General features: G+C 47.1%; 1 long non-coding RNA gene across 1 annotated transcript; it reads left to right on the plus strand.

The window, feature by feature from the left end:
• The first annotated feature begins 20680 nt into the window (after positions 1-20680).
• Positions 20681-96546, plus strand: LOC137154044 (uncharacterized). Its single transcript, XR_010920039.1, has 3 exons — positions 20681-20816; positions 77382-77629; positions 96052-96546. It is a non-coding gene; the product is annotated as an uncharacterized lncRNA (long non-coding RNA).
• Positions 96547-144179: the final 47633 nt, after the last annotated feature.

Here is a 144179-nt window from a genome sequence, read left to right on the forward strand (position 1 = left end):
GAATTGCATAATACCAGACAATGCACCAGGTATGGATCACTGGATTGGACCCTGGACTAGCCAGACCATTGGACTCCCCTAACAGAACCCATCTAACAGTCTTGTCTTTGACTTAGAAGAAGCTCAGTGACTTTCACAGTTAGGTTGAATCTTCAGCTTGATCTGAGCCAATGGTGGTATGCTGTGCGGGTGGGGCAATGCAAATGTTGCAATAGTGGCTGTGTCTTGAGCAGCCTAGCATTGATTTAGCAATCCCAGGCTGGCTGATTTTGAGTTGTACTCGCTTTGGGCTGTCCAGTCCTCCATGCAATGGTGACATGAGGCCTGCACCCAGCACAGGCAGTTGGGGCTGTTATAGGAGGGAAGACACAAGAACAAGAAAAGTGCAGGGCAAATGAGAGGGGAGTTTTACTGGGTGATTGCTGCCTGTGGCAAAGGGAGAGTGCAGGGGATGGAAGGTTTACACCACAGTAGATAGAGTATGGAATGGTGCAAGGGTTATACAGCCATAGATAGAGGTGGGGGAGGTTATATTTCAGGAGAGAAAGGATGATTGGGATGAGGGTGGGGGGATCTGGCAGAGCCAGGGGCCAAAAAAACCTAGGAAAAGAGATTGTCCTTTAGCAAAGCTAGAGGCGGCTGTCCCCAAGCAACAGACTGATGGGTGCTGGGGCTGGGCTTGGGGAGCTGAGCAGGAGGGTATTTAAATGTGACATGTCATTCATCTCCAGTAAGATAAAAGAGCTCCATTCTCCTGCCCACACCCCCAGCTGGTGAGTACTGGGGAAGCTCCACAGACCTCGGTCTGGGAGACTGACTTGAGTGGAGTGATGCCGATTTACACTAGCTGGGGATCTGGCCCATTGACTCGAATAGAGCCATGTGGATTACACCCGAGAGGGATCTGACTCACTGGCTGCAATGGGGCAACACTGATTTATACCAGCTGGATGCTATTCAAGGAGGCTTTCTGGGTGATCTGAGAGAAGGTGGGGACTCAATCTTCTCCACACAGAACCACGCAGAGAGTAATGTTATTTTCTCTTTCAGCAAAGCATTAGAGCAGCTGCCGGTGCAGTCCCTGGTACTCCAGCCACAGCGGTGCACAAGCAAGGAGCCTTTTGTTTCCCGTTAGTTATTTTCCCAGCTCTGTTTCTGGCTTCTCATTTTTGAGGTTGCAGTGGATCCTGGAAAGCTGCCAGCATTAAAGGCGACAAAGCAGATCTCATTTTGGCTGTAGGACAGGCCCAGGGTGCAGCTGGCACAAAAGAGGGTTGGAAATTGTAAGCTCCTTGGGGCGGGGACGGTAGGGGAAGTAGAAGTGGGTGGTAACCTGGGCAGCAGTGACCATGAGATGGTCGAGTTCAGGAACCTGACAAAAGGAAGAAGGGAAAGCAGCAGAATACAGACCATGGGCTTCAGAAAAGCAGACATTGACTCCCTCAGGGAGCTGAAGGGCAGGATCCCCTGGGAGGCTAATATGAAGGGGAGAGTCATCCAGGAGAGCTGGCTGTATTTTAAAGAAACCTTATTGAGGGCGCAGGAACAAAACATCCCGATGTGCAGAAAGAACAGCAAATATGGCAGGCAAACAGCTTGGCTCAACAAAGAAGTCTTTGGTGAAGTAAAAAACACAAAAAAGAAGCTTACAAGAAGTGGAAGCTTGGACAGATAACCTGGGAGGAATATAAAAATACTGCTCAAGCATCAAGAGTGAAATCAGGAAGGCCAAAGCACAACTGGAGTTGCAGCTAGCAAGGGACATGAAGGGTAACAAGAAGAGTGTCTACAGGTATGTTAGCAACAAGAAGAAGGTCAGGGTAAGTGTGAGCCCCTTACAGAATGGGGAAGGCAACCTTAAGATGATATGGAAAAAGCTGAAGAACTCAATTTGTTTTTTGCCTCAGTCTTCACAGACAGGGTCAGCTCCCAGACTACTGCATAGGACAGCACAGAATGGGGAGGAGGTGAGCAGCCCTTAGTGCTGAAAGAACAGGTGCAGGACTATTTAGAAAGACTGGACATGCACAAGTCCATGGGGCTGGATGCAATGCATCCAAGGGTGATTGCAGAGACATTGGTTACTGTCTTTGAAAACTCATGGAGAATGGGGGAGGTCCTGGATGATTGGAAAAAAGCAAATATAGTACCCATCTTTAAAAAAGGGAAGGAGGAGGATCCAGGGAACTACAGAGCAGTGAGCCTCACCACAGTCCCTGGAAAAATCAAGAAGCAGGTCCTCAAGGAATCCATTTTGAAGCACTTGGAAAAGAGGAAGCTAATCAGGAACAGTCAGCATGGATTCACCAAGGTCAAGTCATGCCTGACCAACCTGATTGCCTTCTATGAAGAGGTGATTGGCTCTGTGAATGTGGGGAAAGTGATGGACATGATATACCTTGATTTTAGCAAAGCATTTGATACAGTCTCCCACAGTATTCTTATCAGCAAGTTAAAAAAGTATGGGTTGGATGAATGGACTATAAAATGGATTGAAAGCTGGCTAGACGGGCTCAATGGGTAGAGATCAATGACTCGATGTGTAGTTGGCAGCCGGTAGCAAGCAGAGTGCCCCAGGGGTTGGTGATGGGGCTGGTTTTGTACAACATCTTCATTAATGATCTGGAGGATGGGGTGGATTGCACCCTCAGCAAGTTTACAGATGACACTAAGCTAGGGGGAGTGGTAGATACCCTTGAAGGTAGGGATAGGATACAGAGTGACACAGACAAATTAGAGGATTGGGCCAAAAGAAATCTGATGAGATTCAACAAGGACAAATGCAGAGTCCTGCACTTAGGACGAAAGAATCCCATGCACTGATACAGACTGGGGACCGACTGGCTATGCAGCAGTTCTGCAGAAAAGACCTGGGGATTACAGTGGACAAGAAGCTGGATGTGAGTCAACTATGTGCCCTTGTTGCCAAGAAGGCTAACGACCTATTGGGCTGCAGTAATAGGAGCACTGCCAGCAGATGGAGGGAAGTGATTATTCCCCACTGTTCGGCACTGGTGAGGCCACATTTGAAGTATTGTGTCCAGCTTTGGGCCCGTCCCTACAGAAAGGATGTGTACAAATTGCAGAAAGTCCAGAGGAGGGTAACAAAAATGATTAGAGGACTGGAGCATATGACTTATGAGGAGAGGCTGAGGGAACTAGGCATGTTTAATCTGCAGAAGAGAAAGGTGAGGGGGGATTTGATAGCCGCCTTTAACTACCTGAAAGGGGTTTCAGGAAAGATGGAGCTAGGCTGTTCTCAATGGTAGTAGATGACAGAAGTAGGAGCAATGGTCTCAGGTTGCAGTGGGAGAGGTCTAGATTGGATATGAGGAAAATCTTGTTCCTAGGAGGGTGGTGAAGCACTAGAATGGGTTACCTAGTGAGGTGGTGGAATCTCCATCCTTAGTGGTTTTTAAGGCCCAGCTTGACAAAGCCCTGGTTGGGATGGTTTAGTTGGGGTTGATCCTGCTTTGAGCAGGGGGTTGTACTAGATGACCTCTTGAGCTTCCTTCCAACCCTCATCTTCTACAATTCTATGACTGTCTTTTTGTTCTGTGTTTAAACAGCAGCTAGCACAATGAGGGTCCAGGTCCATTACTGGCACTCCTAGGGGCTACAGTAATACAAATAAATAATCATAACAAACAGGAAATCACAGAAGACATTGTTCAAGAGGCTTTTAACAAAATCATTTATGGTGCAGTTCAGCCCTGAGCAGCTGGCTAGTAGAAACCAGTAGAAACCAGTACCCCACTGATGTCCCACTTAAGTCCACAGGTATTGTGTTGTCCCTCATCGGAGGGATGCCTTTCACCCTTTGTGAAGCTGGTGCCCAAGAGAGGAAAGTTCTCAGTTTACCCACAAAGCAGCAACAAATCCCATCTCAGCTGTACCAGCTTCCCAGCAACAACCACCCAGTTATATGTCCACCGTACTCTAGATGTATCACCTTTAGGAGTGAGAGGGGACTTGACTCTTTATGGGCCATTCAATCTTCGGTCTCTGCAGAGAGGTTTGTTTGCACCTTGCAAAATCATCCCTTTGTGAGAGGAAGATACACTGCAGACCAAGGCAAAGTCTTGAGAATCTTTTGCATTCAGTAGTCTGGAGTCCCCCTCTTCCCAATGTCAAACAGCTAGCCATTCTTGAATACTTGCCTTGGGCATGTCTGCCCATTTCCTGTGCGAGAGAAAGGAAGAGTCATATGCCCTTGGCATGTCCACTGCATGACGTATTGTGCACATTGGCTGCATTCATACACTTCTGAAATGACAGTCCTATGTTGTCTACTTCACATGACTCCCAGGACCTGATCAAACTCAGTGACAAAGACAAGAAACACCCGCCACAGGACAGCCTCTTTCATTCCTGCCGCTATGTGTCTTGAGTGTGCCCACTATTGGTTTCCATTGCAACAGCAGGTTCAGCATATTTGGATGCACCCACTAGAATGGGAGGGGTCTGAAATTTGCTGTGGATTTGATGGCTTGGTGCTGAACCCTGCCTGGACTGCAAGATAAGCCCTTTTGTAAAGAAAGGCTGCCATGTTCCAACCAAAAAGTAGGCCATGGGCTCCAAGAAGAGATATCCACAGCCAGAGATCAGCTAATGGCAGTAGTAGGGCTGGTACTAGCCAAGGAGCCAAAGGAGTTAGATGCCCAGGATTTGTAGGTGGGATATGTAGATGCACGTGAATGAGTTAGGAGCACACACACTCCACTGAAAGTCACTGGGATTTGTGCTCTTAAATCATTCAGGGCCCTTTGAAAATCCCAGCCAGGGATGATACTGAGCAATCATATCCCTCTGGTCCCCACAATAAACAAAGAACCAAAGCAGTATATTGGGGGGGATGGAAGCAGGTTATTACACAAAAGCTTCTAAATGATACAGCAGTGTTATTTTCCCCCTCTCACAGGCATTTAAAAGCTTTTAAATGAACAGAACATCCCTTCTGCTAGCAAACCTGGTGCTGGGCTGCTTTTTAGATGGCTCCTAAATCATGTTAAAATATATAGCAACATTGTCCTAAAAGGCTTTGGTTCTCTCCTGGCCACATAAAACCTCAGTCTGGCTTGGTAATGTTCCTAGGGCTAGTGGTGCCTACTCAGGGGCTTTCTAGGAATCCTTTACAGGGAGGAGATAGAAAGCACACAGGTATGTCTACACTGCAAAGAAAAACCTGCGGTGCCAAGTCTCAGAGCCAGCGTCAATTGACTCAGGCTGTAGGGCTAAAAATAGCAGTGTGCATGCTGGAGCCTACGCTCTGAAACTGAGCAAGGGTCGCACAGCCTGGCCTCCAGCCTGAGCCTAAACATCTACACGTCTATTTTTAGCCCCGCAGGCTGAGCCCTGCGAGCCTGAGTCAGTTGATCTGGGCTCTGAGACTTGGCACCGCAGGTTTTTCTTTGCAGCGTAGACAGATGGCTGCAAATTACAAGGCCTTGATACCATCAGGGATTTTCTCACTACGTCATCACTAGAAACGTCAAGATTATTAGAGCTTTAATCTAGAGCTTGCTTTTTCCTGCTTAATCTGTTAGATCTTTAATTAGAGTTTGTGTTTTTACCCCCCAAGAGGCTTCTATTTATGAGTTGCAAAATTCAGCCAGAGATTTCGAATGGTCCAATATTCTCAGTAATACAGAGTGGGGTTTGTCTGATAGGGGCCCAACTGCAAATCGTGCATGTGGATTCTGATTTCAAATCTCTCCAAAGTCAGGACTGTTTGGATCCCAGGTTTTGGTTCAGCAACTTCTGGTTTATACTTTGCATAATATATCACCAGGCTTGTAGTTCTTTATTGCTAGCACAGAAACTCATTAAAACGCACAGGAAAAGCCCTTCTCCCAATCCCCAGAGGAACTTTTCAGAGCAATAACAAAACTTGCAAAGAGGACTAGAGTTTGGGAATAACATAAAGATACAATACCACCTATTGGTGGAGGCAGTGAACATCTTTATTATTTCAACTTTCCCGCATCAACTTAATATGGCTTTAAAAACGATTAACTGTAGGCCAGATTCCAGCCCACTCTGGAAGCACTAAGCAGCTAGAAAGCCAGTTTAACCAGCTATCTGGCACCCAAAGAAAGCATGGATGGGGAAAATGGGGCATTCCTGCAATTTACCTATTCCATCTGGGGCTGTGAGCAGCTGGTTGTGAGTTACAGCTACCTTCAGGCTTCTTTAACTTATATTTGGAATCATTCCTTGGCCAGTTTTAGATCCCAGGGATTATAAAGATGGCATACAGCCAATTTTGCCTCACACCCGCTCCTCATCTATGCTAAGTGCAGCTCAGACTGTTCAGAATCCATACCAGAAAGTCTACACATCCTGAGAACCCATCAACCCTGCCATCCCCATGCAGCACATTTCCTGACTGATCCATCATCTTGGGTTTTGTACACAGTCCAAGAAAGGCTATGGTCTGTGTTATTATAGTAATTCATTTTGGACACAAATATCTATCCTCTGGAATCTCCAACCTCCCTTCCCTAGAGTGACACCATGCAACACTCCTGGGGCCTTATCTATAGAGATTCTCTGGTGCCACATGGACACACTACATTTGACTGCAGATTTGAGTTTGCATAACTTGAACCCACCTCTGAAGAACTTTAAGCCCAGTTTGTTAACCCATCGGAAGGAGATGTGGCCAGCTACTCAGCTGATATTGGTCTCCCCATTGAAGTTTGAAGCCAATGGAGCTATATGCTATATTTGTAAGTCATGAAAAGTTCTCCTGTGATTTTATTTTCATGACAAAAGTTGCCTTTCAGAAGACAAGCCTACATGGTGGTTTTCCCTTCTGGGAAGTCAGCATAATGGAATAGGGTGCTTGAAAGTGTCTCTATTTGATCTACTGGTTCCAAGAACATCCTCTCCCAACTTTCCAGAGGAGATCTGTACAGACCGTAAAGGAAACCCCGATTTTTCAGTGAGCAAAGTGTAGCCAAAGGTTGGTAAATCAAGCTGGGTTCATTTCCATTCTGTTTCCTACATCACCACCGACCATAAAGAATCTGTGGTCAAAGCTTTGTGGATGGAGGGAAGTAGAGCAGAGGAAGTTTTTTCTTCAAAAGTGAGCCTGAGGGTATGTCTTCACTAAGGGCAGCAAATTCACTGCTGTCAGATCAATTTATCCAAATCGACTGATTGAGTGGAAGTGAAGACCCGCTCAATCTGCACATCGATTTAATAAAACCACCTCCCCAAAAAGTGTAGCGCTGTGTCAACGGGTATGCATTTCCTGTCGGCACAGTGTGGTGGAGACGGCAAGCAGAACCGACTTCAGGAAGTCGACGGGCGATATGTAAGCTACTCTACACAGCTTGCACATCTCCCGTCAACTACTGCCGAATTTGCCGGTAAATATAGACCAGGCCTGGCTGGCTCTCTGGTTCTGAGAGCAGGAAGCAAACCATGTTGTTTTGTAAGTACAGTAGGCAGAACTGACTCAGAAGACAAACAGGAAGCAGATCTGGGAATTAGCAAGAGGCTGCTCTTACAGTCACTTGTCTGACCATAATTGCACTTACAAAATGCACATGGATTCACTGCTGGTGTGGAGAAACAAACCCTGCCCTCATGCAAACCTACTGGCATCAATGGGATCCAGATAGTCTGCTGTGGCATTTGTTATTTATGTGCAGCTTTTAAAACCCCTGCCTCGGGTTGGCTGCTCAGCTTCAGGAGGTACCTAAAATGTTTCCAGACTGCTACCGCTCCCCTCTGATCCCATCCTGGAGTCACGTAACTTTCCTTGCATTCAACCTCGCCGCATGGAGGAAACTTCCCCTCTTGTAAACTCTTGCCAGTTCATTTATCTGCAGGATCATTGTAGCTGTATTGATTTTTTTCTCTCCCTCTCCCCTCTGTGTTTGCTTTCTGAATTATGCAGTGATGCATTTTTTCCTCCTCACAAGAAGTGAGTGAATTTCGGAGGAAGATCAATTGAGCCCTGCCTGCCATAGTTTAGTCAGGAATCCCCAGTAGGGGCCAGAAGAGAGAGAGAGGGGAGGATAATAAGGTTAGAGATGATCAATCCAATCCTGATGCAAAAAAATGAGAGCGAGTGGAGTTGGCGTAATCAGTCAGTTCTCCTCATGTGGTTCTCAGATCCCCTAGTCTCAATCAATAATCTACTTTGACACCTATTGCTTCAGAAATGCACACTCTCCCCCTTTCCCTCTGCAACTCAGATAATATTGTGCTTTATAGCATGAGAATATCCATTGATGCTCAAGTAAAGAGGAGGATTATGCGTAGGTTTTTTTCCTTTTCCCCTTTAAAGTACACATTATGAGGGCCGGTTAGATCTTGTGAGAGCTGAGATGAAAGGGGTACAAACAGGGCTTTTAGCAGTTTTGTTGTTGCAATTATTTTGCCAATAATAATGATTTCAAGATGGGATGTGGGATCTTTGATGCCACGTGTTGTGATGGGGGCGGAGCTGTTACAGAGGCACATGCAAATCTAGGAGGAGAGGAAACCCAGAGGGACGCAGCCTGAGATTTGCTTTGCTCCAGCTAGAACGCACAAATGAAGTCTGGGAACCTGCTTTGATCTGGCCAGGCACCTTACAATCTCCTCTGAGTATGGGGCTCTCAGAGTCACAATTCAGTGCTGGCTTTCCTCTCACCCCACAGAGATGGTAAACAGCCCCAGTGTACTCCTGGAGCAGGTTGCTGAACAGTGCATTGTGGGAGCAGAATCAAGACTCCGATTACCTCCACCCCCCTGCCATTTCCTCACAACCTGGGTAATGAGCAATCCCTTAGAATCATAGAAGATGAGGGTTGGAAGGGACCTCAGGAGGTCATCTAGTCCAACCCCCTGCTCAAAGCAGGACCAACCCAACTAAGTCATCCCACCCAGGGCTTTGTCAAGCCAGGCCTTAAAAACCTCTAAGGATAGAGATTCCACCACCTCCCTAGGCAACCCATTCCAGTGCTTTACCACCCTCCTCGTGAAAATGTTATTCCTAATATCCAACATAGACCTCCTCTACTTCAATTTGAGACCATTGCTCCTTGTTCCGTCATCTGTCACCACTGAGAACAGCCTAGCTCCATCCTCCCTGGAACCTCCATTCAGATAGCTGAAAGTCACTATCAAATCCTCCCTCACTCTTCTCTTCTGAAGACTAAACAAGCCTAGTTCCCTAAATCTCTTTGCATAAGTCACATGCTCCAGCCCCGTAATCATTTTTGTTACCCTCCTCTGGACTTTCTGCAATTTGTACACATCCTTTCTGTAGGGACGGGCCCAAAGCTGGACACAATACTTCAAATGTGGCCTCACCAGTACAGAATAGAGGAAATATTCACTTCCCTCGACCTGCTAGCAATGCCCCTGCTAATGCAGCCCATGCCATTAGCCTTCTTGGCAACAATGGCACACTGTTGACTCATTTCCAGCTTCTGGTCCACTGTAACCCCCATGTCCTTTTCTGCAGAACTGCTGCTTAGCCATTTAGTCCCCAGCCTGTAGCAGTGCATGGGGTTCTTCTGTCCTAAGTGCAAGACTCTGCAGTTGTCCTTGTTGAATCTCATCAGATTTCTTTTGGCCCAATCACCCAATCTGTCTAGGTCACACTGTATCCTATCCCTACCTCCAGCGTATCTTCCACTCCCCCCAACTTAGTGTCATCCAGAAACTTGTTGAAGGTACAATCCACTCCATCCTCCATATCGTTAATGAAGATGTTGAACAAAAACTGGCCTCAGCACCGACCCCTGGGGCACTCTGCTTGTTACTGGCTGCCAACTGGACATCAAGCCATTGATCACTACCTGTTGAGTCCGATGATCTAGCCAGCTTTCTATCCAACTTATAGTCCATTCATCCAACCCATAGTTCTGTAACTGGCTGGCAAGAATACTGTGGGAGACCGTATCAAAAGCTTTGCTAAAGTCAAGATATATCACATCCCCCACTTACCCCACATCCACAGAGCCAGTCATCTCATCATAGAAGGCAATCAGGTTGGTCAGGCATGACTTGCCTTTGGTGAATCCATGCTGACTGTTCCTGATCAGCTTCCTCTCCTTCAAGTGCTTCAAAATGGATTCCTTGAGGACCTGCTCCATGATTTTTTTGGGGACTGCAATGAGACTGACCGGTCTGTAGTTCCCTGGATCTTCCTCCTTCCCTTTCTTGAGGAAGGGCACTATATTTGCCTTTTTCCAGTCATCCAGGACCTCCCACAATAACCAAGAGTTTTAAAAAATAATGGTCAATAGCTCTGCAATCATATCAGCCAACTCCCTCAGCACGTTCGGATACATTGCATCTGGCCCCATGGACTTGTGCATGTCCATCTTTAATAAATAGGCCTGAACCTGTTTTTTCAGCACTGAGGGCTGCTCACCTCCTCTCCATTCTGTGCTGCCCAGTGCAGTAGTCTGGGAGCTGACCTTGTCTATGAAGTGTGAGGCAAAAAAACCCAGACAACAACATTGAGTATTTCAGTTTTTTCCACATCATCTATCACTAGGTTGCCTCCCCCATTCAATAAGGGGCCCACACTTACCCTGGCCTTCTTCTTGTTGCTAACATACCTGTAGAAACTCTTCTTGTTACCTTTTACATTCCTTGCTAGCTGCAACTCCAGTTGTGCTTTGGCCTTCTTGATTTCACTCCTGCATGCTTGAGCAGTATTTTTATACTCCTCCCAGGTTATCTGTCCAAGCTTCTACTTCTTGTAAGCTTCCTTTTTGTGTTTAAGCTCATCGAAGATTTCTCTTAGAGGGTGCCTTCACTGCAGAGTTGACTCCAGTGATCCACATCCAGGGCTGAGTACCCATGTTAGCCTTGCCCAGGTGTGAGCAGGCATATTTGAGTTACTGTGTCCTTCGTGGTGCTGCACTCACCCATGGGTGTCCCTCGGTCTTTGGAGGCATACTCCTTGGCTCTTAGCTCTGCACTTAGCTGAGTGCTCTCTGATTCTTCTCCAGAGAACAGTGGGAAAACTTGCCTGTCCTTATGGCTACATGGGGGGATTGTGGGAAGGCATTGGAGGAGTAGCAGCACTCAAATTGTTTAGCCAGTGACCTCACTGCAAATTCAGCTTGTTACCAGCCTGACTGAAAGGAGTACTCAGACTTCAATCTATTGCCCCAAAGAAACAACCTAGCCCAGGCTGGAAGTACCACACTCAGGTGAGAGATTTGTGTGTGGATGGGAGGGGGTTAAGGGCAACACCTGGGATAGCTTTCCAGTGAAGACATAGCCTGAGGGGCTGCTCTGCCCTCTATCTTGTGATCCATGATGCAGGTATTACAGGAAAGAGAGTAAGGAGCACCTCACATTATGGGGTGTTGGCCAGCTTACCATTGAGCTCCATGTCTGACACAATCACTCGTCAGAGGACGGTTGAATTTCCCATATAAATTTTACATACGAACAGCCGTATTGGGTGAGGCCAATGGTTCATCTAGACAAGTATCTCTGACAGTGGCCAGTGCCACAAACTTCATTAGGAATGAACAGAACAGGCAATTATCAAGTGATCCATCCCATATCATCCACTCCCAGCTTCTGGCAGTCAGAGGTTTAGGGACACCCAGACCATGAGGTGGTGTCCCTGACCGTCCTGGCTAATTAGCCATTGATGGACCTATCCTCCAGAACTTATCTAGAGCTTTTTTGAACCCAGCTATAGTTTTGGCCTCTACAACATTCCTTGGCAACAAGTTCCACAGGTTGACTGTGCATCGTGTGAAGAACTATTTCCTTTTGTTCGTTTTAAACCTGCTGCTGATTAACTTCATAAGTTGAGCCCTGGTTCTTGTGTTATGTGATGGGGTAAATAACACTGCCTTATTTACATTCTCTTTTGTGTAAAAGATTTGCTAACTTTTCCCAAGGAAGCATTTTGAAATGCTCCTTCTTGAAATTTTGCCCAGGTTTCTTCACATCTTTGGGTTCCTCTAGCTAAACAACCACAATCTCCACAATCACCACACTTCACAAACAGAGTCAAGCAGACACACGCAATATCTTGGGCCTAAACAACTTTTGAATGTTTAAATATAAGCCTATTGATTTCTTCTCCTTATTCGGGGCAATCTACCTGAGTCCAGCCAAGATTTACTGATGGAGCTGCCCAGATATTTCTGCTCCTTCTGGTTGGGATGAAAAGTCAATCTGACCTTTTCGAAAGGTTTTTTTCTGTTTTCTATCCACATGTCATTTTTGTCAATTTTTTCCAACCCGCTTACTAAAAACGGAGGGAGGAAAAGAAGAACGGCACCAAAAAAAAAAAAAAAAAAAAAAAGCAAGTAAACCAATCCACAGAAATTTAAATCTCCTTTTTCCTCCCGCCAGAATTTTGGTTTTGGCATTTCCTGACCCACTCTATTGCTGTCTCCCCAGATGTGAGCCAGAGAGGCAGGCTGAGCGGCAGCAGGTGGGGAGGGATTATCTGTGGGCTCAAATCTAATGAGGTTCAACAAAGAAAAGTGCAGAGTCCTCCACTTAGGAAGGGACAATCCCATGCACAGCTATAGACTGTGGACCGACAAGCTGGGCAGCAGCTCTGCAGAAAAGGACCTGGGGGTAACAGTGGATAAAAAGCTGGATATGAGTCAGCAGTGTGCCCTGGTTGTCAAGAAGGCTAATAGCATATTGGGCTGCATTAGGAGGAGCATTGCCAGCAGGTCACGGGAAGTGATTATTCCCCTCTATTCGGCATTGGTGAGGCCGCATTTAGAATATTGTGTCCAGTTTTGGGCCCCCCACTACAAAAAGGATGTGGACAAGTTGGAGAGAGTATAGCGGAGGGCAACAAAAATGATTAGGGGGCTGGAGCACAGGACTTATGAGGAGAGGCTGAGGGAACTGGGCTTGTTTAGTCTGCAGAAGAGAAGAATGAGGGGGGATTTGAGAGCGGCCTTTAACTACCTGAAAGGGGGTTCCAGGGAGGATGGAGCTAGGCTGTTCTCGGTGGTGGCAGATGACAGAACAAGGAGCAACGGTCTCAAGTTGCAGGGCGGGAGGTCTAGGTTGGACATTAGGAAAAAGTTTTTCCCTAGGAGGGTGGTGAAGCACTGGAATGGGTTACCTAGGGAGGTGGTGGAATCTCCATCCTTAGAGGTTTTTAAGCTGAGGCTTGACAAAGCCCTGGCTGGGATGATAGAGCTGAGGTTAGTCCTGCTTTGAGCAGGGGGTTGGACTAGATGACCTCCTGAGGTCCCTTCCAACTCTAATATTCTATGATTCTATGATTTTATGATAAGGTGTGTGATGTGGTGGGTCAGGAAGAATGAACAAGATTTGAGGGAATGTGAAGGTATGAGTGGGACTTGCGGAGGGGTGGGGAGAATGGTGTTACAGGAATACTATCCTTTTAATCAGAAAGCTTCCTCCCAGAGGGGCCATAGACTGATCTGAGTCAACCTCCCACAGGGTAGTACAAGCCACTGGTAGCATCCAGGCGAATTAGAGTGGAGCTCAAACCAAAACATGGATCTAAACAATCTACAGACTGGGGAAGTTTGGATTGGATCTGAATTTGTTGGCTTCTCGTCCTTTGGTTTCTAATGGCATGAACGAGAACCTCAGACCAGAGCACACAACAATCCCCAAACTTTGGAAAACTTCAGCTCCACATTCAGAGCCAAAGTATGCAGCTAAAACTCATCCATAGTGAGGAGCAAACTGGTAAGGAGTGGGACAGGCCTGGAAGGTGCAGATCTATTACAATCTTAAACACAGTAATTCAATATAAATATCTAAGATGATGTATTATGTGTATTCCAACAGGACTTAGAGTCTCCTTGTGTTAGGCAGGACATACCTGTAGTGAGAGACAGTCCCTGCCCTGGACCTATCTAAATGACAGACAAAAGGTGGGAGAATTACTAATATCCTTGTTTTCCATACAGGGAACTAAGGATCAGAGAATAAATGATTTGGCCAAGGTCACATAAGAAAATCAGGTGTTGAACTCACATCTCTTGAGTCCCGATATAGGGTCTCAACCACTACCCTATTCTTCCACTCGTTCATTTTGCTGAAGACAAACAGTTTAGACTCTATATTTACACAGGCTTGATGCAACTCCATGGGCAAAGACTAGACACTGGAGATGTTTTAAGACTCATAAAGAGAATGCTCTTCTCCATATTGGCTTACAAACAAGATTGTTGTTATTGTTAACATTATTCGTTATTCACTAGTCGCCTGTTTAAAAAAGCTTCCATCACCCAATGGAGGAGCAGGAACAATATACCCATGACTTAGGTGACCAACCAATAGCAGTCCAGATAGCAAACAGTAAAAACAAGCACCACGTACACTGAAATTTGTTTGCACAAACTGCTGATTGAACAGCTATGGATAACAAATTCATTTGTAAATGCAGTGTCTGTTTGTGGGTAATTCACACACAGGAAAAAAACGCTAAATGTGTCAGATAAATTATTCACTAGGAAGCATTTGATGAGCTCTGCTGGGAGGAAGTAACTACAGCTCACCAGTCTCGGAACAACTGTTTGCTAGAGACTTTCAGGCAGTGGTAGCACACCACCAGATGAAGACGATGGCTGTACCAGTCAGTGCCTGCTGCTTCTTTTCCGTTGTACATACTCTACGATGCAGTGGAATTGGTGCTGCTTTGATGGTGAGAATGTCTTTGGAGCAACCTACGAGGAGCAGAGCACATGCAGATGAACAGGAAGCAGATTGTACCGACCACGTTAGAGCCCAGGAACATAGAGTTCTAGTCATTAATGCAACGTATCTGCCTCGTAGGGGTAGGGGCAACAACCAGATCCTGTGCAGATGCATGGCAAGCATAAATTTTTTTGGGCCCAGTACAAACTTGTAACACGGGCCCCCTCCCACACACGTACTACAATCCCTCATCCCCTACCTACAACCTCTTGAGCCATGAAAAAAGTTTGAATTCTGAAACTACTGTTACATATTCTATATTTCTGAAAAATGCTCCCCCTCCCCTTTGCTTTTTTTGTTTAACATAACACCCAGCCTGAGATCCCTACGCATTTGCTGACTATTTTGTAACTTTTTGGTCATTATAAAGGTATTGTATCCTGTCAATGTCTTGATTTTGTTCATCTGCTTCCCTAGTTAGTATATTGCCTGACTGCAGAAAGGCCTTTCTGATTTGAAAAACTGGAGGATAGATTGGTGTCCTTTAGCTTCGTTTAGTTCCCTTTATTTTACCTCCTTACGGTTCTAGCTGCCTGATTTGTATTTATAGCTACCACCAGACATGGCAGTATGGGGGGGAGGGGGGGGGGTATGTGACTGAGTGCGTTAGACACTTTTCACATATATTTTGGGCCTGCAAATTCTACCAGAAGAAGCAGCAGCACTGGCTCCCAGGGTCTTATGGTGCTTTGCTTTGCCCTTCCCACCAGCTGTACCCTCCCTCCTGCCTGTGCACAAGGAACTCTGGGACTGGTAGTTCTCGATCTTGATAGGCTAGACCATGTCACAGAGAGGAGCACAAATCGCTCTGTCTCAGTCTCAAACTACCAGTCCTAGTTTAACTGCACAAGCACACACTCGCTATTCTAGAGATGGGCGTGGGCTGGACCAGCAGGCCCAGCAACTCACTGTGCACAATGTTGCTTGAGACTGCTCGATCACTGCTTCTGATGGGCACCAGCAAATCTCACCAGATCTGGACAATAGATACATAGTTACAGGGAAATAAGTTTCCATAAATATCCTCAGGCAGGATCTACAATTTAGCCTCAATTTTTTCCTCATGGTAATGGGGTTACAGCCTGGGCCGGGCCCCCCAGGGCTTCTGGTAAAGTGTACCTTTCCCCCGGATTTGGGGGCCCTGTGCAGATGACCCCAGACCTGATCCTGTAGTGCCCTGCACCTTGTACCATCATTTAGAGCATATAAATTGCTGCCATTCCAGTTTGATAGCACTTCCCACCCAATTTACACTGTTTATGACTATACAAGAGGCAGGGCACCCAGACTCAGGCTCCTGTGTTCTAGTCCCAGATTCACCTATAGCTTTTTATAATTTGAACTGTGGTCAAGCCCAAAAGGGCCATCCAGGATTGTCTCCCCATTGTGCTAGGCATTGTACAAATGCATAGGATGAGCCGGTCCCTTCTCCAGAGAGCTCATAAAGGGAAAGGCAGCAGGTTACAACATAGTAGCAAAGTGATCAAGGGGGTGATTGTCATTCTGCTTGCTTATGCCACTGATTCAGGGCATGGCCTCAGGCAAGTCACTTCCCCTTTCTGTGCCTCAGTTTCCCCAGCTGTAAAAAGGGAATAATGACCTGGATGCAACATTGTAAAGTGCTTTGAATGAAAGGCACCACATATGTCCTCTGTATTCTTATTATTACATGTGCTGTGTTATCCTAAAAGCACAGAATCAGGCAATTTAAACATAAGCATCTAAATAACACTGAGATTTAAACTTAGGCAAATAAGGAGCAAATCCATTGAAGTCTATGGAGTTACACTGTGTAAAAACACTTTAAATTGAGTTCAGAATCAGGCCTAGCTGTTCAGCTGGTCTAGTGGGGAAATTCACTTTGGATTCTCAATAGGTTTTACTGAGAACTGAATAGGACAAATGTAAATTAAAAATGCCCCACCTGACATATCTGGGAGATTCCTATCTTGGACCTATTCTCTGCAGACAATAAATCAAGTGTCACTGAATGCTGCATGAGCTGATGAGCATCAGTCAGTCTGGCTGAAGGAACTCTTCCAATAAAGTAACGGTGGATCCACTTTTGGGAAGTGTTAATCAAAACTTCTTGTAGAGGTGGACTGAACTATACTTGCAGTGGGAACCGACAAAAAGCGAATCAGCACTTGACACACATTTGTTACATCTGCCACAGCAATTACATTGTTTGCAGAATGAAACACTGGTCTGGCGGCAGAGAGGAAGGATGGTGAAGGTGCTAACTTGGGAGATCTAGGTTCAGTTCCTTGATCTCTGTGACCTTGGGCAAGTTACTTAGCTTCTCTGTGCCTCCGTCCTGCCTCTGTGCAATGGGAATAACAGCGCTGCCCTGCCTCACTGGGCTGAGGAGAGGAGAAACACATTGAAGGTTAGGAGGTACTCAGCTACTGCAGTGCTAGGAAACCCGTAACTACGAGCTACAAGTCCAGTATTGCAAGCCAGTAAATGCTGGTTCTTAACAACAACTCTGGCACCGTTATCACCCACCCATCTAACATGGACCAAGCTGCGTGGCATTCTGGGGATGAGGTCATCTGTGGAGCTCACAGCCCTGTGACCTTTACAAGGAGTCCAATGCACCAAAAATACAAAGTTGTAATCAAAGTTGTGTCCTATTTCCTCAGAGTCTGATGCAAAATCCTCATTTGTGTGATGAAAACAAAATAAAAGGTAGCATATAAGCTACATGGGGTTTAAACTGAAGCCCTGTTTCAGTGATGCACTTAAGCTTGTGCTTAACTTTCAACATTGAAGTCAATGGGATTTAATCACATGCTTAAGTGCTTTGCTGAATTGGGGCCTGAATGATTAAACAAAACTCAAATAGCCTCTGTCAGAAGCAGTGTGGAAACTGTAGGAGGCTACGTATGGCTCAGATTGCCATTACTCTGGCGGGAGGAGCACTGCGGGAAGAGACCATTTCCCAGGAGCCAGGAGAGCTGGGGTCTGTTCATACTCTTCTGCGGCTGACTTTCTGCATGATCGTGGCCAAGTCAACTGGACATTCAGATCTAGACTCTAGCAGGAGAGCTGCCCTGGCACTTGCACTATTGGGAGCCTGGTCATAGGCAGGGATCTGATGGTTTCAGGTATTTTTACCACCTGGTCAATTAAACTAGTTGCAATGGTGGAAGCAGCAGGGAGAATTTTCTGCAGGAGTTCCCCACTGTAGGAGAGACCCCCCATGTCGAAGGGCTGGCTGAAAGAGGAGGCAATCTGGCCAGCAGATACTCTTGGGGAGACTTGGGAGGAAGGAGATGGGAAAGCCAGAGGACAAGGACTCACAGGCCAAGATCCACAAAGGGATTTAGGATCCTAATTTCCATGGATTTCGATGGATCCCTTTGTGGATCTGGGCCATAGCACTGAAGAGGAGACGAGATAACCAGATGATCCAGTCTGATCTCCTGTATCTCTCAGGCCACTGGCACCTGCACATCAACCCCGACACCCAGAACTATGCCAAAGTATTACACCGCTCAGGAGACTAAGCTACTGTTTGCCACAGGCAGAGAACAGAAGGGAACGAGGTTCACCTGCTATGGCAGAGAATTGATTAAGTAAGATACACCCAGACTCAGGAAGGATGGAGAGTTAGCGCTGTGCGGACACTGTAAGAACAGCGTTCATTGACGATCCTTCCATTTCCGAACAACTGTTCCCTTCAGTCATCTTCGTGGCCCTTATTAGTCACTCTTCATGGACATTTGTGCCAGGAACTTTGTTTGTACTGAAATTTGGGGACTGGCAGCTCTCTGTCGGAACACTAGCATTGCCAGGCCAGCCAAACCAACACCACCATGTGACGACCAGTCTTGTGCCTCACATCATAAAAGCAAGTGGCCAGAATGAACTGCTGATGAGTGCCCCATGGGCTGGGATTCAACAATGTATGAATAATGAACATGGTTGCAGGGATCAGGGTCGCCATGCAAACAGTTTAGAAGATGGAATACAGCTGATGGATAATTTAGTCACAAGGAATAATTCAGTCTTTGCCAAAACTGCGAATACACCCTGGTTTTCATCAGCTCCAAATGCCAGAGCCATCCTTCTGAAGAACCTGCTATTTTGGGTCTCATTTTTAAATGGGGGGATATTTCTGAGCCTCTCCCTTGTACGCGCCCTGGTGCTGGCGGTGCGATTCACCATCTCCAGCACTTCAGAAGGCCCATTCCACAGCATGGACACCCCTATTGCTTTTAAAAATAGATAACCTTGCTCATCTTAATTGCCCTTCCCTCCTCCCCCATCAGCTCCTCCAAAGGGAATGCATCAGCCAGCCTGGCCCATGAGCATCAATTGCCCCATTACAACTGACCAAAGGAGGTGGGAGGGTATCCAAGACCTTGAATGACAGAAGAGAAGTTACTTTTCTCTCCTTCTCCCAGACCTTGTTCCACATTTTCTGTTAATGAGAGGGAGAGGGAAAGAGAGAGGAGAAAAACTGCTTTAAATTATTCATTGACAATATCATTATGTGTCATAACAGTGTGTCTGTGATGGGAGAAGAGAGTTAGCGTGGCAGGGCCTCGGGTAGCACAGCCTGGGCTGCACAATAGCATAGATCTGATTAAATATTGATGTGCACTAATTGGCTACAGGGTTTCAGGACAGCTTGGGCTTCGTTGGGATCATTTGTATTCCTGCTTTGGAACTGTAAACCCCTCCCCTCCCCCCGCCACAAACCCAGCGTTTTCATGTTTCAGACTCCTCCCTCTTCCTCCCTCACACACCTTCTCTCCCTCCCCCTGCCCAATTCCTGCCATCTCCTGGTGTGTACAAATTAACATGGTCCTAACCTCTCTAGATTTTCTACAGCACTGACATGCTGCCAACACCCCAGTGCAATTAGGCTAAGCTTGTAGAATCACATTTCCTGGCAGAAAGAAGGCCTTGCCCTTGTGGACTGGCCTCTCCTTACTTCCCTGTCCATCCCAGGCCCTTAAACCTTGAACTGCCCTCTCCACCAAGAGCCAGTTGACGAGTCTTTTCAGAAACGTGTTGCTGGATGAGGTCAGCCACCTCTGTGCTGGAATGTCCTATCAGTTTGGTTCATGTGCTGAGCTAGGTCCAGGTGGGCTTAGCTCATACTGTCTACAAAATAACCTATTTTGACACAATCTTCTGTACTTAGTGAAGAAAGGTTATTAAAACCAAAGTTCAGCACACATTACGTCAGGGCTCGACAAACCTCGGGTGCCAAGTTGCCATGGCACCTAGGAATTTAATTCTGGCACCTAGTATTTCTCCCAGTGAAGGACTGGGTCCCAGGGGGAGCAGCTGCTGTGCTCCAGCCAGGGCACCCCTCCGCTGGGCCCACATTGTGGGAAGAGGAGTGTGGGGGGGAAGAAGGGGCTGCCACAGCTGGCCCACCAGCCTTTGAATGAACACTAGAAAATTATCCTTGAAACTAGATGGGCAGACAATTATGAAAATGCAAAGTTTCGAGTATTTGAGTTACAGAATCCAGGAAAATGGGGAAATGGAAGATGAAATTAGAAATAGGATAATAAACTGCCCGCTTGCTAAGTTCACCCACGCTTTCTCCTCCCTGACACAAAACAAATATGAACTGAGAGTTTCAGGTAGACGTTATCAAGCAACAATTTAGTGATAACGCATTCCAGTTACTGCTCATCTCTGGCAGTGCAATTCTTTGTTTAGCTATCATTTGCGATCGTGTGTATCGCAGTGAATGGTTGGTGGACATTTTGTTGGCATGTGGCGCTAAGCAAGGAGCACAGTGATTGGCTTGTGTGCTCATCCGTGTTAAACGCATAAGAGACGTGTAGGCACTCTATGCTTCTGGGGCTTTGGAACTTAATTGGGAGTTTTACAGTTAGGAAGATCCTGGGAGACTACAACTCCCATGATGCCTTGGGGAAAAAAGGTGAGAGACTCTTCCCCTTCCAGAGAGTGAGAAAAAAGCATGTGGGGGACTCCATTTTGGTGCTGGGGTAGAGTGCAGCCGAGACTGGAAGCTGCTGGCTGAGTGCTGCTGGCTGCTGCCTGGGTCCCAAAGCTGCTGCTGCTGCCTGGGGCCAGGATCCTAAAGCTGCTGCTGAGAGTCTGCTGGAGTTTTGATCGAGCAGGGAGCTTTGGAGGTTGGTGGCATTGCTTGGGCCAGGGCAGGGACTGAGCCTGAAGCTGACTGAGGTGGGCCTGCAGTGAAGGTGGTGTGAGTGTCCCCTCCCTCTGTTATTTTGGGCAGGGCTTGTAATGGAAGGGGCACAGCAGAGAGACTTTGACTGGGCCTGAGAAGAGGCAGAGAGAGAGTCCCTTCAAGCAGGGCCAGGACTGCAGACGTTTGGTTGGGCCAACTCCAAATCTCCAGCTTCATACCTGGGCTGAACTGATAGCATGCTGTTGGTTCAGTGTGTCTCCTTCTTCAGATCTTCAAGCGCGCTCATGCAAGCAAGGGGTTAGGGCTCTAAACTCTAGGAGAGTGTACACTCTGGAGGTGGAGTAAATAGTGGCAGTGTAAATGCTAGTTAGATAAGTTTCATTAATACTGTATACTATATTTATTAATTGATTTACTCAACTGCCCCTGTGGATTTAAAGTAGTAGTGGTGTTTAATTTCAGTCTTATGCCCTATTTCCTTAATTTGTTAAGTAAAAGTATGTTAACTCTACTTTAAGTATATTGGATGTTTAGTTTGTATAATTGCAATTGTTGAGTTAGTCCAATGTCATAGATTATTAGACTAGGTTTAGTCCTGGAAGCTCCCAAGGCCCGCTATTTAGCATGTGCAGGGGCCAGCTGGGTGGAGGCACCGCCAATTTTAAATTCCTTTAGGAATAAAGGGACTGCAGCAGAGGGGTGGATAGAAGATTCCCACCTATCCTACATCACCACTGGGATACTCAGGATCTCCTTTGTTGTCAGCAACCGTAGGTGCCCTTGCACACCGATGGGTGTTGCCTGCTCCCAAGTAATCCAGAAAAGTAAGGGGGTTGCAGACGCAAGCCGAACGATGCTTTGTAGTCTTGTGGTGTGTACAGGTGTATACACGTGTGTCTCGTCCATAACTTGTTTAAACTATTAGTCGGTGTTTTGCGATAATAATTTTTATTGGTGGAGACTGTAAAAATGAAACGGGCAGCAATTAACATGAATGGCCCATCAGTGAAGGAATTTGATCCTGCAAAGGCTGTGGACTTCAGTTCCAAATTTACAAAGCATGCGCATGGCCACAAGATGCCAAATGAGAAATAGTGGAAGTGCAAAACTCATTTGTCATTTCACATCAGAATATCTTATTTTGTATGACAAATGTGCATGAAGTTCTTGGCTATGCTTGTTTATATGTAAAATATTATTTATTTATACCATTCAGTGGTGGAACGTGAAATTTTTTTCGTAGTCATTAGAACATAAAACCCTGAAAGATGAAAAATTCGTCTGACTCCTTAATTTTAGGGCTGGCTTCTAGATAAAGCAAATTTGTCAAGTCCTGCATTATGTTCTTCCAATCGCAAAGGATCAGAAAAATACTGCTCAAAGATGCGGAGTGAAGTCAGGAAGGCCACCGCGCAATTGGAGTTGCAGCTAGGGACATAAAGGGTAACAAGGAGGGATTCTACAGGTATGTTAGCAACAAGAAAACGGGAAAGTGTGGGCCACTTACTGAATGGGGGAGGTAACCTAGTGACAGATGATGTGGAAAAAACTGAAGTACTCAAAGCTTTTTTTGTCTCTGTCTTCAGAGACAAGGTCAGCTCCCAGACTACTGCACGGAATAGGGAGGAGGTGAGCAGCCCTCACTGGTGAAAGAACAGGTTCAGGACTATTCAGAAAAGCTGGACATGCACAAGCTTTTGATATGGTCTCCCACAGTATTCTTGCCAGCAAGTTAAAGAAGTATGGTTTGGATGAATAGGCTATAAGGTGGATAGAAAGCTGGCTAGATCATCAGGCTCAACGGGTTGTGATCAATGGTTTGATGTCTAGTTGGCAGCCAGTAACGAGTGGAGTGCTCCAAGAGTCGGTGCTGGGGCCTGTTTTGTTCAACATCTTCCTTAATGATCTGGAGGATGGGGTGGATTGCAATTTGCACTCTCAGCAAGTTTGCAGATGACACTAAGCTGGGGGAAGTGGTAGATATGCTGGAGAGTAGAGATAGGATACAGACTGGCCTAGACAAATTGGAGGATTGGGCCAAAAGAAATCTGATGAGGTTCAGCAAGGAAAAGTGCAGAGTCCTGCACTTAGGATGGAAGAATCCCATGCACTGCTACAGACTGGGGACCAAATGGCTAGGCAGCAGTTCTGCAGAAAAGGACCTGGGGCTTACAGTGGACAAGAAGCTGAATATGAGTCAGCAGTGTACCCTTGTTGCCAAGAAGGCTAAAGGCATATTGGACTGCATTAGCAGGAACATTGCCAGCAGATCGAGGGAAATTATTCCCCTCTATTCAGCCCTGGTGAGGCCACATCTGGAGTAGTGTGTCCAGTTTTGGGTCCCCCACTACAGAAAGGATATGGACAAATTGGAGAGAGTTCAGCAGAGGGCAACAAAAATTATTAGGGGCCGGGGCACATGACTTATGAGAAGAGGCTGAGGAAACTGGCCTTATTAGTCAGCAGAAGAGAAGAATGATGGGGATTTGATAGCAGCCTTCAACTACCTGAAGGTGGGTTCCATGGAGGATGGAGCTAGGTTGTCTCAGTGGTGGCAGGTAAGAGAACAAGAAGCAATGGTCTCAAGTTGCAGTGCGGGAGGTCCAGGTTGGATATTAGGAAAAGCTTTTTCACTAGGAGGATTGTGAAGCACTGGAAGGGGTTACCTAAGGAGGTGGTGGAATCTCCATCCTTTGGGGTTTTTAAGGACTGGCTTGACAAAGCCCTGGCTGGGATGATTTAGTTGGGGTTGGTCCTGCTTTGAGCAGAGGGTGGGACTAGATGACCTCCCGTGGTCCCTTTCATCACTAATGTTCTATGTTACACATTACAGCTTATTTCAGAGTTTGTAGATCAGGATAATAGCAGGGAATTTAAATCTGCTAGCTTGCAATAAGTCTCTCTGGTTCTCCCAAAAAGATTGGGGGTCATGAATCATTTGTTAAAAGCTTCCCTTTTTAAGAAATCATAGTTCAGAGATGTGAAGCAGTAATGTAGACAGAGAATGATATCACAGCAGTCTGCAATTTATACTACTTTGTCCAGGTTCATGGAAAGTTACTGGCAGAAACATGGAGTCCTGGGTTACATGTGGCTTGCCGAGTCATGAGGCATTCATTGTCTACTTGCTGCCTCAAGAGTCCCTGAAAGAGCTGATTGTCCTTAATTGGCCATCAAGAAGGCTGGTTAGCCGTGATGTAAATCTGTCTTGGGGGTGTTCCCAGAAACACAATAGGTTTGTAATACAAACATAGCAAAGTGTCATAGCTTTGTATATAATGATGATATATGCATATAAACAGGATAATCATACTTAGCAGACTATAACTTTTCCAGTGATACTTTACATGACACTCTTTGTACAAGATTCATCACAAGTGTGCAACAGTGATACTACATTAGTATAAATATGGTCACCTTTCTTTTATACAGCATCACGTCTTAGCTTTTTACTTCCTATGCGAATTCCCATTGAGATCAAAGAGGCCTGTAATAGTGTGAGGTTGGCCTGGGGTGTCAGTGGGGCAGGCAACAAGCCTTTAGCCCTGGCCCTTCCAACAGGGCGTAGCAGGCAAAACAACACAATTTAAATGCCCCGGCCCAGGGCAGGGCCAGCAAGACAAACAGTTTATACGCCCAGGGCAGGGCAGGAAAAATAAACAGAGCAACCAGCTACAGCCTATCGAGGTTTAGCAGCTCAAGGGGCAGTCATTCCAGGGTTGGGGTGGCCAGGGGGGGAAGGGGGACACAGGCCCACCCGACTCCACTGCATCCCAGCCCAGGGCCCTAGCAGTGGTGCGGTGTCCTGCCACTGGGTCAGTAGGGCTCCCACCAAAATGCACTGACTAGTGGCCGGGCATGGGCAGAGCTGGATCGAGGCCAGCTATCCCTGGGCCATTCTCGATACCCAGGTACCTGTAGCCCCTGTTGCAGTCCAGCTCCTCGGGGTAGATGGTGAGGGGCAGCCCAAGCAGGCCCTCAGGGTCAGCAGCATCCAGCCACTCCTCCAAGTCATTTGGGGCAGGCTGCATTGACAAGTTGCAGGCGGCAGGCAGCTCCTCCAAACCATGGGCAGCCGGCCGCTCTCCCTAGTCACGGGCCGCAGGTAGCCCTTCTCAGTTTTTGAGGCCTGGTAGCTTGGGCAGGCCCTCTAGGCTTCTGCCGGTAGGTAGCTCGGGTGGCCCTTTAACAGGGTTGGGCTCAGGATCCAGCCCTGAGGGAGAAACCTCCTCCTACAGTGGCTTCCCCCTGACTGAGTTACAGGCTCAGGGCCTGGCTTTTCTACTTCCTGTCCCGCTCCTGCACTTCTGGTTTGGAAGTGGTGCATACCTGGGCCTGCCCACCAGGTGGCGTGTGTCAGTCCCCAGTGTCGGGCTTGGAGGGGAGACCACGCCGCCTCACTACACAATTAATAGAGCACTAGAGTAGGATTCAGTCATCCTTATGTGTACACTCGGGACATATACTCAGACTCACCTTTGTAAAGCTATGGGAGAGCAAACCCCCATATTACAGGTATGCTGAGTAGTAGTATTACAAGCTAATAATAAATAAGTAGTCAGACATAATAGTCCACTCGGAGGGAGATTCCTTGTAGTACACATTGTATAGCATGAGAAACATTCAACAATGAGAATTGTTCTATATGAAACATCTCCTTTATATTGCCCATCCCCCCAAGTCATATTAATATTGGTACCTCCCACTCACGTGCCTGTGTGAGGTTGTACGGAAAACCAGATAAAAACAACTTTCCAGCTAAAATGAGCTCATCATAGACCAGACTGGTGCAGCCAGAGGTGCACTCTTTTCAGTTTATTTACCATAACTACTGCCAATGGATCCAGTTCATATCTTGACTGCTGGAACATGCAAGAGACACACACGACTGATTCAAACTGCAGAATGGAGGCTCTGCTAATCGGTTAACCTGCCTCAAGTGTCTAAACTAGTGTATGGCTGGCAGACAAGAGTAAGAGTGACATGGCTTTTTATCGTTGCCCATGGATCTGTGGGAGAGCTCAGAAAACATGTATTCTCCATAGTGTGAGATGCCCTGAGTGGGTATACTGGAAGAAGAATAGTAGTTAAGGAGAAAGACTTTATTTTTTTCTAGGACATAAGTTTGAAACTAACAACTAAGGTTGCTCCTGGCAGAATGACTGGAGATTAGAGCTGGTTGAAAAATGCCCCTCCCCACCTCCACCCCCAAAGAAAAAATTGTGGAAATTTTGAAATTACAAACAAAATTTGACATTTCTCACAAGATTAAATTTGTGATTTTTTTTAATGTAAAAACAAAACTCAGAACACTTTTGGTTTTCAAAAAGCTTTTTCGGTAAAGATGTTCATGTTTTGATTAAAAGTTGGGTTTTCAAAACCCAAAAATTATTACCAAATACAGACAGTTTGGTTTTTTGTTTTGTTTTACCAAAAATCAACATTAAAAAAAAAATTTCCTAAGAAATACTGGAATATTTTGACCAATATGAAAATTTTTCGTCAAGTTTCATGTTGGTCAAAAAGCATTTTTTTTTTTTACAAAAAAATTTCAGCCAGTTCTACTGGAGATCTAGTAGGATGATAGACCTCTCAGAAATGGCTTCCATGATATTGCATCCTCCCTTGTGCTATAGAAAAACTGAAATAAATGTGACAAAGCCATGGTACTAACATAGGTAGGGTCCAATCCAGCAACCCTTGCTTCCACAAGAAATCCTTACTCACACAAGTAATTTCATTGCAGGCACAGACATCTTGAGCCAATTTCCTTTGAAATGGGAATCCTTCCACTGATTTCAGTGTGAGTAAACACTACCATAACAGAAATAACGATAATAATAACTCAGGGCTGCCTCCCTCAATAACCTGTCTGTAAATTGGGGGTACTGCTTCCCTGCTTCTCAGAAGTGTTGCAAGGCTAAATTCATTTTTAGTGAGGCACTCAGATATGAGGGTGAGGGAAGGCCATATAAATACCTAGGTAGGTATTTTCAGGTGAGCTCATAACTTGAGATTTTCCATTGCTGTGAGTTTTTCTATTGCTAACAGCTTCAGTAATGCCAACTCCAAGTGTTCAAAAATCATAAATGCTGTCCCCCAAAATCATGAAATTGTCTTAGAAAAAAAAAAAAAGGAGTTTTAAAAAAATAATACTACATTTGAGGTTATTTTTCTTGATCTTCAGGTTTCTGGGTCTTTAAAGTTCCCTGGGGTCACATTTCTCAACAACTAATAGATCTAGAAACTTTTTTTTTCCTAATAAAAGCTGAGATTCTCCCATAATCCCAAGCCTGCACGAGCTGTGCCATTAAGAAAAACACCAACTAGCACAAATAATATATATGAGATGGCAACAACGTGAGCTCTGCTGATGGAAAGGAGACAAATGCGCCTGTTATTCTGTCCTGTGTTGCAGTTCTGATGCAGTTGCTCCAAACATGGGTGAAGTTTTAGTTCTTTAATGACTTTTTAGCTGTGATGAAATGTGTGTGATTGTGACCAGTGGAGATTGAAGGCCTCTGTCCAGAGAGAGCATCTATAGCGTGGGCAAGCTCCTTTCACACCACTCCACCAATGAGCCTGAACCTGTAGAAACATGGCACATTCAGTCTCCATGGCGCATTCCATGTCTTACGCTTGCTGTAGGCTGGGATTTGAAAGAAGGCTATTCATTTCAATGGGTGTCAGAAGCCTAAACGCTGGAACAAACTACCAAGAAAAGTGGTGGATTCTCCATCTCTTGATGTCTTCAAATCAAGACTGGACTCCTTTCTGGAAGATCTGTCAACTCAGGATATTGGGCTCAGTGCAGAGGGAGCTGTGTGAAATTGTATGCCTGAGATATAAAGGCATTCAGACTACATGACCTAATGGCCCCTTCTGGTTTAAAAATCTGTTACCTCCCTTAGTTCCCATTGAAAATTCTAATCCTAGGGTCTTTTTGTGAGTCAGACGTTTGTCCATTAGGAAATGGATTGATACTAGCACAAAAGCTGCTAAACGACTTAAGTTCTAGACTGTGAATTGCATTATCGGACACAGTGCTGTGTACTTGGGCAAAAGTTTGGCTTGTTGTTCTCTTTGTCTTAATGATCCAGCACAAAACATTATTCCTTGTAGTAAAAAGTTGAGTTTAGTTTTTGTTTGTTTGTTTGTTTATTTATTTAGAAATAACTCTTCAGCTCACTCCCTGCCCTCTGGCATCAAATGCAACCTACTTCAAAGGGAGCCTGTGAGAGGCAGTCTCTGGTGGAGACCATGATATAGGGGAAAGAGAACAAATGGTTGATTGATTAGCAGTGAGGAGCTAAAGCAAGATGAAAAATGGGACAATGGGATTCATTTTAAAGGGGAATGGGCTGCTCTCAGAGACTAAAACGCTTTAAATTTTTTATTAAACAGAATCTTTTCAATAGACAAAATGAGCCTTTCCATCTGACTCACGTTTTGTCTTTCTTCTCCAGTTCTTGTTTTCTCTCTCTCGCTGTCTCTCACACACACACATTTTTATTGTTCTTTTCTTAGAGATCTCCTTTAGTGTGCTTTAGTTTTAAAATGATCACTGGGCTAGAGACAGCAATAAGGCCCCAATTCCAGAGCTCATTTAAACATTTAAGCATGGTTTAACAGGGAAATTTTCGGTGAGCTTAAACACAAAAAGGAAGCTTACAAGAAGCTTGGACAGATGACATGGGGAGAGTCTAAAAATACTACTTGAGCATGCAGGAGTGAAATCAGGAAGGCCAAAGCACAACTAAAGTTGCAGGTAGCAAAGGCCATGAATAGTACCAAGAAGGGTTTCTAGAGGTATGTTAGTAACAAGAAGGTCAGGGAAAGTGTGGGACCCTTACTAAATAGGGGAGGCAACATAGTTACAGATGAGGTGGGAAAAGCTGAAATACTTGATGCTTTTTTTGCTATGTCTTCATAGCCAAGGTCAGCTCCCAGACTACTGCACTGGGCATCACAGTATGGGGCGGAGGTGAGCAGCCCTCAGTGCTGAAAGAACAGGTTCAGGACTATTTAGAAAGCTGGACATACCCAAATCCATGGGGCTGGATGCAATGCATCCGAGGGTGCTGAGGGAATTGGCTGATGTGATTGCGGAGTCATTGGCCATTATCTTTGAAAACTCATGGCAATCGGGGGGCATCCTGGATGATTGGAAAAAGGCAAACAATAATGCGCATCTTTAAAAATGGTAAAAAGAAGGATCCTGGGGACTACAAACCAGTCAGCCTCACCTCAGTTCCTGGAAAAATCCTGAAGCAGGTCCTTGAGGAATCCATTTTGAAGCAATTGGAAGAGAGGAAGGTGATCAGGAACAGTTAGCAAGGATTCACCAAGGGCAAGTCATGCCTGACCAACCTGATTGCCTTCTATGATGAGATGACTGGCTCTGTGGATGTAGGAAAAGTGGTGGACATGATATACCTTGACTTTAGCAAAGTTTTGATACGGTCTCCCATGGTATTCTTATCAGGAAGTTACAGAAGTATGGGTTGGACGAATGCACTATAAGGTGGACAGAAAGCTGGCTAGATCATCGGGCTCATCAAGTAGTGATTAACGGCTCGATGTCTCGGTGACAGCCGGTAACAAACGGAATGCCCCAGGGGTCGGTGCTGGGACCCGTTTTCTTCATCTTCATTAATGATCTGGAGGATGGGGTGGATTGCAATTTGCACTTTCAGCAAGTTTGCAGATGATTCTAAACTGGGGGGAGTGGTAGATATGCAGGAGGGCAGAGATAGGTTACAAAGTGACTTAGACAAATTGGAGGATTGGTCCAAAAGAAATCTGATCAGGTTCAATGAGGACAAATGCAGAGTCCTGCACTTAGGATGGAAGAATCCCATGCACAGCTACAGACTGGGGACTGACTTGCTAAGCAACAGTTCTGCAGAAAAGGACCTGGGGGTTATAGTGGACAAGAAGCTGGGTATGAATCAACAGTGTGCCTGGCTAATAGCATATTGGGCTGCATTAGCAGGAGCATTGCCAGCAGTTCGATTCCCCTCTATTCGGCATTGGTGAGGCCACATCTGGAGTATTGTGTCTAGTGTTGGACCCCCCATTACAGGAAGGATGTGGACAAATTGGAGAGAGTCCAGTAGAGGGCAACAAAAATGAGCAAATGACTTATGAGGAGAGGCTGAGGGAACTGGGATTTAGTCTGCAGAAGATAAGAGTGAGGAGGGATTTGATAGCAGCCTTCAACTACCTGATGGGGGGTTCCGAGGAGGATGGAGCTAGACTGTTTGCAGTGGTGGCAGAGGACAGAATGAGGAGCAATGGTCTCAAGTTGCATTGTGGGAGGTCTAGGGTGGATATTAGGAAAATCTTTTTCCCTAGGAGGGTACTGAAGCACTGGAATGGGTTACCTAGGGAGGTGGTGGAATCTCCATCCTTACAGTTTTTTAAAGCCCAGCTTGACAAAGCCCTGGCTGGAATGATTTAGTTGGGGTTGGTCATGCTTTGAGCAGGGGGTTGGACTAGATGGCCTCCTGAGGTCTCTTCCAACCCTAATCTTCTATGATTCTATGTGTCTGTTTCATCCCTATTCAGTCAACCACTTAAGTTTGCAAGGAACATGGGCATAAGCACGTGTTAAAAGCTAAACATGTGCTTATGTGTTTGGCTGAACTGGGATGGACTGCTGAACTGAGGCTTGAAGGCCTGGTCTATACTAGAGAGTTTTGTTGACAAAAGTCACCTTTTGTTGACAAAACAATTCTGGTGTACACACTGCAATGACTCTTTTGTCGACAAAACAACACCACCTAGACAAGAGGTGTAGAGCCTTTTTCGGCAAAGTTTTTGTGAAAAAGCAGGTGCGTAGACACTACCCTTAGGTTATATTGCTGAAAAGAGCCTCCCAATGATCCTGGCGTGCCATTGTGAGTGCTACTCTGGTAAGCAGTTTGAGCTCGGCTGCCCTACAGCCCTCTGCCTCCGCCCCTCCCCTTTCAAAGCTCCAGGAAATTTTCAAGTAAACTCACCCACTCCACAGCCCAGCAAACACAGTCCTGCCTGCCTGCCCTAAACTACAGGGGAGGGGTGTAACTCCTGATGTACCATGCACTCTCTCTCTCTTTCCATCTCTCTCTCTCACTCACACACACACACACACACACACACACACATACATTCTCCCTCCTCCCTCCGCTTCTTGGGCTTTTTGTGTCTGTGTTCAGCAGTGTCTGCTTGGCTGACAGGGTAGTTTAAAAGCAACTGTCGAACTAGTAAAATGCCCATGAACGGGATTCAGAAACCTTCATCATGTGAAGCTGTGCCTGTCCCGCGAGGCATTGCAAACCCTTCCCAAAGCACCCAGCATCAACTAAAGAGCTGCTAGTGTGACTGCAATCCACTGACAGAAGGAGGCAGTGAAGACACGCAACAGTGCTTTAATTACAGTGGTAGCTGTATGCTGGCAAAGCTTTTGTCGACAAAACTTTCTAATGTAGACAAGGCCAAAGAAGCAAACTCCCCGCAGGTACATCCACACAGCATTATGCTGAATAAGGCTGAGGATAATTTTACTGCAGTAACTGAAACCCGGAGTGTAGTGGTAACTCCCAAATGCAAGAGCACAACATTTACCTTTTCCAGTAAGATCTGGCAGCTCAAGGTTGCCACTAGCACTTAGAGTTAATGCAGGAATTTTGAACCGATCCAGAAAGTTAGATGCCCAGAATTCCCATTGAGTTTCAACAGGAACTAGTGAGGGATTCACAAACATATTTAGTGTGAAACCCTGCCTTTGTGACTCCCACCCTGGGTTCCTAATTCTCTTAGGACCCTTGAAAAATCCCAGATTAAATTAACTAGACCAGGGAAAGAGATACCAAGTGTGTGGATGGCTGGGAATTTGCTGGAGGTTTTGCATCTAATCTCTCCTCGGGGGATCGGAAGTCTATTTGTAAGTAGGGTTGCCAGTTTGGGTTGGACGTACTCCTGCAGGTTTCATCACATGACGTAATCTTTAATTAAGGATTAACCTTTAATTCCTGGAGCTCCAGGATTATCATGGAGGGTTGGCAGCCCTATTTGTAAGGAACATTAGTCACCTCTGGAATGGCCGAAGCACTTCAACTCTCAGCAACAGAATTCCACCTAGTACCTTCCATCAGCAGGACTCTATGTACTTCACTAAGGATCATTAGCCTTCTTTCTACGGATGGGGAAACTGAGCCAGAGGGAGATAACATGATTTGGCCAAGATCACCCAGCAGGCCACTTGTAAAGCCAGGACCCGAACTCAGATTTCCAGCATTCCGGAGTAGCATGCTAGCCTCTAAGCCAGATGCCCCTTTTTCTTATTTGCCTTCTCCTTCGGTCATTTGTTTTCAATAGTTATTTTATCCAGTTTTCCTGCATTAAATGGGTGATTCATCCTGTCACCAAGCTGTGGCCTGGTGAGCAAAGATAACCTGACCACCATAGAAAAAGGGGGCAGGGGAAGAAAAACAATGGAACCAGAGAATATGCGGTAATAGACATAGATGGGTGGATGAGAATTTACTTTATCATCATCTACACCGGCCTCTGACCGCTACGCTGTAGAGTCTACGGCAAGTCCTCAGTCTCCTTAGGAGGCAAGCCCACCTGTGTGCCCAACTCTCCCCAAACGCAGTACCTTTTCTCTTCTCCTGACCCTTTCTGGCACTTCTCTTTGGCACTGCTAGAGTGCTATCTGTCCTCCCACCCATCCGTCAGTCCCTCCCTCCCATGCAGATAGGCTCAGACCCCTCCAAATCTCAGCAGCCTCTGAGAGCACTGCTTACTTGGAGTCAGTTGTTTTTTTCCCTTCTCCCCTCGACCCCAGAGGTTCAGTCTATCACACGTCCCTTCCCTAGTGCTCTTGGCATGTCTTAAGGCAGTGCCTCCGAGCTGTGACTGCCAAGAGGAGCCATTTGCGGCAGGATGGGTTTTCAGAGCTGCAGGGCTTCCTGCTCTTTTAGTTCTTGTGTCCCCATCCCCAGCTCTGCAGTGACCTGTGACCTGTCCCCATTCCCAGTGACCTGCAGCCCACTTCTCCCTGAGCTCCCGCACATGCACTTCGCCAGGGACCTGCAGTGCCCCTGCTGTTCCAGTACTAGATCTCTCTGGACAATAGACTGTCAGGCCGTCCTGCTATGAATTTACCATGTGAACAAAAAAAGTAACTAGAAGGGAAGCATTTAATTGTGTAACCCCAGATAGAATCTGAACTCAGCTCTGTGTGCACCCACCCACAGTGTCACTACATCCATTCTGTCTTCTTGTAGTGTCACACACCATGGTAGTGGGTGCCCTCATCTCCCATGCTACCTGAGTGCACCAGGCTTGGAAAAGCAGTATGCGAATGGATATATTTCTTTTCCCTTTCCTGTACATCAGTTTACCTCTCTACTAGGGCACAAACCAGAGTTTGGTGTTTTCAGACTCTTGATATCTCTTGCTAGATCTATTGTATAGAGATAAATCTCTGAGAGAATGAAAGGATATTTTCCATACTTTGTAGAGGAAAATAAGTTCACTGTATGTATAGAACCGTTTGCTTATAATCCATTAAACAATTGTGACTGTTGTCAATAACAACTCCTTAAAGTTAACACTTCCAGGGGGTTCCCCCAACTTTTAGCACTTGTTACTACCACAAGGTCAGTTATTCACCTGCCTATCCTCTGCTAGGGTTTTTTGCCAGAATTTACCCTTCTCCCTGGATGGTGTCAAAACCCTCTGTAGGGCACACCAGCTCTTTGAAGTCTGGGAACAAAATCATAGTCTAAGTGCCTCTCCTTGAGTCTTTGCAATGGCCGTCTGCAATTTGCACAGCCTGCAACAATTCTAGTCCTCTTCTTCTCCAGTGTGGGGAGGGAGCCTGCAGTCAACCCAACAAATGGATAAAGTCCCTGGAATACTTTCCTTACCACAGACCATTCTGGACCTCCAGCTGTCACTCCTGCTTGTTTTAACCTGGCTCGTCTATTTTGGTGAGATTCCACTCCACTTCTGCAGCCCCAAGAGGCTGAATATAAACATCTCTCCCTTTGGATACTTATCCAGTTTGGACCCTAACTCCAAACACATTGTGGTTTGACCATTGCTACTCATTATATACCCCCAGACAGCTAGCTGGCTAATCGTAGGGTTTTATGCTGCTAATCATCTGTGATGGGATCGCCGGGGTGCAAAATGGACTGTGGGAGTGTTGAGTCCTCTGTCCCAGTAAGCAGGGCTGTCTCTCACACTTTGATGCTGAGGGCAAGCTGCAAACCTCTGGCAGGAACTGCACTTATACAGCCATCCAGCTGAGTTACATGAATGTTCTCCCAGTCACTCATCAACCAACAGCAGAGAGACTCCGCCAGTTCTCCCCAGTCTTACACCCCGGAACTGTACAGTCTTGCACTGGTCAGAAGCCTAGCCAAGTTAAATTTATTACCCAGTCTGCAGCTCCCTGTGTGGAGTGGACACATGCTAGCCTTTGTAAACCCTGCTGAGATTTCCCAAGCATTTTGACCAAAACACACTGTTTTAGGTAGAATATAAAATAAATTTATTAAGATAGATTTTAAGTGATTATAATTAGCCTAAGAAATAAAAATAAATTTGCAGTCTATGTTCTACAAACTAAGCAGGATTTAAATCAAACGTCTCTCCCTGACAGACGGTACCAGCAGGCTACCGTTCCTCATTACATAGTCTGGGACCACCCTACCCCAGTTCAAAATCTTTGTCCTCCAGATGTTCTTCCAGGTGTTGAGTTGTGGGGGCGGGGAGAGAGACCAAGTGATGATGTCATTTCCCCTCTTTTATACTTTTTTCCAGCTTGTTGGAAAGATTCTTGCTGTGACGTGGGGGTCAGGCAGCCCCCGTTGGACAGGCAGTCTCCCTTGCCTATGTGCCTTCTCTGAGAAGTCTCTGGGATGGCCGTTGGGAGAGTGGATTTCTGTTAGTGGGCCATCAACACCTGTGTGGCTGGTCTTTTGTTGCAATTGAAAGGTTGGCTGTGGGCATCCTCCAACCGTATAATGTATTTCAGTAACACATATAATGATAATTCATAACTTCACCTACAACGATAGCACATGCCATCCAACAGGATAGTAATGTTCAGCACACCGAGACTTTTAAAATGATACCTTGCAAGGCCTACTTTGTACAAAACAGAGCATAATCATATCAAAGGGTGAATGTGGGGATTCCCAGGGGCTGTACAGAGTGTCACACCATCATCACCCTAGTATCTGAGCATCGTCCATGTCACATCAATAGCAGCAGTGCAGTCCCTGTTCACTTCATGGATTCTCATGTTTAAACATGGGAGGGCTATAATAGCCTCAGACAGACATGGAGTGGTGTTGGCATGGGCATAATTTGTGGGGAGACTGTAAGTCTCAGACCAGAAGCAACAGGATAAGTGGTGCTGCACGTGGTTGCTGCCTCAGGCACAAAACCCAGGTGGCAGCAGGGGCAGCCTGTCACCGGGAGCAGGAGGGATCTGGCAGGGGCAGCCTGGCAGCGGGAGCCAGGTGCAGGCACTGAGTGAGCCTGGGTGGAGTGTGGCAGTCACTGAGGTGGAGGGTCTGGGTCTCCCTATGCAGCTCTCAGTATGGCCCGGCTCCAGCTTCTGGCCTGGACAGGGGGTGGGGCCCTAGGGTGGAAGAGGAGGAGGAAGGGGTAGGGCCACAGTTCTGGTGCCGATGGTTCCCCCACTTCTACCCAGGTCCCAGTGCCCCTGCGGGGATCCCCAAACAGGCCAGGGCCCCTGGGCATAAGCCCTGGGGGCCTGTGCATTAACCTGCCACTGTCTCTGGCATGTCTTTCTTTTCTGTGGTAAAAACTTGGCCAGAAATTTGATTTTTAAAATTATCTGAACCTTTTCCTGTCATCTGCTTCATTTCAGAGTGACTGGTTTTCCTTGGGCTGGTAGGGTTTGGGGATAGAAGGGAGTGTCAGCGGTTGTACCAGTCTTATGGCCAAATGCCTTTTCTACAGCTGGCCAAAAATGCAGCTTGATTAAAATCAAAATGTTTTGCAGGAACATGTTGATTTTGAAGACTTTTCAATGGGAGAATGTAGAAATGCATCTTTTTTCTCATTTCAGTTCATTAATGCCAAAACATTTCACTCAACTAGCATTTAAATTCATTTTGTTTTGATTATATTATATTATTGTCTTTTGGCATTATTGAATTGAAACACTGGGACTTGAGCCATTTATTTCTCTGAGGATTGGGACCAAAGCCTTAAACTGGCATCGGACGCTGACTGGGGGCCAGTGAAGTTGATTGCATGATGTAGAAAACAGGTACCAGGCTCATCAGCTAAACTACAAACATGCTGCTCCTGTAGAGAGCCCAGGTCCTTCAGTTCCAAAAACACAGGCCTCTCTCTCCATATCTCTTGGCCTGAAGGGGAAGATCTTCATTAGCTCCAGAATAATAAGGTTTATATGTGCTGTCATCCTGAAGTCTAGAGGGGACAGAACAGTGACATGTTCCAGAGCAGGTCTGCCAAGCTGTCTAGTAGAGACAGGTGCACACATTGCCAGTATATTACCACACAGCTGCACCTCAAACAGCACAAATATAATGCTCCACGCACCTTTTATAGGTGTTGGGATGCAGGCCCAAGTGACAAGTTACAGTTCAGGGCCTTGTTGCCAATGGAATGAGAAATCTGTGATACAAGTCAGGTGTATTCTTGTGTAATCTGCTTTATTTACAAAAAGGCACACAGAGACCTGTACCTCTGACCACAGTAGAAGCAAACAGCAGCAGGCAGTTGCATTGCTCAGAAATCCCCAAGGCAGCCACTCCAGCAAGCTCTGTGCCCAAGAAGCCCTGTCACAGATAGAACCAGAGGGTTATTAGGAACCGCAAGGGTCATCCCGTCTAACAGATGCAGGCTTTGTGGTGTCTAAATCACCTAAGACAGATGGCTAGCCAGCCTCTTTTTAAAAAACCGCTAGTGAAGGCGCGTCCATAACTTCCCTAGGCCAACTGTTCTATTGTCTTACTGCTTTATGGTTAGGAAGTTTTTCCTGGGGTTTAGTCTAAATCTGCCATCCTGTAGTTTGAACCCATTGCCTCTTGTCCTGCCCTCTGTGGCAAGAGAGAACAACTTTTCTCCATCTTTTTTATGGCAACCTTTCAAGTATTTGAAGACCACTATCACGTCCCCTCTTAATCTCCTCTTTTCCAAACTAAACATGTCCATTCCTCCAGCCTTGGTTCCTAAGGCTTGCATTCCATCCCTTTGATCATATTTGTCTCTTACTTCTGGATCCTTTCCAGTTTGTCTATATCCTTTCTATAGAGCGGTGACCAAAATTGGACACAGTACTCCAACTGAGGCCTAACCGGTGCCGAGTAGAGCGATACTATCACCTCCCGTGACTTGCATGCTATGTTTCTGTTAATGCCACCCAAAATTGCTTTTTGTTTTCCTTCAGCGGTATCACATTGTTGACTCATGTTGAGGTTGTGATTGACCACAACTCCCAGATCCTTCTCAGCAGTACTGCTGCCTAGCCAGTTATCCCCCATTCTGTTTTAGTCCTTTTGTTTTTTCTTCCCTAAGTGTAGCACCTTACAACTGTCTTTGCTGAATTTCATTTTGTTGTCTACAGCCCAGTTCTCAGTTTATCAAGATCTGTCTGAATTTTAGCTCTATCCTCCAAAGTGATTGCAACTCCTCCTAGCTTTGTGTCATCTGCAAGTTTGAGCAGTATGCTCCCTTTTCTACATTCAGGTCATTAATAAAGATGTTAAACAACACTGGGCCCAGAACAGATCCCTGTGGAATCCTACTTGAGACCTCCCTTCAATCCAACATCATTCCTTTCATAGCGACTCTTTATTTGCAGATGTTTAGCCAGCTATGTATCCACTTAATGGTAGTTCTAACAAGCCAGCATTTCTCCAGCTTACTTATGAGAATTCCGTGTGGGTTTGTGTCAAAAGCCTTGCTAAAGTCCAGGAATATTATGTCCACCACATTCCCTTTATCCATGAAACCAGTTACCTTGTCAAAGAAGGAAATCAAGCTGGTATGTCATGATTTGTTCTTGGTAAATCCATGCTGGCTGCTAGCAATCATGCCTTCATCCTCCAGATATTTGTAAATTGTATGTTTTATACATTGCTCTAGTAGCTTGCTAGGTATGGGGGTTAGGCTGACTGTTATAAAGTTCCCTGGCTCCTCCTTTCTTCCCCTTTTAAAGACAGGTACTATGCTAGCCCTTCTCCAGTCTTCAGGGACCTCTCCTATAGTCCATGAGTTTGCAAATATTATTGCCAGTGGCTCTGAGATTTCTTCAGCTAATTCCTAAGTCTTGCTACTTCCCACGAGGGTCACACTCCCAGCTCCCTCTGCTGGGTTTTCTCTGCCTCCATTACACACAGCCAGCACCCAATAGCCTTGCCTCTGTGTGTGCAATGAGCGAGACCCCTGGATCCACATGGATTAGCTCTAACTTGCTCTTTGACCTGGTGTCTTGGGTGGCTGCTCCCTCCACACACACCAGCTGTGTTTACTTCATAAAAGGATTTGCTTGCTCCTTCTGCTGAGTTTGACAGAGAGCACATGGCACCTCCATTGGGTTGGATGAGATTTGATTGTCTTTGAATCCATTAAAAGTTTGCAGATGACAGTAAGCTGCGGGGCGGGGGAGTGGTAAATATGTTGGAGGGCAGGGATAAGACACAGTGTGACTTAGACAAATTAGAGGATTGGGCCAAAAGAAATCTGATGAGGTTCAACAAGGACAAGGGCAGAGTCTTGCACTTAGGATGGAAGAATCCCATGCACTGCTACAGACTGGGGACTGGCTGGCTGCGCAGCAGTTCTGCAGAAAAGACCTGGGGATTACAATGGACAAGAAGCTGGATGTGAGTCAACAGTGTGCCCTTGTTGCCAAGAAGGCTAATGACATATTGGGCTGCAGTCATAGGAGCACTGCCAGCAGATGGAGGGAAGTGATTATTCCCCTCTATTCGGCACTGGTGAGGCCACATTTGGATTATTGTGTCCAGTTTTGGGCCCCCACTACAGAAATGTTGTGGACAAATTAGAGAGAGTCCAGCAGAGGGCAATGAAAATAATTAGAAATCTGGAGCAAATGACTTATGACGAGAGGCTGAGGGTACTAGGCTTCTTTAGTCTGCAAAAGAGAAGAGTGAGGGGGATTTGATAGCAGCCTTCAACTACCTGAAGGGGAGTTCCGGGGAAGATGGAGCTAGGCTGCTCTCGGTGGTGGCAGATGACAGAATAAAGAGCAATGGTCTCAGGTTGCAGTGGGGAAGGTCTAGGTTGGATATTAGAAAAAACGTTTTTACGAGGAGGGTGGTGAAGCACTGGAATGAGTTACCTAGGGAGGTGATGGAATCTCCATCCTTAGAGGTTTTTAAGGTGCAGCTTGAAAAAGCCCTGGCTGGGATGATTTAGTTAGTCCTGCTTTGAGCAAAGAGTTGGACTACATGACCTCCGGAGGTCCCTTCCAACCCTTATCTTCTATAATTCTATGATTCTAAGTGCTAAGCAATTTGAATGGACTGGTTGTACACTCTATATCACTGTATTATAGAAGTGTGTAGAATAAGGTCTTTTCTGAAAGCTAATGACACACTGGTGATTACAATCATTGTGAAATATACGTAGTAATACTACATGAGGTAACACGGATACTTAATGATACTATGCTTTAAGTCTGTGGCCAAACAGGAAGAAACAAGTTCACTCCCCGGCAGGAGAGAATCATAGAATCATAGAATATTACAGTTGGAAGGGACCTCAGGAAGTCATCTAGTCCAACCCCCTGCTCAAAGCAGGACTAACTTCAGCTATATCATCCCAGCCAGGGCTTTGTCAGGCCTCAGCTTAAAAACCTCTAAAGATGGAGATTCCACCACCTCTCTAGGTAACCCATTCCAGTGCTTCACCACCCTCCTAGTAAAAAACGTTTTCCTAATGTCCAACCTAGACCTCCTGCCCTGCAACTTGAGATCGTTGCTCCTTGTTCTGTCATCTGCCACCACCGAGAACAGCCTAGCCCCATCCTCCCTGGAACCCCCTTTCAGGTAGTTAAAGGCCGCTATCAAATCCCCCCTCATTCTTCTCTTTTGCAGACTAAACAAGCCCAGTTCCCTCAGCCTCTCCTCATAAGTCCTGTGCTCCAGCCCCCTAATCATTTTTGTTGCCCTCCGCTGTACTCTCTCCAACTTGTCCACATCCTTTTTGTAGTGGGGGGCCCAAAACTGGACACAATATTCTAAATGCGGCCTCACCAATGCCGAATAGAGGGGAATAATCACTTCCCGCGTCCTGCTGGCAATGCCCCTCCTAATGCAGCCCAATATGCCATTAGCCTTCTTGACAACCAGGGCACACTGCTGACTCATATCCAGCTTTTTATCCACTGTTACCCCCAGGTCCTTTCCTGCAGAGCGGCTGCCTAGCTCGTCGGTCCCCAGTCTATAGCTGTGCATGGGATTCTTCCTTCCTAAGTGGAGGACTTTGTACTTTTCTTTGTTGAACCTCATTAGATTTCTTTTGGCCCAATCCTCCAGTTTGTTTAGGTCCTTCTGTATCCTATCCCTACCTTCCAGGGTATCTACCACTCCCCCCAGCTTAGTGTCATCCGCAAACTTGCTGAGGGTGCAATCCACCCCATCCTCCAGATTGTGACCGGCTGCCAGCTACACATGGAGCCATTGATCACTACTTGTTGAGCCCTATGCTCTAGCCAGTTCTCTATCCATTTTATAGTCCATTCATCCAACCCATACTTCTTTAACTTGCTGATAAGAATACTGTGAGAGACAGTATCAAAAGCTTTGCTAAAGTCAAGGTATATCACGTCCACTGCCTTCCCTATATCCACAGAGCCAGTCACCTCATCATAGAAAGCAATCAGGTTGGTCAGGCATGACTTTCCCTTGGTGAATCTGTGTTGACTGTTCCTGATCACCCTTCTCTCTTCCAAGTGCCTTAAAATGGATTCCTTAAGGGCAGCTATCTACCTGTCTCCAATGAAATTAAGGAAGGTATGACCAAAAGCAAAGTCCATTTATACAGAAATCAGCAAGGTGATGGGAAATCCACAGGAAGGAAAGGACAGCATGAGGTCATCCTGTCTCTTGAAAAAAGGTAATTGAACTTTAGAAGTTATATATGCAAAGACACCTCCTCACTCTAAGATTCTGATGTATAGATGAGAAACCTGCATTGACAAAATCTTTCATCTAAGAGGACAAAGAAACCAGCACTTTGAGGCTTCTGGAAGAGACCTTGACTGAGAGGGGTTGGGGACAGCCACTATGTTGCTTGAAGGCTGTAGGTGAGAAAAGCCACCTCAAACAAAGCCTGTGCCTCACTAGATTAAGTTTTAAACTCTTAGCTATGTGGTTTTATTTTTATTTGCTTGTAACTATTTCTAACTTTATCCCTTATACCTGAACTCACTTAAAATCCTATATCCTTTTGTTAACTTGTTTTCTCTTAATCTAAACCAGCAGCAAGGTGTTTAAATTAAAGGGTTAGTTATCTCCACCTACTGAGGCAGGTTGCTGGGTTTTGTGCATTTAAAAGAACAAATGGATTCTATTATTCTTCTGAATGTTGCAGGAGAGGGCTGGACAGTGCAGAGTGCATGGTGTTGGGCCATATCGGAACTGGGAGTGTATTGGGGTCACCTTGCTAGCTGCCACCCAGGCTGATAGAGACCAGGCAGTGAGGCTGGTGTGTTGCTGTCAGGCTTCTGGGGACAGAGTTGCTGGACCAGGCCTATAGTAATTCATGGACACTCAGGGTGCGACCTGCATGCTTGTTACTGACTGTGAATATCCCAGGCAGGAGTTACAGTAGCAAAGCTTTGTGAGACCCCCAGCATTACAGGGTAAGAGGTGACACAGCCCTTCACTGGTCTGGATTGCAGCCCCAGTGCCGTAATCCCAGGCTCTGACATGCAGAAGGGCATTCCCAGGCTGAGGGGCTGCTATTGAGAATACCCGGCCTCCATCCTCTGAGGGCTCAGCCCTGTGGTTTAATAGCCAAAATGTCCTCTGAATGCAGAAGAGCGGTCATATTTGAGATTACTGAGATCTAGACCATCTGAAGCTTTACAGCTAGTAACCAGCACCTGGAGGTGAATTGGCAGCTAATACAGGAAGCAGAGCAGAGGTGTGTTATGTCTTGAAGTTGGAAAGCTGCATTCTGTACTAGGTGAAGCTTCCCAGAGACCTTCGAGGGTTGCTCCAGGTAATGAGTGTTACTGAAGTCCAGCCAAGAGGCGATAATGGCACCTATCACTCTGGCAAGGTCTGTGCCTAAGAAGAATGGATGCACTGTCTTGGCCAGTAATGCCCCATGGTTATTAATACCCTGCACTATTTTGACAATCAAAGGACAGATGCCTTCTGTGGTGGTCAGGAGCAGGGTTTCAGGGAGCTCCTGAAAGTGGTCTCCTTTCTTCATCAGGATCGTTTCTTGGGTTGAGCATCAGCCAGCTGTTTTTCTTCTAGGCAGTAACTCATCTCTTGCTGGTACAGGGTCAGTGGGATTCCTGCTATCACGTGATTTCTGCCAGGAGCCTCAGGTGACGAGCACTCAGATACTGTGGTGATGGGCAGCAAGATAAAAATGAGAGGGGACAAGATTGGTTCTTCTGAGACGCCACATGTGAGGTCTCTGGAGGACGAGAAGCAGCTGCCCACCACCAGCCTCGGGATCTGTGTGAAAGAAATGGTCAGAGCTGATGGCGCCCACCCTAGCTAGGCCTCCTGTAGGTGACTGTCTAGAAAGCTGCTGACAATCTGAACCGGGCTAGCACTGAGGCCCGTCCCCTCTCCATGCTCACAGAGTGGTTAATCCAGTTAAAGGCACCTCTGTGCCACGGCCCAGCCCCATCCCCAGTGTGAAGGCTTCAAGGTTTCAGGGATGGTTAGTTGTTGCTGGTGTCTGCTCCTTCCATACGTTTAGTTAGCTAATGTCAAGCCATTTTCCTTTGCGCTTGTGTTGAGCGTGTTGAAGGGGTTGCCAGCAGCTTGTACTAGGCCAGACCCTCAGCTGGGGTACATGGATGTTGTCCCATGGACTTCAGTGGAGCTGTGCTCATTTACCCCAGCTGAGGCTTTGGCCCTGAATTTGTACTATGAATTGTTTCCCAATACCATGTGCAGGAAAGTTCTCCAGGGCATCTAAGGGCCCCAGCCATCAGGGCTTTTCTCAGCATTTACACAACTATTTCCCTATCGATGGGTGGCACTGAATACGGATTGAGTCCTTAGGACTTGGCCTTGTGTAAATATATATGAAACAGCACAGAAATGTGACTGTTGCATTGTGTTCTCTCTCACACAGCGGCTGCGCCCTCTTGGAAAAATGGCAGTGCAGGGTGATGCTTCCAGAGAAAGGAAATCTGGAAGGGACAATGATGTGGCTGGGGGGCAGGAGGAGGGGTACAGCAGCAGAAGATGAGGTCTGGTGGGGTAAAACAGCAGGAGAGGTTGCCCAGGGAAGCAAAGCAGGAGAGAGACAGGCCAGGATGCGGGGAAGGAAGTGAGGAATACAGACAGAATAAATTAGTTAATTTCCACACCACTCAGGGTAATGATGACTGAGGTTCTAAACAGTTTCAGGTGCAGATGGCATCGCAAATCACTTGAGATTCTCTAAAAGTCACTTTTCATGTTCTATAAAATATATATATGGTGCAGGTCCGAGGATCTAGCCCCCATTTCAACTGGTACCACAGCGAATCATGGTTACAACTTGCACAACGACTCGTACACCCACGTGCTCCATTTATAAACCTTTTAAATAAATAAATAAATATAATCAGGGGGTCCCAGTGTGTCAGCATCCTGATCGTCACTATGGCGACAGAATTGTTCTGCTATGGTGATAATCATGAAATCTCCTGTTGGTAAGAGGGGTGTTTTATTTTTTAGATATCCCGTAAACATTTTGGAGAAGCAGGGGTAAAAGTTATACGTAGGCTATGAAGAATTAGATTTTTATTGGCAAATGTTAGTAAACATTAATTTTTCCAAACACACACAAACCAGCAAAAAAAAATTTCCATCGTTAATAACAGAAATTTACAGACAGACAAAGTAAGAAAAATGCTGCTTGGGAACTCATTAGCTTGACTTAAGGGTATTTACTTTGTACATTTTGATATGTGATAGTGACAATTTGTCTTTGAATTATAAAGCTTCAACTTTTTGAATCACAACATCTACTATAATTAAATTATTATCTGACACCCCCAATAATTTCCCGCAAGGTAAAATTTTAAATTGAAAAAATAATTCTGCCAAGCCTAGTTACACCATTTCTATCTGTCTGTATATATATTGATTTATCCACCTATAGACAGACCAATGCATCTAACTGTATAGACAGATACATCAATAGCATTTTGCCTGTCAGAAACAGAGGAGCCAAATAAGACAAATTCAGTATTCTCTAAAGTCCAGACTATCATCCTTATTTATACTGTATAGTCGTTTACTATGCAAGCAGTCCCATTGATTTCAATAGAACTACTTCTATAATAAGGCACTACTGATCACCACAGAATCTAGCCCTAAGACTGCAAAAACCATTCCACAGATTATATCTGTTTGCAATGCATTATATTCAATTCAATATCAATTACTGTGTAACGACAAAGGGTTTGACCTGATTGTGTTATAGATAGTATAAAGGAACAAAAGATGTTTCCGTGTATGCAAGTGCGTGTGTTTGTGTGTGTGAGTCAAGACTCATGTATTTGTGCTTGTGTCTGAAGTCAGTACGTTTGTGTGTGTGTATTTGTGTTTGTGGGTGTGAATGCAATAGGTATTTCAAGCAGCTGATATTTCTAACAGCAGCTGCATTTTCTCAACGTTACAGCTTGAGCGAGAGCACTCTGCATATAGATCTTGCTACACCGCCCAAAATGTGCCAAGGAAAAACCCACTGACAACAATACCTAGTTCGGACCCATTTGCCGAGGAGGATTTTTCCTCCTTCCCTTAATTCCCTCATGGGCTGAGAATGAGAGCAAAAGAACAAAAAGAAAACAAAGAGAGAGAGAGGATTTCCTTCAAATCTCCTCTTTATCACCGTGGCGGATACTCATTCCCATAATCAATTTGACAGGTGTGCAACGGTTGAAAAGTTGGGGGTGCAAGGGCGAGCGTGGAAGGGGGGAGCGGCAGAAACCCGCTTTCTTCCAGCAGGCTGCCAAGTGCACCCAGCCTGCTGATTAGACATGACAAGCACACCTGCTGTCTCCGAGGCCCTGCAATTAAAGCCTCTTTGAGGTCCCAGGAAGTGACCGCATTAGAAAAGCCCCTTGCAGTCAGCTCCTTAGCATATTTCCAGTGTCATTAGCGGAGCGGCAAAGGCAAGGCACATCGGCGGAGGGCTCTGCCATGACCCATGCTCCCTCCCGCTTGGGGAGGAGATGCAAAGTGACTTTTAAAGAGGAGCCTTTCCCCCACACATGCTCCCACGTCTTGGAAGTGTTCTGTCTTTGCAGGGGTCGGGGAAGGAGGGAGGGGGAAGGATTCAGAATTCATTAGCGAGAGAAAAGAATTTTGCTAAAGCTGGGTAGCTGCTGGAAGAAAGCCAATCCTGGATTCCATTGTCATTTCCCTGGATGTTCCCTCTCATATAGCATCCCCTCTTCTTTCCCTTTCTCCCTTCATCCTCTTCCTCTCTTGTTCTTTTCTCCCGTCTCTCTTCTCCTCTCTCACATTCCTTCTCAGCTTTCCCACCTGACATGGCCTGTGCCAGCTCTGGCCGGGTGGTGCTCGCGTCCCCACTACGGGCACTGGGTACTGACTTACAGCCGTGTCACCTGTAGGGACACCCTCAGCACACCTATGGAGAACAGTCGGGCCGGGGGGTTGACTCTTGTTTGTGTGCAGGGTGAGCATGTCGCTCCGTTGCGATGAATCGGCCTCCACAGCCAGATGTAGGCTTCATGGAGGGAAGGTGCTGGTTATTCTCTTCCCTCTCCATGGCAGTGAATGGGCAGGCACCTTGCCAACCCTGGTTCAGGCCAGATTACTACTTAATTCTGAACAAGGTTTCCAGGCTGGAGGTCCCATCTGGCTCCAAAGCCCCAGCTCCCTACCACCATGGGCTCTTCTTTACTGGTCATGCCCAGAGGCTACTTTACCATTACATTAGCCACTGCATCTCCATGTCCGTGACAGTCATCCTTGCTCTCCAGCAGACCTCCCACTCACTCCTCCAAACGGGCCATACTCATGTTCTTCCCGGGCCCCTCCCCCATCCGGCTTCTGACACTCCTCCGCCATCCCTCCCTCCCTGCTTCTCTTTTGGGCTGATCCAGATCCCTTTGAAGCCAATAGGGTCTTTCCCTTCATTTCACTGGGCTCTGGATGAAGCTTTGGGCTTGTTATCACTCTCCCACCTCCGCCTGGCAGAGTCTTTGTTTTCTCCTCCACCAGGCCCCTCTCTCCTCCTTCAACCCTGTTCTTCCAGCATCCTCCCCTCCCCACCCCCCAGCAGTATTCCCCACAGCATCCCTCAGCTCAACAGCACCTGGGTTTGTCTTCTCCAGTTTAGGCCACAATCCTGCAGTTAGTCTTCTGGCCCGGCCCACTGTGGTCCATGTTAGCATCTCCAGCTGAAGGATCGGTGCCGTAGATCGGGGCAGGTGAACTGTGTGAACTGTCAATGCACAGTGCTACAGTATATAATAATTAATAATAAATAATGCAGATAGTGTTTCCTGCAAAGAAAGCTACAGGCATTTAGTGCTGTTATGTGCAGCAAAGAAACCTAGCCTGACAGCAGAGTAAGAAGACCCTTAGGGTATCTCTGCACTGCAATGTGAACCCATGCTTGAGCCCCAGCTCATGGCTATCCCCCCCTTGGACTAACCCAGGGCTCGGACCCAGGATCTCAGAACTGTGCAGTGCTGGAGGGTCGGAGCTCTTGTCTACATGGGACCCCAGGGCTGAGTCCTATTGCTTTGCAGAGTAGTCGCAGCCCTGCCAGACTGAGGTCCTGGGAGTCATCCGGAAGTATCCCACAATTCCATCAGACAACTTTCTTAGTCCTCTGTATCCCAACAATCTGCAATCCACTGTATGACAACATCCAGAGGGATAGCTGTGTTAGTCTGTATACTGCAAAAACAAGGAGAGTCCTGTAGCACCTTAAAGACTAACAAATTGCTGCAGGCATAAGCTTCTGACGAAGTAGGTTGCAGCCCACGAAAGCTTATGCCTGCAGTAATTTGTTAGTCTTTAAGGTGCTACACAACTCTCGGGTTTTTTTGCTGTATGTCAGCAAAAGCCCCACCCTGTGGCAAACAGCAGCAGCTCAGGTCAGTGTTAACCAGTTCTCTTCTGCTCACCAACCTGCAAGCAGATTATCAAAGAGCCTCTCAGGTTTGCAGTGGAGAGCAAACCAATCAAGCCTTTTGCAAATCCAGCTACTTCCCAGTAACACACAGGGTGTGCAGTAAAGTTTTCCCACAGAGTACCACGACTAGAGTGGCCACATTTCAGTATGGGTGGGGGGGTGCTAGATACCCTGGAATATGGCTCTTTTGACTCGTGTCTGTGCACTGCAGTGTGGACGCTAGAGCCCTAGTTTCAAGCATGGGTCGGAAAATCCTTAACCAAGGGTTAAAATACAATGTAGATGCTCAAGCCCAGGGTTCCCTAACATGGGTCAGCTGACTCAAGTCCCACTAGCTCTGGGCTTACATTGCAGTGTAGACATATGCTTAGGGAACTTGCTGATTCTACCTCCTGCATTGGTGACTAGCAAAGATGTTTTGCCAGGGTGATGATATGGGCCCTCTGGAGTCTGCAATCACCTCATAGTCTTCAATGGATTTATCCTCATGCCCCCCCTGAGCTGGGGGGAGGCATTATCCCTCTTTGTTTGGCAGGGATCTGAGGCACAGAGTAGATTCAGTAATTCATCCAAGAATTTAACCGACATCTCTTGAGTGGTAGCTTAAGTAAGAACCTGTGGGATAAGAACATGCTACAGTCAGGGTTCTGTACAGCTGACTCTTCCATGTCACTATTGGAAGCTCAGAGTGAGTTCCTGCTGGAGGACCCTGTGAAGTTAGGCACTGCAGGAAATACTGCCCAGCAGGGCCTGAGTGGCAGCCCCTGGCAGCCCACTGATTGGTTCATGCTGGTATATAAACCAGGAAGCCAGCCTAGGGAGCTGTTTGAGCAATGATGCAAACTGTGTTTGCTGTTCCAGACCCCTGACTGCTGTTTGCCTGTTGTCTGTAACCTGGTGCCTGACCTGACTCTTTGGTTCCTGACCCCACTACCCATCTTCTGACTGCAACTTGGTAACTGACTGGTGCATACATGCCACCTGTGGCCTGGCCGTGACAGTGATTTAGCTGCTAAATCATCCTTCCAGCCTCTCTGGGCACACCATCAGCTAGTGTGAATTGCTCTAATGCCTCAAAAGTCAATAGAGATATGCTGATTTACACCACCTGAAGATGTATCCCATTAAGTCCAGTTGTGTTTAAACACTCAGAAAGGGCTTCCACGTTTTGCAGCTTCAAGCAGCAACCAGTGATTCTGCTTCCTAACATACATGCAGGGGAAGTTGGGTGTCCCAGCTTTTTTAATTAACCCAGCCCACACTGAGCCTGAATCTGTCCCTGACACCGTGGCGGCTTTGCTCAAAAGCTACAGTCGCTGTACTTTCCTTCCACACAGAGAGAAGGTCTAACAGGGAGTGAACCAGTTGCATGAGTCAATATAGAAGGTCTGTGTGCTGTGAGGTAGAGCTAGTTGGGGGGAGGAAACTGAAAAAAACCAGTAACTTCATTTAATTAAAAAGCTTCAAAAATGTTTTAGTTTTCTTTTTTAATTTCAAAATTTTTAAAACTTTCTTTAAAATTCTATTGAAAAATCAAACTATCCAACCCAACTCCGCCAAGAAGGTTTCCTGTTGATAAGGCTTTGGAGGCCAAAGGAGGATCAGAGGATCCCCATCAAGCAGACTGCCCAGCCAAACCCCACTGTGTGCCAGGGAAAGGGTGGGGGAGTGCCTTAGCTGGGGTGCATGCTGCAGCCCTGTGACTGGATGGAGCATAGTGGAGAATTCTCCCCTTTGGTTGTCACAGAACCCACAGCATCAAGCCCATTTATCCATGATAAGTGCAGAGACTGGAATTTGGCCCTTTAAAAGGGCAATCGTGTGATATCCTCACCAGCCAATCAGCACTGAGTATCCCCAGCGCTTCTGATCCTTCATCCCATGTGGCTCTCAGAATTCTTGTAGTTATTGGCTGGCTGGGGAAAAGGTGAATTCGCCATCTGATGGCAGGTTCCATTGTAGAGGTAGGCAGGGGAGCACCATCCTCTCCTATTTTAAAACACATGTAACTTTACAGAAAGGTAGATAACGTTAATTTCCTGATGACCCTTGGGTGATGACAGTTGGAAGCAGCCTCTCCTCGCCACATGGTGGGTTGTTAATAGTTATAAAGCAATGTATGTGTGTAAACAATTTCAGGACTATAATTTTTGCTTCAGCTCTAACCTGGAGGAGCCGCCGTTAATGAGAATGGAATGGTCCATTCAGTTCTCGGCCTCTCAGATTCAAAAATTAAAACACCAAGAATGGTCTCTAAGATTCACCTCAAATTCAGCATCTCCAAGAAAGATCCAGCCAGTGAACTCAGTTGCTAGGACAGCTGAGGGAAGCCAACATGAAACGACCGCAGACACAGCTGAAGCAAAATCCATTTTCTATTTGAGCGAACATTGCTGGGAGTCTCTGACCCATGGGACCAACTTCTTCTGCCCAGAGGAAGTACGTGATCTACTGGTCAACATCTATTAGTTATCTTGCCTTGGCCTCAATCCGCAGTGGATATAGGGTCTGCTCTGGCTCAGCCCTACAGAATCAGGCATGTGCTGGAAACATGCGTACTTTTAACTTTAGAGGTCAGTAGTTCAATCCGGAATGTCAACCAAAATGGTGATTGTGGCTTTTACCCAGCTCTGCAAAACTCCCATTTAATTTTATGGACATAGTTGACATTGCTACAGGGCTTGGAACCAGCATATAGCATTTAATAGAGAATTAAATCACATTTATAGAAACAAAAAGGCCTTAAAAAAAAAACCCCGTAGAAAGGATATCAGTCTGTGTTAAACTGTGTGGGTGAAATCCTGGCTCCATTCAGGTCAATGATAGCTTTGCCATTGACTTCATTTGGGCCAGGATTTCACCCATAGGCTTTTAGAGCAATTTTGAGAGGACCTATTCAGCTCTATTGGCATTATCCCCTTTACAGGACTCTTCTATAAAGGACTATAATCCCAGTTTGTTTTTACCTTTCATTCCAAAACACCATCGTGCCCACTGAGAAGAAGACCAGCAACCATAATGCTCTGGGATCTGTGCTCTCTACACAGAGCAGGCAAGAGCTTGGCTTTCAAAGACCCCTTCCCCCACCCCCCGCCCCCACAGGCGAGCACAGGGTACACTGCTTATCTGCCTGGCAGGATAAGAGGTGGAGTGTGCATTGCTAGATTTTGAACATGTAGTTTCCAGGGAGTCTAGGTATTTCCAATTTAGGGCTATGTCTGCATTTCAATTGTTACAGCTCCTGCCCTTGAGTGCAGCCACTCACCACCATGAGAAGAGGGGTTCGCCTGTCACTGCAGTTAATCCACCTCCCAAGGAGGCAGTAGCTAGGTCCAGGGAATAATTTTTCCTTTGACCTAGCACTGTTTGCGCTGGGGATTAGGTCAGCTTAACTGCCTTGCTCAGGCGGTGTGGCTATTCCAACCCCTGAGTGACATAGCTGGGTTGGATGAATTTTTTAGCATAGACCTGGCCTAAGAAATCCGTCCAGCTCTTGTGTATCTAGAGCCTGATTCTCAGCCAGGCCTTGATTCCACCTGTGAGTCGATGAACATAGAATGGTCCCCACAAACCACTGAACGTGTAAGTTCGTGCCTGCGCTGAAGTGTGATAGCCACACCTTGCTTAGCACTGGTACGGCAGGGGGGCCTAAGGGCTCCCATTTGTGCCCACAATTTGTTGTAGATACAATAAGGGCAGAAAATTGCACCTGCAAAATTAGAAGCTACTGCTGAAAGGCAAGCCCATAGTTTGTCTCTGGATGAAAGGCCCTATAGAAATGTAAGTCACAGCATCCTGAGAAGCCAACTAGGGTGGAGGCTAGATTGTTCAAGATTTCTGGGTCTGCTGGGCTATAGTGAGTTCATTAAGCTATGCCTTCAAAGGCTCATTTCAGGCTGCAGCTGAAGTTAAACTGTGAGCCTCTGATCTGATCCGAAGTCTCTGAAAACCACTAGGCTGTGGTTGTGGAAGTGATGGTCTTTCAGCCTGCGATAAATCTGTCCGTAGTGCAGAGGCAGGACAGGGGCAGGAAAGGATGGGAGGAGACGGGAAATTAGGAAAAAAGGGAAGCCAATGCCTCCCCCACCCCAGTATGAATGGAACAGAAGAGAAATGAGATGGAAACTAAGCAAAGAAGATGGAAGAAAGAGTAGAATGAAAAGAGGAAAAGTGAAGATGGGAAAAAATACTAGTGCAAGAAAAGAAAAAAAAAAAAGAAAAGAAAAGAAAAGCAGAGCACAGAGCTGTGCTTCATTTTAGCAGTCTTGGGCTTCCTGGAGGACAGGTGTCCCGTCTCTGGGGCAGACAAGCACAGTTCCAAAATAATGGTTAAATCAATGTGTTTACGGATGATGACACTAGAGTGACATACAGCGGAGAGGCCTCATGAAAAAATAAACAGGTAATAATCACACCAAGATCTGCACACTCCACTACTCATTACTGCACAGCCAGGGTTCACTGCTCCAAGAGATTAACTCCTCTTTTCCTGGCAAAAGTGTCCTAGACAGGGACTGGCTCATTTCCATCCTCTGGGCCATTCTCCCTAACCTTCAGCCTGCCTCTCAAAACTACTTTGTCCTGGAAGGGAGCAGCAGGCCAGGGAAGTATCTATGAATGTCCAGAGCTTATTCAAAGAAAGTAGCTGCACTGAGAGATGAAGGGCCTTGGAAACAAAACTGAGGTGGAAGGTGCATTTGAAGCAAGAGCTGGGTGGATCAAGGGGTGAGGGATATCTGACACAAAATGGCATACAGAGGGGAGAGGGTGTGGTGCTTGAAGGACTATTGGAATTGAAAGTTCTCACTTCCAGAGGGGGGTAGGAGGTTCCTGGACCTGCTTGCAGGCACTGGGTTCGGTAGGGCAGTGTGCAAGCTGGACCTTTCAGCAATCAGTCTGCAGACAGCCAGCTTACAGTAAGGTGGGGGGAGCTGTGCTTCTCTTGTTTAGGGAGCAGCCTGCTTTGTCACTCTCTGTTTTGGGATGCTTGTGTGTTATCTTGCTGAATTCGAAGATATAAAGCAATGATACATGGCAACCTTCCAGCAAAAGTATGTTATTTTCATTTTTTCAAATCGAATTTCTCTATTTGTATACCATGAAACCTAGCAAAGGGAGAGCTGCATGGGGGACTGTGGAAGGAAGACATGAAATAGAAGCTGGTATTGGGTGCTATAGGAAGGGGGATGCAGCAAGCAGACACAGCAGGAAGAAGGAGGCACTTGCAGGTGCCAATGGCTGTTGGTTTGTTTGTGTCACCATCACTGATGAACGGCACCATCCATTGACATCTTTAACCCCAGAGAGGCAGAGCTCCTTGACCTCCAGCTTCCTGCACATCCACGTTGTCATCGGTAATTGTGGGCAATGGCGAGCTGTGCCTATGTAACTCAGAGCAAAAGCCATCCTACTGGACTGATTTCTGCCTTTGAGTTCTACCTCACTCCTCTTGCTACTTCTTTTCCCTGCAATCTCTCCTAACTGGAGAAAACAGAGAACAATTGTTTTGTCAAGGGATATTTAAAAAAAAATGTTGGTGGAAAAATGTCAGGGAAATTAGGAATTAAAATTTCAATCAACTGGTGCAACTCCTCTCCCTCCCCCCAAAAAACCAACAAAAAACACAATAGAGTAAAACCCCTATTTGACAAAAACTTTTTAAAATTTGAAAAAATGTTGAGCTGCTTTTGCATATCAGCTGAATTTCCAACACCCTGCTGCTTGAAGGAGCTTGAAACGAAGCAGCACACCTTGACTCTTGCCTAGTTCACCACACATCACCTAGTTGTCCATGTGTCTTCATTGTTCAGTGTGTGCTATGCATTCCTCCCCATTGCGCAACCCACAGAGGATGGGAGTGTGTCAGTCACTATATAGTGAGTCTAGCGCAAACATAGAGACTTATGCTTTTGGCTCTGGAAATCACCAGTTTGCGCCCCAATGTTGGCCAGGATGACAGACACACACTGAGCTTTCATAGAATCATAGAATCATAGAATATTAGAGTTGGAAGGGACCTCAGGAGGTCATCTAGTCCAACTCCCTGCTCAAAGCAGGACTAACCTCTGCTATATCATCCCAACCAGGGCTTTGTCAAGCCGCAGCTTAAAAACCTCTAAGGATGGAGATTCCACCACCTCCCTAGGTAACCCATTCCAGTGCTTCACCACCCTCCTAGTAAAAAACTTTTTCCTAATGTCCAACCTAGACCTCCCCCCCTGCAACTTGAGACCGTTGCTCCTTGTTCTGTCATCTGCCACCAGCGAGAACAGCCTAGCTCCATCCTCCCTGGAACCCCCTTTCAGGTAGTTAAAGGCCGCTATCAAATCCCCCCTCACTCTTCTCTTTTGCAGACTAAACAAGCCCAGTTCCCTCAGCCTCTCCTCATAAGTCCTGTACTCCAGCCCCCTAATCATTTTTGTTGCCCTCCGCTGCACTCTCTCTAACTTGTCCACATCCTTTTTGTAGTGGGGGGCCCAAAACTGGACACAATATTCTAAATGCGGCCTCACCAATGCCGAATAGAGGGGAATAATCACTTCCTGTGACCTGCTGGCAATGCCCCTCCTAATGCAGCCCAATATGCCATTAGCCTTCTTGACAACCAGGGCACACTGCTGACTCATATCCAGCTTTTTATCCACTGTTACCCCCAGGTCCTTTTCTGCAGAGCTGCTGCCCAGCTCGTCGGTCCCTAGTCTATAGCTGTGCATGGGATTCTTCCTTCCTAAGTGAAGGACTCTGCACTTGTCCTTGTTGAACCTCATTAGATTTCTTTTGGCCCAATCCTCCAGTTTGTTTAGGTCACTCTGTATCCTATCCCTACCCTCCAGGGTATCTACCACTCCCCCCAGTTTAGTGTCATCCGCAAACTTGCTGAGGGTACAATCTACCCCATCCTCCAGATCATTAATAAAGATGTTGAACAAAACTGGCCCCAGGACCGACCCCTGGGGAACTCCGCTTGTGACCGGTTGCCAGCTAGATGAGGCTTTCTTTACTCAACTAGGGAAAGTTTCCAGTTCACAGGACCAGGTTCTCATGGGGGACTTCAATCACCCTGACATCTGCTGGAAGAGCAATACAGCAGAGTGCAAACAATCCAGGAAGTTTTTGGAGAGTGTCACAGACAATTTCCTGGTGGAAGTGCTGGAGCAACCAACTAGGGCCGTGCTTCTCTTGACCTGCTGCTCACAAACAGGGAAGATTTGGTAGGGGAAGTAGAAGTGGGTGGCGACCTAGGCAGCAGTGACCATGAGATGGTCAAGTTCAGGATCCTGACAAAAGGAAGAAAGGAGAACAGCAGGATATGGACCATGGACTTCAGAAAAGCGGACATTGACTCCCTCAGGGAACTGATGGGCAGGATTCCCTGGAAGGCTAATATGAGGGAGAAAGGAATCCAAGAGAGCTGGTTGTATTTTAAGGAGACCTTATTGAGGGCACAGAAGCAAACCATCCCGATGTGCAGAAAGAATAGCAAATATGGTAGGCGTCCAGCTTGGCTTAACAAAGAAGTCTTTGGCGAACTTAAACACAAAAAAGAAGCTTACAAGAAGTGGAAGCTTGGTCAGATGACTAGGGAGGATTATAAAAACACTGCTCAAACATGCAGGAATGAAATCAGGAAGGCCAAAGCACAACTGGAGTTGCACCTAGCAAAGGACGTGAAGAGGAACAAGAAGGGTTTCTACAGGTATGTTACCAACAAGAGGAAGATTAGGGAAAGTGTGGGCTCCTTAGAGAATGAGGGAGCCAACCTAGTGACAGAGGATGTGGAGAAAGCTGAGGTACTCAATGCCTTTTTTGCCTCTGTCTTCACAGACAAGATCAGCTCCCAGACAACTTTACTGGGTGGCACAGAATGGGAAGGAGGTGAACATCCCACAGTGCTGAAGGAACAGGTCCAAGACTATTTAGAAGGATTGGACATACACAAGTCCATGGGGCCGGATTCAGTGCACCCAAGGGTACTGAGGGAATTCGCTGAGGTGATTTCAGAGCCATTGGCTATTATCTTTGAAAGCTCGTGGCAATTGGGGGAGGTCCCTGATGACTGGAAAAAAGCAAATATAGTGCCCATCTTTCAGAAAGGGAGGAAAGAGGATCCAGGGAACTACAGACTGGTCAGCCTCACTTCAATCCCTGGTAAAATCATGGAGCAGGTCCTTAAGAAATCCATTTTAAGGCACTTGGAAGAGAGGACTGTGATCAGGAACAGTCAACACGGATTCACCAAGGGAAAGTCATGCCTGACCAACTTGATTGCTTTCTATGATGAGGTGACTGGCTCTGTGGATGTAGGGAAGGCGGTGGACGTGATATACCTTGACTTTAGCAAAGCTTTTGATACGGTCTCTCACAGTATTCTTATCAGCAAGTTAAAGAAGTATGGATTGGATGAATGGACTATAAAATGGATAGAGAACTGGCAGCCGGTCACAAGCAGAGTGCCCCAGGGGTCAGTCCTGGGGCCGGTTTTGTTCAACATCTTCATTAATGATCTGGAGGATGGGGTAGATTGCACCCTCAGCAAGTTTGCGGACGACACTAAACTGGGGGGAGTGGTAGATACCCTGGAGGGTAGGGATAGGATACAGAGTGACCTAAACAAACTGGAGGATTGGGCCAAAAGAAATCTAATGAGGTTCAACAAAGAAAAGTGCAGAGTCCTCCACTTAGGAAGGAAGAATCCCATGCACAGCTATAGACTGGGGACTGACGAGCTGGGCAGCAGTTCTGCAGAAAAGGACCTGGGGGTAACAGTGGATAAAAAGCTGGATATGAGTCAGCAGTGTGCCCTGGTTGTCAAGAAGGCTAATAGCATATTGGGCTGCATTAGGAGGGGCATTGCCAGCAGGACGCGGGAAGTGATTATTCCCCTCTATTCGTCATTGGTAAGGCCACAGTTAGAGTATTGTGTCCAGTTTTGGGCCCCCCACTACAAAAAGGATGTGGACAAGTTAGAGAGAGTGCAGCGGAGGGCAACAAAAATGATTAGGGGGCTGGAGTACAGGACTTATGAGGAGAGGCTGAGGGAACTGGGCTTGTTTAGTCTGCAAAAGAGAAGAGTGAGGGGGGATTTGATAGCGGCCTTTAACTACCTGAAAGGGGGTTCCAGGGAGGATGGAGCTAGGCTGTTCTCAGTGGTGGTAGATGACAGAACAAGGAGCAACGGTCTCAAATTGCAGTGGGGGAGGTCTAGGTTGGACATTAGGAAAAAGTTTTTCACTAGAAGGGTGGTGAAGCACTGGAACGGGTTACCTAGAGAGGTGGTGGAATCTCCATCCTTAGAGGTTTTTAAGCTGAGGCTTGACAAAGCCCTGGCTGGGATGATAGCTGAGGTTAGTCCTGCTTTGAGCAGGGGGTTGGACTAGATGACCTCCTGAGGTCCCTTCCAACTCTAATATTCTATGATTCTATGATTTACTTGCTCTGGTCCAGAAGATAGGGAGCTGTGTAGTTCTGGTCTGGATGTGGAGAAGAATCAGAAAGACGGGTTGATTTTTGGAAATGCTCAATGCCCACAGCTTGCATTGACTTCGGCTGGAGCGATGGGTGCTCAGCCCTTCTGTGAATTGGACCCTGGTAAAGTTGGGGGAGATTGGGAATCAGCTGACATGGCCCCACGTCCTGGAGGGAGAATACTGAGGCTGGATCAGTGAGGGATTATTCCATTGTCATTGTGAACATGTGGGATGGGTGGTTAACTGAGAGAATGAAAAGCCGTTGGTGATGCTTAATCCATGCAGCACGATCACAATCAATGGATCCTATTCCCCGTGTGGGTGAGACACAACAGATCCAGCACGGAAATCAGATGGGAAGGTCTGGTTTGGCAGCCACCTCCTAACATGGGAGTGACAATGCAAATCAGATGATTCGATGTTAGTCCAGTAATGACCAAGCTTAAGCTCTGAGCGTGCCCAGTGAGAACGAAATGTTTCCAGAAACCGGAGCAGCTGAGAGTCCCTTGTTGCATGGGGCTTTCTTTCCTGACAGACCCACTTCCAGAGTAGTTATAGAACTGTCACGTGGTGCTGGCTTCTCCTCTTTGTTTCCAGCTATGAAACTACATTTAAAAACAGCCCCCCCACCCCAAGGCAGCATATACTTTCCTAACATTGCTTTCCATGCAAACAATTGCTGTAGATGCCCCAGGAATGTTCATTTATTCATTTGGCTTTATGCAGAAATAAGGTGAGGAAATCATTCCTGAGCTCTAGGCACCCCCAACACATGTTACAAGAACAAAGGACTGGAATCATAGAATCATAGAATAATAGAATATTGGAGTTGGAAGGGACCGCAGGAGGTCATCTACTCTAACCTCTGCTCAAAGCAGGACTAACCTCAGGTAAACCATCCCAGCCAGGGCTTTGTCAAGCCGCATCTTAAAAGCCTGTAAGGATGGAGATTCCACCACCTCCTTAGGCAACCCCTTCCAGTGCTTCACCACCCTCCTAGGGAAAAACTTTTTCCTAATATCCAACCTAGACCTCCCCCACTGCAACTTGAGAACATTGCTCCTTGTTCTGTCATCTACTACCATTGAGAACAGCTTAGCTCCATCTTCCCTGGAACTCCCTTTCAGGTAGTTAAAGGCAGCTATCAAATCCCCCCTCATTCTTCTCTTTTGCAGACTAAACAAACCTAGTCCCCTTAGCTTCTCCTCATAAGTCTTGTGCTCCAGCCCCCTAATCATTTTTGTTGCCCTCTGCTGAACTCTCTCCAACTTGTCCACATCCTTTTTGTAGTGGGGGGCCCAAAACTGAACACAATACTCCATATGTGGCCTCACCAATGCCGAATAGAGGGGAATAATCACTTCCCTCCATCTGCTGGCAATGCTTCTACTGATGCAGCCCAATATGCTATTAGCCTTCTTGGCAACCAGGGCACCCTGCTGACTCATATCCAGCTTCTTGTCCACTGTAATCCCCAGGTCCTTTTCTGCAGAACTGCTGCCTAGCCTGTCGGTCCCCAGTCTGTAGCTATGCATTGGGTTCTTCCATCCTAAGTGGAGGACTCTGCACTTTTCTTTGTTGAACCTCATTAGATTTCTTTTGGCCCAATCCTCCAGTTTGTTTAGGTCCTTCTGTATCCTATCCCTACCTTCCATGGTATCTACCACTCCACCTAGCTTAGTGTCATCTGCAAACTTGCTGAGGGTGCAATCTACCCCATCCTCCAGATCAAAACTAGCCCCAGGACTGACCACTGGGGCACTCCGCTTGTGACTGGCTGCCAGCTACACATGGAGCCATTGATCACTATCCATTGAGACCGATCAACTAACCAGCTCTCGATCCATTTTATAGTCCATTCATCCAACCCATACTTCTTTAACTGGCTGGCAAGAATACTGTGAGAGACTGTATGAAAAGCTTTGCTAAAGTCAAGGTATATCACGTCCACCACTTTCCCCACATCCACAGAGCCAGTTATCACATCATAGAAGGCAATCAGGTTGGTCAGGCATGACTTTCCCTTGGTGAATCCATGTTGACTGTTCCTGATCACCTTCCTTTCTTCCAAGTGCCTTAAAATGGATTTCTTAAGGACCTGCTCCATGATTTTACCAGGGATTGAAGTGAGGCTGACCAGTCTGTAGTTCCCTGGATCCTCTTTCCTCCCTTTCTGAAAGATGGGCACTATATTTGCCTTTTTCCAATTATCAGGGACCTCTCCCAATTGCCATGAGCTTTCAAAGATAATAGCCAATGGCTCTGAAATCACATCAGCCAACTTCCTCACTTGCTGGTGGATTCTCTGTACCTTAAAGGCTTTAAATCACGATTTGAGGACTTTAATAATTCAGTCATAGGTTAGGGTTTATTACAGGAGTGGGTGGGTGAGGTTCTGTGGCCTGTGTTGTGCAGGAGATCAGACTAGATGGTCATATTGGTCTCTTCTGACCTTAGATCTATGAGTCTGTGAGCAATGCTGGCAGCTTTGCTGTGGTTTAGAAAAGCATCCCTCCTTTCCTTTCCATCCCATCCCTTGCAAACCCTGAGAAAATTTACATTAGAAAATATTTGACCCAAACTGCTCCTGAATTGCTTTGGGATTTTTTGTTTTGTTTGCTTGTTTTTAGATCATTTGCTGTTGCCCATGAAATGTCACCCACACATAAAATTACCATATCACCATTGCATCCCTGGTGTGTGTGGAGGAAGATCTGTGACTTCCCAGGCTGTGACATGGCAGACGAAGCAGATTAGTTGGATTCCCTGGACGTGCACGTGTCTGGGGAGGCTGGAGAGAAAAGAGGGAGACACAGTAGACAAGTGTTTCAGGGGTGTCTGTAAAGACTGTGTGGTTTCTGAAGCTGGTTTGAGTTCAGCGAGAACTCTGAACTGCTGCCGCTTCCATGCTCCCCATTTCTTCTGCTTTGTTAAGTGGGCGTGCAGCCTGCCGCCCTGTACGAAGTGCGCAGCTCCCATCGGCATTACTGGAAGCTGTGTGGAGTTGCACTGAGAAGAGGAAAAGCCTGTGGGGTTTTATAAAGTGAATTCAATGCTGGCGGAAGGTGCTGGATTGATCAAAGCCTTCTCTGCAAACACAGAGCAAGTAGCTCTGGCAGGATCCTCTCCGCATGGAGTTGTTTTGAGGCTCCACCCTCAGCCTTTAGTCCCCAGATCCTACATAGTTTTACCATCTATTTCTGGCCCCAGTTCTTAGCTTATCCATTCCTTCACTTGGTGCAGGAACCAGTGAAGTGGGGCAGATGGTTTGGAGCCACCTCTGTGCCTTGGCTGTGCAAGGGGGGGTCTCTCTGTCTGGTGTAATTAGAGCAGCCTCAGCACTGCTCTAACTTATCCCAAGGGCAGCTGAGAATAGTTGGATTGCTGAATGCTTAGTTTCTCTTCTTCCAGCAAGAGACCTTCAGTCCCACAACAGCCCCTCCATTAGGGCCTGCCAGGGGGACAGGATGCATGATCAGAAGAGCTCCATCAGCTCTACACCACTTTAGGAATACCTTTGTTCCTCATATAGCTCTGACCATACAGAAGGCTCTGCAGGCTTCTCATCACTTTTGTCACCTGTCATGGAGCCCTTCCCTTTCTGCTGCATCTTCTTTGAGATGTGGTGACTAGGCTTGAGCACAGCACTCCTGACGAGGGCATCCCACTGGTTTACGTGATAGCATTCAAATTCTTTCAGTGTTTTTCTTTGTCTCACTCTTATAGAATCATAGAATATTAGAGTTGGAAGGGACCTCAGGAGGTCATTTAGTCCAACCTCCTACTCAAAACAGGACTAACCTCAGTTATATCATCCCAGCCGGGGCTTTGTCAAGCCTCATCTTAAAAACCTCTAAAGATGGAGATTCCACCACCTCCCTAGGTAACCCATTCCAGTGCTTCACCACCCTCCTAGTGAAAAACTTTTTCCTAATGTCCAACCTAGACCTTCCCAACTGCAATTTGAGACCATTGCTCCTTGTTCTGTCATCTACTACCATTGAGAACAGCTTAGCTCCATCCTCCCTGGAACTCCCTTTCAGGTAGTTAAAGGCAGCTATCAAATCCCCCCTCATTCTTCTCTTTTGCAGACTAAACAAGCCCAGTTTCCTTAGCCTCTCCTCATAAGTCCTGTGCTCCAGCCCCCTAATCATTTTTGTTGGTAAATCCTAAATTTATGCTTGCTTCAGACCACTGCTGTGCACTGAGCAGAGATCTTCACTGAGCCGTGTGACACCCAGATCTCTTTCCTGAGCATTCACAGTTAATCTAGAACCCAACGGTATGTCAGATTAGTTCAGAGTACTCCTTCAATGGGTCTTAGCAGGCATTTGCTGACCCCCGAGTTCATCTGCCATTGTGCACTTCAGTTTGGACCCTCTGAAGTTCCTCACAATTAGAGCTGGGAGAAATATTTTGGCCAAAACGTTTTTTCAGTGAAAACCTTTTATTTTTTCGCAAATTCATGTCAGTGTCATGGAATTGTTTGCATTCAATAAATAAATAAATACGCCTGAAAAAAATCACATTGCATTCTGACACTTTTGAAGAGGAACATTTCAATTTTTCAGTTTGAAATAACTCTTCAAGTTAAAATTTCAAAAATGTTCATTTTTGGCCCAACCCAAAATGATTCCCCCCACACACTTTTTGAAATTACTGGTGAACCTAAAAAAGCGGTTATTCGCACAGTTCTGCTCTCACTCTTCTCCAGCCTTGACAAACCTAAGTAATTTTGTGTCATCTGCAAATTTTCCCACCTCAGTGTTCAGCTTCCAGCTATTCTTGAGGGGTGTAAAGTCCAGAAAGGCCATTACAGCTGGGAGTGCAGCACAGGGCATCTCTAACCACAGCTGGGGTAGAACCAGCCCCTGAGAATGCTAAAATCAGGAAGGCACATTGCTTCGGTCTATCTGCCAGACACAGCCCCAGTTCAGAGATTAATTGGGATCTTGCCATTTAATTACTTGGCAGAGAGAGGCCCAAATCCAAACCTAGGATCTAAGTAAGCTCCAGCCTTCAGGGGAGGGAAGTGTTGAAATTCAAGCCCTGATGTGGATCTGAATTTCACAGCTGATTTCACAAGACAGATGAAAAATCAGGACTGAGGGTGATCTTGGAGTTCTGTGATGCAGCCAGGGATCTGCAGTGGCTGCTATTTACAGGGCAAGTGCCATGTAATTGTAGATTGAACATGTAAGGTCAGATGGTGCCCGCAGCCCTCGGATGCATGTGTGCAAGTTGTGGTACAATCAGCAAGAGTCCTGTCTGATTCTGAAGACAGAATTTCTCCAGTTCTTTTTTCCACCTTCATTGTGTGGTTCAGGCTGCATGGTAATCTCTTTACGTTCCATGCCCGCCTATTTCCTTAGGACACTAGCTATGCTGGCTCAACATCTAGAGACCTGCTCAGTTTCCTGGGGTTGGAAGTGTCTGTTTGGGGTCATTTGCTGAGGAGGCATTGGTTGTAGAAAAGGGTTACTAGAATGATCCGTGGAATGGAAAACCTGCCTTATGAGACGAGACTCAAAGAGCTTGGCTTGTTTAGCCTAACCAAAATAAGGTTGAGGGGAGATATGATTGCTCTCTATAAATACATCAGAGGGATAAATATCAGGGAGGGAGAGGAATTATTTAAGTTCAGCACCAATGTGGACACAAGAGCTAATGGATATAAACTGTCCATCGTGAAGTTTAGACTTGAAATTAGATGCAGGTTTCTAACCATCAGGGGAGTGAAGTTCTAGAACAGCCTCTCAAGGGGAGCAGTGGGGGCAAGAAACCTAGCTGGCTTCAAGACTGAGCTTGATAAGTTTATGGAAGGGATGGTATGATGGGATAGCCTAATATGGCAATTGACTAATCTTTGACTACTGGTGGTAAATATGCCCAATGGCCTGTGATGGGATATTAGATGGGCGGGTTCTGAGTTATTACAGAGAATTCTTTCTGGGTGTCTGGCTGGTGAGTCTTGCCCACATGCTCAGGGTTTAGCTGATCACCATATCTGAGGTCAGGAAGGAATTTCCACCCAGGCCAGAATGGCAGAGGCCCTGGGGGTTTTTCACCTTCCTCTGCAGCATGGGGCACAGGTCACTTGCTGGTGGATTCTCTGTTGGATTCTCTGAACCATGAAGTCTTTAAACCATGGTTTGAGGACTTCAATAACTCAGCCATAGGTGAGGGGTCTATGACAAGAGTGGGTGGGTGAGGTTCTGTGGCCTGCCTTATGCAAGAGGTCAGACTAGATGATCATAATGGTCCCTTCTGACCTTAGAGTCTCTGAGGCGGGTGAGCTTCTGGCTGCAGGGAGACAGGGAAGACAAGACTTTTTGGAGCGGCCAGTCCAGTTCCCAGCTTGTTCTCCAGACACAAGTTCCCACCTCCTGCTGGGAACTGAGGTCTCGGCCTGGGGGCCGGCGAGTGGGGCAGGCCAGGGGGTCATGAGGAATGTAGGAAAGGATGAGGAAGGGGAGAGTGAAGGAGCAGGGGCAAGTTGGGAAATGGTGCTCTTCCTTGAGGGCACAGAAAGGAGGAGAAGGGCCCAGTCAGAGGGAATCAGCTACTGTCCCTCAGTGATGAGCAGCGAGGGCTTAAAGGGTTGAGGAACATGTCACTGCCACATAATTACCCAGGCCCTACCCCACCCCTATGCATGGTACCCAGTGACGGCCATGGGCTCGCCTGGCTGTACGCTGGGGCAGAGTCGGGCCCTGAGAATCAAACAGCCACGCAGTGCCTGAGTCACTGCCTGCCACGTGTGACCTGCAATGCAGGGACTTGTCACCCTGCTGGGGCCCGCGAGGCTCTGAAAGCAGTGCTGCCGCCTGGTTCCTCCTGCTAGTTTGATTTTTGAATCTATTGACTCTGGAACAGCTTCAAAGCATCAGCTCTGCCCGTCTTCCAGGCAGAAGCCGCGTTTTGTAAAACATTTGCAGTGTCCCTATTCATTACAACTTTGTGAAAGGCCCACAGAACAGTCTCTTCACTGCGTGGCACGATGGTAGCAACTTCCCGAGCAGGGCAATGGGGCCAGAGCACCCTGTTAAAGGGGGCCGTGGCACACACCTTCTGCATATTTACTGCCCTGGGCAGACCCCTCCAGCCGCACCTGCCCAATGAACCAACCTGCTGTCAAGGCCTCCTGAAGATGGGTAGTGAAATCACAAAGCCGTAGCCCCTTTCCCCCCTTGTGATGTGTGGAAGGATGGGTGTGGGATGGGGAAGGCTATATGCACACACACACATCTACACACACAGCTCATGCTTTGCATGCACACACATACACAATTGCACATGCCAAACTTTGCTTTGACTTTCAGGTTCAGACGAACTCAGTGCAAGTCTCAGTTTCATGCAGCTTGACTGTGAAACCCTGCACAATTGGAGATCTGCTCTAAGCGATCAATCTAGCATCAGGCGCCCTGGAGAAAGATCTGGACGGGGCGGTTGGATTGCGAGTATCCGCCCGAAGGCTGGGGGAGAGTTGGATCCAGAGTTCTGGTTCTGACCCAGATCTGTTCCAAACAGGGCCCACGTTGGCTGTAAGCTGGGCTTAGTTCTGAGTTTGCAGCTACATCCCATGCTGCATGTTGTGTGGAGTTCCATGAGAAGCACCTCACCTAGCTCCGTCCACAGGCTAACACAAAGCCTCATCAATTTCTGACCCTGCTGGTGGGCTCACTGCCAAGGGATCTGTGGCATGCACCCTCTGCTCATAGCTCCACCCATGCTGCGACTTGACATCAGATATCAAGGGGAGAGGCTTGAGAAGCAATCAGAGAGGTATCTAAAATCCAACCAAACCTGGCCTTTGAGAACCTATTTCAATCCTGCAGGGGATGTCATTAATGCAGATGGGGATTAAAATACTGATTTCTCTTCTACAGCACTTTCTAGTCAAGGATCTCCAAGCACTTGACAATCATTAATTAATTTAGACACAGTCCATCCCTGGGATGAAGGTAAATGTTATTGTCCCTGTTATACAGATGGGGAAACTGAGGCGCAAAGGCATACAGTGACTCACCTCATAATCACACAGTGAGTCAGTGTCGGAGCCTGGAATAGAAACCAGGAATCATGAGTCCTAGTCTCAATCTCTAACCATTAGACAACACTTCCTCTTGTTTGCTTGGCTAGGTCCCCTCCCAGTCCAACAGATGGAAAATTTATTGCTAGAGCATCCAGAGTTAAAGAAGCTTCCCATGACAATCTTACTTCCTCCATGTCTCCTAGACAGCTGTAGCACATAGATGGATGGGTTCCCCGGGGGAGATGGACAGATGGGAAGAGAGGGACCTCCAACAAGTATTTATGAATAAATAAGAGCTAGAGATGGGTAGACAGACAGACAGGAGATCAAAATTCCAGTTCTATCCAAGCTGGAAAAATATAAAGGGAGAGGAGAAGGTTTGGTTAAGACAATGCACAGGCCCCCAGGACTAAGAGCTCATCCATATTTCAAATACCAGTTAGACAAACAAAACAAGAACCAGAGGCAGCAAGGAGACCGTTTGTCATATCAAAAGGGGTTTCAGTGATACTTTCCTTGGCTTCCTGTCCCCTTGAAGTGTGTAACTGGGAGGGGGGTGGGGAGAAGGGACACCTCCCTCTCCATCCAAATCGCTCCCTGCCACAGCTGGAGATGGCCTGTGTGTAATTAACCTGCAAGCCAATTCCCCAGTGGTGGCTGCCAGGCAGATCAAAGCGCTCGCACATCTTTGTCTGAAACCGGCAGCTGAGGGGAGCAGGGAGGAAAGCAGAGCAGGGGTGGGAGAAAGTGTGTGTGTGCTCCTAATTGATAAAAAGAGAGAGCATCTTCCTCTGAGACATCTCAAACTCTATCAAAATGTAAGAGAAAGAGAAAAAGGCTTTCTTTTCCCTTTAAAGGAACATGCTGAAAGCCTAACTGCTTTCAACAGAAAAGTGGCCTGTGCCATCTGGGCCCAGCCAGAGCCCCCTGCATGGGCATCATGCAGCCTTATGGGGACTTTTGTTATCAGAGGACTGTCTGACACCCATAGTAAGTGGACATGAGCCCAAGCTGTGAACTTTCCCAAGTGCGTGGGTGTTGAGCGATGTGTCCCAGAGTTCTGGGGATCTCCATGTTACTGCTGAGACTCAGCAGTAACATACATAAACTACGAGGTGTACTGGCACGTCTGCCCTGCATGGGTATCCACACATCACAGGCTAAAGGGTCCAGCACAACACGCTCAACGGATGCAAATTGGCACAGCTCCATTGATTTAATGGAGCCTCGCCAATTACACCAGCAAAGAATTTTGCTTTCACAGCAATGCAATGGGCTCAGGGTAAAACCCACAATGTGTTTCCCAGGGACAGTGTCTTCTTTTGTTCCAAAATCCTGATTAGGAATCCAAAAGCAATGCTTGCGGGCATTATATCTGGATCATGGGGCCGAGGTTGGGTCCATATATAGTACTAGTGGACCTTGGTGGTGGTCTGTCCTATTGAGGCTATCATATTTATTGGTATAGCACGATTTCAACCTTCACCCAGAAAGAAGCTATCTTTCCTCTGATTACATATTTTATAATTAGGATTAAACCCAATAAAACCCAATGATTTTACCAGGACAACTAATTTAAACAACTCCTCTGTAAAGAGAGAAGTTTAAAAGGCACGGAATCATAGAATCATAGAAGACTAGGATTGGAAGGGACCTCAGGAGGTCATTTACTCCAGTCCTCTACTCAAAGAAGGACCTACCCCAACTAAATCATCCCAGCCAGGGCTTTGTCAAGCCAGGCCTTAAAAACCTTTAAGGATGGAGATTCCACCACCTCCTTAGATAACCCCTTCCAGTGCTTCACCACCCTCCTAGGGAAAAACTTTTTCCTAATATCCAACCTAGACCTCCTCCACTGCAACTTGAGACCATTGCTCCTTGTTCTGTCATCTACTACCATTGAGAACAACCTAGCTCTATCCTCCCTGGAATCCCCTTTCAGGTAGTTAAAGGCTGCTATCAAATCCCCCCTCATTCTTCTCTTCTGCAGACTAAACAAGCCTAGTTCCCTCAGCCTCACCTCACAAGTCATATGCTCCAGCCCCCTAATCATCTTTGTTGCCCTCCTCTGGACTCTCTCCAATTTGACCACATCCTTTCTGTAGTGGGGGGAGGGGGAACTGGACACAGTATTCCAAATGCAGCAATAAAACTATCACCCAATTTTCACCTTGCAGAACTGAATAGAAATAAAACCTGAGATTAACCATGCCCTGCTTGTAGATCTTATGGGAACACTGAACAGACACATTTCAATAGCACACGCAGTGTCTCTGCTCAGCGCTTGGACTCAGTTCTGCAGCACAGGGCCCTTCTTGGTGATACTCATCTAGTCAGCCACAGAAGCCCCCAGAGCCATCTCTTGGTCTAGGGCAAGAAATAAATAAAAGCACCAGATAGATTGAACTGAACCTAAATACCTGCCAAATACACAGATAAATTTGCCTGGCTGTTGGGACCCATGAACATCTCTAATATTTATGGCTAATGGCAGAGATGACCCAGATTCAAAACCCTTGGTCTGAATTAGAGCTGGTTGAAATATTATTCATCAAGTATATATATATATAGAGAGAGAGAGAGAGAGATCCAGAAGAAAATCATGATGAAAAATCTAAATTTTGGACAAAATTTTTCAGTTTTAAATGAAAAACCAGAAACTGGAGGAAAAAATAATTTTGGGATTAAAATTAACATTTTTACTAATAAATGATTTTAGGTAACTTTTTTTTCTTTCAATTTTCAGGGAAGGGGGTTTATTGAAAAACTGGGGGGAAAATGGCAATTTGGGGCCAGCTCTAATCTGAATTTCCACAAATGTCTGGGACCAAGTTGGCATCCAGAGAATTAAATTAAGGAAAGAAGATAAAGCATCTTCAGCTACACAAATCACATTACCCTCAGAACTTTTTGATCACATTGTGCCTTTTGTTTCAGCAATGCAATTCCCTTGAATTCAGGGGGCTTGTGCCTGTGCAAATGGGAACAGAACTGGGCCCCGTATGGTGCAGAAGACATGGAATTTTCATTTGACAAGGTTTTTTCCTTATGCTTTGCTGTTTTCTATAAAGTGAAGGCATTTTTATGCTGATCAAAGTGGAAACCTCAGAGCTTGAGAGGGTGCTGTCCATTGTTTGCCTTCTCCTGCCCTGCTGCAACAATCACCCCTGGAGACATCATCTCTTGGTAAGGGAGTTTGGTCTCGTCTGTTAAGTCTTTGGCTTCTCTGCTGAGATTGCCAACAAGGACGTTCCTTAATAAAACTTACAATGGTAGTTTGGCAAATTTAGATACTTCAGTCCACTCGCAGCTGCACGGGAACTAACAACTTGTTTCACAAAGGGACCACTGGGAAGTCAGGTATTGGAGATCTAAGTCCTTTCCTGGGCTGGCTTTGAACCAGGGATTAAGAGCGGAAGGGCTTCATGGGCTGTTACCAGTCCTGAGCTACACTCTGCTCCCTTCTGTTTGGTACAGTTCGTGGGGCTCTTCCCCCACCCCCAGCGTCCCTGCACATGCAGAATAGTCCATCAGCCCCGCACCATTTCCTAGGCAGCCCCACACACTCACGTTATGACACCATGTCGAGCTGATAACCCCAAGTGAGATGCAGTGTGGGGAAAAGATTTCTGGCTTTAGATTCTCCATCTGGTTGATTATTGGGGATGGAGGAAGAGAGACAGAGAGAATGAAAGCAACCCCCCAAAACTGATCCAGAAAGAAGGCATGCATTTTTACCAGGGAGGGCAGATAACCACTCAAACTATTTACAGAGGGTCGTGGTGGATTCTCCATCACTAGCAATTTTTAAATCATGGTTGGCTGTTTTTCTAAAAGCTCTGCCCTCGGAATCATCATGAGACAGGTCTCTGGCCTATGCTATGCAGGAGGTCAGACTAGCTGATCACAATGGTCCCTTCTGGCCTTGGAATCTAGGAATTCTTCCATTGAATATTTTCGTTTTCTGGGGGGAGTTTATTTTAACCCACAGCTAAGCACATGTTCCCTGGATGTGGCCCCCATTGCGTCTGAGACTTAGCTGCCCTTTAGAGCAGCGGTTCTCAACCGGTGGTACGCGTACCACTGGTGGTACTTCGAAGAAGGCTGGGTGGTACGCGAGCCGTACTGCGCCGCCGAATCCACCGCCGAAAGTTCCCCCCCCGCCACCGCGAAACCCCGCCGCTGCTGCCGAAAGTCTCCCCCACCCACTCCTGCGAAACCCTGCCGCCGAAAAGGGGCAAACGGCAGCAGGGTTTCGGCGGAGGGCATTATTCCCCCCACGTAACCCCGCTGCTGAAAGTCCCCCTGCGCCGCTGCTGCGAAACCCCGCCACAAGTCCCCCCCCTTTTTTTTCCCGAGTGGTACTTGACCTGACTGTACCTGACCCGAGTGGTACTCAGGAAAAAAAGGTTGAGAACCGCTGCTTTAGAGTGTTTATCTTCATGTGGGACAAATGGCACACAGACCATGAATTCTGCACACTGGGTGTGGGGGTCTCTTTACAAGGTCAGGGAGCCCCCAGCATCACAGAGGCAAAAACATCCTACATTTTATTTCACATCCGTATAATTTAGGCCTCTCTGCTGGCTCCTTGGTAATATGGGTTCTGTAGACAGAGGTGCATGATGCAGGGCTGACGATGGCTTCCTTTGGTGGGAAAAGCTTCCCAGATCCACGCCAGCAGGATGCAGGGGAGACCTCGCTTTATGCCTTCTTGCCTCCAGCTGATGGTCAGGCCTCTCTGGCTAAGAGAGCTGTCTGCTGGAGAGTCCACATCTGGAGGCCACACAGGACAGCGCACGGCCACCGCCCACATTATCAGGGCTGCTGCATCTCATGCATTGCCCGGTGACGTTATGGCCTCATGTTGCAACATAGCGTCAGCATAGCACGATGTGGTGCTGTCTTGGTGGGGCCATGATGACACTGTGGTGGGGGCAGATAACGCCCCCAGTCCAGGAGGAGTTAAAGAACTCCTGGGATCCCAATCCTCCCCCACCCGCTGCACCTGGCTGGCTGCGAGGCATGCAGGGAGCCCTTCGCAGGGGGGAGCCCAGCGCAGTTGGGGTGTCGCTCTGAACCAAGCCAGCCTAGTGCTCCCAACCCAGCACACTGGGCTGTTTGCTGAGGAGTAGCTTGAGAACACTGCCCACCTGAGCCCCCGGAGGAAAAAGGACAGGCCAGTTGTTGAAATCCCCAGGACGAGATCTTTTCAGGGGTGTGGGAGCCAAGACTTTCTGCAGAGCCTGGGAGTCTGCTTCCCCTCCAGGTGAGGGAGGAGGACTGGCCCCCAGTGGACCCTGGAGCTATTTTCCTTTTGGCATGGCTTGCTGGAAACGGGTGCACTTGCTAAGAGATATAGTCAGGGAGCTGCACCTCATTCCCCAGGACTGGACCACAGGACTGCTGTTGCTCATGTGAGGTAAGCAGGGCAACTGCTTTCACCCCAAGGGGGCAGCCTTGACACATGACTTGAGGCATGGTGCATGCTCGGCATTCCTGTCGAATGCGAAAATAGCCTGCCTCAGCTACCCAGCGAAGCGGCAGAGCAGGTGCATTTAAAGGGGAGGAGGATGGGGTATTTGTCTCTGCAGTTTTCTTTCAGTTGGTAACTGTGTTGAGTGAAAGTGCTGCTCTAGGTAATGGGCAGGCAAGGAACCTGCCTCTGGCCTTCAAAGGAAAAATGCCTCAACATACACCTAGGGACACGGAGAGCCCACAACTGTCTCTCACAAAGGGGCTGAGCCCCTAATCAATCCCATGCTAATTAGCATTAAGCTTCTTCGTGTATTGATTTAGGACTTGATTATCCAGGGTGCTGGGCATCCCCTCCTCCTGCTGAGGTCAATGTATATGCTCTGTCGGTACCATGGGAGTGCGTGTGCTCCGCACCTTTCCCAGAGGATGATCATGAGCTTCAGGACTATGAGAAGAAGGGGTAAAGTGCACAATTGCTCTCACTCCTGTTAGTGCTGGGAATTTACAGGAGCAAGAGGTAGTGGAAGGATTTGCAATGCATCATCTGCATTACAACATCTTGGGAATGACAGCCACGTGATGCACTAGAGGCGATGGTTCCTTTAGCATTCTTCCCCTGACTGGCTAGCCATCCTTCCTTCCCGCTTCATTGTCAACAAGTGAAGTAATGATCAGAGAGGCTGTAAAGTACCAGCTCTGCAGGTTCCCCATGCAGTGGAAGGATGTAAAAACCTGGGCAGATACTGGTCCTGATGTTGCCTTGAACGCCAACAGTTGGCCAGGTAGAAGACTTGAGGAATTAGGCATCCATATGCCATACTGATTCTTAACAAAAGGTGACTAAGGCAAATAACATGTTGCCTCCCACAAAGAACTATTCAATTGTCAGACTTCCATTGTCTGAAACACTGTTTTATCTGCAATGAGGTTAGGTCCCCCAAAACATACTGCACACATACTGGAAAAAAGCTCTGTGACTCATCCCAAATCCCAGTTATCTGTATAGTTTTCTTGCCTTCATTTCATTCAGATAAACAAGGTTAGTCTGTGTTTGACATAGGAGAGAGGAAAAGTCCTTATTTATGATAAATAAGTGTTTCAACCAAAAGAATCTCTATTAAATGGTGTTTGCCTGTAAATATCTCAATGTACGTGTCAGAGGTAGGCTCAAACCAACCCTCCTCACCCCATAGAACCAGACACTTCCAACTTTAAGGAAGTTTAAGATTTAAAACCAGAGAAAGCCTCTATCATTATAATGGAACAAAGAAACCCCCGGATCCAAACACTCCCAAATGCTATGGGGCATTCTGACTCCAGACCTAGATCTGAATTTCATGGCTTGGGCACATCTCTCACACCAGGCTGATCTATCAAGAGGAATTAGGTAGGCTGGTATTTCAGATTCTGCATGGAATTTGCTATAAACCAGAGGGTCTTTAGCTGTTTAAACAGATTGAGTTTGTCCCTTTACAAATCTTTATGGGCAGGATTAATGACTAGCTAATGCCTTTGATTCTTTGTTTCCAAAAGAGCTAACACGGCTGCACCTTTAGGTTTTTTTTTGTTATCTGCCTCCATCTCTCAAATTATTTATCCTATCATCCTCACAGTGGTATCTGAGCACCTATATCGTTATATTGCACCTATATATCTTGTTAGGCTTTCCTAGCTGAATGGCTGCTGCAGGCAGATTTTGCTGAATATCCATTAAAAAGGATATTAATGAAATAACTTTTACCTAATTAAAGTCAGTTATTGACAAGTTCATCCACTCACAATGTCATTTTGCAAACCAGTAGAAGACAATTGGATTTCCCATTTCACCAGCTGGCTCTCTGCGAGGATATCAGTTATTTACAGGCTTGCTTAACATAAGTTTGCCCCGTTAAATGGCCAGGCTGGTTGAGATCCAATAGCGCAGCCATTTGGCAGAGCCATTCCTGGCAATTGGGAGGAGGCAAGTGGTTGACTAATGGCAAATTTATGCTAATTTGAGTGTTTAGGGCTGCAGAGTTGCTGCTTGTGGTGAACTTGTGGCAATTATTGCAACAGGGCTGCCATCAAACTGTCAACTGAGGCACTCTCGGGTACTGGTGCGTGTGGTGTGCACCTAATGAGAGACAGGCAACCAAGCTAAGGGGCCAGGAGATTGTAAAATTCTGGGGAGGTAGCGACAGGACTTGGGGAGTATGAGTCGCCATTGCCTGGGCACCTTGTGCATTCTCTCACCCGTCGGCACAGTGGGCTTACAAGGCTAGCACATCAGCGTTTTACACTCCGCACAGGGGTGAGCAGCTGCACAGGTAAAGGGCAATGGAGGAGCAGATCGGATTCCTTTGCTGTGTTAGACAAGAGAATGCATCATGATTACTCAGACATTGGACCTGATTTTCACAGGTGCTTAGCATCCATGACTCCAGCTGGTGCTATGGGTGCTGAGCCTGTCTGAAAATCAGACCGTTTCTGTTTCAAAATCTGGACTGGACCAAGCATGCTGGACAACTGGACTGGGACACTGCTATAGGTACGGGGGAAAGAACGCTTAGCTGACAGATTCAGGTCTGGCACCTGTGCCAAACAAGACTTGGCATCCTATATCTTCTCCCTGCCCAACCCCTTACTGACGGGACAGTGTCTTCACTTATAAATGCAATGGACCATATGGGGCCCTGAGTTCCACAAGCACACAGCAATTCCCAAGGCAATCCTGGCAGTGCCTCCAAGGAGACAAAACAACAGACCGTAAACCGGAGCCCATGTCATTAAAATGGCTGCCTGGTTTGATCGAGGAGCCACTGTGACTATCTGGCAATTTCTCCTTCCAAGAGACAGAGTCTGCTGCCTCCTAACCTCTCTTTGTTCACTCAGACTGAAAGGCCATAGGTGCAGTCACCTACACGTCACACATGCCGTGGGGAACATACCCACCCACATGAGTGTACATGGTGGGAACACACAGACATACGTGGGAGTGCACATATGAAGTGCAAACAGCTCACATGCAAAGGCACACAGAAATATAGGAAAAGACATGTTGGTGTGTGCACGCATGCAGGAACACATATGTGAGGTGCAAAGACATACACCCGCATAAACAGGGATGCACAATGAACACAATTGAGTGTACATGCACACACACAACTACACAGTAGGGGTAGGTTGGAGCTGGTATTCGATAGTAATGAGGAGATTGTGCAGAAGGAAAGCTTTCAGAGTATGGGTCTAGAGAGAATAGAGCACCATTCAGAACCCGTCAGCTGAACCATCATATGATCCAAGCACAAGAGAAATCATGCTAAGTTTCAAAACGGACAACAAGATTCTTTCTCTCTCTGGGCATGGTGCATCTAGGGCCAATTGCTACTGGATAAATGCAGGAGGCATTTAATGGCCATCTCTATTCTATCTGATGGAAGACTCTGTTGCAGGGCAGGATACTGCAGCTAATGTGTACAGGGCATGCGGATCTGGAAAAGAGCTCATTGACACAGAGAGCAATGGTAGGGTGTAGCCCTTCCACTGGGGAGGAAGGAATCACTATCAAAATCAATAGCTACTCTTCACAAGAATGAGAGTATCTAAGAGGGTGGAAGTAGCTCTCTTGCAGCTGGTTGGTTTTGGTAATCCATTATTAATGCCTGAGTTACAGGTCCCATGGAAGGTACATTGCGGGTTCAAAGGTTGTCATGGCGAAAGCGTTTGTTGTTTGTTTCTAAATGTTTCTCTCCCCAGCAGCACCTGCCGGCTGGGGGCAGGGAGTTCATCCAGCAATTTATGCATTTTCTCTCCAGCTCTTTTGCTGCGTGGTGTTTCCTTCATGCATATTGCTGGTGGCTTGGTAGCAATGGCAGAGAACTGAGCCCGCACTGTCCCGTTCTTGGGGTGCACTAATCTGCTGCCACTGTAAGTGCAGGAAGATGTTATTTACCAAGCAGAGTATTCTGCGTGCATAAAGGCATTAGGAGTTTGGTGATTGGAACACTGTGAAAAATTGTCTCTTCTTGTGCTTTACTGACAGCAATGTCAAAGGACCATACTCGATGGGGGAAGCTTTAAAGATAAAACTAGAGGTGCGCCCAGAAGGCAGTACCTAGATTTGTGTGAGGTACAGCTCAGGTTCAGAGCGGCATCAGGAAGAGGATATTGTTTTAGCTCTGAAATCGCATTTTCACATGGCTTTGGATCAGAATGGCAGAAGTCAACTTAGATTGGCTGTCCTCACAAGGTTTCTGCCCTGTTGAACCTCAGTCTCTCCAGGACAGCTTTTTCTCATGAGATTTCAGGTGTATCTGAACTAGAGATGGATCGGAACCAAAATCCCAGATCCAGTTTCAGATCCAAGTGGGCGGCTTAAAGTTACCTCTAGAATGAGCGGAATCCAAACATCCTGAACTTTGGGAAAGTTCATCCCAAATCCAAGCTAGAATGAGTGACAGGACCTTTCCGACTTTAGACCTAACCTAAAACCAACTATTTGAATTCAAAACAGCCATAGATGAAAAAAAAAGCACACCAATAAATATTTTGGGGAACTCTCAAGGATCCTCATTTAGGTTACTATGTGGCACAAGAAGAATTCTTTATCTCTGATTTGGATTAAGGAAAACTGTAGATGGAGTGAAGGATACTGTGGGTCTAGCTAGCCTTTTCCATTGCCTCCTTTTGCAAACACTATAGAAACCAAGCCCTTCAATCTGGCACCTTCTCTACAATAATGACATTATCAGGGGATCTAGTGGAGCAGGTTACAGATTGGCTGGTTCACCCAGCTCTACTATCTATTTATCTATACCAATAGGGAAGGTGGCTACAGCCTACAAATAAAAAACTAGCACGCTGTTGTAGTAACAAAACCGTCACTACAAAAAAGATGCAAAACAGTCATTCAAAAGACAAAAGACACTTCTAAAAATGACTGGATGTTGCTGTTGCCAGCCTCTGACTCACCCGTGACGTGTGTGTATTTCTCAGAGGTATGTGCGGTGAAATACGCACATCCGCTCCAGCAGCTTTATGCTGCGTAAAAAGGCCAGAGCAGTTTAAAGGGGCCCATTTTTCTGCTGGAAGGAGCACTCACTGCAGGCAGGCACTGCAGAAGATGGATCCCCTCGCAAGCACTGGCCTAGAGAGTGTTCCAGGTCCGGCGAGGCACGCAGCCCTGCAGAGATCCCAAGCAATGCTGCTGCCCCTGGGGCAACCTGTAACTTAGCTAGGCGCCCAGGACTGTCCAGGTTGTGCCAGGAGCCGCTCCAGACCTGCAGCACCCCAGGATCGGGAGAGCTTCCCCTGCCCCAGTCCATGAATTCTGTACTGTGACGCGTAGGTATGTATATACTGCAGATCCACACCGGGCTGCAGCTGGCCCAGGCCAGCTGACTTGGGCTCACAGGGCTTAGACAACGGGGACCCTGCGAAGGAGGAGAGTCCCACAGCCTGGGCTCCAGCCCGAGCCCCAACATCTACAGTGCAGCTTTACAGCCCTGCAACTTGGGCCATGTGAGCCTGTGTCAGCTGGCCCTGGCCAGCCACGGCCCAGTGTGGAATTGCAGTGTTCGTGGCGAAACACCAGATCTCACGCTGGGTGTCTGAAAGTGTTTGTCATGAGAAACTAAACATGGGCCATTAACTTTCACTCTCAGCCAAAGCTCAGCTAAGCACAATGTCTGCACTGGGTCACATTTTCTCTTCTCTCCAAACACTCTCCATCCCCTGAGCACACCTGTTGCTGGGATGCTTGGTCCTGATAACACCGAACAGATTCCACTCAGTCAAACCACGCCTCCTGGAGAAACTCTCTGAAAAAGCCCCAAATGTTTTAATGAAGGAACTGAAAGGACAGCACACTTCTGGGACATCATATGAAAAATTGGGTCTGTCCTAATTTTACCAGGACATATGGTCACTTTCCCACGAGGAATACTCAGAAATGCTGTAACACTGCTGGCTATATACAATCAATCCTACATTAAACTGCTCACATTTGGGATCCTCCTGCACTCGCCCTGTGTCAGGAAGAGTCACCTATTGCCCATGTGAATGACCCCTTGGGTGAAAGAGTCTGGTCTCCACCCCGAACCTCTCTTTATTCAGTCGCTGTGCATGCCCTCAGGTTTTTGCCCTTTTCACTTATTTAATTCTAAATCGAAACACTGTCATACAATATACTTGACCCTTGCCCTGAAAGGAACACACTTGGGATGAGAGAAGAATTCACTATTTATGCCTGTCTAATTCTAGTTGTTACTATACCATCCTGGACAAATCCCCATTTACCACAGTAGAAATCAAGTCATCTCTGTTCTTTCAGTCCTGAGACTTTCGACAATAGATCCAGAAGGACTGGCTTTGACTGAGGGAAAATGCTCAGTCTTGATTAACTCTCTCAAGTGACTGTACCTCTGCCAAGGGGTATTTCCCTGTAATAACCTTCCGCCCCCTCCTAGCCTCTTTCTAGAACAGGTGGAGTGGGTCTCTATAATTCTCCTTTCTCAATCCCCCTTGGCATGCAATATGGTAGGAAAGGTGCCTTATCATAGAAATGTAGGGCTGGAAGGTTATCTCAAGAAGTTATCTAATCCAACCCCCTGTACTGATGCAGGATGAAGTATACTAGATCATATCTGGCACGTGTCTGTCTAACATGTTCTTAAAAATCTCCAGTGACAGGGATGCCACAGACACTGTAGGTAACCTGTTCCAGTGCTTAACTAGCATTGTAGGGAGAAAGCTTTTCCTAACACCTAACTGAAATCTCCCTTGCTGCAGACTGCAGCTGATTACTTCTTGTCCTACTCCCGGTGGACATGGAGAACCTAGTTAGAGTCCTACTTGTTATCAGAGACAGATGTATGTAACTAATTAACACAGTGTGAATGACATATATGACAATCAAATGTATAATTCGAAATTTGCTTTGTGGGAATTCAAAGGAAACACTGCTTGTCAGCAGCATTAGCACTGGGGAAACTTGAGCACTTGATGCTGACAGAGCGAGAACCTGCAAATGTGGTTCAATCAGAATCCACTCTGGGAATCCAACAACATCTGAACTCTTGGCCGCAGTGTCAGAACCTCAGATGCCATATGTTGGTGCTACATCAGTGCAGCTATGCCAAAGTACATCAGCTGAAGATTAGGCCATGTATCTTATTATTAATAATTATTTGTATTGCAGTGCTGCCTAGGACATCCAGTCATGGACCAGGACCCCATTGCGCTAGGTGCTGCACAGACCCAGAATGAAAAGATGGCCCCTGCCCCAAAGAGTTTACAATTGATGTATAAGGCAAGACAGCAGATGGATGCAGACAGACATGGGAGCACAAGCAAACAAAGAGACAGTACTGGTCAGCATGACAGGCAGTGATCTCAGCACCCCCGCAGCCTAACTGCTGTCAAGTTTTTGTAGGCTTCACAGCAAAGGTGAGTTTTCAGGAGGACAATGAGGTGGCTTTGGGGATGTTTATGGGGAGCTTCTCCAGTCTTTAGGGATTCTCCCATCTCTGCCGACGAGCTATAAAGGGTGGGACGTCCTGTATGTCAGGGTGCACCCTCTCCTGCTCTCTGCCTTCAAGTAACCCACCTGCACGAGAACCTTCTGCAGTCTTCTCGCTAACATGACCATTCTAGCTGTTTGTCGTTCACATGGGGACATTCCTAGGCCCTGCTTCTGAAACAAGAGCTCAGCAGCCTCCCTCTGCTCGCAGCATTTATACCGTCTTCTTTTTTTATTTCCTGTTGTGTTAACAGAGCATCTAATGTGACTAAATAGGACAACCGGCTCTCCCATCCCCATGAAAAATAAATGATGTGCTTTATACAGCCCTCATCTTGGCTTCCCCAGCTCTTGGCATGCTCCACCCCCAAGCAGCCAGTGGTCCCCACTGGCCAGGTGCAGCACACACGAGACCCAGAAGCACCTCCTGGGAAAGCAAATAGCCCAGTGCACCGAGTATCACTGACGCCAGCCTCAGTCAAGTGTGGTGGAGGTAGGGTTTGTGGAGGAGGGTTGAGAGAGGTGCAGGGGTGTGTGTGTGTATGGGAGGGGGAATCTAGGCGCTGAAAGCGGCCAAGCGGCAGCTTACCCTGTTAAATATTAATCATCTCTGCTTCTGCAATTTCGGCAATGCGTCTGGGCCCACCACTCTTGAATTTTTCATTAACACCACTCACTTCCAACAGCACTTCTCCCACTTCTCTCCGCCAGTAGCCCCCTATCCCCTCCCCACCATCAGCCACCCACTGCCACCAACCTTTCCTCCTTGCCACGTTCCCTACATTACTGGCTCCTACATCTTTCCCTCCCCCATTCTGCTCCTAGGCTGTAGCTTGGCAGGGGGGAAAGGGACACAGGTAGGGGAGGAGAAGAGGAAGAGAAGGCAAAGGGAAGGAAGAACAACCCTCTGAATTCTCCGTGGGGGGAGGGGGAATGTAAGGGCAAGCCAGCAAGTCCCATGCTAAATAATACATGAGGCAGGTCAGGGCAGAAATGCTGACTCGGGACTGGGAGCTTTTTAAACCGCACGTTCTAAGTCTTCTGCAGGTAAATCAGGAGCACAAATGCATATGCTGAAGGGGGGCCCTGAGTAATTTCCACCTAACTGCAGCCTAAGTCTTCTTTGCCAGCACAGCCAATGACTGGAGAGCCATGCCCTGCACCTCACGGTGCGTTAAATAGCTGGAATCAGAAGAGGCAGTGGCGAGAATCAAGGCTAGAGAAGCTCATACAGGTAGGCTGAACATTGAGAGGGGAATGTGAAGAAGACCTAAGTGAGACTATACATACTAACTCTCAGCCACAGCCCAGGGTTTTTAACCCTGTATTTACCTCTGTCTTGGTTGTAGCTGGTGCAATTTCACTCATTACTGGTGTAAAATGACTGATAGTAGAAATGCAAACTCTGCAGAATGAGAAATACCAGCCTTGTCTAGAGCTTTACCGTAGAGCAGGATTTTGCCTTTCAAAATATGAAATGTGTCCCTTTTTTAAAAAATGTAGAAATTAGAATAATAGAATCATAGAGTTGGAAGGGACCTCAGGAGGTCATCTAGTCCAACCCCCTGCTCAAAGCAGGACTAACCTACATTAAATAATCCCAGCAAGGGTTTTGTCAAGCCGCAGTTTAAAAACCTCTAAAGATGGAGATTCCACCACCTCTCTAGGTAACCCATTCCAGTGCTTCACCACCCTCCTAGTGAAAAACTTTTTCCTAATGTCCAACCTAGACCTCCCCCACTGCAATTTGAGACCATTGTTCCTTGTTCTGTCATCTACCACCACTGAGAACAGCCTAGCTCCATCTTCCCTGGAACCCCCTTTCAGGTAGTCAAAGGCTGCTATCAAATCCCCCCTCATTCTTCTCTTTTGCAGACTAAACAAACCTAGTTCCCTTAGCTTCTCCTCATAAGTCTTTTTTGCTGCCCGCCGCTGGACTCTCTCCAGCTTGTCCACATCCTTTTTGTAGTGGGGGGTCCAAAACTGGACACAGTACTCCAAATGCAGCCTCACCAATGCCGAATAGAGTGGAATAATCACTTCCCGCGATCTGCTGGCAATGCTCCTCCTAATGCAGCGCAATATGCTATTAGCCTTCTTGGAAACCAGGGCACACTGCTGACTCATATCCAGCTTCTTATCCACTGTAACCCCCAGGTCCTTTTCTGCAGAACTGCTGCCTAGCTTGTCGGTCTCCAGTCTGTAGCTGTGTATGGGATTCTTCCGTCCAAAGTGCAGGACTCTGCATATGTCCTTGTTGAACCTCATCAGATTTCTTTTGGCACAATCCTCTAATTTGTTTAGGTCCTTCTGTATCCTATCCCTACCTTCCAGGGTATCTACCGCTCCCCCTAGCTTAGTGTCATCTGCAAACTTGCTGAGGGTGCAATCTACCCCATCCTCTAGATCATTAATGAAGATGTTGAACAAAACCGGCCCCAGCACCGACCCCTGGGGCACTCCACTTGTGACCGGCTGCCAGCTAGACATGGAGCCATTGATCACTACTCGTTGAGCCCTATGCTCTAGCCAGTTCTCTATCTATTTTATAGTCCTTTCATCCAACCCATACTTCTTTAACTTGCTGATAAGAATACTGTGAGAGACCGTATGAAAAGCTTTGCTAAAGTCAAGGTATATCACGTCCACCACTTTCCCCACATCCACAGAGCCAGTCACCTCTTCATAGAAAGCAATCAGGTTGGTCAGGCATGACTTTCCCTTGGTGAATCCGTGTTGACTGTTCCTGATCACCCTTCTCTCTTCCAGGTGCCTTAAAATGGATCCTTGAGGACCTGTTCCATGATTTTTCCAGGGATTGAGGTGAGGCTGACCGGTCTGTAGTTCCCCAGATCCTCTTTCCTCCCTTTCTTGAAGATGGGCACTACATTTGCTTTTTTCCAGTCATCAGGGACCTCCCCCAATTGCCACGAGCTTTCAAAGATAATAGCCAATGGCTCTGAAATCACATCAGCCAACTCCCTCAGCACTCTTGGGTGCATTGCATCTGGCCCCATGGACTTGTGTATGTCCAATCTTTCTAAATAGTCTTGGACCTGTTCCTTCAGCACTGAGGGATGTTCACCTCCTTCCCATTCTGTGCTGCCCATTGCAGTAGTCTGGGAGCTGACCTTGTCTGTGAAGACAGAAGCAAAAAAGGCATTGAGTACCTCAGCTTTCTCCACATCCTCTGTCACTAGGTTGTCTCCCCCATTCTGTGCGGGGCCCACACTTTCCCTAATCTTCTTCTTGTTGGTAACATACCTGTAGAAACCCTTCTTGTTCCCCTTCACGTCCCTTGCTAGGTGCAACTCCAATTGTGCTTTGGCCTTCCTGATTTCATTCCTGCGTGTTCGAGCAGCATTTTTATAATTCCCCCTAGTCATCTGTCCAAGCTTCCACTTCTTGTAAGCTTCCTTTTTGTGTTTAAGTTCACCAAAGACTTCTCTGTTAAGCCAAGTTGGACGCCTACCATATTTGCTATTCTTTCTGCACATCGGGATGGTTTGTTCCTGTGCCCTCAATAAGGTTTCTTTAAAATACAGCCAGCTCTCTTGAATTCCTTTCCCCCTCATATTTGCCTCCCAGGAAATCCTGCCCATCAGCTCCCTGAGGGAATCAAAGTCTGCTTTTCTGAAGTCCATGGTCCGTATCCTGCTGTTCTCCTTTCTTCCTTTTGTCAGGATCCTGAACTCGACCATCTCATGGTCACTGCTGCCCAGGTTACCGCCCACTTCTACTTCCCCTATCAAATCTTCCCTGTTTGTGAGCAGCAGGTCAAGAGAAGCACGGCCCCTAGTTGGTTGCTCCAGCACTTGCACCAGGAAGTTGTCTGCAACACTCTCTAAAAACTTCCTGGATTGTTTGTGCTCTGCTGTATTGTTCTTCCAGCAGATGTCAGAATGATTGAAGTCCCCCATGAGAATCAGGTCCTGTGAACTGGAAACTTTCCCTAGTTGACTGAAGAAAGCCTTTTCTACCTCGTCCTCCTGGTCTGGTGGTCTGTAACAGACACCCGTCACGATATCACCCTTATTGTTCTTGCTTCTAAGCTTAACTCAGAGACTCTCAACTGGCTTGTCTCCAGTTTCATAGTGGAGCTCAGAGCAATCATAGTTCTCTCTTACATACAGTGCAACTCCTCCACCCTTTCACCCCTGTCTGTCCTTCCTGAACAGTTTATACCCATCCATGACAGTGCTCCAGTTGTGTGAGTTACCCCACCAAGTCTCAGTTATTCCAATCATGTCATAGTTTCTTGACTGTGCCAGGACTTCCAATTCCTCCTGCTTGTTTCCCAGGCTTCTTGCGTTTGTGTATAGGCACTTGAGATAACTAGCCGATTGCCCTACTTTCTCAGTATGAATCAGGAGGCCTCCCCTACTGCATCCTCCTCCTCCTGCTTCCTTGTGGTGTCCTACTTCCCCACTTACCTTCGGGCTTAGGTCTCCGTCCCCCATCGAACCTAGTTTAAAGCCCTCCTCACTAGGTTAGCCAGCCTGTCTGCAAAGATACTCTTCCCTCTTTTCGTAACAAAATGTTCATACATTTTTTCCTTCTCTTTTTTCATCAGCTTCAGAGCTGGTCAAAATATACTGAATTTAAACTGTGTGTGTGCATGCATGAGGGGGATTAAAACAAATCATGAAAATTCCCTCCTTTTACCAGCTCTGCTTTTCACCTTCAGCTTTGATAGACTTTAATTACTTCATTCTCAAAAACCCCTCTGCGGGAGGTAAGCACTGCACTATTATTCCCATTGTACAGGCCCAGGGAAAGTAAGGCCCAGAGAAGTTAAATGACCTGCTCCTGGGCACAAAGGAATTGGTATTAGAGGCAGAATTAGCATTCAGGAATTCCTGGTCCCCAAGCCTGACCCTTCACCTCCCCTGTTGCTAAAAATAATTTCCTCCATATTTCCAAACCAAAGGACTGCATTACAAAAGTCAGTTCATGCTGCTGAATGGCAACAGTGTGCAACAAGTCACATATATAATGCAAGCCTTAAAAAATAAAGAAATAAATATGTCAAAACATACACTGGCCACATAATTAACAGGCCGGGCTGAATTCTCTGCTGATGTAGCTCTATCAAATTCAGTGGAGTTACGTCAGCAGAGAAGATGGCCCATTGTCCTTATCTAGTCTAAAGAAATGTATATTTTGTTGCAATACAACAGCCCATAGGTTTTTGTAATGTATTATTTTTATTACATTAACATTAGTATCTAAATATTTTCTTTTAAGGGATACTGCTAAGTGGAAAATATTATCCATTCATATATTTATCAAATTAAGACAGAATTGTTTGGTGATATGCTTGTAACATTGCACTTCATGAGAATAATTTTGTATGGATAGGTCATCAGTTAAGTGTATAACACATTGTTGAGTTATATTAAAATGACGTATGTATGTGGATTTTCGTCTGCAATGGAACCATGTGTCCTGGAATACACACAGCCATACATATGATTCGTATGTTTCTGTGTCGAAAAAGCAAACCCCTTAAGTGCATGCTTAGCTTTAAGCCTGGGGATAGTCCCATTTGAATCAATAGGACCATGTTAAGCACATGCTTAAATGATTTGCTAGATTGTGGCCTACATTTGCCACAAGTATTAGTCACAATGATTCATTTGACCAGTCTTGGTAGAAAAGCACAACCTAAATCAAGACTGATTTGTTTACGCCTGTGAAGTGCATTCAGGTCTACAAATATAAAAATATACTTGGAATGATCTGCATAATTCACTAGTGGCTTGCACCAAATTCATGCCGGGGCAGCCAAGGGCTAGGCACCATTTATGTCTTGTTTAAGAAGGGACATCAGTGGTACACAGCCCTTGCGTTGGTTGGCTCACTGCTGAGGTGTAAATTTCACCCTTTATATCATATACACTTTGCTACAAAAATGCTATTTAACTGATATTGTCATGTACGTTATGCCACAAATGCTATTTAACTGACCCATAGTTCATGCAGAGCACTACTGCCTTGCAAGATCAGAGCCTCAGAAATGTTTCAGAGTTTTCAGCAACTTGTGCTTGGCCTTGTTGTTTATAACCCCTTGTCTGCACCAGCAGCTGGCTTCTGTGCTCAGGGCACAGGAGGCCCAGAAATATTATCACAGATATATTTTAGAAACCACTAAAAATGGCTTCTCTGTAAGTCATACTGCCGCCATCCTCAGGTCAGATGTAGCGCAAGGCAGCAGCACTGGAGACCAGCACTGCAGGATCTCCTCATTCAGAATAAATAAAGAAGCTTTTATCCCCCAAAGCGGTCTGGCACAAGTGACATGTTAAACATTTATTTCAAAATTAAGCAATGGTGGTACAGCGTGAATATTTTATAATGTTGCCTCAAGAGCATCTGGGCCCTGGGGAGACATTAGACAGTCCTGAGTCCCCTGTCCACTCCTAGCTACCCCTTCCTTTGTCTCTCACAGTACATCTAACCCTCGTCTCTCTCTCGACTTTTACTGAAGCCATTACAATCGCTGGTCTCTCTCCTACTTCAGCCCTCCCGCATTCCTTTCTGTCACCCTCCCTTTGCCTTCCCCTCCAGTCTTCTTATTCTTCCCTCTGGTGTTTCAACTGTATGAAACTGTTACCAGAAATTTGAGATTTTAAAAAATTTTGTCGCTTAATAAATGCACGTTGTGGGTGTGCCTTTAAAGTTTGTTGTTTTGTCACCCCTGTTCTTGTCACTCTGATGCACCCATTCCAAAGTGATTAGGGCGTTTTGTGAAAACTCTATGGCGGATCCTTTCCGGCCACATGGCACCCTGCCTGGCCTGCTTAGAATAGTGCTGGATTGGGGGAGCTCTGAGCTAGCCTAGAGCTGTGTGGCTGGTTGCTACTCCAGCTCTCCCCAGTATCCCGATGAAGGGGGAGTGGACACGCCTGTATTCTGCCAGTTATGGTCCCATAAGTAGTAGTTGGGGCAGGCCCTAAAATGCTCTGATTTATGTGACAGGGATAGGGCCAGCACAGATGCCCCTTGAGAATCAGGGAGGAATAATTTTTCGCTTTCCTGTCCCATACAGTGCAGTTCCTGCAGCACAAGAGTAGCTGGACTTATATTTAACAACCACGCTGCACTGAGAGAGGTGGGGACTGGCTCTGTAGGTTGGGGTTAGAGCAGTGGCTTCCAAACCTAGAGGTCACAGGTTCAGATCTCAGTGGGTTCTAGATAGCAGCATCTGCCTCAGACACTCATAGCTATCAGCAGGTTTCAAACCCTTGTGTTCTAGCTCCAAAGCTCAGACTTCCATCACATGGCTTGAGCTAAATGATGTACACAGAAAGCCTTTCATGTGGCCAGCCACTAGATGGTGACAAAGATACATTTGGCCAGCATGGTGCATATGTTGAGTTTAAATGTGTGAAGTTAATCCCCATTTTGTATAAGGCCCCCAGGTGTTTGCACTGTCAATTACTTATCCCTCCATACGGAACATGTGAAAATTGCAATGGTCTGTAATGCTATTAATAAGCAGAGAGAATGAGTTTTTAATCAACAGGAGGAATTCTCTCTGTCAATGGTACTTGCAGCACAACAGAAGATGCTGTGTATACATCTCATAAGGGGATTGAGATATTTCTTCTTTGTAGTATATTTAATAAAATGTGTGCTATAGAAAAGCCACTTTAAAATATTGAAGGAGATAACTAAAGCTTATTAATGTAGCGTTCTTTCTTTCCCCCTTTTTATTAAAAATTCACAAGGCTTGTCAGCCCTGATCTCACTTAGGCGATGTGTTTGTCAGGATTATTTGTTTCGCGTTTTCATAAACATTTGATGAATTATATACAAACATTACATTAATGTATTAATAAGCCCAAGGTTTTACTTACACAAAATGCAGGAAAGGCAGAGTTAAGACTCCCACAGTAATGCAAACTCTGCCCTCCTTGGGCATTTGTGCATTGCAATGGGACCTTTCCTATGGTGTGATCACATGACCTGGGACAATGGCAACATATTGGGCCAGATCCTCTGCTACTATAAATCAGTGAAGTTTACACCAAGACTGAGCCTATTATTCTGCATTATACACTGGGGAAGCAGTTGCACCTGTTTCCATAATAAGACTTGCACCTCCCAAGATTTTTATTTGACTGCAGCTAGAGCCTGATCCTATAAAGAGCACCGGCCCTTTCATGAGATGCTGAGTGTTTTCAGATCCTGTTGGGTATCAATCCTCCGAAGAGTAAGCTCTCATCTCTCAGGCCACATCTACACTGCACACCATGGGCAGTGGCATGTAGGATATGTGTCGCTACACGCTGCAGTGGAAAGCTCTGGCAGGTGGGTGATAGTGGCCCACTACACTGCTAAAACATAGCAGTGAAGAGGGAGGCGCTGGTTGGGTATATAGAAAATGTGGTAAGGTACATACTCACAGGGTTCTGCCATGTCCTTACTCACCTGAGCAGTGCCTGCCCATCTACACTGCTATTTATACCTTTGTTGGAGGATGTGGGTGTCTGGACTCTGCATGCTGCCATAAGGAGTGGCCAGTGTAGAGGTTCCCTTAGGGACTTTGGAACCATAAGCATTAACAAATGCTATTGTTTGTTACATTTAACTCTAGGGACCAGAATTCCAATTTCTACAAGGCCTGGTCTAGACACAGCATTTGCACTGTCACATCTATTTTCATTCAGGGTGTGATTTTTTTCCACCGAAACAGTGTTTTACCAGTATGACCTCTAGTATGGATGCAGTTGTACTGGTATAATGGTGTTTTATACCACAACAGCTTTTTCCACTCTCCACACCGGAATCAGCTGTATAAGTACCTTTATACTGGTCTAAGTGCATCCACATTAGAGGGTTATAGCACTTTAAATATCCTGTTATAAGTAAAATTATACAACTTTTGAGTGTGGACAAGGCCTACGGCCCAGATCCTCAAAGGTATTCAGCTGCCTAACCCGCAATGACTTCAGCTAGCTCAAAGATGTGTAGGTGCCTAACTCCCATTGACACCTTTGAGGATCTGGACCTTCGTGCCTCCTGGCTTTTGTACAATTTAAATTACATCCGTAACACTGCACTAATGAAGAGTTTTGTGCGTGTCTGCGTACTTTTATATAAACACAATAAAAATTAAAATAACTAGGTGGGAGAGAGAGACACTCAGAATTTCAGGAAGAGATTTCATAGAAGATAAAATAGCAGTTGCAGTCCAGCGAGCTGAAGATACATGGGTTTCATTGCTTTCTTTGATGCCTGACAGTCTCCCACTGGGGTTACGGAAAGGATAATTTTAAGATGACTTCCACTGATGAGATAATAACAGTCTCTTAAGCTATAGTTTTACGTGGGGAAAATAGTTTAGTCTTTAGGTTCTTGGAACTACTTATGTGAGTAAGAGCTGTTGAACCAGGGTAAAAGTTGCAGAAACAGACACTTAATGTCCATATTTTCCAAGAAATGACAGCACCTGGTAACAGCAACTATGTCTGCTGTGTCAGGGACCCAGTGCATTGCCCCCAATGAAATACCATTCTTCTGCTGGTTTCTTTAGGAATCCAGCAGTACAATAACAAAGAACTTTAATCCCAGATCAAAATAACCCATGTCCTTCTTGCCCATCCACTGAGATTTATGTTTTCACCTTTTTCTCGCTGGCTTGGTTTATGCCCTTAATACCAGCAGACACAGCCAGGTATAAATACTGATAAAATAAACAGACCATAGACAGAGTGCTTTTCTAGATACACATCTCATACAGGGAAATGACTACATAAGGGAAAATGTTCATTAAAGGTAGTTTTTTTTGGTTACTTCAACTTCAACTTGTAGCTGGCATCTTCTAGCATTAGGTAACCTTTGTTAATAAAAGCAAGAGTTGAACTTTAATAGCAGAAAAAGAAAGTACAGCTGATCAGTTTCAGATCAACTCTTATCATTATTTTTATCTGTATTACAACAGCACCTAGATCTCCTTTCTATCTGGCAGATTCACCTAGACAAACGGTGGGACGGGGCAACAGCAGCCAAAGAAGGAAAAGTGACTTGCCAGGTTACACAGCAGGTCAGCACTAGAGGCAAGAGTTGAACGCAGGTCTCCGGCTGCTCAGTCTGTGTCCTATCTACTATACCATTCTGCCTCTCTGAAGCATAGATGCCTCTTTCTAGCAGCATGGTTGGTCTTTCTTGCTCACATGCTCAGGGTCTACGCTCACCAGATCTGGGATCAGGAAGGAATTTTCCCTAAGGCCAGGGACCTTTTTTTTTTTTTTTTGCCTTCCTCTGCAGCAAGGGGCATGGATAACCTGCTAGGATCAGCTGGGCATGTATCTCACCTAATCAATCCCCAGCCAGCGCAAGGGCCTCAGGCATTGCTGGTGCATCAGTCTCTCCTGGTATCTGCTTGTGACACACAGTTTAGTCTTCTGAGGACTGAAAAGCTTTAGTCTAACTAAAGTTATTGGACTCAATTCAGAGTATGTGGGTGAAATTGAATGGCCTGTGGTATGCAGAAGGTCAGACTGATGATCCCTTCTGGCTTTAAACACTATGAAACTATGAGCATCGGTATATGCCAGGCCTCACGCAGATACCATATAATTCTCTACCTGGCATATAACAATTCCACACTCTGACTCCCAGGAAAGCGTCTTGTGGCAAATCCTGGCCCCATCCAAGTCAATGGCAGTGACTTCTCTGAACCCACCTCTAGCTCTGCATTATCCTTTCTGAGCTGGGGTAGCCCAGTACTGCAGACAGTAACCAGATGAGGCTACACCATTGATCGACATTAAGCATCATTATATTCTCCATTTATTCTCCATCCCTTTCCTTATGCAGCTGAACATCTTGTCAGCTTTTTTGACCACAGCTGTGTATAGAGCAGAGATCTTCATTGAGTTGTCTACAGTGACATACAGGGCATTTTTTTGAGTTGAACCAATTAATTTAGAGGATTGCAAGGTGTAGAAGTTTAAATTTCGCCCTCCAATGTGCATTACTTTGCATTTGTTGACATTGAATTTCATTTGTCATTATGTTGCCCATTCCCCAGCTTGGTGAGGTCTCATGGACCTTCCTCACAGTCCTGACTTAGAATCATAGAATGGTAGGACTGGAAGGGACCTCAAGAGGTCATCTCATTGTGGAAGGAAAAGTTTTATGTACTCCACTTTTTGTATTCTACTTTTATATCAAGTTATATATTCTATTTTGTATCAAGTTTTTAAGACTCCATCTTGTATGCTAAAGATTCCATCTTGGATTTTTAGTAGTTTTCCAAGTCTTGAACAGGTGCTACATTTTGCAGATGTTCCAGGTTTTTGCGGCTGTCCGAAGATAACAGGACATTGCTCGCTAGCTCCAAAAGATAGTTGTTATAACCAGGGGCCTTGTTCATTAGCAATATGGAGGAATTTCTTAATATATCTTAGCGTAGAAAAGGTTGAGCTAATGGAAATGTACCGTGATACGTCATCTTTTTCTTTGTTCTCTTTGTCTGAATACTGTATAAAACTTAGTGATGTGAGTCTGTAAGGCAGAAGTCCTCGGGAGCCTTAGGGTGACTGACACTTCTCTGAGCTGCTCAAAATAAACTGCATCAAAAAACTACGCACTCAAGTCTTTATTTAGGAAGGCCCTGAGCTTTCCTACGACATCATCCAGTCCCCTGCACTTATGGCAGGACCAAGTATTATCTAGACCATCCCTGACAGATGTTTGTCTAAGCTGCACTTAAATATCTCCAGTGATGGAGATTCCACAGCCTCCTTAGGCTATTTTACCAGTGCTTAACTACCCTGACAGTTAGGAAGTTTTTCCTAATGTCCAATCTAAATTACCCATGCTGCAAGTTAAGCCCGTTGCTTTTTATCCAATCCTCACAGGTTAAAGAGAACAATTTTTCATCTTCCTCCTTGTAACTATCTTTTATGTAGTTGAAAACTGTTATATAGTTCCTCCTCAGTCTTCTCTTCTCCAGACTAAACAAACACAATTTTTTCAATCTTCCCTCATAGGTCGTGTTATCTAGACCTTTCATTATTTTTGTTTCTCTCCTCTGGACTTTTCCCAATTTGTCCACATCTTTCCTGAAATGTGGTGCACAGAACTGGACTGTAGGAAGGCGCTGTGGCCTACCCCGGAGGCAGAACGCGAGGGAGGGCCCCAGCAGCCTGAGTGGACCAAACCAGGCCCAGCAGACAAGTCTGCCCGGCAACTGAGGGACTGGGCCGCGATAGGACTGCCCAGCCAGCCCAACCAGCGGCAGCGGGGCGGAGCCCCTTCAGGAAGGGGCAGTATAAAGGACAGGCCCCAGAGCTCAGTCTGGGAGAGACCGCCGCCGGAGACAGATGTGCTGCCCCACCGGCGGAGGCCTAGGTTGGAGCAGAGCCTCCAACCACCCTTGGCCCCACCTGGGCCTGGAGACTGGGTAGGGCCTTCACGGAGCTGGACGAGGCAACCCAGCCAGAGAGACTGGGCCGAGGTACCCAAACTCCGGGACTGAACCGAGCCACCGAAGCCCCGGGACTGGGCAGAGCCCCTGGAGCAACCCAGGTGGAAGATACCCCCAGACGCCGGACAGGACCTAGAGAAACTTCCGGCCGCCGAGCCCCCTGAGTTGGGACAGGACCTAAATGAGCTGCCGGCCGCCAAGCCCCCTGAGTTGGGACAGGACCTGGAGGAGCTGCCAGAAACTGAGCCATTCCCCACGCCCAATGACCTAGAGGAGCTGCCCCTCAAAGAGGAGCTCCCCACATTGCTGCCCGTGGACGAGGAGGGACTGGAGGGCCTACCCCAGACGAAGTGCCCCAGTGACCTGGAGGAGTCAGGTACTGGGGGGGAAGGGGAGGAAGTGGCCCAGGGACAGCCATAGTCAGTGGCTGGGGCGTGTTGCGGCGGGAGCCCCCCAGTTGAGTGGCAACGCCTTTGCCACTACTAGGGCCCTCGGCTGGGATGCAGTGGAGACGGGTGGGCCTGTGTACCCCTCCCCCTTTCCCTAGCCACCCCGGGAGAGCCTCCTCCTCCCGACTGCTCCCGAGAGCGGACCTATGGCTTGCTTGCCCTGCCTGAGGGTTAGAGCAATTGACTGCTCACTCACCCTACCTAAGGGCCAGGCGCCATTGACTACTTGCTCACCCTGCCTAAGGATTAGAGCGACAGACTGTCTGCTTGCCCGCCCGGCCTGAGGGCTGGGGTGACAGACTGCCTGCTCGCCCTCCCGGCCTGAGGGCCAGGGTGACAGACTGCCTGCTCACCTGCCCGGTCTGAGGGCCGGGGCGACAGACTGCCTGCTCGCCCGCCTAAGGATTAGAGCACTGGATCGCTGGCTCGCCCGCCTTGCCTGAGGACCGGGGCGATAGACTGCTTGGCTGCCCGCCTGGCCGGAGGGTTGGGCTAGGCCCCCTCAGAGAGCTAACTGTTCCCCCTGTTTGGAAGGCGCTGTGGCCTCCCCCGGAGTCTGGACCTGAGGGAGGGCCCCAGTGGCCAGGCCGGAGAGGACAGCCCGGTAACATGGACACAATACTGCAGTTGAGGCCTACTCAGTGCAGAGTAGAGTGGAAGAATTACTTCTCGTGTTTTGCTTACAACATTCCTGCCAATACATCCCAGAATGCAGTTTGATTTTTTTGACCCCCAGATACTTTTCCTCAGTACTCCTATCTAGTCAGTCATTTCCCATTTTGTATGTGTGCAACTGATTGTTCCTTTCCAGGTGGAGTGCTTTGTATCTGTACTTACTAGAATCATAGACGATCATAGAAGATTAGAGTTGGAAGGGACCTCAGGAGATCATCTAGTCCAACCACCTGCTCAAAGCAGGAATTGCATCCTATTTACTTCAGACCATTTCTCCAGTTTCTCCAAATTGTTTTGAATGTTAATCCAATCCTCCAAACCACTTGCAACCCCTCCCAGTTCGGTATCAGCCACAAACTTTATAAGTGTACTCTCCGTACCATTATCTAAATCACTGATGAAGATAAGATAATGAACAGAACTGGACCCAGAACTGATCCCTGCAGGACCCCACTCAATATGCCCTTCCAGCTTGACTGTGAACCACTAATGATTGCTCTCTGGGAATGGTTTTCCAACCAGTTATGCAGTCATTTGTTTGAGCTTACACAGAGCTCAAGCTCCAAACAAAATTCATTTAACAAATATCAAGAGCCTCCATTACAATCTGGGCCAAGAAACTGTCCTCTACCACTGCCAACACGTTTATTGATGTAGGAAAGCTCTCCAGCTACTGTGGCCTGTTCGTTAAGGGTGTGACTGAGTGTGAAGGAGAGTATGCTGCCCCTTTAAGGGAAAACCATGGCTCACGATCAGAACAACCTGGGACTGACCTATTTAAATAAGAACAGGAAGCTGAGTGAAGAGAGAGGAGGGGACGAGAAGCCAACCAGCCATGGGCAGTGAGCTGTCTCCCTGGCTCCAGAAGAGCAGCTGGACCACGCGCAGAGACTTTGTTTGAAGATTCTGAGTGGAAGATCTTGTCAACCAGAGGGCCTGAGATTCCTTTTTACAATGGACGTTTGATGCCGCAACGGGGGGAAGTAAGGCATGGTGTAGCCACAGTGCTCACCCTGGCCACAAGGGGTCACACAGCCACAACACACCCAGACTCAGGTTCCCTGTTCTCCTCACAAACCCTTTCAGTTTCTCTCAGCAGTTCATCAGCAGGCCCAGAGGGGCATTTGTGGTAGGGTTGCCAGTGTCTGGTTTTCATAGAATCATACAATCATAGAAGATTAGGGTTGGAAGGGATCTCAGGAGGTCATCTAGTCCAACCCATTGCTCAAAGCAGGACCAGCCCCAGCTAAATCATCCCAGCCAGGGCTTTGTCAAGCCACAGCTTAAAAACCTCTAAAGATGGAGATTCCACCACCTCTCTAGGTAACCCATTACAGTACTTCACCACGTTCCTAGAGAAATTTTTTTTCCTAATATCCAACCTAGACCTCCCCCACTGCAATTTGAGACCATTGCTCCTTGTTCTGTCATCTGCCACCACTGAGAACAGCCTAGCTCCATCCTCCGTGGAGCCCCCTTCAGGTAGTTAAAGGCTGCTATCAAATCCCCCCTCATTCTTCTCTTTTGCAGACTAAACAAGCCTAGTTCCCTCAGCCTCTTCTCATAAGTCTTGTGCTCCAGCCCCCTAATCATTTTTGTTGTCCTCCACTGGACTCTTTCCAATTTGTCCACATCCTTTTTGTAGTGGGGGGGCCCAAAACTGGACACAATACTCCAAATGCAGCCTCACCAATGCTGAATAGAGGGGAATAATCACTTCCCTCAATCTGCTGGCAATGCTCCTCCTAATGCAGAGCAATATGCTATTAGCCTTCTTGACAACCAGGGCACACTGCTGACTCATACCCAGCTTCTTATCCACTGTAACCCCCAGGTCCTTTTCTGCAGAACTGCTGCTTAGCTCATTGGTCCCCAGTCTGTAGCTGTGCATGGTATTCTTCCATCCTAAGTGCAGGACTCTGCACACAGGCAGGGGGGAGGCGCCGGGTCATCTACCCATGACAATTATCGGCATAGTTTGGGGGGGAGGGTATTGCCCCCCACTGTCCCTTCCCCCCAGTTTCTGCAAGCACTGAGCAGGGCTTGTTCTGCTCAGCCTGTGTGGGGGAGACGGGCTCTGTCCTTCCCATACTGCACCAGCCCGCTCCGCCCCTCTCCAGGCTGAGGCTGACAGCTGTGAGATGCTGACCTCTGGGTCCTAGTGCCTGTCCTTGTCCTTTTCTATGTGTGCTGTGTCCTGTTTCTGTACAACAGTGAAGGGGCCTGAGCAGGGCAAGGGGGTGGAGTGTGGTGGGGGGGAAGAGGCAGTGGGGAAAGAAGAGGGATGGGATAGGGCAGGGGGAAGAGAAAGGGATAGGGGATGGGGGAGTGGTATAGGGGTAGGGGACGGTAGAGAGAGCAAAGGGGATGTGGCGGGGAGAGGAAGGGGATGGGGAGATGGAGCAGTGGGAAGAGAAGGGAATAGGGTAAGGTTGCCACCTGTCTGGTTTTTACCCGGACAGTCCAGGTTTTAGCGTCTGTGTCTGGGTGCCATTTAGGTTGCCAGATGTCTGGTTTTCGGGACCTGGCTACCCTAAATGGCACCTGAACCAAAAGTCTGGTTACCACAGGCCAGGGGGAGATGCCAGGTCATTAACCCGCACCAGCCCCTGCTCATTCGGGGCCGCCTCATACCTGCAGGCAGGCTTCTTGAGACGGTCCAGCTAGTGATGGAGGGGAAGGGGAGAGGAGTGAGCACTGAGGGAGGAGTCTCAAGGGAAAAAGTGGGGAAGGGGCGGGCCTTGGGAGAAGAGGTAGAGTGGAGGCGTGGCCTCAAGGGGTCAGATTACCAGCATTTAGAAAGGTGGCAACCCTGAATTATGCTGGGGGACTGATCTACACAAGGTTCTTGTTAAAACATATCCTGCTGCTCTTCCAGATCTGGACTGAAAGCAAAAAAAGTCTTTGGGTTGGTGTGTGATCCTGGACCAACCCCTCAGCACACCCCCCTCAACACCAACCTCAGGAACTTCACACCTCCAGCCTCTGCTCTGTACTGATTCCACACCTCCCCGGCCTCTGATGCTGGACCTTAGTCATGTCTCGCAGAGTTGTAAGTCCTGTCCCATCATCACCAGCAAATGTGCGCGTCAGATAATAGGGTGATGAAGGAAACCTACAAACCTAGATAAGACAGAGCGTGGAGGGATAGCATGGAACAGATTGCTGTCATTAACTGGCTTAAGCCCCAATGCAGCAAAGTATGCACTTAGATCTATGCTTTGCTGAACTGGGACCTCCATTTCTTAGTTTAGGGCACCAGTCTCCCTCGCATGATGTGTTCTCTCATAAAGGAGCAGACCCACCAGATGGTTTTTTTCTCCTCTGATATGTCATGTCATATTACAACAATAGTATAATAGTCAAAATATTATTTTACCCTATATCATTTGGTATTTTATCATTTTAGTTTAGTTTAATTTTGTATTGTTATTTTATTTTATGAATTAGAGTAGCTGCTCTTTTTAATATCCTGTTTTAGCCTGGAATCATTTGTCTAGTGTATTACAGTTTTTACTCTAGTTAGTCTTGAGTTCTTATCTTAGTTTCTTGTTCCTAATGTCAAACTGTTTCGTTACAGTTACAAACAGGCGATGCTCTGAACAAGAAACTAAGATAAGCACTCAGGATTAATTTGGGAAGCTGTTTTTACTCAATTTTATTTTATATAATATAATATAATATAATATATAATATAATATTAATTAATTACAATATAAATGATGTGACATATTATTTATTACCTGACATATCAGTAGTACCACATAATACTGACATTTTGTGAAATAATATAAAAAACCCCATAAAAAATAAATAAACGTTTACATGTAAACTTTGTTTCGAAACAAAATTTTGAATGTTTCTAAATGAAAATTGTTCATGATTAATTTTTTTCAGAATTTCTGTTTCACAAGAAATTTGGAAATTGTTTTTTTTTGTTCTGATTTGGGAACAAAACCAAATTTCAGAATGTTGGTATTTCCCAGGAAATGTTTCAACCAGCTCTCGTGGTGACACCTTTGCCTTTAGTAACCCAGAGATTCCTTCTTCACCAATCAGAATCCCTCTGTCTTTATCTCTCCCAGTATCCCAGGTTTGGGGTGTACCTCTTGTCTCTCACCTCCCCCTGCCCTGTTGTCCCTCTGACACAAGTATCTTTCCCTATGGCGAAAGCCAGTTCTCGGCTTGATGCAGGCTGTAGGGTTTTTTTGCACTCCCGAAGTAGATATGTTGTAGCCCCTGAATACAAATCAAGGCGGTTGCCTTAATTCTCTCATTACATTTAAATCTAATGGGCTTTTTAAATATTCAGAATCAAAGGCACTTCACCACCAGTAAGTTGGGTTTTTTTTATACATCTTTAAAAAATCCCTGCATATCATTCCACTCTTGGCTTCTCCATTCTCTCACTCCCTCATTTTTTTTTATAAACTGGGCTAACTCACCAGGGAAGGGCTGCACGCATCTAAACAGATGCCACTCACTCACACAGGTTCTGGGAGGCCTTCACATCATTAGATGACGGTGAACTTTGAACTCCTGATTGGGAGTCTCTGATTGCTGGGGAGGAGGAGGAGGCAGTGAGCAGGAAAGGGAGTTCAGGGGGGGTTGATGGGGTCTCTCTAGTGTATTTCTGGCCTACCCTGGCACAGGAACGCTCAGGACTTCAAATCGGCTCCAGTCACTTTGAAGCTTCTCTCTCTCTTAATCTCGCTCTCTCTCTTTCTCTGTCTTTTTTTCCCCCTTGCATCTATGAATCATTCATGTCTTTTTTCCCCCTCAGAAGTTCCTTGAAAAAAAAAAAAGAAAAAGAAGAAGAAAAAAGAGGAAGGGGAAAAAAAGACACACACGCGCACAAAGCCCAGCCTGTGTTTATGTTCTTATTGCTCTGTGTTGCTTATTATCACCAATGTTGAACAAATTACTTACACGATGTTTGCACTGCACTGGCAGCCCTCAGAGCTACGTACTTGATGGGGCAAACTATTTTGTTTTAAATGTTAATGTACAGTGGGGGAGCGTGTTAAATGTGCGGGCACGGTGAATATTATTTACTTGGTGCATTGAAAAGCATTGGTCCCAGCTAGGGAGCTGCAGAATGCTAACGCGCGAGCACACACATATTCGTAAATGCACGAGCAGCAGGCTTATACACATACCAATTGAGGATTAAGGTTGGGTAGGAGAGAGGGATGTATATTTAATGAAGATTTCTGATTTCTTTGGAGGGGGTAGGGGTGTGTTTTGTATTTTTTCTTCATTACCCCAGTGGATTAAGTGCCCCCACTCCAATAAAATATTGCTCCATTCAGGAAATAAACGAGGGCTGGATGGCTTTGTGGTGAAGGCACAGGACTTGGACTTAGCAGATCTGCGCTGGGTCTCCAGTTCTGCCTTTGTGACCTTGAACAAGTCACCGGATTTTGAAAAGCTCAGTGCCCACAGCTGGGGACCAGAGGTGCCAACTCTATGGGTGCTGAGGGGCCAAGGCACCCACGGAAAAAAATAGTGGGTGCTCAGCACCCACTGGGTGACCATCTGCCTGGGTCGGGGTGACACCTGTTGGCAGGCAGCTGGCAACTCTTTCACATGGGCAGCTACAGATGCTGTTGGCTTGCCCCACCCACCCATCAGCTGTTGATTGTGCCCATTAGCTGTTAATTGGTTTAATGTGTTTTACGGGTGCCTCCTTGCTCCCGCAGAGGCTGAGTCACTGAATCACAGCACGACCCCCTGGGGCTGCTGCTCCAGCTAGGGACACTGAGGGGGGGCCAACTCCCAAGTCCTGCTCCACCTGCCCCCTCTCCCCTCCGGCATTGTGCAACAGCAAAAAAAAGGCTCAGGGCCAGGGTTAGGTGTGATTGTCCTAGGTCATCAGCACACAGGGCCAGCCAGCCCCTGCTGCTCGGCGGGGGGGAGGGACATACTGGGCCACCCTGCACCTCTCTCCAACCACCTCCCCTCAGACCTGCATGAATGTGCCCCGTGGGCCGAGGTCGTGTCCCTCCCGGCTCCCAGCCAGGCTCCAGTTCAGACTCCAGGAAGCAGGTAAGCCCTGGCAGAGGGAACCTGACTGCTAGGCTAGCCCTAGGGGGATGAGTGCACAGCAGTGGCCAGTGTAGAGCCAGGAGAACTGGGCACCAGCTGGCACCTCCAGCAGCAGACGTCCACAGATGGATGGAAGGAACTAAGTCCCGGCCCCCCGAGACCCTCAGCAGAAGCCAGGAGGGTGGGGGGAAAAAAGCCTCACCAGCTGCCGCCTGGGAAAGCCTCAGGAGGAGCTGGACCCAACCCTCTGGCCCCGGCCGAAGCCAGGAGAATGGCAACTAAGCCCTGGTCCCTGGCAGAAGCCGGGTGGGTGGGGGGCAAAGCCCTGTGGGGAAGCCACAAGGGCAGGGAGCCGGACCTAACCACTGGCCTCATCAGAAGTTGAGCAGGGCACCCACCTGCAAAACCAAAAGTCAGCACCTGTTTGGGGGCAGATCTGCAGAAGAGCCCGGTTGAGCTAGTTTGAAATCAGGCTGTAAGACTACGACGGGAGGTGCTGGATCTTAACCACTCTGAGACTCAGTCCCCACCTCTAAAGCTGGGCTAATCACAGTACTTTGCTTCTACCCTTGTTTCTCTCTTTAGATTGTAAAATCTTTGGGAATGAATATGTACAGCACCTAAGATAGTCCTGATCTTGGTTGTGGACTCTGGGCTCTGTTGGAATTTAATATAATATAATATAATATAATTAATAAATTAATAAAGAGATGGATACAGCAAGAATGATCCATCAAAGTGGCACCAGATCCTGACAGAACTACAGATGCAAAGCCTACAGACATGTCTCCACTGCTACAATGAACAACACCCCCCAACAACACACCTTTCCAGATCTATTGGTCTGACACATGCCCGTCACAGCATATGGTGCACCCCATCCAGGGCATCAAACGCCCCAGCAGCAGCTGTATGGGTGAAACCAGACAATCTCTGCACCCTTCAATGAATTCACCCAGAAAAATGATCAAAGATAAAAACACTCTTTGCAACACTTTCAAAATCCATGGACTTAACAGAGACCCTGGTTTTATGGCCCATTACAACCTGCCCTGCTGCCTTCTAACCCTCCATTGTCCTAGAACTGCAGAAGTGTTAATTGCCCACTTCATTTTAAGTGGTCTCCTACAACATGGGTGAACCCCTTCTGCTTAACAGCCCAGCCCACCTTGTATTTAGCAGGGACACTCAGGCCTGCTTTGTGAAGCTGGAGAGCTTATCCCTTCCACCAGCAGAAATTGGTCCAATTAAAGAAATTACCTCTCCCGCCTTGTCTATTATTGTATTTTTCTATACTATCTTTCATCTCCAGTGCTTCACACACTCTATACAACACAGCTGAAACACCCTGTCATCTCTGGGCTGGAAGGCACCAGCCCATTGCTACTCAGTATACTATGGGAAAGGGTGATTTTGGCCCAGGGCACTCGGACAAACCTCTCTTCTTATGCAAAGTTCCCTGACAGGATTTCTGTTATTATGGCTTTATCTGAGAAATCCTCACACTATATTTCATCAACCTCTGGCAGGTAAACAGCTGAGCTGATTCCACTGGGATTTGAAGCTGTTGCTCAAGAGAGTCAAGGTAGGAAGAAACTAAGGGCCCAATCCTGTACTTTGGACTCATGCAAAGTTCCCATTGACTCCAATGAGAGCTTTTCCCAAGTAAGGACTGCAGGATCCTGCTTATATAGGTCATTAACTACCCTCCCAGCCTGGCATGCTCTATTGCCTCACCAGCTGGCCTTACACCCTGAGTATTCTCTTCTTGGGTGGAGGGGCCATTTATAATGCCCCCAAGACTGATCACAGTTAAACAGACCCTCCAGCGTATTCCTGTGTGTAGACCTGACAGTCACACTGTAAACAAGAGCTCATTGACCAGGGATGTGGCTTACAGGAGCTAGGCACATTTCATTCTCCGTTCCCCTGCATTACCAAAAAATCTCTGTGTTCCTGTGTTGATCCATTTTCCTCCTGTATGTGGAATTTGATCTCTTTGTCCTGTTACAGAGACGCTTCCCCAGGTTATGAACCAGATTCCGTGGACGAGCTGGTAATCTGTATCCATCAGAGAGGAAGACAGAGAACCACAACCATATACTCTTTGCTAAGGGGTGGCATAAGTGGATTTCAAGTGGGTTTCCTCTGTGGTCTGACATTCTAGAGGGTCAGGAGCTCACTGCTCCCATCTGTTGGTGAACAGGGGGAAGAACAGCCACAGAGCTGCTTCATCTGCATAAGCTATTTACCCAGAACTCCAGAGGGACAGAAGCTCCAGAGGGGAAGGGGCTCTCTGCCCCATCTGTTGGTGAACAAGGGGAAGTAAGGCTACTAAGATAACTTAATTTGCATAAGCTTTCTAGCCAGAATTCCTCCAGAGAGACTAGTCATCATAATTGCACACACTGTCAGAATTGGTTGGGCAGTGGAACTGAGCAGAAGAAAAAGGAAAAGGGGTTTATGTTCCATGGTATGAAGTTTGTTCAGGAGCTTAATGTGTTTATTAGTCCTATTTTATCAGACTGCTATGATGTTTGGAAAAATTTGTAGTAAGCGAGGTAATGTAGACCAGTGGTTTCTTAGGAAGAGTTATGGCAGTGGACTTTATGATGGGATACAACACAGACAGGGTTCTTGGTTGAAAACAAAGAGGACACTCAGTGAAACCACAAAATAAAGCTGAAAGGTGGGTGGAGACTCAGGACAAGACTAGGGAGCTCTTCTAAAGAGACTGGAGACAGAGTTGTCTTCCTGCACGGTTGTACTGTGCTATGTACTAGCACCAAACGTTTTGTGGAGGGGGAAGGAAGCAGTGATGTGGTAAAGGGTCATTTGCCTATTGGATGTTCACACCAAGTTACCTAATACCAAAGTTATCGAGGGCGATACACTCGAGAGTACTCATAATTAATGTAGATATAGGGCCACTTGTTTTCAAAAGTCTGCTTGTTTTCAAAAGTCGATGCTGAGTTCACTTTCCCCCAAATAAAGTTTTTGTTGTTTCCTGCACAGATTCAGTGCTTGGGAGGGAGGATATATTGCCTCTGAAGGGGCCCAGGGATGGTATTTAGTGATACCAGAGATTCTGGGTGCGGCTTTGATTAGTGAAGTTTGTCAGCTTTAAGAGGGTCTCCTAGCTCTTTCAACCCAAGGCCTGACAGGAGGGATATATGCATTTCAGTATTGTACATTTCCCCTGCCTATCTTACCTGGAGTGCAATAGATCAATTGCATGGATCTGCTTGCAATGGAGAGTTTTATTTACATGCACTTGGGGATGGAAACATAGCTTTAGGAATTCATGGTGATATCGCAGAGATACCATTGTCTGGTGGCTGCTGCTTGTGAAGTTGCGGTGCTTGTGTGCATACTGGATCTATTATAAATAGTCTGTCTGCAGCTGAACTCCCTCTCTGGCAGGAGTCACAGAGCTAAAAGCACATGCTGGTTCCTGTTAGCAGACTAGATTGACTCCAGCAGGTATGTCCATTTAAAGTCTTCTCTCTGACTTTGTGTGAGCAATGAACCCAGCTCACATGCCACTTGTAGGGTGGCAATAGCCTTATGATCAGTTGCAGATTCATGTGATCTCTTCATGCATTTTTGACTGGCTTCCCTGTACGCTGCCCACTCAGCAATCTCCCTTGGGGCTTATTCTCCTTTCCAACCCACTGAGCAGCTTCAGAGAGCTGCCATTTGTGTGAGATTTTCCTCCCCAAATGACACTGGTTTAAGACAGAATGGGCAATACTGGATCCTGGACCAGTGGATGGTATAAGTCCAGTCTCCTCTAATGCTAACAGCAGCTAGCTCTTGTCATCAGTAGATCTCACAGTGCTTTACAAAGAGCAGTATCATTATCCCCATTTAAAGATGGGGAAACTGAGGCATATAGCAGGGAACTGACTTGCACAAGGTCACCCAGCTGGCCAGTGGCTGAGCTGGGAATAGAATCAGGTTTCCTGAGTCTCAGTCCAGTGCTCTATCCACTAGGCAAGCCTGCTTTTGACCTTGTGCTTCTTGACATCTTTTGATCCTGCAAGATTAGGAACAGGAGATGTGTAGCCTCATGAAAGGCGGATCCCAGCTGCCCTCTGGGCTACACAACAGACATCCCCGTCCATGGAAGGCTTGAGCTTTCAGGTGCGACATTAGGTCATTTTGTGGAGATGATACAATATATTATCGGCCTCCAGTGTATGGGCTTCACAGCACCACATGCCTGCTTCAGGAAAGCGCTTCCGCACAGGCTTAATGTTAAGCACTCAGTGTCCAGGGCCCAAAGGAGGGCAGCTTTGCAAACATGAGCTTCATGGCATCAGGTGACGAGATGCAGAGCACTCAGCATCTGCCTCAGTGCTTACCTGGCCCTCATCACTGTCATATCCAGTCATCTATGGCCTTCAGTGCCCTGGTCAGGCAGGGAAGGGTCAGCTGCATTCTGCAGATGGGAAACTGAGGCACGGGCTAGATTAAGTGACTTGCCCACTGTCATATATTGAGTCTGTGGCTGAGTGCAGACTTGACTTCTGCAGGGCTTGTGACGCCTACACTAGCAGACCATTTTTCCTACCCCTGGGTTAAAGCAACAACTCAGTAACGAGTTTTCAAAACAACTCAACCACGTTGTCTGTTAGATGGGTGCTATACACAGACCACACAATGCTGTGGGCTAAGGATTTGATCAGCCAGTCTGCAGTGGCCTGCCTAACTCACTCAGGGAGACAAGTCTTCTGAGTAACACAATATGCCAAGCCCTTGCTGACACCTCTCATACTCCCACTCTCTGTCCAGAGCCAAAATGGCCAAAAGCCTGTTGCTAGCTTGTTTGAGCCAGAACTAAATACCGGCTTATTGTGAGGGATATCTGACCTATTTAATATGTTAAAAACGTTAACAGCTTTGGTGTCCAGAATAAATATTTAGGGTCATATTCTGAGTGCTCTGGTGTGGCTTAACTGTAAACTGCTACCCTGACTTTCTTTCCCAGGAAAAACATTTCTATTATTATTATGTCAGATAATATTTAATACAGATCCCTTCTCTTTCTTTCTTGTGCTTCATTTTTGTCCTCAACTTCTTGACACGTGTCCTCCTGGGACACTCTCGGAGGTTGGCAGCCTCCATAACCGCTCTACATCTCAGCTCCTGGTACAGAATTCTCTCTTTCCCGATCTGATTGAACCCAATCCCAGTGGTAAGAAACTAGCTCGCTAACCCGCTTTGCTACCTCTGCTCCCGGCACTTCTTAGATTGTTTTCCCATCACGTTCAACATAACAACTTTGTCATGCTCAAGATGCATGTGGCTTGCAGGGACAACGTACTGGAGAGAGTGCAGGGGAGGACGTAGGTCAGTAACCGTGCAATGTCCGGTGCAGCACACACGTCAACTTGTTACCCATATCCCTGAGTAACCTCATCGCTGCCACAGCAGCATGCGCTCTGAAGTCCCCTCTGCTGCTGCAGCTGAGTCATAGAATCATACAATATTAGAGTTGAAAGGGACCTCAGGAGGTCATCTAGTCCAACCCCCTGCTCCTTGTTCCGTGATCTGCCACCAGAGACAGCCTAGCTCCATCCTCCCTGGAACCCCCTTTCAGGTAGTTAAAGGCATCTATCAAATCCCCCTTCATTCTTCTCTTTTGCAGAATAAACAAGCCCAGTTCCCTCTGTCTCTCCTCATAAGTCGTGCTCCAGCCCCCTAATCATTTCTGTTGCCCTCTGCTGGATTCTCTCCAACTTGTCCACATCCTTTTTGTAGTGGTGGGGGGGGGCCAAAACTGGACACAAGGGATCCAGGCATTGGGTGCCCGTGACTTTGGAGAAGGGCTCAGCCCCTAGCAACGGGGCCAGATTTTCCCCACCAGCTCAGGATGCTGGGTGCTGAGAACATCAGGTGCTGAACCCGGCAGATTGCCATGGGCTGTGTCGGGTGTATGGTTCCATAGTATTTGATGCGCATGACACTGGGGAATTAAAACACCAGCTAGACCTGGTGTGTGCTGTGCAAGCTTCCCCCTTCCAGCCGTGCCCTGCCCCTCAGCCCTGACCTGCAGAACCCCGTCGTGGGCTTCCACGCCACAGCTCTGCCAACACAGGTAAAATTCTGCTCAGCTCTAGTGTCTGGTATTTTGCTATGTAACTGCATTCAAACCCACTGTACTCTTTCCAGTGCTCTGCACCAAAGCAAAGTGCTACAAACGGGCCTGTGTCTGCCACCCCTGATTAATGCAGCTAGTCCTGCCGAGATCCTAATGGAGGGAGCAGCAGTGGTCAGAGGCTAGGAACAGTGCTGAGGGCTAGAGCTGGAGTCAGGTGTGGTGGTTTTGGTGCACATTGGGGTCACCAGTGTGGTACGGTGTGTTGGCCACCGGTGTTTATCAGTGTAGGCTGCGTGCATGTGTCCCTGTGCAGATGCTGTTCCAGCTCTGATCAGGAAACTAAGACGGCTCTCACGATCAAATGAATCGACACGACCACAGATTAGCTGAGTAACAAAGGCACCCAGGCCAGGTTTATTGCGTGTGGCACAATTAGAAGTGACCTACAGAGTATATCTGGGTCAGTTTTGTATAGGCAGCATTACAATGGCCACGGCCCAACAGCGGGACTTTCCGTTATCCCCTAGACCGGACGATGTTGTTCCCTCTGACACCCTCTTTTATACATTGTTACCTACAATTTCGTTCTGCCCCCTTTGACGTAGGTAGTTGCCACCCTCTTGACGTAGTCTAATACCACCTTTTTCCGTTAATTGGCTGATTTGGGCAAAACAACTCCATTTATCACCTTTCAGTCATTTCTATTCATCAAAGTGTCATTTTAGGGAGTTAGTTCTCTTTGATATCTTGGTGCCTGCTGCACCTGCTACATAATTTGCATTTTAGTAATATTTTGGCAATATATATGCTTTGCAGTATCAGCACTTTCCTGTGCCAATTTCAGTTAACTTGTTTTTTTCCACTTATACTCCTGTTCACTCATTTTTTTCCACTTAGGCCTTAGCCTGTTTTACAGGCCTTATGACTACATTACTTAGGTCTTATACTTACTACATCAGGAACTGAGCAGGGCAGGGGCAAGGCTGGCAACCAGGCAAGCGCTGGAGTAACTGCAACTGCAGGCGTAAGCACTGAGCAGCCAGTGCCCAGTGCAGCCTGCAGGCTTCTTGCAGCCAATCACATGGGTGGCCAGCCGGCCAGTCAGTTAATTTTTGCCTCAGCCTCAGGAAGTTGTGCCCCAGTTCCTGACACAGCCTAGCATCTACGCTGAGCTCAGCTCAGGGACTGGTGGGGGCCAGGTGCCACTTTGCAGCTGTCCTTTGCCAGAGCTGCTGATTCAGTCCCGGACAGAGTTTAGAGCAGTCTGTGGGGCTGCCCTAACTTGTGCTCTGCTGCCAGGGGCCCCCAGGGACGCTTACAGCAGCTAGGAAGAGCTGAGGCATAGGAAGGTAAAAGTCATGTCTCCTCCATCCAGGGAAGACCCCCAACACACCTTCTCCTCTTGGGGTTCCTGCATGGGATGATGTAGAGCTGGCTAGACTTTAGCACAGCTGGGGCCTCCCCTATGTGGAGGAAATTCCTGGAGGGCCCCTGTTGCAGCTTTATAGACACGTTAGCCTGATGGAGTGAGGCTGACATGGCAGCCAGGCCCAGGCCCTCTGGGGGAGCTCCCCAGGACGGCTCTCCCCACCGTGGGTGGGGGTGGCTTGGTGAACGCAGAGCCAGTCACAATGGGATCGAGAGGATCTTCTCAGCAACACCCTCCCTAGCCCGGCTCTTTCCAACAACACGCAGGAGCTGGAGAGGCAGCAGAGCAAATGGGGGGGGCAGGTCCAGCCTCCTGGCCCAGCCATGCCAGCAGGGGGTGTGTGGGGAGCATTCAGGGCAGTGAAGATGGTCCAGAGATTAGGGTGCTGGCACGGAATCCAGCAGGGCTGGTTCTGTTTCCAATATGGTGATAGACAGATCACATATGCACAGATTTAGGTGCCTACATATCTTTGAGGCTCTGGCCTCAGTTTCCCCTCTGTAAAATGGAGAGAACAGCACTGTCCTACCTCTCAGGGGTGGCATTGGGGGACTGTATTAAAGACTGAGATACCACAGTAATGGGGGCCAGAGAATGAAACCAAGAATGGGTGAAGCTCGGGAGTTTGGGGACTTGGCTCAGAGAAGCACCCAAACTGTCCTTTAGAGAGTCAGTGGGATGTGCCACAGGCTTTAAATTGATCATGTGTTTAAGTGTTTGCAGAATCAGAGCCTTACCATGCATGTATCAGCTATCTGGATACTGACAGGCCCAGAGCCTTGAAGATCTGGGCCAAAGGGCTTTCCAAAATGAAAGGTCTCACACAGAGGATGGTCAGGTCAACTCCTTGTACGGAAACCTGACTCCTCTCTTGCACTACTGTTCCATGCGTCACCAAAGGTTTCACCAGGGAAGAAACAAGTAGGTCTGGAAAAAAAGAACCCACATGTAAATAATTTTGCAGTTTTAAAGCAATGCTGTTTCTAGTAACAACTAGAGCTGGGTTTAAACTGCAAAATTGGATCCATATTTCCAACACCTCCAATTTCAGGGAGCCGGGGATTGATTTGTTCCATTAAAAGCTAGGGCAAATTTTTCAAAGCTGAAGTGACTTAGGAGCCTAAGTCTCATTTTGAAAAGTGACGAGCATTTAAAATGGGAATCATAGAGGTGTAGGACTGGAAGGGTCATCTATTCCAGTGCCCTCCACTCAAGGCAGGACTAGGTAATAACTAGACTGTTCCTGACAGGGGTTTGTCTAACCTGTTCTTAAAATCCTCCAACGACCAAGATTCCACAATCTTGTCAGTCAGTTTGTTCCAGTGCTTAACGACCCTGACAGTTAGGAAGATTTTCCTAATGTCCAACCAAAACTCCCTTGCTGCAAGTTAAACCCATTGCTTCTTATCCTGTCCTCAGAGGTTAAGGAGAACAATTTTTTACCTCCTCCTAGGAACAACCTTTTATGTACTTGAAAACTGTTATCTTCCACCTCAGTCTTCTCTTCTCCAGACCAAACAATTCCATTTTTCTCCATCTTCCTTCACAGGTCGTGTTTTCTAGAACTTTCATCATTTTTGTTGCTCTTCTCTGGACTTTCTCCAATTTGTCCACATCATTCCTGAAATGTGGTGCCCAGAACTGGACACAATACTCCAGCTGAGGCTTTATCAGCGCAGAAGAATTACTTCTTATGTCTTGCTTACATCCCCTGCTAATACATCCCAAAATGCGGTTTGCTTTTTTTTTTTTCAACAGTGTGACACTGTTGACTCATATTTAGCTTGTGATCCACTAGGACCCCAGATCTCTTTCCGCATTACTCCTTCCTAGGCAGTCATTTTCCATTTTGTATGTGTGAAACTAATTGTTCCATCCTAAGTGGAATACTTTGCATCTGTCCTTCTTGAATTTCATCCTGTTTACTTCAGACCATTTCTCCAGTTTATCCAGGTTATTTTCAATTTTAATCCTCTCCTCCAAAGCACTTGCAACCCCTTCCTCATCCACAAACTTTATAAGTGCACTCTCCATTCCATTATCTAAATCACCGATGAAGATATTGAACAGAACTGGACCCAGGACCGATCCCTGTAGGACACCACTTAATATTCCCTTCCAGCTTAACTGTGAGCCACCTATAACTATTCTCTAGGAATAGTTTTTCCAACCAGTGTAGACCGATCTATAGATTATGTATTAATTATATTGATTTGCTTAAGAATTCCAAGTTATTCCAAGTTTGAGGGTTGACAGGTTCTTGTCCAAGATCAGGCCCAGTGTTATTAAAATTACTATATAACCGATGTGCACGGTTGCAACATTCACACTCCAGGAACTCTTCTATATTGACAATAATCTATTAATACATTTAGCAAAGTTAAAAACACTGAGACTCAGTAAGGGAGACAGAGATAATACAAAATGTATGTCTGAACATGCGCAACATCTATTTCAGAACAACCTGAAATGTTATTCGTTATCTGCCTCATCAGCGTCACGTTCTCTTTCATCACAGTGGCCATCATTCTGGCCCTCTCAAGGGCTACATCTCTCTCTCTCCTCCTACCCACAGGCTGGGATGCAACTTTTAGAATATGTTATGTTGACACCACGTTATCTAATGCATATTCAGTAGGGGTTTCTCTCCTCTTATTTGTATTTCCTCACCTCACTAATGTTGGAATGTCCTTCTCCTATAGATTAGTATATCAGTGATCTCAACTTATTATCATAGACGTCAGTTAGTTGCCATGGCCCTCTTGTGGTTAGTTATCTGTGGATGCTGATTCATGTTGCTGTGGTTGGTAGGTGTCATTATAGTCAAAATTCCCCCTTGCACATTCTATTTACAGTTCCTCCAAACATACAGAAGCCCAATCTAGGCTGCATTTCCCTAGTTTGTGTATGAGAAGGTCATGCGAGACAACATCAAAAGCCTTCCTAAAGTCAAGATATACCACATTTACTATTTCCCCCTATCCACCAGGCTTGTTACACTGTCAAAGAAAGCTACTATATTGGTCTGACATGATTTGTTCTTGATAAATCCATATTGACAGTTACTTATCACCTTATCATCTTCTAGGTGTTTGCAAATTGATTGTTTGATTATGTAGCACCCCTCTCCACCCTGTTACCTTCTTTAATGCAATATGCTTATAGCTTTGATGAACAGGCCTGGGTTCTTATGGATCCTGCCACCTACTCAGCAGAGTGTATCTGCTTTAATTTTTTTCCCGTATGAATTTAATTGGCGGTACCTCCACCCCCTTCGCTCCTTCCTGGCAGGGTCTCCAGGGCAGCTTGGGAAGAAAATGCTATCCACAGGATAACTCCAACTTATAGGCCAGATAGTTGGAGACTCCCAAGGAATAGTGCAAACACAAACAATATATTCCACACAGCCATTATATTAAACAGGAGATAAGTATAACATAACAGGGTAAAATACTTAGGATCGCCAGTCACATGACCCAATGTAGCAATTGTAAAATTAGTGTCTGGTTGGTACACGGACTTTGATGGGGCCCTTGATGACCACAATATCTTCTGGGCAGTGGTTTAGCAGTGTGGCTGACTGGGACCAGCACAGCCCAAAGGCTCACAATTGGGATAAGGTGGTCAGTCCCTCTGCAGGTTTAATAGGCAGCAGATTATCAAAATCCCCAAAATCCTCACTCCCTGGCTGGAGGACGTCGTGCAGGGAGTAGGGGTTCCCCAAACAATTTTTCTGACTAACGAACGAACAGCCAGTGCACTCATACACTCCAGGAATGATCCTCGGAGTCAGAGATGACTCTGGACTCCTCAGTCACTGCAGAGGGGCTGGTCTCTGCTGGCAGAGATCCTCTTCATGCAGGCATCAGGCTGCTTCTGGTCCCAGGATTTCCCCTCACCACTAAGGGATGCAGGGCTTCAAGTGCAGATTACAAAATTACACCATAAATCCAAACTTCAGTCTTGCACCGCGGCACACTCACCGCAGGCCAGGGCCCTAGCCTAGCAGCCTGCAGAGCTTGCCCTGCAGTGACTCTCCCTCCTAGGGAGCTGAGGACTATCTCAACCTGTGGGGGGAACTTTTCCCAACAACACTTTACAAACTGGGAGACACCTTGGAGCGGGAAGGGCTCAAGCTAAGGGATCTGGCTTTCCGGTCCCCAGGGGCCAGTTCTCAGCGGGAGCCCTGCATGCAGGCCTGGGCTCACCAGTTTCCACACAGCCAGTCCTGGTCCTTTCACCCCCAGTTCCAGACTGCCCCAAACTAGTCTCTCCCTTCTCCTGAGCTCCCTGGGAGGGGCATCTCCATCCCTATTGGTTGCCGGGCTGACTCTAAGTCTGCCTTGACTCCACTTCCCTGAGCTACTGGTACACAGAGCCCCAGGAATCTAGGTAATCTCCTGGGGGGGTTACAATTATTTGCTCCATTCATTTCCAGAAGTAGGCTCCTAAGCCATGTAGTGCTTTTAAAATTTGTAACCCATTTGCAAAATTTGGCTGCAGATCTATGTTCATATATTTCCAGCCTCAAGCATTACAAAAGCATGACGCAAGCTACCCAAGGTAATAAGACCTAAAATGAATAAATATGATTTTGGACGTTGCTTTATGACCTTTTGCTTTGTCAGTTTTGACCCTTGAGGAGTCACATTTTCAAGTGTTCATCTGAAACCATGCAAGGTCAAAACTTGTTTCAAAATGCTTGCTGAGATGCTTGTTCAATCCCAGGACTCCAGAACTGGAACTTTAAGAAACACATCAGATATTGTGAGATTCAGGATAAAATCACCAGAGTTTGCAGCAGAGTATTCTGAATACACCCACAACTCAGGAGCATTTGAGCCTGGAATATTGGGTTGGATCTAATTCCCAGTGAGAAGTGGTTTGGAGAATTGCCAGGGGCTCACCCATGCCATTGCAGTTGTCCCTTCCCAGAGAGAGAAACATGGGGCATGTCCTTAGCGTCACTTGGATTGCCTTTTGGGTTTGAAATGCACGAGTTGCCATGGACTCACAACTTAACTGGAATATTTCAAGCAAACAAAAATTTAAGCCACACTTCTCCAGAAGTTAGAGCATGAAGGCTTGGTCTGATTGGAGTTTAAATCCAATATTGATTTAACCAGTTCATCCCACCCCCTTCACAGCATGTGTGCCCACTGACAGAGTGTACTGGCGTTACTGTGTATCTGTGCACCTCTTCACCTCAAATTCCTTGTGATGTTTTCCATGTTGGACTGGGACACTGTTTAACTTATTAGTTGGGGTTGGTCCTGCTTTGAGCAAGGGGTTGGACTAGATGACCTCCTGAGCTTCCTTCCAACCTTCATTTTCTATGATTCTGATAAGGACTTGAACCTAGGTGTCCTAAGTCCCAAACCAATGCTTAATCATTGAACCATCATCTCATGATATTTGGTGTCTTTCTTCAAGCCCCACCTCCTAGAGGCATGTGACTAGGAGAGACCCTGAGCTGTTATTTTGGTAAAAAATGAAGTTTCTAACCCTCAGGGTTGAGGAGAACAACTTGAAAATGTGACTTAAGTGCAGCCTAAAGGCATGGAAACCAGAAGGTAAAGAAAAAGAACCGAAAATGTGTTTGTTTAAAAAAAAAATCTCATGGTTTTGCAGGGCTGACTCTTGATATTTAAGCGTTTGGGGTTGCTATTCTGTGTAAGTCAGTGTGTGTGACTGTCTGAGTCAATGCGCTACTAAATCCATTTAAAAGAGCATAAGTCTGGACAAGGGAAACTCTTAAGATTTAATGCTAGACTTTGTGGGGGTTTGTTGCAAGTTTCCCAACCCTTGGATAAAGCTACTAAATACAGTGTAAAACCTTCAGATCTTCTCAGGCTATTGATTTTGGACTTTCACTCCCCTGCCACCTTCAACTCATTAGCTCCACAGAAGAACTAAGGCCGCATAATCTGACTTGATTCTAGGATCCCAGATGGACGGATTTAAACAAAGTCGCCTCTCTCCAGCTCTAATGTACTGTCTAATGGTCTAGCTGTCTGTCCCAGGGGTCCAGAGGGATTGACAGGAGCTGAGTTGTTGCTGCTGGTTCTATGTCAGTGGAAAAGCTGTAGGTTTCACTACTGAGTGAGGGGCTCCAGGCTGTTCTTGGTGCAGGAGCAGAATGGGATGTACAGACTGGAGGAACGGGGCTAAGAAAGGACGTTGGAAGCTGGGTGTCTAGGATCCTGCCATTCCCCCACCTTCACCCCAGATTTTCCTTATTCCTTTTCCCCTTGTCTGACATTGTATGATGGGGATTATATGATGGGTTGCCTGCAATAACAGGGGACTGGACTTTATGACCTAGGAGGCCCCTTCCAGTCCTATGCCCTGTGTTCCTATTAGGGAGAAGATAGAACCTCATCACTTTTATGACCGCACCAAATACATACAATGGGCCAGATCTCAACTACTATAAATGCGGTCTCTTCCCTGCCCACCACAGAACACTACCATCTACCCCAGCTGAGGATCGGGCCGGCTCAGTGGAAGGAGGGAGCCAGTAGGCAAAGGATGGCAGAGGGAGTAAAGAGGAGAGAGGAAGGATGGTGCAGTGGTTAGGGCACAAGCTAGAGACATGAGTTCAATTTCCTACCCTGCCACAGACTCCCTGTATGACTGTGGCTGAGTCACTGGATTTCTCTGCCAAATGCGGAGAGTAACACTGCCTTGCATCACAGGGAGTGTGGGGGGTGCTCCGATATCCTGCTGATATGGGCCAAATACATACCACAGCTTGATAATACATTAACCGCTGAGGGGCTCGGTGCTTGCAGTACTGCCATCTCTAGAAAAGCACAGTTCTGCTTCCTACTCCAATGGCAGCGTGCCGGCCCCTTTCGCAGCATTTGCCCCACTCTGTGTGAAGTGTCCCAAACAGAAAGGTGCCTTGACATCTCCTGGCCTTGGCAGTCCCTGCTGGAGAATCCCTGCAGGAGATGGAGCCCGTCTGCCAGTCAGGCCTGGCATACCGACAGTGAGATGACAACCAGTGCACGAGGCAGGAGCTGCTGTCTAGGACTCTCTAGAAGCTGCTGAGGTTTAGAGTTGCGTAGAGGTACCTCGGCCTGGCTGGCAGTCCTCCAGGCCCTCTGCTCCCCCACCTACAACATACATAATAACACTTTCAAGCACGTGGTGAGGATGAAGAAGTTAACGTTTCTGAAGCAGTTTGGGAATATACGGTCTGATTCTCCTAGTGCAACTCCATGGACTTCAGGCAAGTTATGCTTGATTTTCACCAGGGCTTGTCTACACTAGGAAATGGACTGACATAGCTATTCAGGAACAGTGATTCCGGAATAGCTCCCTGTGTGAATACTCTCCTTTTTCCTACGTAGCTTAGTCCACAGTTGTGGAATAAGAGTGTCCACATGGGTGCCTATACTGAAAAAACTATTCTGAAATACACCCTATCACCTGTGGGCAAACACTTTTCACAAAACGATCACTCCATATCTAACCTCTCAGTCCTTGTCCTCAAAGGAAACCTGCACACCTTCAACAGACAAGCTTGAGAGCTTAAATTCATAACTCTGCTAGACATCAAAGATCATGGACTCCCTAGAGCCACTGGTTATATGTCTCATTACAACTATCTATAACTCACTAACCCTCCTTTGTCCTAGGACTCCCACTTCATTTGGAAAGGTTTCTTACAACATGTGCTAGCCCTTATGCTTAACAATCTGTTCCAGCTTGTCTTTAGCTGTGACTTGCTGATTACCTTTCCCAAAGCTGAAGAAAAACTTTGTGTAAAACTCGAAAGCGTGACTCTTTCACCAACGGAAGTGAAAAGGGATCACCTCACCCAGTTTGGACTTGTCTACACTGGGGCTTATGCCGGCAAAATTTTGTCGCTCAACGGTGTGAAAAAAACACCCTGCTGATCAGTAGAAGTTTTGTTGGCATATGCACTAGTGCAGCTGCGCTGTCTGCGGTAGAGAGCTCTCCTGCTGCAGTGGCGTACCGTAGGTCTCCGGGCCCAGGGGCCAAGATAGCATTTGTGCCCCCCGGCCTCATGCACCCCCACCCATGCAGAAGGGGTCCTGGCACCACCCCCCCCCCCAGCTGCCCTGGGGAGACAGGGAGCCTGTACCTGTGTGGAAAGAGCATGAGGCCTGGGGAGGCGCAAATGCAGGCTTAGCTCTGCCACCCCCCCTTCCCTGCACTTACCCACTGCAAGGCACCTGCCTCTCCCGCTCCAGCCCCGCAGCCTGGCACTGGCTTAGACAGGGGCGGTCTCACCCCCCGGTCTGGGGGGGGGCCAGGCGCTGGAGGGGTCAGCGCCCCCCCTTTCCCTGTGTGTCGTGAAAGGCCGACCCGGCGTCTACGTGGAGGCCAGAGCCCGGTGATCTGCCCCGCCCCCCCGCCTCCTCCTTGGTATGCCACTGTCCTGCTGACATAATAAAACCACCTAAATGAGGGGTGGGAGCTATGTTGGTGGGAGAGCTCTACACTAGCGTTTATGCTGGTAAGACTTATGTTGCTCAGTAGGGTGTTTTTTCACACCACTGAGTGAGAAAAATTTTGCCAGCATACGCGCCAGCGTAGACAAGGCCTTAGTCTCTATACTGAAATAGTTATTCTGGGCTGGCAAGTGTAGATGACCTGGTAAAAATCAAGAGCAACGTGCCTAAGGGCTAGGCTATACTTAAACTTACAGGGGCACAGCTGTATCAGTACAACTGTGCCGCTGTAAGAGCACTTGTGTGGCTGCGTTGTGTCAGCGGAGAGAGCTCTCCCGCTAACAGAATAAAACTACCTAAACGAGCAGCAGGAGCTATGTCACTGGGCTATGTCACCAACACAGCGCTGGCCTCACAAACGCCTGTGCTGACAAAATTTATGTCACTCCGGTGTGTTTTTTCATGCCCCTGAGCAACATAAGCTTTGCTGGCATAAGGTCTAGTGCAAACAAGGCCTAAGTATAATCCTCAGTAAATTCCCCCATCATTCGTCTTTTATTCCCCCTCTGCCTCCTCCTTCCTATTTCTCTTTTCCCCTCTCTCCTTCTAGGTGCCTCATCACTGTTCCCTTCTACACCTTCTCCCATTTACCATTGAGACACCTCTGGCCATGCCTTGGCTGCTGTCAATCACCAGGGCATCTCCTAACTGCAATGGTTAAATGGCCAGCAATCCCATCTTCCAGCAGACACTGGAGGGGAGTATGGTTCTCCCTATGAAAATAATGTGACTAGTTGAATCATGTGTGATGCTGAAAGGTGCAAATGGAGTCTTGGCTCCAAAGACCATCATGGAAACATTAAAGTCAAGGGCTGTGCCAAGCAGCCTCCTTCAGGCTCAACAGAAGGAGCAACCAAGTCCCTTTATGTAGTAAAGACAGCGGCAGACAATGGCAGCTACTGCCCAAGGACTAGGCTGAATGGCAGGTCAGAGCTGAGCTGTGTGGGCTGAGAACACAGGGGTGAGGGAGCCTGGCTGCAAAGACAGGGCCTAAGAGATTGGTTGCAGCCTGTATGTAGCAGAGGCAGAGAAAAGCCAGGAGAGGTATTGTGAGTGTGATTCTGACAGGAAGCACAGAGACGGGGATTTTGGGGCACAGGGCTCGCTGTAGTGGCAGGCCCAGAGATTTCTGAACAAGGAAACGGCCTGTTTTAGTTTGTTTCTACCGTGTTGCGGGAAACAGGATTCTGTGCATTGTTTGTACGTAAACAGGATTGCACCAAGACTCCTAGCACCAAATTCTCATCCCAATGGACACAGCCCTGCAAGGCCATGAACTTTGACTAACTGCTGGGCCCAAATAGGGCACTGGTAGGAAGTGAGGACAATAACTCCTGTTTTAGACACTATACTCTTTGGGGCCAGGATTTTTTGTCTTCCTTTGTGTTTCAAAGGCACCTAGCTCACTGCGAATGCTACTGCAATCTAAACAGTCATGTTGGGGGGATTCTCTCAGGGATTTAGAGGCTCAGCTCCCCCTGAATTGTAATGGGAATTAGGCACTTCAGGCTCCACTAGCAATCCCAGCCAGTAAGAATAAGTTCATCCTGGAATGTGTTTTGCTAAAGGTTAATGTTGGCCTTGCTGATAGATCCACAGTGACGGGCCCTGCAAACAGCATGCTAGAGGCCACCAGGTAATGTGGAAACTTCTCTTCTAGGGAGGCATCATTTTAAATGTTCCTAACATATCCTGAGAGTAGGGGCAAGGTTGCTAGGGAAACAGAGCGAAGGCCTCTTAGGGCTGGTCTATGCTGAGAACTGACATCGGCATACAAATCCACACCCTGAGCCTCGGAGTGAAAGCCGACCTAAGCCCTGGTGTAGACAGCGCAAGGTCGATGTAAGAATTCTTCCTACTGCCTCTCTAGGCGGCAGATTAGCTGCGCCCATGGGCCAACCCCTCCCATCAGTGCAGGAAGCGTCTACACTGAAGCACTCCGGCAGCAGTGCCTCAGCTGTGCTGCTGTAGCACTTCAGGTGTAGACAGGCCCTTAAATGGATACGTCCATAACGTGCCACAGGAACACAGGAGTTTACTACCTCCAGGAGCTACCAACTGGCAGCCTGCTACAGACAGTGACCAAGAACCAAGGCTTCAACAGGAGGCAGAAAAAGCCCTTTACAAGTCTGAATAAAATGCACCACACTCAAGGCCTGATCCAGCACTTGCTGATGTCACTGGGAGACTTCCTCTTGATTTCAGTGGACCTATCTCCCTGCCCCATAGCATGCAGGCTTCTCCCCTCTGGGTCCAGGCCGATTCAGTCAAATCACTTGCAATTAATCCAATGATTCCAATGAATTGCATTGATGGGGCTGGGCCTAGAACCTGAGCCTTCAGCCCCAAACACACAGACCTCTGGCCTTCCAGCTAAAGGAGAGTACCTTCGGGTCTGTATATGCTGCAAAGAAAGACACACAGTAGCCAGTCTCAGAGCCTGGGTCGACTGACTCATGTTCCCAGGGCTAGAAATAGCAATGTGGACATTTCCAGGAAGGCTGGGGCGCAGGCTCTGAAACTCAGTGAGGGAGTGGGTCTCAGAACCCCGGCTCCAGCTCGAGCCCAAATGTCTCTGCTTTCAGTGCGAGCCCGAGAGCGTAAACCAAAATACAAAAGGTAGCTACACAACAAAGCAGACAAGGGGAACACAAGGTTGGCCCGTTGCTGGCATCAACGTGGGTTTAAAAAATGCCAAGTGCCCCGCTAGCAGAAAGGTGAGTGCGTGGGGGGGAGGGGTAAGGCCAAGGGGCAGAGGTAGAGAAAGTGGAGGATGGGGTGGGGGGAAGAAAAGGGGATACAGGGATGGTTGGGGGGAAGCAGGAGCCACCATATGGCATCCCCTCATCTGCAGCAGCACCAGAACAGCAACATCCCTTCAGCAGCCAGTGCCTGAGTGGCCGCCAGCAGCTGCTGGGACTCCCCCATTAAGCCAGACCTTCCCGGCAGCCCAGGTATCACTCCAGGTGGAGAGAGAGAGCCAGTGAGCCAAGGTGCTGGCTCCAGCGTGCAGGCACTGTGCTTTGCCCCCAGACATAGCAGTCAAACGGTGCCTAGGAAGCTGTCACCTTACCTGCACCTGCCATGTTTATTGGTGCTAGTGCAAAATATTGTGGCTGAGTCCATAACCGCAGATAAGGGGCAGGAGCAGGGCTGACAGATCTGACTGGCAGACCCTTCTTCCAAAGGGGCTTTACTTGGGGGGGGGCAGAAGGGGCCTGGAATTGATTCCCATTCTCTGTATTTCTGAGAGAGCGCTATCAGCATTTTCAATTATTATTATTTCTCCTCCTGTCTCTGGACCCTGGGCAGCGGGTGTGAATGGCTCCCAGGCCCTGCCCTCAGTCAAAGGGAGCTAACACCATGGGGTGCTTGGAACAGGTGACTTAGCATGTGGTGAAGGGGTGCTGTTAAAGGACCAGTGTCCCCTCTTGAGAGGGGGGGTGGAGGGTGCTGAGCTGGGACATCCTTTCAACTGGAAAACACCTCAACCAAGGTGACAGTGCCTGTTCCAGGCTGATTAAATATTAAAACAATTCATTTTGTACTTAAACAGTTTCGATGGCTCCCACTGATGGCAGCTTTGAAGCCAGCAGCTAAAGGGTTTGGCTCTTTGGGTTTTTCCCTTTCCCTTATTAATTTCCCAGCAGGGTGGGGAAGGCTCAGGAGCAGCCACGCCTGGTTTTTCTGACACCGGCAGTTGTTTGTGCAGCCCTGCCTCACATGCAGCTGTCGGAGAGCATGCTGGCCTGCATGGAAAGGAGCCTGATCAGTCGGGAAAACAAAGGGCTCATGTCAGATCTGTGCTGTGCCTTAAGACATACAGGTGTGTGTGGGGTCCAGCAAAGCATTACTGACACATCTGGACGTGGAGACTGTGCTCCACGCTGGATGGGGAGGCATGGGGGGGCCTGTCAGGGTGTTTACTCCCACCTGGAAAGTTAAGAAAGATGTGGAGTCCGAAAGGTAAATTCTTTTAAATCTTGAAAGAAGGGTCTGCCACTGCAGCGTGACCTGACCCCCTGCTGCCTGAGTGTGGGGCTCCTCCTATGCAGCTCTGATGTGGCCCCTCCATTCTGATCTACAGGCCCCTGTTATTCCAGGCGTGGGCTCCTAACCAGCTCTGCCGGTGCACTTCCATCCTTTCTTGCACCAGCCCTGCTATTCCAGTCCTGGCACCCCGCCCTGCCAGCTCTGTCAGCACCACCCAACCCTGGCCCATAGCCTCCCCCGCCTGCCCCGTCCCAGCTCCGGGCCTGCACACAGCATTAATCCTGTCTTTCCCATGAGGCGATGCTATAGGTAACGAACTGGGTGAGTGCGCTACTGGCGAGGGACTTACAGAGGAACCAGGCCTGGCCTCTGCCAGCAGGGGGCACTGGAGGAGTCCCTAGGGAGGTGGTGGAATCTCCATCTTTAGAAGTTTTTAAGATGAGGCTTGACAAAGCCCTGGCTGGGATGATATAACTGAGGTTAGTCCTGTTTTGAGCAGGGGGTTGGACTAGATGACCTCTTGAGGTCCCTTCCAACTCTAATATTCTATGATTCTATGAATGCTGGTGGACCAGCAGGCTGTGAACGCAGCCAGCCAAGCTGTGTCAGTGATGGAGCCTCCTCTGCCCAAGGTCGAGAATCATGTCTCCCTGCACAAGGTGGGGGTCACTGGGCTGTGCAGGGGGAGACAAACAGCAGAGGCGAGAAGCCAACCTGCAGCTGAGGGCTCCCCGTGGTTCCCCGGGGCTCTGCATCCATGGCAGTTGTGAGCACAGTGGATCCTGGATCCTTTGGCTTTTCCTCCTGCCCACTCCCAATGGTCCCAGCATGGGAATCCCTAGGGCACATGGGGACTACTCCATCAGCAGCCCGCTGCTGAGCTCTCCATGCAGTCACTGCTCTGGACCCCAAAGAATGCTAGCCTTAGCATGATGTGGTCTGAGTTGGCTGTAAAAGAGGAACAAGCACTGCTGAGTCCTTCGGGGAATTTGTGGTGGGGAGAGCCTACTCTTAGAGCCCCCTCCAGCCAAGCACTCGAATTACAGTTACATTATTTCTAAAAGAATTAATTGATTTTTAAATTAGGAGGCAACGTCACTCAGTGGGTAGGAGACTGGCCTGGACTGGGTCTTGCCAGACCTGGGTTCTGTTCCTGGCACTGCCGCTGGCCTCCTATGTGATCTTAGGTGAGTCACTTCACTGCTCTGTGCCTCAGTTTCCCCAGGTATAAAATGAGGACAACGACAGTGATCTCCTGTGCACCTTTCTGTGCTTTGAGATCTAGGAACAAAGAGAGCTAGGTATGGCTAAGCACGTGAGTAGCACCTGCTGAAAGTTAACCATGTGCTGACATGCTTTGTTCGTTTGGGAACTTAATTAAAATGTTGCACCTCCACCGTTTCTCCTGCCAGGCCTGGTTTTCGGAACAAGAGCATAGCTCACATCAAATAGCTAGCACTTCATCTGTTTGCTGCAGCCTGCAAAGGGAGGGGAGAGAAGAAAAAAAAAAGGAAAAGATTTTTTTTTCCAGTAAAAAAAAGAAAATCAAGTTTCTCCCACCCCATCTCATTCTTTCTTTCCCGTTTTTACATCTGTTGTATGTGAAATCTGAGCAAACTCTCAGCAGATCTCATTATCCCGCAGCCCCATTGCTCTGAAGAGGGCTGAAAGGTCCTTCACGTAATGATTCAGAGGTGATTTGTATTTAAGACACTTGGCTTTCAGATGCTGAAAGGAAAAAAATAAATAATTGAAAGCTGTTGGGGGCGGGGGGGGAGGGATTGAGGAGTGATGGAGGGATGGGGAAAGAGCCAAAGAAAAAACGAGAGAAGGATAAATAGTTTCTCATGATTAAAATCTGTATCTGTATTTCTATTCACCTACATAAACAGGGAAGCCACTTAAGCAAGTACCAGGGAAAGGGACAGACCCAGGAAAGGAATTACCATGCCCACGTGGCAGCTCAGAGCTGTCCTGCATGCTGATCAGCAAAGGCTCTTGGAGAAGGACATGCCCAAGAGATCCCTCCCAGTGACATCACCTGGAGCCGTGGGCGCTCAGTGCCACCGAAAACCAGGGCCTAGAGGCTCGATCCTGGGGGAGAGAGAACAGGGAGGGGTCTCTGCTCTTGAGTCTCTTCTGGCTGGCCCCCAGTAGCCAGAGCCCACATTAGGGTTGGCAAGCAATGGACAAGAGTACCCAAAGGTCCTTCAGCTCCCCAATGCCTGCGCCAAAGGAAGAGCTTGTAGAAGGGCCCGAATGGCCACAATTGGCTAAGCAGCCCTTGTCGCTTAGGCCTGGTCTGCATGGCAGGGTTGGAGCGATGCTCTGTAAGCATCTGCACTAATACGTGTCTCCACAGATGTAAGTCGCCCACTACAGCGACTTAATAACTCCACCTCCACAAGAGGCATGGCGCTGAGGTCGGTGTAGGTAGGGCGATGCAGTGCTATGTAGATACTGTGTTACTGACATCGACTGTTGGCTTTCAGCCCAGAGCCCCCTGGCCTCAGGGCTGACAGCTGGAGCCCTGCCGTCTTGGGGCTGACAGCTTGGGTTCTCAGCCCTAGGGTCAGGGCTCCGTCTGTCAGCTCCAGGATTGGGCCACTGGCTGTCAGGCCGGGATGGGGGGGGGTCTGGATGTCAGTGCCCCCACAATGCCCCGCACAGTTAAATCAGTGAAAGCACTTCTGGTGAGGATATGCCTGCCGTCAGAAAGTGCATCATGTGGACATGAATCACCACTTTAATTACTGCAGTGGCTGTACATCGACTTAAGTTGATTTAATTTTGTCATGCCCTTACGTTCACCTACTCTTATTGTGATTTGCATTACACAAGCCCCTAGAGTGCCAGCTAGGACCACAGCCCCTCTGGGCAAGGCACTATACACACACAGAGTAAGAGATGTTGCCCACCCTGAAGCACTTACAAGCTAAAGAGACCAGCCAGGCGCAAGATGACAAAAAGGAAGCATTATTTCCTCCTTTTTACAGATTGGAAAACTGAGGCACAGAGTGAACTAAGTGACTCACCCATGGTCACCCAGGAAGAGCTGGCATTCAAAGCCCCAGTCCAATTCTTGGGCTCGCCAAGTCCAATTCTTCCTCGCTTGGGCTGAACAGACGTACCCACTCCTGAGTTCTGGGGTTGTTAACCCTATACAACGAATATAGAAGGCAAATGGGGCACCTAAAAGCAAAACAGTTATTTCTCTCTTCCTTTTTGAAAAGGAAGCTGGTGCACCTCGCTGGAAGGGAGAGGTGATGAGCGTTGCCACCGCACGCAACGGGAAGAGTTAATTTCACTAACTAATAATCATCCAGACCTGCCAACCCAGCTGATGTGGAGCGAGGCTCCTTCGTTTTGGGCTAATGCGCAAGCAGCTTCTAAAGTGGCTGCCTCCTGGGAGGAGGAACTTGCCACGTATTCCAAGGAGCCATTTAAAACCTCTGGCTCCAAACTTTTTTGAAATCTCACTCATTTAAATTGGCCCAGCTTGAGAGCCTTGAATAATAGATAATATACCGTATATACTGGTATATAAGTGGATGTGTGGGCACAAGCTGTCTCTTCCCGCCCCAGGTGGCTGGACAGCGCCTAGAGCAGCGAGTCCTTGATTGTGGTTGGTGACACTAGACTAGGTGCATGGTCACACAGATAACAAGAAGACTAGAGTACGATGCCAGAGCAGACAACACACATCTCATACTAGGCATGTAAACATACAAGCCAGATCTGCTGCTGATTGGCACAGACACACGGATTTGGATCTGGCCCAGACTAGTGATACTGGAATCTGGTTCACAGCACAGATTTGGGTTACCCCTGCAACACCCACTTCACTTTGATCATTGCATCTGACTGGCTGTTACTGTCAAGGTGATGCAAACTTGATGAGTCAAACAATGTTTGCAGGCCAAATCCTGTCCATTCAAGGGCAGAGCAGGTTTGTTGAGGCGGTGAGACCCCAGGGCGGCAGCATAACTGATTGAAACAGGCTGTCTTCTGGGTGAGATTTTCAGAAGTGCTTCAGGCCCAGACCCACAAAGGTATTGAAGCAGCCTACCTCCCTGGATGTGGGCCTTAGTGACTTAGGAGCACAAGCCCCTGACTTTAAATGGGGACTAAAGGCTTGTCTTCACCTACTGTGCTACAGCAGCGCAGCTGCGTCACTGTAGCACTTTAGAGAAGACATTCCTACGGCGACAGGAGAGCGTCTCCTATTGGTGCGGTTAATTCACCTCCTCGAGAGGCAGTCGCTGTATCAATGGGAGATGGAGTGTTAGGCTGGTGTAACTATGTTGCTCAGGAAGGTGGATTTTTCCCAGTTTTGAAGTTCCTGGTCAGAGTTAGCTAAAAGTCCAATGACCCTTACCTGCCTTTGAAAACATCCAAGGCAATCACTGCCCTCCAATGACATCTCTTTAGCTTCACAAAGACAAGGTGAAGGGGTGACCTGATGACAGTCTATAAGTACCTACATGGGGAACAAACACTTAATAATGGGCTCTTCCATCTAGCAGGGTATAACAAGATCCAGTGGCTGGAAGCTGAAGCTCGACAAATTCAGACTGGAAATAAGGCGTACATTTTTAACAGGGAGAGTAATTAACCATTGGAGCGATTTACCACGGGTTGCGGCGGATTCTCCTTCACTGGCAATTTTTAAATCAAGATGGGATGTTTTTCTAGCAGATCTGCTCTAGGGATTATTCTGGGGAATTCTCTGGCCTGTGTTATACAGGGGTCAGACTAAATGATCACAATGGTCCCTTCTGACCTTCGAATCCATGAATCTCTGCAGAGCTATAATCAAGGGATGGGGGGCGAGGGGCCCACATAGAAGCACCGAGAGGGGCTGGCTTTTGGAAATGATGGTTTGCAGCTATACAGATGCACTATCCCTACATTTTCCTCTGCACTAGACAAGCCCTAATGCAGAACTGAGACCCCCCCAAATGAGGGAATATGAGAGAAAGAGTAAAGCAGGAAGCTGTAAGCCATGAGGGACTCATTCCTTCAGCATAAACAACACTGTTTATAACCTCAGTTTCCTGATCCAACATTTCAGATGGAAATAATTGACAATAATAAAAGGCAGTGAGGTCTCTGTGGGAGGGAGGTAAATGGGGGGACTAAACTCTGTGTGAAGAATCTCTCTATCAGTCTAGTTCTTTGCATCCACAGCAAAAGAAAATGCCATCTCAGTTGGCCACTTATTGCCCCTTTGCTGGCCATGCCAGCAGAGCGGCCAAGGATTGAATGGGCTCTGCTGATTGAACTGCCTCTGCAACTCTTAGACTTGGTCTGGCCAGGGGAGTTGACTGGCATAGCTCCCGCGACCCTGTGCGGACACGTTAGTCCGGAATAAAAGTGACTTTACTCTGGAATAATTCCTCCTCTCCCCAGGTGGAGCAGTATCCTGGACGAGGTCATACCACATGGGCTCTGCTGGTCAGTTTCCCTGTGCAGGCAAATTGGGTCTCTTCCAGAGAAGCAGCGTCACATATTGGCAGGCTGGGCAAGGAACACCTGTCCTAACAATACCTGGGCTGCAGCTCTTGTCAGAGGAAGCAGAGCCTCCGTGGCTGTCAGTCCAGCACCAGGAATCAGTGCACCCAAAAACTAGATTGAAATGAACCCAATTCAAGCTTCATCCACAGCTGGTGTCAATTTGCTCAGCACCATTGCATCCAGTGAAGCTGGGCTGATTTATACCTGCTGGTAGGCTGGACAGTCAGTCACATGAAGAGTGTCTCTAAAATGAATGGTGCTTAGATTGGTTGGAATAATAATAGCACCCATCTCTGACAGAGTGCTTCCCATCAGCAGAGCTCCAGCACTTTATACGGGAGGCCCCATTCTTCCCATTTTACAGGTGGCGAAACTCAGGCATAGAGCAGGGAAATGACTTGCCCAGTCACCCAACAAACTTGTGATAGAGATAGGAATACTAATCATAGACTTAAAGAATCATAGAAGATGAGGGTTGGAAGGGACCTCAGGAGGTCATCTAGTCCAATCCCCTGCTCAAAGCAGGACCAACCCCCACTAAATCATCCCAGCCAGGGCTTTGTCAAGCAGGGCTTTAAAAACCTCAAAGGATGGAGATTCCACCTCATCCCTAGGTAACCCATTCCAGTGCTTCACCACCCTCCTAGGGAAAAACTTTTTCCTAATGTCCAACCTAGACCTCCCCCACTGCATTACTCCTTGTTCTGTCATCTGCAGCCACTGAGAACAGCCAAGCTCCATCCTCCCTGGAACCCCCCTTCAGGTAGTTGAAGGCTGCTATCAAATCCCCCCTCACACTTCTCTTCTGCAGACTAAACAAGCCTAGTTCCCTCAGCCTCTCTTCATAAGTCATGTGCTCCAGTCCCCTAATCATTTCTGATGCCCTCCGCTGGACTCTCCCCAATTTGTCTACATCCTTCCTGTAGTGGGGGGCCCAAAACTGGACACAATACTCCAAATGTGGCCTCACCAGGGCTGAATAGAGGGGAATAATCACTTCCCTCCAACTGCTGGCAATGCTCCTACTAATGCAGCCCAATATGCCGTTAGTCTTCTTGGCAATAAGGGCACACCATTGACTCATATCCACTTCTTGTCCACTGTAACCCCCAGGTACTTTTCTGCAGAACTGCTGCCTCGCTCATCAGTCCCCAATCTGTAGCTGTGCATGGGATTCTTCCGTCCTAAGTGCAGGACTCTGCGCTTGTCCTTGTTGAACCTCATCAGATTTCTTTTGACCCAATCCTCCAATTTGTCTAGGTCACTCTGTATCCTATTTCTGGCCTCCAGCGTATCTACCACAACCCGCAGCTAGCTGAGGGTGCAAATTGTAATCCTCCAGATCCTCCAGGTCATTAATGAAGATGTTGATCAAAAACAGACCCAGCACCGACCCCTGGGGCACTCCACTTGTTACTGGCTGCCAACTAGACATTGAGCCGTTGATAACTACTCTGTGAGCCCAATGATCTAGCCAGCATTCTATCTACCTTATAGCCCATTCCTGATTTCACTCCTGCATGCTTGAGCAATATTTTTATACTCCTCCCTGTCCAAGCTCTTGAGTTGCAATTCCCGACTCTCACCACTAGGTAACACCCTTCCCTGTAGTATATATTAGTGAAGAGGCATGCTCAGGAATGTGGGAGGCACAATCTGGGAGATTGCTGGGCACCAAAGCTGCATTCCACTGGATAGATTTGGGTTTGTTTTTTTTTAACTATGTAAAGCTGGTTTAATCTTTAAAACCACATTTTATGACATTTGAACATTTTAATTTTTTAAATAAAAAAACCCGACAAATTTATCACAGAAGCTTTGCCTACGGAGCTGATACAAATGTTTTGAAATTTTTCAAAATTTTAAATTGTGAGAAATATCTGGGAAACTTTTCAGAAAGAAAATTCACACGATTTTCCTTTTCTGACCACTCTACTGCTGCCTACACGTATATGGAGATAGGTTCATAGAGTCCAAGGTCAGAAGGGACATGATCATCTAGTCTTACCTCTTGTATTACACAGGCCAGATAACTGCCCCACAATAATTCCTAGAGTAGACCTTTTAGAAAAACATCCCATGTTGATTTAAAAATTGTCACTGACGGAGAATACCCCACGACCCTTGGAAAACTGTTGCAAAGGTTAATTACCCTCCCTATTAAAAATATATGCCTTATTTCCAGTCTGAATTGGCCTAGCTTCAGCTTCCAGCCATTGGATCAGGTTATGTCTTTCTCTAGTAGATGGAAGAGCCCATTATTAAGTGTTTGATCCCCATATAGGTGCTTATAGATTGTAATCAAATCACAGTGGTTCCTTCTGGCCTTATAATCTGTGAATCTATAACTGCAGGAAATGGCACGTCCCACTGAAAGCAATCAAACCCCAAACTGTTTGGCTTCTCCAGTGACTTACCAGCATGCTCTATAGCTGACCCCATTTTAGAGGACTGAAACCGGCTCATTTATTTTTCTTTCCAGTGAACAAACAGCCCTTGCGGCACAAGTTTCACAAGAATCCTTTAGGGCATGATCCAACTCTCATTGGAGTCTGCCCAGGAATCTATGGGAGTCAGATCGGTTCTTTGGTGGATCCAAACATTGGGTTCATCCAGGCCTAAGCCTTCTGGGCTGCAGTGAATGTGAGACGTTGGGGTTATGGTACTCAGAAAGCTTTGGAGTTTGATTCGGAATCCCTCAACCCACTGTGATAACTACGACATCACCTCCCCCCGCCCAGTGTCAGGTACAGTGATGCCATCCCATTGCAATGCCAGTCCAGGAGAGGTTGCCCTCTGGGACTAGAGTTCAGGAGCAGGGGAAAGACAGCAGCTGGCACTGTCCTTCTACCCATGCTCTGAGGGCTGGGTTCCTGGGCTGAGGACTCTTGGGCGTGGTGTCTGCAGTTGCTGTTGGCCCGATGAGATGCTATGGTGCTATAGTGCTGAGCTGCTGGACCTAAATCCGGAGCTTATTCAGGTGGGTCCGTATGGGTCTGCTGCCCCGCTCAGCCAGCCACGCCAAGGATGGGACAGAAAGGGCGTGAGGCGCTGGGACAGGCTGGGGGAATGACACCCTGACTCCCATCAGCCTAGCACCATTGCAATCCAGGTAGGAGAAAAGAGAGTTCAGCTGAGAAACTCTGCAGAGCCTTGTAGCACCCCAGGGAAGGAGAGGCCACAGCTCTCCTGAGGGAGGGTGGGGAAAGGGCTCTGGCCGGGAGATAGACCCCTGGGTCTTCAGAGAGTGGTTGTGGTAACAGCAGGAGCTAGAAACAGAGACTGGGCTTTGTATACGAATCAAAGCCCAGAGCATCAAAGTGCTGCCATCTTCAGGAAAATCTCAACAGCCCATTTGCCTTCATTAGCCTTGATATAACCAGTGAAAAGAGGGGTTAGAAACAACCTGTCCACACACTTACTCACCCACTCACCCACCCCAGGGCAGATAAGAGAGAAACTGAGCTCTTAAAGGGGAGACAAGCGAAGGCAGGGATCCAGGACTTCTGGATTCTATCCCCACCTCTTCCACAGACAGGTGGCATAACCTCTGGCAAGTCACTGCACCTCAGTTTGCCTGCGAGGACAATGATGCTGCTGCAGCTCATGGGGTGTAATTCCTTCAGGCTTGTAAAAGGCCCTTGTGACCTGTGGGTGGAAGGGCATGCCACTAATGAGTGACTGTTAGACTTTATTAATAAGGCACAAGGTATCTTTCATTTTGTTTTATTGATGCCCCAGGTGTGAGAAAGATACAGATTAAATAGTTTAGGTAGAGGCACCTGCACACACAGGGCCAGACTAGTAGAGCAGTGGGACTTCCTCCATGAGGTGCCAGCAGTCTCTGCGTCCCCATTGCATTTGGTGGGGTCTTTCAGACTGCTTCTGAGATTGTGGGACGAAGAGGTGGTTGCAAGAGGGTTGCGGGGGAAGCCTCCCCACTCCCATCCACTTTATCTCAATCCTTGCCGGTGACGGGTGCCCTCCCCACCGCTTCTTGGTTTATTATTCAGAATCCTGGGGAATCCCCAGAGTTATCTAACTGGCAACTGGTGGAGGGCCAGGGCACCCTGTCGGCTCTGCCCTGGAGGAGTCCGCTGCAGAAGATGTTACGAGAAGAATCCTGGGGAAAATAAATAAGACTAAAACCATTATCAATCAGGGTTATGTTTCCATTAGCTGCCCAAAGAATCCTCTCTGCCCAGAAGAGGCCCTTGCAGTGTGTGTTATGAGTTACTGCAGCTTAGCTCTTTCGGTAATCTTGTGGGTGTAATAAATCACTCCAGGAGCCCTGCATGGTAAATTTGGGATCATTAAACATGCTAGGTTATTTTTACAGTGTTGCTGATAAGAAGGAGAGAAAGAAAAAGACAAAAAAGCCCAACCATCTCTCTGAAATAAGAAAACAGCGGAATGCAATCCAGCCCTGAGATGCGAGCTTTGTAAATGCTTTCCTACCAGCACCATCTACTGACCAACATAGTGTCACTACTTCTCCACCAGCTGGTCACAGGCTGGGGGTAAAGCACTTCCAAGAAGCACATAGCACAAAACCGCTAGGACTGTTTATGGACCAGGGAGAACAGAAGAGGAAGACGATGCCCAGGGATCAGCAGGATCAGGATTTTCTAGATCCTTTCAGTGCAAGGCTGGAATGACATTTCCTCATGAGGTGCGGGGGGCACCTCCGGAAGGGTTTTTAGCAGCTGGGAAGGATTTGTTCTCCTTTGTGTCCAGAATCTCCTCTCATTTACACTGGTGTAGCTCAGGAATAACTCAATATAAGTAACAGACTAAGGAAAATTTTAGTGTCCTGGTTAATATATCCCAAAACTCAGAAAACCAGGTTTTATTAATGAAGAGTGAGCCATAAAGGCAGAGCACCTGATGGTTATGAAAATAGCTCCACACACACTGTGCTATCAGCATCACACTGTGCTTAGGGTGACCACCCACGTGCCCCCAGAATAATGGACATTCTGGTACTGCAGGGCTTGACGTGGGCCTGCCCCTGCCTGCAGGTAGCCCCGCCAGTGTGTCCTCACCTTCATGGTGCACACAAGGTCATGCTGCACAGAAGTCAGCATTTTGAAGAGCACTCCGCCCCTTCCTGCCCCACTAGTGTGATCTGGCATGGTGCATGCCTGGTGCATGTGAGGCCCTGCCAATGGGGGTAAAGTGGCATGCTCTTCAAAACGGCATCCCCTGTCCATAATACTGGACAAAACCACGTCTGGTTTTAGCTCAGTGTGAGCCAGAAATACACCTTAGAAAAATAGGACTGTCTGGGTTAACGCTGGACGAATGGCCTGCCTAACTGTGGTACAGGTTGCTAGCCCAGTGCAAATAGTTATAGGATTATATGGAGAACTATACTGAACATGTCACCTAGCCTTATTGGAGGCTTTCAGATCTAAGCTCTACCTCCCAAGACACTAATCCAGGGCTTTTCAAACTGTGGGGCATGGAGAAACGTTGGGGGAAGGGAAGCAGTGACGCAAGCTCTGCCCAATGGGGTTTGGGGCAGGGCGGAGCATCACCTCCGCCCCCGACTCACCTCAGTGGCCACCCAGCCTTGCATGTGTTTATTTTTGTCTGGGTTGGGGTGAGGGGGACTCACCCAAAGATCGTAATTCAAAGGGGGGGGTGGCTCGCTCAACTCAAAAAGTTTGAAAATTGCTGTGCTAAAGACACCCCATTTGTCTCAGAGGGATTCCAAATTAAATGAGCCATCAGGCTGGTCCCCCAAGGCAAATGTAATAGATCCTAAGCAGGGTCTGTGAGCATGACCAGAATAGCAGCAGCATTATTATTATCATTACACTATAGCCCCCCACCTCCACCATGCCATCTTGTATTACCCATCGCATAGCTTGCATCTGTTCACATTTTGCAAGTGACTGGCAGAGAACAGTAGGTTCTTCTTGGCATGTGTTCACTTTCAGGAGGCCAGCATTCAGACCTCGTTTATACCTGGAGGGCAGGGTGGAGAAGAAGCCCATCACTAATCCCATAATAATTCATATCCAAGAGAAATGAAACCCAGAAGATGGGGTGGGATTTTGGCCCAGATCCTCACAGGAATTTGGGCTCCTAATTTCCATTGTCTGGGTCTTGGGTCTTTATTCTTGGAGCAAACGTGAAGGGCTCAAGACACTGCAATTCAATATGCCACCAGTAGATGGCAGCAGCCAGCGATGCACAGTTGACAGAAGTAGTGGGGCTCTTCAGGGAAGGACGTTGCATTTTGAGTCACCCCGGGAATGTCTACACTGCATTGCAAATCCGGATCTGTGGGACCAAGCCTGGTGAACTCAATGTTTCCAAGCCCTCAAACATCCACACTGCACTGTAAACCTGTGTTTGCAATGGCTGGTTCTGGGGCCCACAGCCATGCTAACACATCCACGCTACACTGCACAGGCCTTCCAGCTCTGGTCAAGCTACATCCACACTGAAAAATGACAGAGCTCAGACCCTGGTCACAGCGGGACTTTTTTCCTCTGGTCAAATGTTTAAAATAAATCTTCACAAGAGAAATTCAAAACCAAATGAAAGTTTTGTATCAGTTCAGGTTACATTTTTGCTTCAATTCAAGTAAAAGCTTGTTTTGCTTTGAATTGAAAATTTTGTTTTGATTTTTCAGAAACCAAAACATTTCAAAACATTGGATTTTTTATTTTTCCCTTTTCTCCTCCTTTTTTCCTTGGCCCTTCTTTTTTTTCAATGAATTTTTATGGGAAATTTCTAAATGAAACACAATTTTGTTTGTTTGAACTGAAATTCTCATTTGATATCACTTTTCAAAAACTGAAAGATTTTTTATTTTTGGGTTTTTCCCCTTTTCTCTCTCTTTTCCTTTTTTGCCACTGAATGCAATGGATTGGATGAAGTCTAAGGTTTTCTAAGAACAATTCTTTTTCTTTTTTTAATTTTTCCTCTTACAGCTCAGTAACTTTTCAAAACTTCTCCAACTTTGGAAAAACAACAGTGCAAATAGGAAAATTTTAAAAAGAAAAATAATGTTTTAAAAAAGCCTTGATATTATCCATTCTATTGCCTTCAGTGACCAAAAAGAAAAAAGAGGGAGAGGGGATACAAAATTTCCAAAAAAAAAAAGGTTGGCTTTTGAAAAAAATGAAACAAAATAAAAATTTCAATTTCAATTGAATTTTTTTTTAAAAAAAAAATTGTGTTACAATTTGAAATTGCTCATTGAAAATGTAATTGAAAGCAATATTTTCTTATGGGAAAAAATCAGGTTTGATGAAAACCCATTTTCTGACAGGAGAATTTGTTGACAATATTTGACTCTGTCTGTGGAGAACAAGTCTCTGGGCTCTTTCTGGATCGATTGAGCAGTGTAGATCCGCTCAATCAATCAGGAAGTTGACTGAGTAAAACCACCCCTTCATATGGCGTAGTGCTGCATTGATGGGAACGCAGTTCCCAATGATGCAGTGCAGTGAAGACGGCACACAGAATGGAAGCACGGCAGTCAGCGGGAGTTATGCAAGCTACTCTGCGTAGCTTGCGTAACTCCTGTTGACTGCCGCCGAATCGCCAGGTCAGTGTAGACCAGGGCTCAGACAGTGAGGGACCATGCCTGCTGGAGCAGTCATGTCTACAAACCCACATTCCAGCAATATCAGAAACTCAGGGAGAGCTATTGGTTGGGATTTCTGCCTATAGAACACAGAGAGTTTACAAATTTAAGAACGAATCAGGTCTGAGCCCAACCCCCACGTACCATCATAGAAGATGAGGGTTGGAAGGGACCTCAGGAGGTATCTAGTCCAACCCCCTGCTCAAAGCAGGACCAGCCCTGACTAAATCATCCCAGCCAGGGTTTTGTCAAGCCTTAGGCTATATTCACACTGCAGTGCTAATTCGAATTAGCTTAAATTGACTTTCAGCAGCCGATTTAAAGAAATAGCAACAGACTGTTCTCACTGTGCTATTTGAGCTGGTGTCTTGCATTCACACATTCCAGCCTTAATTCAAATTAGAAAGCAGTGCAATCTGGGTAGCTATCCCACAGTGCAGCTAGGGTCAGAGGCTGTGGCATTGTCCCAGGATGCATTGCTGCTTCCCCCACCCTTTCCCCCTCCCAAACAAACAGGAAAAGGATTTTTGAGCTGGGTTTTTTGCTCCCTGATTTCGCCATTGCTTTTCGCGGCTTAACATGGGGTACTTGAGAAAAAGAGCAAGAAGGTGAAGCAGCCGTGGCTGCCCTGCTTCAAGACATCCAGCATAACAATTCCCAGTTGCTGCAGGCAATGAATGAGTGGTGCATTAGTGATTTCTGTCCCTGTATGTTGCTAGCCTTTTCTCATGCATCCCCCCCCCCCCCCCCTTACTTGCCTTTTTTCATCCACCTAGCACCTCTCCCCCTTTGTTCCTTGCCAGATCTGTGCCCGGCAAATCCCTCATGAACAAGATTTTCTTTAATAAAGAAACGTTTTGAAAAGATGCAAAATTTTATTTTTGAACAGTTATGTCTTGAGTGAAGGGGTGTGGGGAAGGGTTCCTTCACTCTCTCCAGGGGTAGGGTAGGGTGTTTAGTTTCTTCCTTTTCCTAATCTGAGACAGTCTGTGTGCAGCACTGACTAATGGTTGGGCCACTGGCGAGGTGTCTTCAGAATGAAAAAAAAAACAAAAAAGCCACAGCCAAATTAGTGAAGAACAATATACATATGTAAGATTTTGAACTAATGATGCTTGGATACAATGTAGACACAGTTTTTAAAGTTAGGAAGAATGTATCTATTGATCAATTTCAGCAATGATGGTGTGATACAATGTTGCCTCTAGTTTGTGTATTGAAGAGTAAGAAGAGACATATGTTTCAGTTGTCATAATTATGATTTTATACAATGTAGCAAGTGACTTTCTAATGCAGATCGCATGGAGGGCTGGGGGGTAATCGGCTGGCATCACAAACACATAGAGACAGGATCGAGGGTTTTTTTTTGGGGCGGGGGGGGGAAGGGATGTGGGGGTGTGGATTTCTCTCCCTGCAGCCCAAAGAAAAATGGAGAGTTATTGGGAACTGATTAGGGTGGGGGGAGGGGGGAGGGGAGGGGAGGGTGTTGATTTCTCAGCTTGCATTCCAAACACACACAGATAGGAAAAACGGGGATTGTGGCGGAGTTGGATTTGTCTTCTTGCATTCAACACACACACAGACAGAATTGGGTTGGGGGGCGCAGGCGGGGAGTTGCTTTCTCTGGTTGCATTCAACACACACACAGACAGGATTGGGGTGGGAGGCATGCAGGGGTTGCTTTCTCTGTTTGCATTCTACACACACACAGACAGGATCAGGGTAGGGGAGCGTGGGGGGGGGGTTGCTTTCTCTGGTTGTATTCAACACACACACAGAGACTGGAACTGATGAAAGAGAACTCACCAGATGTCCCTTCCCCAGCATGCCTTTCCCCCTCCCAAACAAACTGGAAAATCAAATCTTCCCAGGTCCTGAGGGGAGGGGACTTTACTTGCTATTGTGACCACAGAGCACCACAGATTGATTGGCCAGAGAGGTGAAAATGGAGCATAATGGGATACATTCCGGAGGTTAATTAATTCGAATTAAGTTCCATTATGTTCACACAAACACTAATTTGAATTTACAAAGTTGATTTAGGTGCTATGTCACTTGCAGAGGTAGTCTTATTAAATCGATTTTACTGGAACCTTAAGTCGACTTAACAGTGGTGACAGTGTGAATGTTGGAGTACTTACATCGATATAGGGGACTTTAAATCGACATAAGTCCACAGTGTGAACCAACCCTTATTAGATATTAGGAATATTAGGAAAAGCTTTTTCCCTAGGAGGGTGGTGAAGCACTGGAAGGGGTTACCTAGGAAGGTGGTGGCCTTTCCATCCTTAGAGGTTTTTAAGGTCTGGCTTGACAAAGCCCTGGCTGGGATGATTTAGTTGGGGTTGCTCCTGCTTTGAGCAGGGGGTTCAACTAGATACCTTCTGAGGTCCCTTCCAATCCTCATCTTCTATGATTCTATCACATTATTGAACCAGAGATCAGTGGGACTGGCTGCTTCAAATGCTTGTTGATCCGACTTTATTTTAGCTCCCCAAATGGGGTGAGTATTGGACAAGTGGTTCCTGTTGGGTCCCATCTCTGATCTCAGTTCCTGAAGGCTGGTGTGACTGATGCCTGTTCTCGCCTAGCTGGGGGAGAAGAGGTGGCAGTCTATAATGGACCACATCATTAGCTGCTGTAAATAAGTGACTTCCATGGGACTGTGCTGATTTACCCCTCTGAGGATCTGGCCTACTGTTTGTGCCTCCTCTGTGCATGAAGGAAAGGAGGAACTCCTGAGCCCGTAGCAGCCTGTGACTCTCCTGCATTATTGACTGGAGTTCATAAGGCGCATTGCAAAGTGCCATAGCTGGTTAATAATACGGAAGCATTTACCTAGCGTTTACAGATCGTGGGAGCCAGCAGGTCACAAAAAAGGTCACTGAAGGTATGTCTACACTGACGACGGCAAATACGCCACCGTCAGATCGATTTATCTGGATTGATTGAGAGGCAGTGAAGGCCCACTCAATTGATCTGGAAGTCGATCTAATAAAACCACCTCCCCAAAAAGCGTAGCGCTGCGTCGACGGGTACACATTTCCCGTCGGTGCAGCGCTGTGGAGATGGCACGCCGAACAGAAGTTACGCCAGCTACTCTGCATGGCTTGCGTAACTCCCGTTGACTGCTGCCGAATTTTGCTGGCAGTGTAGACCAGGCCTTAGCCTTTTGCCTCACTTGAACTCATACAAATCCTTGGATAAATCACAGGTGAAATGAGTTTCCTGGGCCCCATTTTAATCCTCAATGAGTATAGGCCACAATGCCACTCTATAATTGGTCTGGCTGGCACTTTCTCTTGATAGATTCGGGACTGGAAGAGCAGGGGGGCTGCAGATCAAGAATGAGGGATTTTGGATAGAGGGGTGGGGTGGGGGTTGGACTGGAATAGCAGAGGCTGCTGGAGTTCAGGGCTGGGATGCATTGGCAGAACTAGCAGCAGGGTGGGGAAGCATCACTAGCAGCTGCCTACACTTGTGCCTGGCTCTAGCCAGCTCTTTTGTGCTGATGGGCCCTACATTTAATCACAAAAATGTGAAACAAAGGGAAAAACTCCGGGAAGAGGCTGGAGTTGTTACCTGGACCTCTCAGAGCTGCCAAGGTGACAGGCCTTCATCTCCTCTTCCTTCTCGCTGAAGAGTTATCATTCCTGCAGCTGCAGAGACGGTGGCCTGATCCTCCTCTCACTCCTTCTGGCTTTACACCAGATTTCAGAGGGCTTCCTCCAGATTGCCACTGGGGTCAGGAGAGGAGAATCAGGCCTAGGCTGATTCCTGGCTGACTCCCAATCCTCCCTATGCCCCAGAGACTGGCTGGTTCTGTCCTTGAATCAGACATGCTCCGCAGACTGTAGAAGGAAGCTCTGTTGGCGTTCTGCAGGCAGTCCAGTGGCCCTCTCCCCAGAGGAAGGGAAGGCAGGGTGTGGCTGAGGTCACTTGGCTCAGGCTAACAATAACAAGACCCAGTCTTTTAAATCTCTCCTAAAAAAGAGCTGTTCCAGACCCTTAATCATTTTTGTGGTCCTTCTCTGTACAGTTTCCAGTTCAAATATATGTTTTTTGAGATGGGGTGACCAGAACTGCATGCAGCATTCACGGTGTGGGCATACCATGGATTTATATAGTAGCGTTATATTTTCTGTCTTATTATATATCTCTTTCCTAATGGTTCCTAACATGCTGTTAGGTTTTTTAACTGCCGCTGCATTTTGAGTGGATGTTTTCAGAGAATTATCCACAATGACTCCAAGATCACTTTCTCAAGCTAATTTAGATCCCATCATTTTTTATGTATAGTTGGGATTATGTTTTCCAATGTGCATTACATGCACTGATCAACACTGAAGTTCATATGCCATATTATTGCTCAGTTTTGTGAGATCCCTTTGTAATTCTTCACAGTCTGCTTTGGACTTAACTATCTTGAGTAATTTTGCATCACCTGCAAATTTTGCCACCTCACTGTTTGCCCCTTTTTCCAGATCATTTATGAATATGTTGAACAGCACTTGTCCCAGTACAGACCCTTGAGGAATGCCACTATTTACCTCTGTCTATTCAGAAAACAGACCGTTTATTCCTATCCTTTGTTTCCTGTCTTTTAATCAGTTACTGATCCAGGAGAGGACCTTCCCTCTTATCCCACAACTGCTTACTTTGTTACCCACTTTCTCTATTTTATTAAAGATACCCTTCATTTTTCTGAACTCTGGTTGACCCTGAAATCTACTTTGGCACCTTTTTGTTTCTTCTCATGCCTGATTGGCTGAGTCTGAGTACAGGGTATCTGAAACTCTAGTGAGACGTGTGTACAAACCTTAGCGAGACATATGCATAAGGCAGGAAAATGGAAACATCCAATTGGTTGATATAATGTGTATAAGGCTTACAGCACCATGTAGTGGTTGCTGTCCATCCTACTGGCAACCACATATTTTCTCATCTCAATGGACCAAGCAAGAAGAACTACACCTGCCTAAAGCCTGCTGTCCCTGATCCTATTTGTCCTGTCCGATCCTGTGTTCTTCTTCCTGTGTGTGCTCCTTCCCAAGTCAGAAAGATTTAGTAAGTTCATTTACCCCTTCACTGTATTATTGTTATCTTTGGGTTCTTAGGCTTTGTGTTATTTTCTTAATAAACTCCTTCCTGTTCTCATTTACTATACTAATTGATTTTCCTTGGCGAAACCCAGATGATAGAAGCTGACGGGGGGCGAACTGGGGGTCCTATTGAATGTTTGATTTTGGGCTAAGTTACCAGGTTAGTCATGGTTGGCGAGAAGGTCCATTGACTCTGGGTGGGAGCTTTGGGATTGTTATTTACCTCAGACTTTTCCGTAACGACTTTGCTTAAGAGCCTTTGGCGAGGGTCCTTGTCAAAAGCTTTCTGAAAGTCCAAGGACTCTATATCCATCCTTGGCCTCACAGGGTTGTTGACCCCCTCACAGAATTCTTCCAGGTCTCAATACCAGGACACATATATCCAAGGGAATTGCCTACCTCCATCATCATCACCATCACTGCAGTAGCATCAAAGATCTGGCCCTCTTGTACTCATAAAGGCAATCCGTTCCTTTGGGAGCTAACACCCTCAGTAGGTTCTGACTTTGCAGCATTGTGTTCTAGGTTTCTGGCTTTTCTGGTTTTGCCTTGAGTTCCCAGCGCTATTCCCCCTCCACGCAGTGGTATTCTCCTTCCCACATTTCCACGCGGGAAAGGCTGTGGGGAAAGTCATAGGAACCAGTGCTGGTGGGGGGTTTCTTATGAAGCAAAATAAAATGTTCTTTTCATTCCTTTGTCATTTGGACCTCCAGGAAATCAAGTTATCTGGTGAGGCCAAAAATAAAGACCTAAGAGAAAGGCGGTGAACAACAGCAATGGAAACAGGGCCAAAACAAGCAACCATCACCTCAAAATAACTTCATCAGCATCCTCTCCTAGAGCAGCTGGCTTCTGGAGGGGACAGAAATGCTTCTGATTAGCAAGTAGCACTAGTTCACTTTATAATGGACTAAAACACCCACACACTCAGAACTCAGAGACATTCACAGACAGACTCACTCTCACACAGTCAAAGGCAGCCAGACCAGAATTCACGGACTCAGTGGGGATTTTCAAAAGTCTCTGCTCGGGCCTAACTCTGCTTCTGTTGAGAGATTTAGGCCAGGTCTCTGCTACCAGGTTTTGCCAGCATAGCTCTATCGGCTAGGAGTGTGGAAAGATCACACCTGTAACCAGCATAGCTATGGCAACAAAACCGCCTGTGTAGATGCAGCTTTGACCAGCAAGAATCCTTAATTATTCTGGCAAGAGAATTCCTTCTGCAGGTATGAGCTGGGAGGCTTGGCTGGTATAGCTATACTGGCAAGGCCATTCTGACATAAACTAGCCCTCACCAATAACTTTAATGGGATTATATAGAATAATGTACATGTTATTTTACACACACACACGACAGCCGCAGAGGCGACAGCTCTGAATACTGACTCAAAATTAGAGGTCATTCAGCTATTGTTTAAAAACATGCTGTCAAGAACCAGATCTCAGGTTCTCTTAAAGAAGAAAGGGTCAAGCCCCTGCTTAAGAAACAAACCTTCTCCTGCCATGGAAAGACTCATCAATGACCCCCAAGCCCTGGGAGGGGAAAACCATCAAGGTTGCAGTCAGCATCCGGAGCAGTAGCTGAAGTCCTCTGATTTCCTTGACCCTTTCCAGCCTCATTTCAGACCAGAGATGGCACTGCCTTTACCAGTCTGTCTCCTGTCTGTCTGTCACCTTAGCCATGGAGCTTCATTTACATCTCCTCAGACTATCAGTGGCTGAGGTCCCCGCTGGTTCTTTAGAAGTGAATCAGATGAGATATCCATGCTGATCCTTTACCTAGGTATCTGTCTACATGGCAAAAGCTACAAAATGAATGCAGTTCACTACTCTGTGCCCCCTGAACTGACTACGCCACACCCCAGCTATTCCAGTTCTAGGCCCATACCTACTGCCAAAGCCACTACAGTTCTCACTGCTATTCCTGCCCTGGGCTCCCCACAACGTTCCTCCAAGGAGCCTCAGTTCTGACTTGTATTACCCTCGACTATTCCAGCCCTTGGTCTCTCTTTAGCACAGATTGTTAAATTGAGTAAACTGTGGGGGGAGAGGGTTCTGATTTCTTTGTTTTATGATTTGACACAACATGACATGGGAGGAAGGTAAAACCACCCCAACGTATTTTCAGGTATATCAGAGTCCAGAGCTAGGATTTGAACCCATGGCTTAAAGGCTCACTGAATCATCCGGCTCCCTGCAGTACATAATTAAGTAGTTCAATACCTTTGAATATGAATAAATATTTAGATAAACAGTTAAAAATTCTTAACTACAGTAGGATTAACTTAAAAGGGCTTCTCAGCACTGTTCCTCTTCATTTTAAAGAAAGGTTGCAGTGTCATCTGTGTATCCATCTGCATCCATCCATCTACCTATTAGGGTAGCTACAGCCAGCTATCTAGCCACAAAACTTCCTCAATTTCTGAAAAGTGGCTAAAATATATTGTTTCATTTTTCTACTCTGTAACTTTTCCAAAGTTGGAGCTATTTTGGAAAGTTACACATAGGAAAGAAAGAACCAGGAAAAAGTGTGTGTGTGGGGGGGAGGGGAATCCACTGTAGATATCATTAATTCTGTTGCATTCAGTGTCAGGGCGGGGAGGAAGGGTGAAGAGGAGAGAAATGGGAGAAAACCAAATTTTGAAATTTTGAACATTTGAACATTTTTCAGATTTAAAAAAATAAGAACAAAACACATATTTTGAACTGACCATTTTGATTTGAACTGAAACACAATGAAAATTTCTTTTTGTTTCATTTTGAAATGTTCCCATGAAAAAAAAAATCAAATTTTATTTATTTATTTATGGTCCAGAGACAAATGAGGTTTTTAACCAGCTCTCGCATACTACGCTGATTTGTGCTTGCATTCAACACTGCGCTCTAGTGGCTGGGACAGTGGCCTGCTGTACGCTCTGGAATTTATCAGCATCCTGTATGAGCTGACATAATGGAGCAGCTGTCAGGGCTTGTAATGGAGAGTCTTGTGAAACCCAGTACAATATATCAGCAGACATACCCTTCAAGTGATGTTCTCTTAACTGCTACATTGGTGCTACATTGCACATGTTCATGGTGCTGCTATCAAGAAAGATCTGTGCAGCCAGTGCACCCAGCCTGTCGGAGAACTAGCTCGAAATGACTAGCCACTGCCAAAGTATCCATTTATAGTGTTCACTTGTTCTCACATCAAATGTGGGATGGATTCTTCAGGGGCTGATTTTGCATTGCTTGTGCCTAAGTCCTGGCTTGAAGTGAGAGAGGATCATCACAGTATAAAAGATGGGATTGGTCCTTTAGGAGCCAGGCTCCAGCTCTGGTGGGGATACATGTACCCACTTGGACCCAGGCTTGCCCCCTTGATCACAGAGTCTCCACTTTCAATTTTCCTTTGCTTTAATGCCAGACTGGAAACAAATCACATGGCATAAGGAAATGAAGGAAAACCAGTGACAACAAATGACCTAGTAAAAGAGCCTGGGTGTTGTATTAACACGACACATTCCTGGGCGTGCATTGCATCCTTCCCTCTTTGAGTGGTTAAAGCCACAGGGCATCTCCAAACCCCAGTATTGTTTTGACATTGAACCCCTAGCAAGACAAGTAGGTTTATTGTTGAGATGGGCTGAATGGAAGCCTTGGATACAAACTCCTGCAAACTTTGGAAGGATTCAGAACCAGAATGGAACTTTATTGCCTGGGTCCTAAGCTTGTTTTTCTGCTGTTGCTGAAATAAAGCATTCTATCTGCCAGCAGAGCTGTCTCTGGTATTCTGTGTGCACACTGCAGAGCTCTTCTTAGGCTCCATAAGTCAATACTGACTAAAGCAACAGAAGCCAGGAGAAATCAGGGCAGGGACAGCCAGCATCCCTCAGCACTGATGAGGCCGACAGAGAATTCACACGAACCAGCTGTGCCTATAATACAGTCGATGCAGTGATGAACATAGCATAAACACTCAGATAGATCAGACAGAGTATAGGGCCAAACCTGCAACCATTCACCTGTCCTCTCTCCCCTGAACATCAGCAGTTCAGAGGAAATGGGAACGTGCTCTGAACTTCCATGAGCTGGATTTTGATTTTCAAGAATTGAGGCTACCTTTAGTTTTGCCAGTCTCCAAACGCCAAGTATCTCCAAGGCTAGCTATCTGAGTATTCAATCTGACCCAGGCCAGGCACCTGCACTGTAGCAATTTCACTACACGTTTCATCACAGGCAACCCCGTTACACGTTCATCCCCCCACCACTGTCCTCCTTGTCTCATCACCAGTGCCCACCAGGACTCACACTCAGGATTGTGGGGTGCGCATGGAGAATGACCACTTGCACCGCATCATTCTCAGTCACATACCAGCCCTGAGCATGAAAGCTTGCCCTAACACCTCGCGTTTGCAGCTTCTCCTCAGCCTCCTCTCTGAGCGATTGACCCTTGGCGTTATTTTCCCATCAGCAGCATTAGCAGCATCCAGATCAACAGCTTCCAGGAAATGGACAGGAACCCTGTGAATGCAAAATGATCTGAGCAGCAGCCAGGCTCCCGGAGTGCTCACTGGGTGAACTCAGTCTGCAGCCCTGACCCAGAAAGCACATACCACTTGGGTCCTGCAGGTTTACAAGAGTCTCCAGGGCAGTCTGTGTTATTGACCTTTTATGGTGCTTTTGTGATAAAGAGAAACAGGATATGACCAAATCAGCTAGTCATCCAAGAGTGTGTTTAGGACAGTAATTGGAAAGGTCCTTTTCCTCCCCTCTGGTTCATCAGCACATCAAAAGAAGTGATTCATGCCCTGCTATTAAAGCCTAGATAAATCTTAATGGCCATCCACTTCAAACAGGGACTCATTAGCTCATTTGATTTCCGACACATACATTCCTCTCCCAACATGTGTCCCCAGCCTGCTGAGATCCTTCTTCTGCTCTCTCTCTTGTTCTCTCTGTCATGCCTTCTTTGGTCTAAAATTCCCCATCATTGCTATCACACATCCACTGAGGGTGGACGGGCTAATGTAAACCATTGTGTTGTCTAACCCCACTCAAAGCAGAGATAGATTCATAGGTTCCAAGGCCAGAAGGAACCACTGTGATTACCCAGTCTCATATAACACAGGCCAGAGAACTCCCCCAAAATAATTTCTAGAGCACATATTTTAGAAAAGTATCCAATCTCTGTTTTAAAACTGTCAGTTATTTAGTAACCACCATGATTCTTGGTAAATTGTTCCAAAGTTTAATGGCTCTCACTGTTAAAAATGTACAACTGATTTCCAGTCTGAATTTAGCTAGCTTCAAATTCCAGCCACTGGATCATGTTAAACCTTTCTCTGCTAGATTGAAGAACCCTTTGTTAAATATTTATTCACCATGTAGGTACTTATAGACTGGCAGCCGTCGAGGAGAGTTGGAATTACCACCACTTTGTATACTAAGTTCAATGTGTGTTCTGATGTCGTGGTTGTTGAACACCCAGCAAGACAGTCTGCCAAAGTCTGGGTGAGCTATGGAAAACACCTGAAACACCTGGAATGCCAGCACCAGCACTTTCTCTGGAAGATCCTCAAAATAAAGTGAGAGGATCACCATACTAACATCCGTGTTCTCATGAAGGCCAACATCTTCAGTGTTGAGGCCCTGATTATCCAGCACCAGCTGAGGTGGAATGGGCAGTGTGTGTGCATGCCTGATGCATGCCTACACAAGCAATTGCTGTACGTCCAACTCACCAAAGGAGAAAGGAAACAGGCAGGCCAAAAGAAATACTTTAAAGACATCCTCAAGACAAACATCAAGAGATAAGCATTGACATCACACACATAGGGCTAACTGGCAAAGACTTATCACAGAAGGAACGACCACTTTTGAGGAAAATTGCCTCGCCTTGGTCGCAGAAAAATGCCATAAAAGAAAGGACAGACAACTCATGTAGTGATCGTGGTCCAACCCTGCCTCCCAACATCACCTGCAACGTCTGCCAATGAGTCTGCAGCTCAAGGATTGGACTGCTCAGTCACCAAAGGACCCACATAAAATAAAACCTGTGAAAGAGATGGTCCTCAACTTTCGAGGGATTGACGACGACTATAGATTATATATAACAGTCTATATAGATATAGATATATAGTCTATATCTATAGACTGTAATCAAGTCCCCACCCCTTAGCCTTCCATATAGCTTCTCTTCTTTAGGTCAAAGAGCTCTGGGTAAGCTTGAAAACCTGTCTTTTTCACCAGGAGGAGTGGGTCTGTAGGAAGGCACTGTGGCCTTCCCCAGAGTCTGAACCCAAGGAAGGGCCGCAGCGACCAGGCTGGACCAAAACAGGCCCAGCAGACAAGTCTGCCTGGCAACTGAGAGACCGGGCTGTGATAGGGCTGGCAAGCCAGTCTGCCCAGCAACCAAAAGGCCGGGCCGTGATAAGACTACACGGCCAGCCCAACCAGCAACTGCGAGGAGGAGCCCCTACAGGAAGGGGCAGTATAAAAGACAGGCCCTAGAGCTCAGTAAGGGGGAGACTGCCGTCGGAGGCAGATGTGCTGCCCCACCGGCTGAGGCCTAGGCTGGAATGGAGTGGAGTGGAGTGGAGTGGAGTGGACAGGACACGACACTCGCCTCCCAGAGTAGAGACTCCGATCCTGCCTCAGGGCCTGGGGACTAGGTAGGGCCTTTGGGTAGCTGGACTAGGCCACCAGGCCACGGTGACTGGACTGAGCTACCAGATCCCGAGGACTGGACCGAGAACCCCGAGCAATCCGGATGGGAGATACACCCTGAGGCCGGACAGGACCTGCAGGAGCTGCCTGAGGCCAAACCATCCCAAAAGCCCTGTGACCTGGAGGAGCTGCCCCTCACTGAGGAGCTCCCCGCCTTGCCACCTGTAGACGAGGAGGGACTGGCGGGCCTACCCTGGACCGTATATCACAGGGACCCCGAGAACCCGGACAAGACAGGTACCTGGGGATATGGGGAGGAAGTGGCCCAGGGACAGCCATAGCCGTGGCTGAGTCAGGGGCAAGACCCCATCGGCATGTTGTGGCGGGAGCCCTGCCGACTCAGTGGCAATGCCTTTGCCACTGCTAGGGCCCTGGGCTGGGACGCAGTGGAGATGGGTGGGCCTGCGTCCCCCTCCCCCCTTCCCTAGCCATCCCGGGAGAGCCTCCTCCTCCCTGCTGCTCCAGAGAGCGGAGCCACTGCTTGCTCGCCCACCCTGCCTAAGGGCCGGGGCAATAGACTGCTTGCTCGCCCGCCCTGCCTAAGGGCCGGACTACAACTCATACGGAGACACTGTTCCCCATTTAGGAAGGCGCTGTGGCCTTCCTCAGAATCTGGACCCGAGGAAGGGCCGCAGCAACCGGGCCGGATCAGACGGCCATCTAACAGGGTCCAATAAAAGATATTACCTCACTCACTTTGTCTCACAAAAAGCAGAGCCCATCTTCTGAAAATGTGACCCATAGACCCAAATTGTGCCCTTGTTTACACAACTCCATTCACAGGACTGGAGCAGTCTGGATGCAGCAAAATGAAACTTGGTCCAGAAAAAGGCCTGGGCAGAGTCCTTGGACCTGTGAATTGTACCGGAAGTGTCTTAGCACAAGTTATGATGGGATAAAGGTATTGCAGTCATATTATCCTATCACCAGTATAACGTGCTAAAGTTAAGCTCTATTATTCTGCTGTAATGAAGTGAAATACATAAAATACCGTCACCTCTCCATAGTTAATGGGAATCATGTGGAAGCTACCCAGGGACTGGAACAGGGCAAAGAGAGAGGCAGCTCCTTTAATCTTGGGGCCTGTAAGTTGAGGAAACTCCTACACCAGGAAGTTCTTGTTTAGACTATCTGTGGTTCAGGGCAGTAGGTTAATTAGGTAGCAGGGTAATGAGGACTCATTAAATCTGCCTGAGCAATTCAGTTAGCATAACGAGTACAGATGGAGAAGGTGAGAGCCTGGGTTCTTGTTTTCCTCGTGCCTTCAATTAACCTCCTCATGTTTCTGCAGTGCTCTGGGCCCCGGAGAAGGGTTCCCTGGGGACTCTCCAAGGCTGTTAATTAGCAGGACAGAGAAACAATGGCAAACAAACTTCTTCCTTTAAATGATCATAATAATTGTCTGGCTTTCAATTAAAAAATAAACAGCTGGGACTTAACTTGTCCCCGGCCTAACTCCACCAAAGTCAGTGGGGTTACAGCCTGAATGTATCCGGCCCCTGGCTTTTATTTTTGGCTTTATCCTCTGATTCCAGAAACTGGATGTGTCTGGGGGTGTCTGAGTCATGTGACCCTACAACAGTCTCCTAATGGTGTCACCTCTCTGCATCAGCCTACAGAGTATGACATTAAATACGTGGCTGTAGGAGTTGCCAGAGAAATCAGCACTTAGGTACCGAGCCTGCACTTTTGACATCAACAGGCATTTTGCTCCATTTATGTCACAGACAGAAAATGAGCTCTGCACCAAATCTCACAGCTACAGGGCTGCCTGTGGGGCCCTGCGATGCAGGCAGATGATTGCGTCATCATCCTATGTGGCAATGAAGCTATCGCGCATCACATATTGCATTGTCTGTTCAATGCTGCCACTGTGCTGTGCTTCCTCTCTGTGCCCCTCCAAAGTCCCGAGTCAG

This window comes from Emydura macquarii, unplaced genomic scaffold (genome assembly GCF_026122565.2).
Source record: "Emydura macquarii macquarii isolate MOO-44397 ecotype Brisbane River unplaced genomic scaffold, CSIRO-AGI_Emac_v2 contig_1253, whole genome shotgun sequence".
Classification (NCBI taxonomy): Eukaryota; Metazoa; Chordata; order Testudines; family Chelidae; genus Emydura; species Emydura macquarii.